The 136,118-nt window shown below is 53.3% G+C and overlaps 13 protein-coding genes across 15 annotated transcripts in view; 9 read left to right on the top strand and 4 right to left on the bottom strand.

The window, feature by feature from the left end:
- LOC103303396 (immunoglobulin superfamily member 1-like) overlaps positions 1 to 10,337 on the top strand; it is a 22,541-nt gene extending 12,204 nt beyond the window's left edge. The window contains exons 5-18 of the mRNA XM_054710069.1: positions 1,930 to 2,208; positions 2,353 to 2,655; positions 2,867 to 3,163; positions 3,414 to 3,716; positions 4,853 to 4,877; positions 5,021 to 5,322; positions 5,469 to 5,771; positions 5,983 to 6,279; positions 6,545 to 6,847; positions 8,169 to 8,453; positions 8,600 to 8,905; positions 9,101 to 9,397; positions 9,662 to 9,964; positions 10,249 to 10,337. Of these exons, the coding sequence (XP_054566044.1) occupies positions 1,930 to 2,208; positions 2,353 to 2,655; positions 2,867 to 3,163; positions 3,414 to 3,716; positions 4,853 to 4,877; positions 5,021 to 5,322; positions 5,469 to 5,771; positions 5,983 to 6,279; positions 6,545 to 6,847; positions 8,169 to 8,453; positions 8,600 to 8,905; positions 9,101 to 9,397; positions 9,662 to 9,964; positions 10,249 to 10,337 (3,692 nt within the window). The remainder of the gene's footprint in view (positions 1 to 1,929; positions 2,209 to 2,352; positions 2,656 to 2,866; positions 3,164 to 3,413; positions 3,717 to 4,852; positions 4,878 to 5,020; positions 5,323 to 5,468; positions 5,772 to 5,982; positions 6,280 to 6,544; positions 6,848 to 8,168; positions 8,454 to 8,599; positions 8,906 to 9,100; positions 9,398 to 9,661; positions 9,965 to 10,248) is intronic.
- A 193-nt stretch (positions 10,338 to 10,530) lies between these two features.
- Positions 10,531 to 13,491, top strand: LOC129147543 (leukocyte immunoglobulin-like receptor subfamily A member 6). Its single transcript, XM_054710068.1, has 7 exons — positions 10,531 to 10,563; positions 11,163 to 11,188; positions 11,271 to 11,572; positions 11,719 to 12,021; positions 12,237 to 12,533; positions 12,799 to 13,107; positions 13,391 to 13,491. The coding sequence occupies exons 1-7, from the start codon at positions 10,531 to 10,533 to the stop codon at positions 13,489 to 13,491; spliced, it is 1,371 nt and encodes a 456-aa protein (XP_054566043.1).
- Positions 13,492 to 20,119: 6,628 nt separating this feature from the next.
- Positions 20,120 to 23,120, top strand: LOC129147542 (leukocyte immunoglobulin-like receptor subfamily A member 6). The gene is made up of 6 exons (XM_054710067.1): positions 20,120 to 20,129; positions 20,918 to 21,202; positions 21,349 to 21,651; positions 21,868 to 22,164; positions 22,428 to 22,736; positions 23,020 to 23,120. Exons 1-6 carry the CDS (start codon positions 20,120 to 20,122, stop codon positions 23,118 to 23,120), a joined length of 1,305 nt encoding a protein of 434 aa, XP_054566042.1.
- Positions 23,121 to 23,295: 175 nt separating this feature from the next.
- On the top strand, positions 23,296 to 25,855 carry LOC129147541 (leukocyte immunoglobulin-like receptor subfamily A member 6). The gene is made up of 6 exons (XM_054710066.1): positions 23,296 to 23,328; positions 23,926 to 23,951; positions 24,033 to 24,334; positions 24,481 to 24,786; positions 24,982 to 25,278; positions 25,539 to 25,855. Exons 1-6 carry the CDS (start codon positions 23,296 to 23,298, stop codon positions 25,853 to 25,855), a joined length of 1,281 nt encoding a protein of 426 aa, XP_054566041.1.
- A 1,087-nt stretch (positions 25,856 to 26,942) lies between these two features.
- LOC129147540 (leukocyte immunoglobulin-like receptor subfamily A member 6) lies at positions 26,943 to 29,378 on the top strand. Its single transcript, XM_054710065.1, has 6 exons — positions 26,943 to 27,054; positions 27,215 to 27,499; positions 27,645 to 27,950; positions 28,146 to 28,442; positions 28,703 to 29,005; positions 29,290 to 29,378. Exons 1-6 carry the CDS (start codon positions 26,943 to 26,945, stop codon positions 29,376 to 29,378), a joined length of 1,392 nt encoding a protein of 463 aa, XP_054566040.1.
- A 962-nt stretch (positions 29,379 to 30,340) lies between these two features.
- LOC129147539 (immunoglobulin superfamily member 1-like) lies at positions 30,341 to 38,480 on the top strand. Its single transcript, XM_054710064.1, has 13 exons — positions 30,341 to 30,671; positions 30,817 to 31,122; positions 31,318 to 31,614; positions 31,874 to 32,182; positions 32,466 to 32,522; positions 33,526 to 33,810; positions 33,956 to 34,261; positions 34,457 to 34,753; positions 35,015 to 35,317; positions 36,674 to 36,958; positions 37,104 to 37,409; positions 37,605 to 37,901; positions 38,164 to 38,480. The coding sequence occupies exons 1-13, from the start codon at positions 30,341 to 30,343 to the stop codon at positions 38,478 to 38,480; spliced, it is 3,696 nt and encodes a 1,231-aa protein (XP_054566039.1).
- Positions 38,481 to 39,545: 1,065 nt separating this feature from the next.
- On the top strand, positions 39,546 to 56,646 carry LOC103303399 (immunoglobulin superfamily member 1). The gene is given in 20 exon segments (XM_054710063.1): positions 39,546 to 39,657; positions 39,817 to 40,101; positions 40,247 to 40,552; positions 40,748 to 41,044; positions 41,310 to 41,612; positions 42,964 to 43,248; positions 43,394 to 43,696; positions 43,893 to 44,189; positions 44,445 to 44,578; positions 49,040 to 49,071; positions 51,714 to 51,854; positions 51,995 to 52,296; positions 52,442 to 52,744; positions 53,953 to 54,237; positions 54,383 to 54,685; positions 54,885 to 55,181; positions 55,436 to 55,738; positions 56,007 to 56,057; positions 56,315 to 56,365; positions 56,633 to 56,646. Coding segments are annotated over 20 exon segments (4,404 nt in total).
- A 6,863-nt stretch (positions 56,647 to 63,509) lies between these two features.
- LOC129147693 (leukocyte immunoglobulin-like receptor subfamily A member 6) lies at positions 63,510 to 67,337 on the top strand. The gene is made up of 8 exons (XM_054710791.1): positions 63,510 to 63,543; positions 63,703 to 63,738; positions 63,903 to 64,187; positions 64,333 to 64,635; positions 64,852 to 65,148; positions 65,399 to 65,701; positions 65,978 to 66,028; positions 67,046 to 67,337. Exons 1-8 carry the CDS (start codon positions 63,510 to 63,512, stop codon positions 67,180 to 67,182), a joined length of 1,446 nt encoding a protein of 481 aa, XP_054566766.1. The 3' UTR covers positions 67,183 to 67,337.
- A 4,945-nt stretch (positions 67,338 to 72,282) lies between these two features.
- LOC103303371 (leukocyte immunoglobulin-like receptor subfamily A member 6) lies at positions 72,283 to 79,241 on the bottom strand. 2 transcript variants are annotated; one of them, XM_054710786.1, is made up of 14 exons: positions 79,208 to 79,241; positions 79,015 to 79,050; positions 78,567 to 78,851; positions 78,122 to 78,424; positions 77,636 to 77,932; positions 77,075 to 77,377; positions 76,755 to 76,805; positions 76,454 to 76,504; positions 75,350 to 75,466; positions 74,979 to 75,021; positions 74,861 to 74,898; positions 74,588 to 74,643; positions 73,636 to 73,800; positions 73,203 to 73,556 (listed from the first exon to the last, which is right to left on the bottom strand). In XM_054710786.1, exons 1-14 carry the CDS (start codon positions 79,239 to 79,241, stop codon positions 73,413 to 73,415), a joined length of 1,923 nt encoding a protein of 640 aa, XP_054566761.1. In that variant the 3' UTR covers positions 73,203 to 73,412. The 2 variants fall into 2 exon arrangements, with proteins under 2 accessions (XP_054566762.1, XP_054566761.1); XM_054710787.1 differs by lacking the exons at positions 73,203 to 73,556; positions 73,636 to 73,800; positions 74,588 to 74,643; ... (2 more) ...; positions 75,350 to 75,466; positions 76,454 to 76,504 and adding an exon at positions 72,283 to 72,380.
- A 2,001-nt stretch (positions 79,242 to 81,242) lies between these two features.
- On the top strand, positions 81,243 to 85,638 carry LOC103303401 (leukocyte immunoglobulin-like receptor subfamily A member 6). Of its 2 annotated transcripts, XM_054710350.1 has the most exons (8): positions 81,243 to 81,276; positions 81,435 to 81,470; positions 81,853 to 82,137; positions 82,282 to 82,584; positions 82,774 to 83,070; positions 83,364 to 83,666; positions 84,194 to 84,272; positions 85,360 to 85,638. In XM_054710350.1, the coding sequence occupies exons 1-8, from the start codon at positions 81,243 to 81,245 to the stop codon at positions 85,493 to 85,495; spliced, it is 1,473 nt and encodes a 490-aa protein (XP_054566325.1). In that variant the 3' UTR covers positions 85,496 to 85,638. The 2 variants fall into 2 exon arrangements, with proteins under 2 accessions (XP_054566325.1, XP_054566326.1); XM_054710351.1 differs by lacking the exon at positions 84,194 to 84,272 and having other exon boundaries at positions 83,364 to 83,663; positions 85,356 to 85,638.
- A 14,785-nt stretch (positions 85,639 to 100,423) lies between these two features.
- On the bottom strand, positions 100,424 to 134,104 carry LOC129147079 (leukocyte immunoglobulin-like receptor subfamily A member 6). The gene is made up of 9 exons (XM_054710348.1): positions 134,071 to 134,104; positions 133,877 to 133,912; positions 133,431 to 133,715; positions 132,985 to 133,284; positions 129,879 to 130,166; positions 129,431 to 129,733; positions 128,918 to 129,214; positions 128,355 to 128,657; positions 100,424 to 100,558 (listed from the first exon to the last, which is right to left on the bottom strand). The coding sequence occupies exons 1-9, from the start codon at positions 134,102 to 134,104 to the stop codon at positions 100,437 to 100,439; spliced, it is 1,968 nt and encodes a 655-aa protein (XP_054566323.1). The 3' UTR covers positions 100,424 to 100,436.
- Positions 101,880 to 108,436, bottom strand: LOC129147075 (leukocyte immunoglobulin-like receptor subfamily A member 6). Its single transcript, XM_054711054.1, is given in 7 exon segments — positions 101,880 to 101,941; positions 102,230 to 102,532; positions 102,785 to 103,081; positions 103,298 to 103,600; positions 103,746 to 104,006; positions 104,009 to 104,029; positions 108,406 to 108,436. Coding segments are annotated over 7 exon segments (1,278 nt in total).
- LOC129147753 (leukocyte immunoglobulin-like receptor subfamily A member 6) lies at positions 110,910 to 120,636 on the bottom strand. Its single transcript, XM_054711053.1, is given in 12 exon segments — positions 110,910 to 111,326; positions 111,403 to 111,461; positions 116,556 to 116,663; positions 117,842 to 117,892; positions 118,155 to 118,205; positions 118,484 to 118,786; positions 119,033 to 119,329; positions 119,542 to 119,844; positions 119,992 to 120,219; positions 120,222 to 120,274; positions 120,406 to 120,445; positions 120,603 to 120,636. Coding segments are annotated over 12 exon segments (1,674 nt in total). The 3' UTR covers positions 110,910 to 111,179.
- Positions 134,105 to 136,118: the final 2,014 nt, after the last annotated feature.

Here is a 136,118-nt window from a genome sequence, read left to right as displayed (position 1 = left end):
ATTGTTCGTGTCTATTTCTTGTATATGCTCACATCTGATTCTCCACAGAGAGATTCTCCCAGGGCTCACATGATGTTGGAATCTGAAGGGGATGGAGAATCTGAAGGGGATGCAGCATCCACTCTCCCAAACTCAGCTTTTGACTGTGATGTGCCCAGCAGGGATGGCTCCAATGTGAGCCTCACACTCACACCTGGACAGACGCTCCTGTTGGACTAGGCTGGATTGAATCTGTTACACACACACACACACACACACACACACACACACACACGGCTCAGTGTTGACTCTGGGCTGGGTCAGTTCATAGAGACGCCTCAATGTTCATCCTCAAGCATGAGAAATGGGGCCACCCAACTATCACCTTATTCCAGATCCCCTCCCTGCCTGTGACGACCCTGGGGTCCCTCTCCTGTCCACACGGAGGTGGAGAACTCCCCACAGATGACCACTTGTGGTCACCAGTGGCCACTCACTTTGATCCTTTTCATTTTGTGAGGTTCCCTCTTTGTTTGGGGAACTTTCACTTCCTCTGCGTTGATGATGGCTGCATCTATTTCTCAGCATTAGGAACAGATGAGGGCTCTTGAGTGGACACACCCATCCCTCATTTTGACTGTGAAATGATACACATTGATCCTCTTATGTCTCATCCCACACATCTTAATGAGGTCTGGGAATTATCAAGGGTTCATCCGTCCACATCCAAGATACCATCGATCCCGCAACACTCTGAGAATTTGGCTTCATGCCTATGTGCTTCACACCAGGAACCAGAAATGCAGAGATCGGCTGGTACTGCTCAAGGTCACAGAGACCATGATGATGGTGAAATATTTAAATATGAGCTCTGTCCCCAACATCAGAGCACTAGACCCATCATTGACCCCAAAAGCTGAAGAGTGGAGGACAGGATGAGGGGCCAGCTCTGCTTAAGGAACAAGGATCACTGTGGAGGCAGGAATGAGTTATATCTTATTTCTAGGAAACTGGGGTGGATGTTGTTGCAAGAAAAATGAGAAGTCCATGGAGGGGGTGTGACTGAGAGAAAGCTACATTCTGGGGCCATAGAAGGGACCTGTTTCCTTCCTTTATTTGTTCTGTGTTTCCCTTTTGTGCTCATTGTCACAGTGACATCGCCCTGAGCTGCACAGGGAGAGGGTGAGCGTGTCCCTGCTGATCTGAGCTCTGCAGGCCACAGGGACCCACGTCTTCCTGAAGCATTTCCAGGGCCCGGGTGGCACTGTCCATGGTGAGGACCCCAGGGAGGGGCTGATGGACGGGCTGAGGAGGAAGGAGACGCCGTGGGGGAGGCCCCGACAGGGAAGCATGTGCCCCGAGTCATCTCACCTGCAAGGGGCGTCTCAGGAGGCTCCGGGTCTATTTCCTGCTTCACCATGAAAATGAGAGCCAGGCTCCTAAAGAGGCTGTGCCCTTGTCTGTGGGCTGCTGATGTGACCACCCCTTGATGGGTAAGGCTGGTCTCCAAGTGACCACCTCCTGTGCGTCTCTGTGCTTATCCCACTAGCACTGTGGCTTCCTCCATCTGCTCAGCTGAAGCCCCAGGGAGAAGACGCCATGACCCCCACCCTCAGGGCCCTGCTCTGCCTCGGTGAGATGGGAGGAGGAGGGGAGCCCTGGTCTGTCAGGACCCCAGGACTCAGGAGGCTCATGGGGAGGAGGGTGCTGCTCAGGGTTCAGGGCAAATCTCTCACAGAGACTCTCTTCCAGGGCTGAGTGTGGGCCTCAGGATCCCAGTGCAAGCCGGTGAGTTTCCCCTGGTGTCCTAGGTCCCTCTAGCTTGGCACAAGGGGGAACAGGTTATGCATCTGACGATGGATAATAGTGGTTCTGGGTTAATGGCTGTGGCCCATCTTAGCAATGTGGGGGTGGGTAATGCCTTCTAACCCAGCCTCTGATTCCTTCCAGGGACCCTTCCAAAGCCCACCATCTGGGCTGATCCAGGCCCTGTGATCCACTGGGGTAACCCCGTGACCATGTGGTGTCAGTGGACCCTGAAGGCCAAAGAGTACCGACTGGATAAAGAGGGAGTGCCCTGGAGCAGAGGGAATTCCTTGGAGCCTGGAGACAAGGCAAAGTTCTCCATCGCACAAATGACAAAGCCTGATGCAGGGAACTATCGCTGTGTCTATATCAGCCCTGAGGGCTGGTCAGAGAGCAGTGACCCCCTGGAGCTGGTGGTGACAGGTGAGAGGACACTCAAAGGTCCCAGACTCAGGCTCTGCCCTCAAGAAAGGGGTCTGCTTTCATGGAGTCCCCTCTCACAGCCCAGCCCTGGGAGATGTGAGGGAGGTGTGCGCCCATTTAACACGATGCCTTCACCTCTCCTAGGAGCCTACAGCAAACCCAGCCTCTCCGCCCTGCCCAGCCCTGTCGTGACCTCAGGAGGGAACGTGACCCTCCAGTGTGGTTCAGTGCAGGGGTTTAGCAGGTTCCTTCTGATTAAGGAAGGAGATCACAGGCACTCCTGGACCCTGGACTCACAGCCACAGCCCAGTGGGCAGTTCCAGGCCCTGTTCCCTGTGGGCCTCGTGACCCCCATTCACAGGTGGAGGTTCAGATGCTATGGCTGCTACAGGGACAGTCCCCAGGTGTGGTCTCATCCCAGTGATGCCCTGGAGCTCCTGGTATCAGGTACGACCCACTATTGCCCCACCCATGGATTGAGGCATCAGAAACACGACTGGCATTTTTGCTGGGAGGAGATTCCCCAAGTGAGAGGGTGATGGGGGTAGAGGGGCCGCTGGCACAAAGATACAGAGAGACAGGGAGACCTCGCTGCCAGAACAGAAGAAGAGGGTTAATGGGAGGAGGAGCCTCTGTAATTCACGTCTGGTCTCCCCAGGTGAGTCTGGGAAGCCCTCCCTCCTGAGCCAGCAGGGCCCCATCGTGGCCTCTGGACAGAGCCTGACCCTCCAGTGTCGCTCTGATGTCGGCTATGACAGATTCGCTCTGCACAAGGAGGGGGAACGGGACCTCCCCCAGAGCCTTGTCCTGCAGCCCCAGGCTGGGCTCTCTCAGGCCCACTTCCCCCTGGGCACTGTGAGCAGCTCCCACGGGGGCCGGTACCGATGCTACGGTGGATACAACCTCTCCTCTGAGTGGTCGGCCCCCAGTGACCCCCTGGACATCCTGGTGGCAGGTGAGGAGCCAGTGGGTTCAGTCAGGGACCCAGACTCTGCTGGGGTCTCAGGTGGTGAAGCCACAAAAAGAAAGTGCAGGCCCCAGGGAGGGAGGGAGACAGAGAGTAAGGGGGAAGGGGTAGAAAGGGGGAAGAGGAAGAAACACAGAAACAGAGACAGAGAGGAAGGTCCTCAGAGAGAGGCCTGGTGACTCTCAGGTCATAACAAGGTGGGCAGGCAGCCCTCACTCTCCTCCCTCTCTCTCTCTAGGACAGCTGTCTGACACACCCTCCCTCTCGGTGCAGCCAGGCCCCAGGGTGGCCTCAGGAGAGAACGTGACCCTGCTGTGTCAGTCACAGAGCCAGAGGGACACGTTCCTTCTGGCCAAGGAGGGGGCAGCCGATCCCCCCCTGCATCTGAGATCAGAGCACCGAGCTCAGCAGTTCCAGGCAGAGTTCTCCATGAGTCCTGTGACGTCAGCCCAATGGGGCACCTACAGGTGCTACAGCTCAAGCAGCACCTCACCCTACCTGCTGTCACACCCCAGTAAGCCCCTGGAGCTTCTGGTCTCAGGTGAGGTCCTGTGACCCTGTCTGATGACATGTGAACTCAGGGTCCCGTCCTGAGAATTCGGGGCTGAAAGGGAAGGAGGGGTCTCTAGGGATGGTCACCCAGACAACATCTGCACCTCACACACCTTCCTAACCCTGCTCAGCCCTCCCCTCACCTGGACCCAGAAGGCACCAGTTGGACAGTGGGAGTGTCTTGGGGGCCACAGGGCAGATACAGGAGGATCTGAGTGAGGTGGGGACTCCATGGTGAGCCAGACTCTCAAACCTTTCTGGCCTCCTTCCCAGGACTCCCTGGGTCTCAAGCCCCCCACCCTCAGGGCCCATGTCTGCAGCTCAGGAACCATTGGGTCCTTCTTGCTCAGAAGGAGCACTGACTCACCCAGGTGGTTGAGAGTCTCTCCCAGGATCTAATGGCCCCTGACACTGAAGAGAGGCTTGTGTGGGGGCTGGGGTCTGGGGAGATCTCAGGGAAACCACAGGCCCCCAGGGCTCAGAGTTTTCACGTCCACACCCCTGGGGAATCTGGCTTGGAGACCGGAAGTAGGGCAGGTGAAGGGCGGAGTGGTCATGGCAGAGGGGGATGTTGAGGCCCAGCTTCAGGTCGGGGCACCTAGTTCAAGTGGGGAAAAGGCAGTCTCCATGTCTCACCCACATCCTGACCCCAGGATGCTCTGAGGATAGGCTGCTCCCCACCACGTGGTCAGGCCCCCAGAGGGGTAAGTGAGGGTGTGTGTGAGGCAGTGGTTGGTGCCTCCATGGGGGAAAGGGACTGTCCCTCTCCTTTTCTGTCTGAAACATTTATACTCATTTAAGGACAAGGTGGGCAGGCAGTTGTTACCCTCCCTCCCGTTCTCCACTATGGCTACCAGACAGACCCTCCCTCTAGCTGCAGCCAGGCCCCAGCGAAGCCTCAGGGTGGAACGTTACCCTGCCGTGTTAGTCACTGAGCCCGAGGGACACTTTCCGTCTGTCAAAGGAAGGGCAGCTGATCCCACCCGCCCCCAGCTTTTGAGATCAAAACACATGGTGGGCTGTTCCTGGCAGAGTTCTCCATGAGTCCCCTGACCTCAGCTCACGGGGCACCTACAGATGCTACAGCTCATACAGCTCCTTCCGCTTCCTGCTGTCACTCCCTAGTGACCTGTGGTGCTCCTGGTCTCTGGTGAGGGCCCCTGACCCTGTCCTTTCTGAGCTCAGTCATTCAGGGCCCTGTGCCAGGAGAGGTGAGGCTAGGATGGAAGAAATACACTATCGGTGTCTTGGGCTGAGCTGTGGGATGCGGGTGGGGAGGCCTTTGTAATGAAGCCTCTTGTTTTCTCTAGGGCCCCTCCCCAAACCCACCCTCTGGGCCGAGCCAGCCCAGGCGATCCCTGAGGGAAGTTCCCTGACCATCACCTGTCAGGGAACCCCAGGGGCTGAGGAGTACCGTCTGGATAAAGAGGGAAGCCCAGCACCATGGAAAAGAGAGAAGCCAACGAAGCCCGGAGACAAGGTGATGTTCTCCATCTCACACATGACACAGCGTGATGTTGGGATATTTCACTGCTACTATGTCAGCCCGGTTGGCTGGTCAGAGCCCAGTGACCCCCTGGAGCTGGTGACAACAGGTGAGAGGACACTCAGGGGCCCCAGCCTCAGGCTCTGTCCTCAGAAATGGCGTCTGTTCTCAGGGTGTCTCCCTCTCACAGCCCTGTTCTGGGGGATGTGAAGGATGTGTGAGTCCCATTAAACACGCTGCCTCCTCCTCTGCTAGGATCCTACAGCAAACCCAGCCTCTCTGCCCTGCTCAGCCGTGTTGTGACCTCAGGAGGGAACGTGACCCTCCAGTGTGGCTCAGGGTATGGATATCACAGGTTCATTCTGACTAAGGAAGGAGATCACAGGTTCTTCAGGGCCCTGGACTCACAGCCACAGCCCAGTGGGCAGTACCAGGCCCTGTTCCCTGTGGGCCCCGTTCTCCCCAGCCACAGGTGGACGTTCAGATGCTATGGCTGCTACAAGGACAGGCCTCAGCTGTGCTCACACCCCAGTGACGATCTAGGGCTCCTGGTCTCAGGTGAGTCCCATCATTACATATTCCAGGGATTGAGGCACCAGATACAGTACTGGCATCTTTGCTGGGAGGGGATCCCCAAGGGAGAGGGTGATGGGGTACAGAGGCCGCTGGGATGAAAAAAAAAGAGAGAGATCGTGAGACCTGGAGGCCAGGACAGGAGAAGGGGTTTATGGGAGGAGCAGCCCCTGTAACTCACGTCTGGTCTCCCCAGGTGAGTCTGAGAAGCCCTCCCTCCTGAGCCAGAAGGGCCCCATCGTGGCCTCTGGACAGAGCCTGACCCTCCAGTGTCGCTCTGATGTCGGCTATGACAGATTCGCTCTGCACAAGGAGGGGGGACGGGACCTCCCCCAGAGCCTTGTCCTGCAGCCCCAGGCTGGGCTCTCTCAGGCCCTCTTCCCCCTGGGCACTGTGAGCAGCTCCCACGGGGGCCGGTACCGATGCTACGGTGGATACAACCTGTCCTCTGAGTGGTCGGCCCCCAGTGACCCCCTGGACATCCTGGTGGCAGGTGAGGAGCCAGTGGGTTCAGTCAGGGACCCAGACTCTGCACAGGCTCTGTTGGGGGTCTCAGGTGCTGAGGCCAGAATGAGAGTGCAGGCCCCAGGGAGGGAGGGAGACAGAGAGAGATAGGGAAGGGGCTGGGAGGGGGAAGGAGAAGACACAGAGAAACAGAGACAGACAGAGAGGAGGGTCCGCAGAGAGAGGCCTGGTGACTCTCAGGGCAGAACAAGCTGGGCAGGCAGCCCTCACCCTCCCTCCCTCTCTCTCTCTAGGACAGCTGTCTGACACACCCTCCCTCTCAGTGCAGCCAGGCCCCAGGGTGGCCTCAGGAGAGAACGTGACCCTGCTGTGCCAGTCACAGAGCCAGAGGGACACGTTCCTTCTGGCCAAGGAGGGAGCAGCCGATCCCCCCCTTCGTCTGAGATCAGAGCACCGAGCTCAGCAGTTCCAGGCAGAGTTCTCCATGAGTCCTGTGAAGTCAGCCCAATGGGGCACCTACAGGTGCTATAGCTCAAGCAGCACCTCGCCCTACCTGCTGTCATACCCCAGTAAGCCCCTGGAGCTTCTGGTCTCAGGTGAGGTCCCCTTACCCTGTCTGGTGAAATGTGAACTCAGGGTCCCCTCCTGAGAATTCGGGGCTGAAAGGGAAGGAAGGGTCTCTAGGGATGGTCACCCAGACAACATCTGCACCTCACACACCCTCCTAACCCTGCTCAGCCCTCCCCTCACCTGGACCCAGAAGGCACCAGTTGGACAGTGGGAGTGTCTTGAGGGCCACAGAGCAGATACAGGAGGATCTGAGTGAGGTGGGGACTCCATGGAGAGCCAGACTCTCAAACCTTTCTGGCCTCCTTCCCAGGACTCCCTGGGTCTCAAGCCCCCCACCCTCAGGGCCCATGTCTGCAGCTCAGGAACCATTGGGTCCTTCTTGCTCAGAAGGAGCACTGACTCACCCAGGTGTTTGAGAGTCTCTCCCAGGATCTAATGGCCCCTGACACTGAAGAGAGGCTTGTGTGGGGGCTGGGGTCAGGGGAGATCTCAGGGAAACCACAGACCCCCAAGGCTCAGAGTTTTCACATCCACACCCCTGGGGAATCTGGCTTGGAGACCAGGAGTAGGGCAGGTGAAGGGTGGAGGGGTCATGGCAGAGGGGGATGTTGAGGCCCAGCTTCAGGTCGGGGCACCTAGTTCAAGTGGGGAAAAGGCAGTCTCCATGTCTCACCCACATCCTGACCCCAGGATGCTCTGAGGATAGGCTGCTCCCCACCACGTGGTCAGGCCCCCAGAGGGGTAAGTGAGGGTGTGTGTGAGGCAGTGGTTGGTGCCTCCATGGGGGAAAGGGACTGTCCCTCTCCTTTTCTGTCTGAAACATTTATACACATTTAAGTACAAGGTGGGCAGGCAGTTGTTCCCCTCCCTCCCATTCTCCACTATGGCTACCAGACAGACCCTCCCTCTAGCTGCAGCCAGGCCCCAGCGAAGCCTCAGGGTGGAACGTTACCCTGCCGTGTTAGTCACTGAGCCCGAGGGACACTTTCCGTCTGTCAAAGGAAGGGGCAGCTGATTCCCCGCCCCCAGCTTTTGAGATCAAAACACCAAGGTGGGCTGTTCCTGGCAGAGTTCTCCATGAGTCCCGTGACCTCAGCTCAGGGGACACCTACAGATGCTACAGCTCAAACAGCTCCTTCCGCTTCCTGCTGTCACTCCCCAGTGAGCCTGTGGTGCTCCTGGTCTCTGGTGAGGGCCCCTGACCCTGCCCTTTCTGAGCTCAGTCATTCAGGGCCCTGTGCCAGGAGAGGTGAGGCTAGGATGGAAGAAATACACTATCGGTGTCTTGGGCTGAGCTGTGGGATGCAGTGGGGAGGCCTTTGTAATGGAGCCTCTTGTTTTCTCTAGGGCCCCTCCCCAAACCCACCCTCTGGGCCGAGCCAGGCCCTGTCATCCCCCAGGGGAGCCCTGTGACCATCTCCTGTCAGGGGTCCCCAGGGGCTGAGGAGTACCGTCTGGATAAAGAGGGAAGCCCAGCACCATGGAAAAGAGAGAAGCCACTGAAGCTCGGAGACAAGGTGATGTTCTCCATCACACACATGACAGAGCATGATGTTGGGATATTTCACTGCTACTATCTCAGCGCTGATGGCTGGTCAGAGTACAGTGACCCCCTGGAGTTGGTGGTGACAGGTGAGAGGACACTCAGGGGTCCCAGCCTCAGGCTCTGCCCTCAGGACGGGGGTCTGCTCTCAGGGTGTCTCCCTCTCACAGCCCAGCCCTGGGGGACATGAGGGAGGTGTGATCCCCATTTAACATTCTGCCTCCTCATCTCCTAGGATTGTATATCAAACCCAGCCTCTCAGCCCTGCCTAGCCCTGTCGTGACCTCAGGAGGGAACGTGACCCTCCAATGTGGCTCAGTGTATAGATATCGCAGGTTCCTTCTGACTAAAGAAGGAGATCAGAGACTCTCCTGGTTCCTGGACTCACAGACACAGCCCAGTGGGCAGTACCAGGCCCTCTTCCCGGTGGGGCCCTTGACCGCAAGCCACAGGTGGATTTTCAGATGCTATGGCTGCTACTACAACGACAAGCCCCTAGTGTGTTCACACCCCAGTGATGCCTTAGGGCTCCTGGTCTCAGGTGAGTCCCATTATTGCGGCATCCATGGATTGAGGCACCAGATAAATTCCTGGCATCTGTGCTGGGCGGGGAGCCCCATGTGAGATGGTGAGGGGAGCTCCGGGGCTTCTGGTGTCCCTTCTCTTCTCCTGGGGGTAAAGAAAGAAGGGGGTTATGGGAGGAGGAGCCCCTGAAATTCTCCTCTGGTCTCCCCAGGTGAGTCTGGGAAGCCCTCCCTCCTGAGCCAGCAGGGCCCCATCGTGGCCTCCGGACAGAGCCTGACCCTCCAGTGTCGCTCTGATGTCGGCTATGACAGATTCGCTCTGCACAAGGAGGGGGGACGGGACCTCCCCCAGAGCCTTGTCCTGCAGCCCCAGGCTGGGCTCTCTCAGGCCCTCTTCCCCCTGGGCACTGTGAGCAGCTCCCACGGGGGCCGGTACAGATGCTACGGTGGATACAACCTGTCCTCTGAGTGGTCGGCCCCCAGTGACACCTTGGACATCCTGGTGGCAGGTGAGGAGCCAGTGGGTTCAGTCAGGGACCCAGACTCTGCACAAGCTCTGCTGAGGGTCTCAGGTGGTGAGGCCAGAATGAGAGTGCAGGCCCAGGGAGGGAGGGTGACAGACAGAGATGGGGAAGGGGTTGGGAGGAGGAAGGAGAAGACATAGAGAAACAGAGACAGACAGAGAGGAGGGTCCGCAGATAGAGCCCTGCTGACTCTCAGGGCAGAATAAGGTGAGCAGGCAGCCCTCACCCTCCCTCCCTCTCTCTCTCTAGGACAGCTGTCTGACACACCCTCCCTCTCAGTGCAGCCAAGCCCCAGGGTGGCCTCAGGAGAGAATGTGACCCTGCTGTGTCAGTCACAGAGCCAGAGGGACACGTTCCTTCTGGCCAAGGAGGGGGCAGCCGATCCCCCCTCTCGTCTTCGATCAGAGCTTCGAGCTCAGCAGTTCCAGGCAGAGTTCTCCATGAGTCCTGTGACGTCAGCCCAATGGGGCACCTACAGGTGTTACAGCTCAAGCAGCACCTCACCCTACCTGCTGTCACACCCCAGTAAGCCCCTGGAGCTTCTGGTCTCAGGTGAGGTCCCCTTACCCAGTCTGGTGACATGTGAACTCAGGGTCCCGTCCTGAGAATTCGGGCCTGAAAGGGAAGGAGGGGTCTCTAGGGATGGTCACCCAGACAACATCTGCACCTCACACACCCTCCTAACCCTGCTCAGCCCTCCCCTCACCTGGACCCAGAAGGCACCAGTTGGACAATGGGAGTGTCTTGGGGGCCACAGGGCAGATACAGGAGGATCTGAGTGAGGTGGGGACTCCATGGAGAGCCAGACTCTCAAACCTTTCTGGCCTCCTTCCCAGGACTCCCTGGGTCTCAAGCCCCCCACCCTCAGGGCCCATGTCTGCAGCTCAGGAACCATTGGGTCCTTCTTGCTCAGAAGGAGCACTGACTCACCCAGGTGTTTGAGAGTCTCTCCCAGGATCTAATGGCCCCTGACACTGAAGAGAGGCTTGTGTGGGGGCTGGGGTCTGGGGAGATCTCAGGGAAACCACAGGCCCCCATGGCTCAGAGTTTTCACGTCCACACCCCTGGGGAATCTGGCTTGGAGACCGGAAGTAGGTCAGGTAAAGGGTGGAGGGGTCATGGCAGAGGGGGATGTTGAGGCCCAGCTTCAGGTCGGGGCACCTAGTTCAAGTGGGGAAAAGGCAGTCTCCATGTCTCACCCACATCCTGACCCCAGGATGCTCTGAGGATAGGCTGCTCCCCACCACGTGGTCAGGCCCCCAGAGGGGTAAGTGAGGGTGTGTGTGAGGCAGTGGTTGGTGCCTCCATGGGGGAAAGGGACTGTCCCTCTCCTTTTCTGTCTGAAACATTTATACTCATTTAAGGACAAGGTGGGCAGGCAGTTGTTCCCCTCCCTCCCGTTCTCCACTATGGCTACCAGACAGACCCTCCCTCTAGCTGCAGCCAGGCCCCAGCGAAGCCTCAGGGTGGAACGTTACCCTGCCGTGTTAGTCACTGAGCCCGAGGGACACTTTCCGTCTGTCAAAGGAAGGGCAGCTGATCCCACCCGCCCCCAGCTTTTGAGATCAAAACACCAAGGTGGGCTGTTCCAGGCAGAGTTCTCCATGAGTCCCCTGACCTCAGCTCACGGGGCATCTACAGATGCTACAGTTCATACAGCTCCTTCCGCTTCCTGCTGTCACTCCCTTGTGAGCCCGTGGTGCTCCTGGTCTCTGGTGAGGGCCGCTGACCCTGTCCTTTCTGAGCTCAGTCACTCAGGGCCCTGTGCCAGGAGAGGTGAGGCTAGGATGGAAGAAATACACTATCGGTGTCTTGGGCTGAGCTGTGGGGTGTGGGTGGGGAGGCCTTTGTAATGTAGCCTCTTGTTTTTTCTAGGGCCCCTCCCCAAACCCATCCTCTGGGCCGAGCCAGCCCTGGCGATCCCTCAGGGAAGTTCCCTGACCATCACCTGTCAGGGAACCCCAGGGGCTGAGGAATACCGTCTGGATAAAGAGGGAAGCCCAGCACCATGGAAAAGAGAGAAGCCAACGAAGCCCGGAGACAAGGTGATGTTCTCCATCTCACACATGACACAGAGTGATGTTGGGATATTTCACTGCTACTATGTCAGCCCGCTTGGCTGGTCAGAGCCCAGTGAACCCCTGGAGCTGGTGACAACAGGTGAGAGGACACTCAGGGGCCCCAGCCTCAGGCTCTGTCCTCAGAAAGGGCGTCTGTTCTCAGGGTGTCTCCCTCTCACAGCCCTGTTCTGGGGGATGTGAAGGATGTGTGAGTCCCATTAAACACGCTGCCTCCTCCTCTGCTAGGATCCTACAGCAAACCCAGCCTCTCTGCCCTGCTCAGCCGTGTTGTGACCTCAGGAGGGAACGTGACCCTCCAGTGTGGCTCAGGGTATGGATATCACAGGTTCATTCTGACTAAGGAAGGAGATCACAGGTTCTTCAGGGCCCTGGACTCACAGCCACAGCCCAGTGGGCAGTCCCAGGCCCTGTTCCCTGTGGGCCCCGTTCTCCCCAGCCACAGGTGGACGTTCAGATGCTATGGCTGCTACAAGGACAGGCCTCAGCTGTGCTCACACCCCAGTGACGATCTAGGGCTCCTGGTCTCAGGTGAGTCCTATCATAACATATTCCAGGGATTGAGGCACCAGATACAGTACTGGCATCTTTGCTGGGAGGGGAGCCCCAAGGGAGCGGGTGATGGGGTACAGAGGCCGCTGGGATGAAAAAAAAAAAAAGAGAGAGATTGTGAGACCTGGAGGCCAGGCCAGGAGAAGGGGTTTATGGGAGGAGCAGCCCCTGTAATTCACGTCTGGTCTCCCCAGGTGAGTCTGAGAAGCCCTCCCTCCTGAGCCAGAAGGGCCCCATCGTGGCCTCTGGACAGAGCCTGACCCTCCAGTGTCGCTCTGATGTCGGCTATGACAGATTCGCTCTGCACAAGGAGGGGGGACGGGACCTCCCCCAGAGCCTTGTCCTGCAGCCCCAGGCTGGGCTCTCTCAGGCCCTCTTCCCCCTGGGCACTGTGAGCAGCTCCCACGGGGGCCGGTACCGATGCTACGGTGGATACAACCTGTCCTCTGAGTGGTCGGCCCCCAGTGACCCCCTGGACATCCTGGTGGCAGGTGAGGAGCCAGTGGGTTCAGTCAGGGACCCAGACTCTGCACAGGCTCTGCTGGGGGTCTCAGGTGCTGAGGCCAGAATGAGAGTGCAGGCCCCAGGGAGGGAGGGTGACAGACAGAGATGGGGAAGGGGTTGGGAGGAGGAAGGAGAAGACATAGAGAAACAGAGACAGACAGAGAGGAGGGTCCGCAGAGAGAGGCCTGGTGACTCTCAGGGCAGAACAAGCTGGGCAGGCAGTCCTCACCCTCCCTCCCTCTCTCTCTCTAGGACAGCTGTCTGACACACCCTCCCTCTCAGTGCTGCCAGGCCCCAAGGTGGCCTCAGGAGAGAACGTGACCCTGCTGTGTCAGTCACAGAGCCAGAGGGACACGTTCCTTCTGGCCAAGGAGGGGGCAGCCGATCCCCCCTCTCATCTGAGATCAGAGCACCGAGCTCAGCAGTTCCAGGCAGAGTTCTCCATGAGTCCTGTGACGTCAGCCCAATGGGGCACCTACAGGTGTTACAGCTCAAGCAGCACCTCCCCCTTCCTGCTGTCACTCCCCAGTAAGCCCCTGGAGCTTCTGGTCTCAGGTGAGGTCCCCTGACCCTGTCTGGTGAAATGTGAACTCAGGGACCCGTCCTGAGAATTTGGGCCTGAAAGGGAAGGAGGGGTCTCTAGGGATGGTCACCCAGACAACATCTGCACCTCACACACCCTCCTAACCCTGCTCAGCCCTCCCCTCACCTGGACCCAGAAGGCACCATTTGGACAATGGGAGTGTCTTGGGGGCCACAGGGCAGATACAGGAGGATCTGAGTGAGGTGGGGACTCCATGGTGAGCCAGACTCTCAAACCTTTCTGGCCTCCTTCCCAGGACTCCCTGGGTCTCAAGCCCCCCACCCTCAGGGCCCATGTCTGCAGCTCAGGAACCATTGGGTCCTTCTTGCTCAGAAGGAGCACTGACTCACCCAGGTGTTTGAGAGTCTCTCCCAGGATCTAATGGCCCCTGACACTGAAGAGAGGCTTGTGTGGGGGCTGGGGTCAGGGGAGATCTCAGGGAAACCACAGGCCCCCAGGGCTCGGAGTTTTCACGTCCACACCCCTGGCGAATCTGGCTTGGAGACCGGAAGTAGGGCAGGTGAAGGGTGGAGGGGCCATGGCAGAGGGGGATGTTGAGGCCCAGCTTCAGGTCGGGGCACCTAGTTCAAGTGGGGAAAAGGCAGTCTCCATGTCTCACCCACATCCTGACCCCAGGATGCTCTGAGGATAGGCTGCTCCCCACCACGTGGTCAGTCCCCCAGAGGGGTAAGTGAGGGTGTGTGTGAGGCAGTGGTTGGTGCCTCCATGGGGGAAAGGGACTGTCCCTCTCCTTTTCTGTCTGAAACATTTATACTCATTTAAGTACAAGGTGGGCAGGCAGTTGTTCCCCTCCCTCCCGTTCTCCACTATGGCTACCAGACAGACCCTCCCTCTAGCTGCAGCCAGGCCCCATCGAAGCCTCAGGGTGGAACGTTACCCTGCCGTGTTAGTCACTGAGCCCGAGGGACACTTTCCGTCTGCAAAGGAAAGAACAGCTGATTCCCCGCCCCCAGCTTTTGAGATCAAAACACCCAGGTGGGCTGTTCCTGGCAGAGTTCTCCATGAGTCCCCTGACCTCTGCTCACGGGGCACCTACAGATGCTACAGTTCATACAGCTCCTTCCGCTTCCTGCTGTCACTCCCCAGTGAGCCTGTGGTGCCCCTGGTCTCTGGTGAGGGCCCCTGACCCTGCCCTTTCTGAGCTCAGTCATTCAGGGCCCTGTGCCAGGAGAGGTGAGGCTAGTGTTAACGAAAAAACCATTGAAACCTGTAAAGAATTTTAGTGAGTTTATTTGAGCCAAAATGTCGACATATGCCGGGAAGCAGAACCTCAATGAATTGAGATAATGCTCCGGAGAATGCAGGGTTACATCTATATTTATACCTTGAAATCAAAGAAAAGGGACGTAGGTGAGTTACATGAAATCCATTGGTGACAGATTAGGGAGGTGGGACAAAGCAAAGCGGGGAAACCTCTGGGATTGGGTGAAAAGTGAAATGATGGACATGTGCTTCTCTTACAGAGATAGATACAGGATACTTTAACGTAATTAACAGTTGACAATTAACTTGATAACAATAACAATGAAGGAATGTCCCGGTGCCATTTGTTGTGCCCTGAGGGGTCCGGGGTAAAAAGGAAGTTACAAGTTACCCAGACATCTCACAGACATCTCACAGATATGTTATCTTAGAGGCAAAAAGGCAAATGGGCTCAGTAAAGATCTAAGTTGACCTTTGTCAGGGAAGATATCGGCCTAGGACATGACTGCCCACTATAACCTGTTTGTAGTTAAATATTTAATTTTCAAACCATCCTTTGTGGTTATTTCAGGTCTCTGAGTTTGCAAGACTGCCACATAGGCCTCCCCTGAGCTTGTCAGGTTAGCATGTGGCTCCTTCCGTTCACACATTCCCCTTTTGGTCATAAATCAATCCAAAGGATGCATTGATGACCAACCTTTTGGTTGGATAATGGAGTCTCACGGTGCTAGGAAGGCTCATTCCTAGGATGTCTCAGTGTCAGCATGTCTCGCTGAGCAGGTGGACCACTGGGGATGGGGCAAGACCATAACCTTAGATGGCATTTAAGGTCGAATTACATATATATTTTAAAAAGGCAGGTAAATGGGAGGCAGTCAGATCCTATATGTCCTTGTTAAAAAGTATTCTGGATCATTTCTAATTTTGAGCCACCATGATCCGAGTCTTTTTGCTGTTTGTCTTACATTCTGCTTTTCTGCATCTAATATAACATTTACATATCATGAACAAAAGTAACAATAGTAAACCAATAACACTGATTAGGAACAGAAAATGTCTAATACTAGACAAGGAAAAGTCTAAGGGGAACAAGCATCACAGCCAACTGAAAAACCCTTTACATGTATTATCATAATTTTTATTAAGCTAATTATATGTTTTCCTCCTTCATCCACTGTCATTCGTACCTTATGATATGTTTGGCCAAATGAATTAAGACTCCACTATTTCATTATCTAGAAGCTCTAATTTTCTTCTGGCCAATTAGTTCCCATAAAAATGGCCTCATGGGGAGGAGTTCAATTTCCCAATACATTGGTTTTTCAGTATCAATATTATCATAGGTTTTATGAACCTCAGGCAAAGTTATTTTGCCTATAATTTCAGTATTACACCATATTCCAGTATTATTTAAAGTAAACGTGGTGTTATTACAGTAAAAATCAGTTATTATAACAGAAGAGTTTTTTAACCCTTCCCAGCAAAACGCCCCTTTCCCATATACCATATGTTGTTATTCATGGGGGTAGATACAATAGGCCAGGACTGGGTGAATTCAGTATTCCCTATGGATTGAGGGCATAACCATTCACCTTTCCAATTTTCACTGACAGTGAGATGGGTTCACATTGTTTATTATTTTTAAATATGGCCCATCAACTTCCCATTGGAAGTATTCTAGTATTATAGAGGATAATCCTTACGCCAGCCAGTTGAACTACTGGGAATTTTAAGCTTAGGATTTAACTCACACCCGGGCTTTTAAAAACACAATATCGTAGATCACATTTCCCATTTAAATTTTTTCCAAATTCCTGGGGAACCATATGAGTCCCATTAAGTGTCTGGCCTGGGCTTCTGCAGCCATTATAGTTGGCCATTGTTGCATAGCCACTTCAGATTCTTTGCATTAACATAGACAATAGGCCCTGTTGAGTTAGGGCACAGGCACGTTCCCATTGTTGGGTTTGTGCATAAGTTTTTAGAGTCTGTTCTATCCATGAAACTAAGGCTTTATTGTCTTTCCATGCTGCTTCCCCCTGTTTTTCCTTCTTCCGGAAACAGCATTCCCTCTAGATGACCTATTTGAGATAAGAATCCTTTTCTAATGAATGATGTTCTTCATTAGCTGCAAGTTCAGCTTGTCCCAGGATACCAAGGCCAGCCCCTACTCCTCCAAGTATTCCCCTTTTGCTTCTTTTAGGGAGACCAATGTTGTTGGAGCCACCAGAAATATTGTTGCCATTGGGTAGCTATGACTTGGGAGCAGTTAGGGTATACTGAGTGGAGCCAAAAATGTTGAGTTTCCCATGCCATAGTTAAATGAGTGAAGGAGACTCCCAAATGGGCTAGAGTTTGAGTATTTATAGGGCTCCTCAAACATCCAGGACACAAGGACGGTGGGGTAATTATAAACATATCTACCCACCAAATGATGTCAATAATTTCTGAAATGGGGACCCATTGATTTCTTTCTTATTTCACAGACATCCAGCCATAAGAGCATGGCTGGTGAGTCTGAGGACATGATATGCTATGACAGATAGCACAGGCTGCTGCAAGCCTTTGGCCATCATATCCAGGTGTTTTTCTTAGTTATTCATCACCCATCTCTATAGCCATACAATATTCATCCAGATTACATCCATATACAATTCTACCAGTGGAATTATCAGGGAGATATTCTTGGAGGTATTTGCCTAAGGTGGGTCCTTTATAATAGATAGAGCCAGAAAACAACAACAACCACCAAAGCTTATATTGATGGTAGGAGAAGACCAATGTATGGCTAACAAGGCATTAATTTCACGATCATACCTGATAATCAGAACATCATTGTATACTAGGTGGGAAAGATTAGCAGGTATTTAGGTTAAATTTTCATATCTAATAAAGGAAGAGGTCTGGGGAGGCAGATATTGTTTCCACTAGGGAACCATAAGGATAATAATAATATGAAAATCATTTTATATACATTCAATCAATAACAATCAGTTGATATAAAACAAGGTTCAAGCAGTATCAGTTTGTGATCATACAGGCCTTGTTGATGTCATCTTGGGATAGCTGTCTGCCTCCGTGGTCGGCGACTTCTCATCCTCGAAAGGTCCCAGCTGTTCCTTGTCCTTGAAAAGTCTTTGATCTCCGCTGCAGACGGAGATGGGGTCAGAGATGGGAGTAGACGTCCATTCATAGTCAAATGCCTTTTTTAAATGAGAAATGTGAATCCATGAGCTACCTCCTTTAAGTTTAGTTGCACATGGGTTAGTTAGTAATACCTGGTAAGGTCCCCTTCAATGAGGTTGGAGAGTCTTTTATTTGGTGTCTTTTCCAAGACAGCAAATCTGGTTGTAAGCCATGATCTTTGAACCCTTCGTCTCCCGGGAGTGCACTGTGAAATGAATCTGTTACCAATTTGTTAGTTCCTACAATGCAGAATGTCTGCTCTTTACTTTTCCCTATATTCAGGAAACAAAAGATTTAAGTGTCAACAATATTTTAAATAGAATCATAAGAATAATTATCCTCAATTCATTTAGTCCCATAGTTGTTTTTGTTTATTTATTCCTTGAAGTTCTATAAATCTTCATCCAGTTCAAAATATGACCTGCTTAGAAACTTGCAAGTTAGAGTAAATCCGAGTCCTTTTCATGGATTTTTCTAGACATATATATACCTACAAATGAATCAGAATAAAGCGGTCCACAAATGACAAAAATTTAAAAGTAGCATGATTATAGATTTGATAAAAACCTTGCTTTTCTATAAAATATAACATTCCAAGACAACAACTTCTTGGTAAGTAATAATCCCTGTAAAATGACATAGAGAATAATATAAAATTTGTATACCTTTAGATTCAATTATAACTTTAACATATAAAGAATAATATGCAAGATTTTAAAATGAGGCACAAGGCTTATTGCAAGCAGTGTATTGAGCATTGAAAATAACACATAAACTCCCAATATGTGAAACGCAAATTCCCAGAGTATCACTGGCAGACGCCCCCACAGGGAATCATTACTCTTGGCTTGCCGGTGTCCCTGACTGGACACATGCTACCCTCCTAAAGTTTCCTGTTTGAACTTGGCTCTGAGAATCTTTGCAAGTTTCTTTCTGAAGCAGAGTGCCTTAGCAACGCACGTGACCTGTCCTTGCTCTTGATTGGAGCTCAGGCACACAGTCTTTCCTGATTGGCTAATTCAAAGGGAGGGGTTGGCCCTTGCTCTTTCAAGGGGAGCATCAAGCCATGCGGCCCACATGGCGGCTGCCAAGTCACAGTCCAAAATGGAGGCTGTCTAAACTATTCTTAGACAGAAAAGATGATTTGTTTATTCTCACAACAAAGGAAAGAGCAAACCGAAATCCCTAAGAGATAGACAGCCACAATTATATTTCAGACAAACAGACAGAAATCTCACTAGCTGTTTTTGGAAGCTGAACCCTGAGAGGGAGAGCAAGAAGAGCCCCCAAGATTAAGAATTCTTGGCAGCTGCTGGGACGTTCTTGCAATCTCTCTCACGCTTTCAACCCCACCACACACAACTAGGCTTCCCCGAAGTGGGACTTGCCTTTTCTTTCAACAAATTAAACAACAACAGAGACACAAAAACATCAACACTGTTATACAGACGCGCAGAAAACACACTAAGAGTTTACACCAGAGAACGTCTAGCATTAAAATTACCAAAGCAGTGTCTTTGTCCCCGGTTTGGGAACTGCCCCTCTCTAGAATTTCAGTCCACTCCCAAAGGACTATTCAAAAATGGCTGTAGACATTTGTTAACTTCAGAACAGTTCTAAGACAGTCTCTGAAAATCTTTTTATTAATTTCCATCTATAGGAAGAAAAAAAAAAATTTTTTTTCTTAGAAGCTTCTAGTTTCCAAATCAAGATACTCATTCACTTTAATTTCAGAGCCGGCATTTTTTTTTTCTTGCATGCAAAATATTAACATAGGTACCCCAAACAAACTGCATTTTTTCTTTATGGCCATTCCTCAGTTAATATGTTCTAGTTAAATTTTCTCATTTCTGGTAAGTACTTGCAAGTAAAGGCTTCTTATCAGGAGTATTAAATGAGGGCTGGGGTCTTGGGAGCTTCTAGCCTTGGAGGCATAATTTCCCATGTTAAATTTTTTTATTTTTGGATATCTGTAGTCTGAGCAAACTTTAGATATGTTATGTAGTAGGTCAAATGTGGCCTCAGTTTCTCTCCCGGCTGTCTAAAACCACAAAAAAGAGTTTTTTTGGGGCCCGGGCAGACCAAGCCTTTAAGGTGGCCCCCTAGAAAAGCCATTTAGTTAATTACAGTCGGAACTTCCAGACGGGGCTCCTGCATTTCTGACACTTCCACAAAATTCTTAGTCACCTAAGGACACCTCAGAATCGGACTATTCTTTAAAAATAAAAAAGTATTGCCCCTTTATCTTCGGAGCTGAATGAGTGCAGCTCATTTATACGGCGAAGGTTATTTTTGCTCAGACTCTCAGCAATTCCAATTGAAAAGCCAAAATCAAAACCAGCCACCCATTTTTCCTCCAGTCCTGCCTAAGCCTGGGTTCTGCCAACCCTTAACCTGGGGTTTTGTCAACCCTGGTTCCACCTCGAGGATTTTAAAACAGCTCAAATAAAGTCAGACCTCTACCAAACAGAGAGGTCCTGGATCCGAGAGATCACTCACCCACGTTCACCCAATGGGCGGAGAACCGGTGGGCTCAACGGGCCCTTTGCTGGATCCTAGCTCCAAGTCCAAGTCCAAAGGATGATCCCGGGTGAGTTTTCTTCGGAATCCTGCCATGACTACGCCAAAAATGTTAACGAAAAAACCATTGAAACCTGTAAAGAATTTTAGTGAGTTTATTTGAGCCAAAATGTCGACATATGCCGGGAAGCAGAACCTCAATGAATTGAGATAATGCTCCGGAGAATGCAGGGTTACATCTATATTTATACCTTGAAATCAAAGAAAAGGGACGTAGGTGAGTTACATGAAATCCATTGGTGACAGATTAGGGAGGTGGGACAAAGCAAAGCGGGGAAACCTCTGGGATTGGGTGAAAAGTGAAATGATGGACATGTGCTTCTCTTACAGAGATAGATACAGGATACTTTAACGTAATTAACAGTTGACAATTAACTTGATAACAATAACAATGAAGGAATGTCCCGGTGCCATTTGTTGTGCCCTGAGGGGTCCGGGGTAAAAAGGAAGTTACAAGTTACCCAGACATCTCACAGATATGTTATCTTAGAGGCAAAAAGGCAAATGGGCTCAGTAAAGATCTAAGTTGACCTTTGTCAGGGAAGATATCGGCCTAGGACATGACTGCCCACTATAACCTGTTTGTAGTTAAATATTTAATTTTCAAACCATCCTTTGTGGTTATTTCAGGTCTCTGAGTTTGCAAGACGGCCACGCAGGCCTCCCCTGAGCTTGTCAGGTTAGCATGTGGCTCCTTCCATTCACACTAGGATGGAAGAAATACACGAACGGTGTCTTGGGCTGAGCTGTGGGATGCAGTGGGGAGGCCTTTGTAATGGAGCCTCTTGTTTTCTCTAGGGCCCCTCCCCAAACCCACCCTCTGGGCCGAGCCAGGCCCTGTCATCCCCCAGGGGAGCCCCGTGACCATCTCCTGTCAGGGGTCCCCAGGGGCTGAGGAGTACCGTCTGGATAAAGAGGGAAGCCCAGCACCATGGAAAAGAGAGAAGCCACTGAAGCTCGGAGACAAGGTGATGTTCTCCATCTCACACATGACACAGCGTGATGTTGGGATATTTCACTGCTACTATGTCAGCCCGGTTGGCTGGTCAGAGCCCAGTGACCCTCTGGAGCTGGTGACAACAGGTGAGAGGACACTCAGGGGCCCCAGCCTCAGGCTCTGTCCTCAGAAATGGCGTCTGTTCTCAGGGTGTCTCCCTCTCACAGCCCTGTTCTGGGGGATGTGAAGGATGTGTGAGTCCCATTAAACACGCTGCCTCCTCCTCTGCTAGGATCCTACAGCAAACCCAGCCTCTCTGCCCTGCTCAGCCGTGTTGTGACCTCAGGAGGGAACGTGACCCTCCAGTGTGGCCAAGTGTATGGATATCACAGGTTCATTCTGACTAAGGAAGGAGATCACAGGTTCTTCAGGGCCCTGGACTCACAGACACAGCCCAGTGGGCAGTCCCAGGCCCTGTTCCCTGTGGGCCCCGTTATCCCCAGCCACAGGTGGACGTTCAGATGCTATGGCTGCTACAAGGACAGGCCTCAGCTGTGCTCACACCCCAGTGACGCTCTAGGGCTCCTGGTCTCAGGTGAGTCCTATCATAACATATTCCAGGGATTGAGGCACCAGATACAGTACTGGCATCTTTGCTGGGAGGGGAGCCCCAAGGGAGAGGGTGATGGGGTACAGAGGCCGCTGGGATGAAAAAAAAAAAAAAGAGAGAGATCGTGAGACCTGGAGGCCAGGACAGGAGAAGCGGTTTCTGGGAGAAGTAGCCCCTGTAATTCACGTCTGGTCTCCCCAGGTGAGTCTGAGAAGCCCTCCCTCCTGAGCCAGCAGGGCCCCATCATGGCCTCTGGACAGAGCCTGACCCTCCAGTGTCGCTCTGATGTCGGCTATGACAGATTCGCTCTGCACAAGGAGGGGGGACGGGACCTCCCCCAGAGCCTTGTCCTGCAGCCCCAGGCTGGGCTCTCTCAGGCCCACTTCCCCCTGGGCACTGTGAGCAGCTCCCACGGGGGCCGGTACCGATGCTATGGTGGATACAACCTCTCCTCTGAGTGGTCGGCCCCCAGCGACCCCCTGGACATCCTGGTGGCAGGTGAGGAGCCAGTGGGTTCAGTCAGGGACCCAGACTCTAAACAGGCCCTGCTGGCGTCTCAGGTGGTAAAGCCAGAAAGAAAGTGCAGGCCCCAGGGAGGGAGGGAGACAGAGAGAGATAGGGAAGGGGTTGGGAGGGGGAAGGAGAAGACACAGAGAAACAGAGACAGACAGAGAGGAGGGTCCTCAGAGAGAGGCCTGTGACACTCAGGGCAGAACAAGCTGGGCAGGCAGCCCTCACCCTCCCTCCCTCTCTCTCTCTAGGACAGCTGTCTGACACACCCTCCCTCTCGGTGCAGCCAGGCCCCAGGGTGGCCTCAGGAGAGAACGTGACCCTGCTGTGTCAGTCACAGAGCCAGAGGGACACATTCCTTCTGGCCAAGGAGGGGGCAACCGATCCCCCCTCTCATCTGAGATCAGAGCACCGAGCTCAGCAGTTCCAGGCAGAGTTCTCCATGAGTCCTGTGACCTCAGCCCAATGGGGCACCTACAGGTGTTACAGCTCAAGCAGCACCTCACCCTACCTGCTGTCACACCCCAGTAATCCCTTGGAGCTTCTGGTCTTAGGTGAGGTCCCCTGACCCTGTCTGGTGACATGTGAACTCAGGGTCCCGTCCTGAGAATTCGGGGCTGAAAGGGAAGGAGGGGTCTCTAGGGATGGTCACCCAGACAACATCTGCACCTCACACACCCTCCTAACCCTGCTCAGCCCTCCCCTCACCTGGACCCAGAAGGCACCGGTTGGACAGTGGGAGTGTCTTGGGGGCCACAGGGCAGATACAGGAGGATCTGAGTGAGGTGGGGACTCCATGGTGAGCCAGACTCTCATACCTTTCTGGCCTCCTTCCCAGGACTCCCTGGGACTCAAGCCCCCCACCCTCAGGGCCCATGTCTGCAGCTCAGGAACCATTGGGTCCTTCTTGCTCAGAAGGAGCACTGACTCAACCAAGTGCTTGAGAGTCTCTCCCAGGATCTAATGGCCCCTGACACTGAAGAGAGGCTTGTGTGGGGGCTGGGGTAGGGGAGATCTCAGGGAAACCACAGGCCCCCCGGGCTCGGAGTTTTCACGTCCACACCCCTGGGGAATCTGGCTTGGAGACCGGAAGTAGGGCAGGTGAAGGGTGGAGGGGCCATGGCAGAGGGGGATGTTGAGGCCCAGCTTCAGGTCGGGGCACCTAGTTCAAGTGGGGAAAAGGCAGTCTCCATGTCTCACCCACATCCTGACCCCAGGATGCTCTGAGGATAGGCTGCTCCCCACCACGTGGTCAGGCCCCCAGAGGGGTAAGTGAGGGCGTGTGTGAGGCAGTGGTTGGTGCCTCCATGGGGGAAAGGGACTGTCCCTCTCCTTTTCTGTCTGAAACATTTATACTCATTTAAGTACAAGGTGGGCAGGCAGTTGTTACCCTCCCTCCCATTCTCCAATATGGCTACCAGACAGACCCTCCCTCTAGCTGCAGCCAGGCCCCATCGAAGCCTCAGGGTGGAACGTTACCCTGCCGTGTTAGTCACTGAGCCCGAGGGACACTTTCCGTCTGCAAAGGAAAGAACAGCTGATTCCCCGCCCCCAGCTTTTGAGATCAAAACACCCAGGTGGACTGTTCCTGGCAGAGTTCTCCATGAGTTCCGTGACTTCAGCTCACGGGGCACCTACAGATGCTACAGCTCAAACAGCTCCTTCCGCTTCCTGCTGTCACTCCCCAGTGAGCCTGTGGTGCCCCTGGTCTCTGGTGAGGGCCCCTGACCCTGTCCTTTCTGAGCTCAGTCACTCAGGGCCCTGTGCCAGGAGAGGTGAGGCTAGGATGGAAGAAATACACTATCGGTGTCTTGGGCTGAGCTGTGGGATGCAGTGGGGAGGCCTTTGTAATGGAGCCTCTTGTTTTCTCTAGGGCCCCTCCCCAAACCCACCCTCTGGGCCGAGCCAGGCCCTGTCATCCCCCAGGGGAGCCCTGTGACCATCTCCTGTCAGGGGTCCCCAGGGGCTGAGGAGTACCGTCTGGATAAAGAGGGAAGCCCAGCACCATGGAAAAGAGAGAAGCCACTGAATACTGGAGACAAGGTGATGTTCTCCATCACACACATGACAGAGCATGATGTTGGGATATTTCACTGCTACTATCTCAGCGCTGATGGCTGGTCAGAGTACAGTGACCCCCTGGAGTTGGTGGTGACAGGTGAGAGGACACTCAGGGGTCCCAGCCTCAGGCTCTGCCCTCAGGACGGGGGTCTGCTCTCAGGGTGTCTCCCTCTCACAGCCCAGCCCTGGGGGACATGAGGGAGGTGTGATCCCCATTTAACATTCTGCCTCCTCATCTCCTAGGATTGTATATCAAACCCAGCCTCTCAGCCCTGCCTAGCCCTGTCGTGACCTCAGGAGGGAACGTGACCCTCCAATGTGGCTCAGTGTATAGATATCGCAGGTTCCTTCTGACTAAAGAAGGAGATCAGAGACTCTCCTGGTTCCTGGACTCACAGACACAGCCCAGTGGGCAGTACCAGGCCCTCTTCCCGGTGGGGCCCTTGACCGCAAGCCACAGGTGGATTTTCAGATGCTATGGCTGCTACTACAACGACAAGCCCCTAGTGTGTTCACACCCCAGTGATGCCTTAGGGCTCCTGGTCTCAGGTGAGTCCCATTATTGCGGCATCCATGGATTGAGGCACCAGATAAATTCCTGGCATCTGTGCTGGGCGGGGAGCCCCATGTGAGATGGTGAGGGGAGCTCCGGGGCTTCTGGTGTCCCTTCTCTTCTCCTGGGGGTAAAGAAAGAAGGGGGTTATGGGAGGAGGAGCCCCTGAAATTCTCCTCTGGTCTCCCCAGGTGAGTCTGGGAAGCCCTCCCTCCTGAGCCAGAAGGGCCCCATCGTGGCCTCTGGACAGAGCCTGACCCTCCAGTGTCGCTCTGATGTCGGCTATGACAGATTCGCTCTGCACAAGGAGGGGGGACGGGACCTCCCCCAGAGCCTTGTCCTGCAGCCCCAGGCTGGGCTCTCTCAGGCCCACTTCCCCCTGGGCACTGTGAGCAGCTCCCACGGGGGCCGGTACAGATGCTACGGTGGATACAACCTGTCCTCTGAGTGGTCGGCCCCCAGTGACCCCCTGGACATCCTGGTGGCAGGTGAGGAGCCAGTGGGTTCAGTCAGGGACCCAGACTCTGCACAAGCTCTGCTGAGGGTCTCAGGTGGTGAGGCCAGAATGAGAGTGCAGGCCCAGGGAGGGAGGGTGACAGACAGAGATGGGGAAGGGGTTGGGAGGAGGAAGGAGAAGACATAGAGAAACAGAGACAGACAGAGAGGAGGGTCCGCAGATAGAGCCCTGCTGACTCTCAGGGCAGAATAAGGTGAGCAGGCAGCCCTCACCCTCCCTCTCTCTCTCTAGGACAGCTGTCTGACACACCCTCCCTCTCAGTGCAGCCAAGCCCCAGGGTGGCCTCAGGAGAGAATGTGACCCTGCTGTGTCAGTCACAGAGCCAGAGGGACACGTTCCTTCTGGCCAAGGAGGGGGCAACCGATCCCCCCTCTCGTCTTCGATCAGAGCTTCGAGCTCAGCAGTTCCAGGCAGAGTTCTCCATGAGCCCTGTGACCTCAGCCCAATGGGGCACCTACAGGTGCTACAGCTCAAGCAGCACCTCACCCTTCCTGCTGTCACTCCCCAGTGAGCCCCTGGAGCTTCTGGTCTCAGGTGAGGTCCCCTGACCCTGTCTGGTGACATGTGAACTCAGGGTCCCGTCCTGAGAATTCGGGCCTGAAAGGGAAGGAGGGGTCTCTAGGGATGGTCACCCAGACAACATCTGCACCTCACACACCCTCCTAACCCTGCTCAGCCCTCCCCTAACCTGGACCCAGAAGGCACCAGTTGGACAGTGGGAGTGTCTTGGGGGCCACAGAGCAGATACAGGAGGATCTGAGTGAGGTGGGGACTCCATGGTGAGCCAGACTCTCAAACCTTTCTGGCCTCCTTCCCAGGACTCCCTGGGACTCAAGCCCCCCACCCTCAGGGCCCATGTCTGCAGCTCAGGAACCATTGGGTCCTTCTTGCTCAGAAGGAGCACTGACTCAACCAGGTGTTTGAGATTCTCTCCCAGGATATAATGACCCCTGACACTGAAGAGAGGCTTTCGTGGGGCCTGGGGTCAGGGGAGATCTCAGGGAAACCACAGGCCCCCCGGGCTCATAGTTTTCACGTCCACACCCATGGGGAATCTGGCTTGGAGACCAGAAGTAGGGCAGGTGAATGGTGGAGTGGTCATGGCAGAGGGGGATGTTGAGGGCCTGCTTTAGGAAGGGTCACTGAGTTCAAGTGGCGAGAAAGAAGTCCCCACATCTCACCCACATCCTGACCCCAGGATGCTCTGAGGATAGGCTGCTCCCCACCACGTGGTCAGGCCCCCAGAGGGGTAAGTGAGGGTCTACGTGAGGCAGTGGATGGTGCCTCCATGCGGGAAAGGGACTGTCCCTCTCCTTTTCTCTCTGAAACACACACACACACACACACACACACACACACAAAACACACCCACACACACACACACACACACACAGCATTTCAGTACAAGGTGGGCAGGCAGCTGTTACCCTCCCTCCTATTCTCTAGGACGGCTGCCAGACCTACCCTCCCTCCTGTGCAGCGAGGCCCCAGCGAGGCCTCAGGGGAGAACGTGACCCTGTTGTGTCAGTCACAGAGCCCAAGGGACACTTCCCTTCTGTCCAAGGATGGGGAATCCAATCCCCCCTGCTTCTGAGATCAAAATACCAAGCCCGGCAGTACCAGGCAGAGTTCTCCATGAGCCCCGTGATCTCAGCTCACAGGGACACCTACAGGTGCTACAGCTCACACACCTCCTCCCCGTTCCATCTCTCACTCCTCAGTGAGCCCGTGGTGCTCCTGGTCTCTGGTGAGGGCCCCTGACCCTGTCCTTTCTGAGCTCAGTCATTCAGGGCCCTGTGCCAGGAGAGGTGAGGCTAGGATGGAAGAAATACAATTACAGTGTCTTGAGCTCAGCTGTGGGATGCCAGTGGGGAGACCTTTGCAATGTAGCCTCTTGTTTTCTCTAGGGACCTTCCCCAAACCCACCCTCTCTGCGGAGCCAGGGCCTGTCATCCCCCAGGGAAGGTCCCTGACCATCTCCTGTCAGGGGTCCCCAGGGGCTGAGGAGTACCGTCTGTATAAAGAGGGAAGCCCAGGACCATGGAAAAGAGAGAAGCCACTAAAGCCAGGAGACAGGGTGATGTTCTCCATCACACACATGAGAGATCATGATGCTGGGATATTTCACTGCTACTATCTCAACCCTGATGGCTGGTCAGAGCCCAGTGACCCCCTGGAGCTGGTGACAACAGGTGAGAGGACATCAGGGGTCCCAGGCTCAGGCTCTGCCCTCAGAATGGGGGTCTGCTCTCAGGGTTTCTCCCTCTCACAGCCCAGCCCTGGGGGACATGAGGGAGGTGTGATCCCCATTTAACATGCTGCCTCCTCCTCTCCTAGCATCCTACAACAAACCCAGCCTCTCCGCACTGCCCGGCCCTGTCGTGACCTCAGGAGGGAACGTGACCCTCCAGTGTGGCTCAGGGCAGGGATATCACAGGTTCCTTCTGACTAAGGAAGGAGATCAGAGACTCTCCTGGTCCCTGGACTCACAGACACAGCCCAGTGGGCAGTCCCAGGCCCTCTTCCCGGTGGGGCCCTTGACCGCAAGCCACAGGTGGATTTTCAGATGCTATGGCTGCTACTACAGGGACAGGCCCCTGGTGTGCTCACACCCCAGTGAAGCCCTAGGGCTCCTGGTCTCAGGTGAGTCGCATTATTACGGCATCCGTGGATTGAGGCACCAGATAAATTCCTAGCATATGTGCTGGGAGGGGAGCCCCATGTGAGATGGTGAGGGGAGCTCCGGGGCTCCTGGGGTCCTTTCTCTTCTCCTGGGGGAAAAGAAAGAAGGAGGTTATAGGAGGAGGAGCCCCTGTAATTCACATCTGGTCTCCCCAGGTGCATCGGGAAAGCCCTCCCTCCTGAGCCAGCAGGGCCCCATCGTGGCCTCTGGACAGAGCCTGACCCTCCAGTGTCGCTCTGATGTCGGCTATGACAGATTCGCTCTGCACAAGGAGGGGGAACGGGACCTCCCCCAGAGCCTTGTCCTGCAGCCCCAGGCTGGGCTCTCTCAGGCCCTCTTCCTCCTGGGCACTGTGAGCAGCTCCCACGGGGGCCGGTACAGATGCTACGGTGGATACAACCTGTCCTCTGAGTGGTCGGCCCCCAGTGACCCCCTGGACATCCTGGTGGCAGGTGAGGAGCCAGTGGGTTCAGTCAGGGACCCAGACTCTGCACAGGCTCTGCTGGGGGTCTCAGGTGCTGAGGCCAGAATGAGAGTGCAGGCCCCAGGGAGGGAGGGAGACAGAGAGAGATGGGGACGACGTTGGGAGGAGGAAGAAGACACAGAGAAACAGAGACAGACAGAGAAGAGGGCCCGCAGAGAGAGCCCTGCTGACTATCAGGGCAGAATAAGGTGAGCAGGCAGCCCTCACCCTCCCTCTCTCTCTCTCTAGGACAGCTGTCTGACACACCCTCCATCTCAGTGCAGCCAGGCCCCAGGGTGGCCTCAGGAGAGAACGTGACCCTGCTGTGTCAGTCACAGAGCCAGAGGGACACGTTCCTTCTGGCCAAGGAGGGGGCAGCCGATCCCCACTCTCATCTGAGATCAGAGCACCGAGCTCAGCAGTTCCAGGCAGAGTTCTCCATGAGTCCTGTGACGTCAGCCCAATGGGGCACCTACAGGTGCTATAGCTCAAGCAGCACCTCGCCCTACCTGCTGTCATACCCCAGTAAGCCCCTGGAGCTTCTGGTCTCAGGTGAGGTCCCCTTACCCTGTCTGGTGACATGTGAACTCAGGGTCCCCTCCTGAGAATTCAGGGCTGAAAGGGAAGGAGGGATCTCTAGGGATGGTCACCCAGACAACATCTGCACCTCACACACCCTCCTAACCCTGCTCAGCCCTCCCCTCACCTGGACCCAGAAGGCACCAGTTGGACAGTGGGAGTGTCTTGGGGGCCACAGAGCAGATACAGGAGGATCTGAGTGAGGTGGGGACTCCATGGTGAGCCAGACTCTCAAACCTTTCTGGCCTCCTTCCCAGGACTCCCTGGGACTCAAGGCCCCCACCCTCAGGGCCAATTTCTGCAGGTCAGGAAACATTGGGTCCTTCTTGCTCAGAAGGAGCACTGACTCAACCAGGTGTTTGAGAGTCTCTCCCAGGATCTAATGGCCCCTGACACTGAAGAGAGGCTTGTGTGGGGCCTGGGGTCAGGGGATATCTCAGGGAAACCACAGGCCCCCCGGGCTCAGAGTTTTCACGTCCACACCCCAGGGGATTCTGGCTTGGAGACAAGAAGTAGGGCAGGTGAATGGTGGAGTGGTCATGGCAGAGGGGGATGTTGAGGGCCTGCTTCAGGACGGGTCACTGAGTTCAAGTGGGGAGAAAGAAGTCCCCACATCTCACCCACATCCTGACCCCAGGATGCTCTGAGGATAGGCTGCTCCCCACCACGTGGTCAGGCCCCCAGAGGGGTAAGTGAGGGCGTGTGTGAGGCAGTGGATGGTGCCTCCATGCGGGAAAGGGACTGTCCCTCTCCTTTTCTCTCTGAAACACACACACACACACACACACACACACACACACACACACACAAGCACACCCACACACACACACACACACACACAGCATTTTAGTACAAGGTGGGCAGGCAGCTGTTCCCCTCCCTCCTATTCTCTAGGACGGATGCCAGACCTACCCTCCCTCCTGTGCAGCGAGTCCCCAGCGAGGCCTCAGGGGAGAACGTGACCCTGTTGTGTCAGTCACAGAGCCCAAGGGACACTTCCCTTCTGTCCAAGGATGGGGAATCCAATCCCCCCTGCTTCTGAGATCAAAATACCAAGCCAGGCAGTACCAGGCAGAGTTCTCCATGAGCCCGGTGATCTCAGCTCACGGGGACACCTACAGGTGCTACAGCTCACACACCTCCTCCCCGTTCCATCTCTCACTCCTCAGTGAGCCCGTGGTGCTCCTGGTCTCTGGTGCGGCCGCTGACCCTGTCCTTTCTGAGCTCAGTCATTCAGGGCCCTGTGCCAGGAGAGGTGAGGCTAGGATGGAAGAAATACAATTACAGTGTCTTGAGCTCAGCTGTGGGATGCCCGTGGGGAGACCTTTGCAATGTAGCCTCTTGTTTTCTCTAGGGACCTTCCCCAAACCCACCCTCTCTGCGGAGCCAGGGCCTGTCATCCCCCAGGGAAGTTCCCTGACCATCTCCTGTCAGGGGTCCCCAGGGGCTGAGGAGTACCGACTGTATAAAGAGGGAAGCCCAGGACCATGGAAAAGAGAGAAGCCACTAAAGCCAGGAGACAGGGTGATGTTCTCCATCACACACATGAGAGATATAGATGCTGGGATATTTCACTGCTACTATCTCAACCCTGATGGCTGGTCAGAGCCCAGTGACCCCCTGGAGCTGGTGACAACAGGTGAGAGGACATCAGGGGTCCCAGGCTCAGGCTCTGCCCTCAGAATGGGGGTCTGCTCTCAGGGTTTCTCCCTCTCACAGCCCAGCCCTGGGGGACATGAGGGAGGTGTGATCCCCATTTAACATGCTGCCTCCTCCTCTCCTAGCATCCTACAGCAAACCCAGCCTCTCAGCCCTGCCCGGCCCTGTCGTGACCTCAGGAGGGAACGTGACCCTCCAGTGTGGCTCAGGGCAGGGATATCACAGGTTCCTTCTGACTAAGGAAGGAGATCAGAGACTCTCCTGGTCCCTGGACTCACAGACACAGCCCAGTGGGCAGTCCCAGGCCCTCTTCCCTGTGGGGCCCTTGACCGCAAGCCACAGGTGGATTTTCAGATGCTATGGCTGCTACTACAGGGACAGGCCCCTGGTGTGCTCACACCCCAGTGACGCCCTAGGGCTCCTGGTCTCAGGTGAGTCGCATTATTACGGCATCCATGGATTGAGGCACCAGATAAATTCCGGGCATATGTGCTGGGAGGGGAGCCCCATGTGAGATGGTGAGGGGAGCTCCGGGGCTCCTGGGGTCCCTTCTCTTCTCCTGGGGGTAAAGAAAGAAGGGGGTTATAGGAGGAGGAGCCCCTGTAATTCACATCTGGTCTCCCCAGGTGCATCGGGAAAGCCCTCCCTCCTGAGCCAGAAGGGCCCCATCGTGGCCTCTGGACAGAGCCTGACCCTCCAGTGTCGCTCTGATGTCGGCTATGACAGATTCGCTCTGCACAAGGAGGGGGAACGGGACCTCCCCCAGAGCCCTGTTTTGCAGCCCCAGGCTGGGCTCTCTCAGGCCCACTTCCCCCTGGGCACTGTGAGCAGCTCCCACGGGGGCCGGTACAGATGCTACGGTGGATACAACCTGTCCTCTGAGTGGTCGGCCCCCAGTGACCCCCTGGACATCCTGGTGGCAGGTGAGGAGCCAGTGGGTTCACTAAGGGACCCAGACTCTGAACAGGCCCTGCTGGATCTCAGGTGGTAAAGCCAGAAAGTGCAGGCCCCAGGGAGGGAGGGAGACAGAGTGAGATAGGGAAGGGGCTGGGAGGGGGAAGGAGAAGACACAAAGAAACCGAGTCAGACAGAGAGGAGGGTCCTCAGAGAGAGGCCTGGTGACTCTCAGGGCAGAACAAGCTGGGCAGGGAGCCCTCACCCTTCCTCCCTCTCTCTCTCTAGGACAGCTGTCTGACACACCCTCCCTCTCGGTGCAGCCAGGCCCCAGGGTGGCCTCAGGAGAGAACGTGACCCTGCTGTGTCAGTCACAGAGCCAAAGGGACACGTTTCTTCTGTCCAAGGAGGGGGCACCCGATCCCCCCTCTCATCTGAGATCAGAGCACCAAGCTCAGCAGTTCCAGGCACAGTTCTCCATGAGCCCTGTGACCTCAGCCCAATGGGGCACCTACAGGTGCTACAGCTCAAGCAGCACCTCACCCTACCTGCTGTCACACCCCAGTAAGCCCCTGGAGCTTCTGGTCTCAGGTGAGGTCCCCTTACCCTGTCTGGTGACATGTGAACTCAGGGTCCCGTCCTGAGAATTCGGGGCTGAAAGGGAAGGAGGGATCTCTAGGGATGGTCACCCAGACAACATCTGCACCTCACACACCCTCCTAACCCTGCTCAGCCCTCCCCTCACCTGGACCCAGAAGGCACCAGTTGGACAGTGGGAGTGTCTTGGGGGCCACAGAGCAGATACAGGAGGATCTGAGTGAGGTGGGGACTCCATGGTGAGCCAGACTCTCAAACCTTTCTGGCCTCCTTCCCAGGACTCCCTGGGACTCAAGCCCCCCACCCTCAGGGCCCATGTCTGCAGCTCAGGAACCATTGGGTCCTTCTTGCTCAGAAGGAGCACTGACTCAACCAGGTGTTTGAGAGTCTCTCCCAGGATATAATGGCCCCTGACACTGAAGAGAGGCTTGTGTGGGGGCTGGGGTCAGGGGAGATCTCAGGGAAACCACAGGCCCCCAGGGCTCAGAGTTTTCACGTCCACACCCCTGGGGAATCTGGCTTGGAGACCAGAAGTAGGGCAGGTGAATGGTGGAGTGGTCATGGCAGAGGGGGATGTTGAGGGCCTGCTTCAGGACGGGTCACTGAGTTCAAGTGGGGAGAAAGCAGTCCCCACATCTCACCCACATCCTGTCCCCTTGATGCTCTGAGGATAGGCTGCTCCTCACCGAGTGTGAGGCCCCCAGAGGGATAAGTGAGAGTCTACGTGAGGCAGTGATTGGTGCCTCCATGTTGGAAAGGGACTGTCCCTCTCCTTTTCTCTCTGAAACACACACACACACACACACACACACACACACACACACACACACATATTTCAGTACAAGGTGGGCAGGCAGCTGTTACCCTCCCTCCTATTCTCTAGGACGGCTCCTAGACAGACCCTCTTTCCTGTGCAGTGAGGCCCCAGCGAGGCCTCAGCAGAGAACGTGACCCTGTTGTGTCAGTCACAGAGCCCAAGGGACACTTTCCTTCTGTCCAAGGATGGGGAATCCAATCCCCCCTGCTTCTGAGATCAAAATACCAAGGCCGGCAGTACCAGGCAGAGTTCTCCATGAGCCCCGTGATCTCAGCTCACGGGGACACCTACAGGTGCTACAGCTCACACACCTCCTCCCCGTTCCATCTCTCACTCCTCAGTGAGCCCGTGGTGCTCCTGGTCTCTGGTGCGGCCGCTGACCCTGTCCTTTCTGAGCTCAGTCATTCAGGGCCCTGTGCCAGGAGAGGTGAGGCTAGGATGGAAGAAATACAATTACAGTGTCTTGAGCTCAGCTGTGGGATGCCGGTGGGGAGACCTTTGCAATGTAGCCTCTTGTTTTCTCTAGGGACCTTCCCCAAACCCACCCTCTCTGCGGAGCCAGGGCCTGTCATCCCCCGGGGAAGTTCCCTGACCATCTCCTGTCAGGGGTCCCCAGGGGCTGAGGAGTACCGACTGTATAAAGAGGGAAGCCCAGGACCATGGAAAAGAGAGAAGCCACTAAAGCCAGGAGACAGGGTGATGTTCTCCATCACACACATGAGAGATCATGATGCTGGGATATTTCATTGTTACTATCTCAACCCTGATGGCTGGTCAGAGCGCAGTGACCCCCTGGAGCTGGTGACAACAGGTGAGAGGACATCAGGGGTCCCAGGCTCAGGCTCTGCCCTCAGAATGGGGGTCTGCTCTCAGGGTTTCTCCCTATCCCAACCCAGCCCTGGAGGACATGAGGGAGGTGTGATCCCCATTTAACATGCTGCCTCCTCCTCTCCTAGCATCCTACAACAAACCCAGCCTCTCCGCCCTGCCCGGCCCTGTCGTGACCTCAGGAGGGAACGTGACCCTTCAGTGTGGCTCAGGGCAGGGATATCACAGGTTCCTTCTGACTAAGGAAGGAGATCAGAGACTCTCCTGGTCCCTGGACTCACAGACACAGCCCAGTGGGCAGTCCCAGGCCCTCTTCCCGGTGGGGCCCTTGACCGCAAGCCACAGGTGGACTTTCAGATGCTATGGCTGCTACTTCAGGGACCGGCCCCTGGTGTGCTCACATCCCAGTGACGCCCTAGGGCTCCTGGTCTCAGGTGAGTTCCATTATTACGGCATCCATGGATTGAGGCACCAGATAAATTCCTGGCATCTGTCCTGGGCGGGGAGCCCCATGTGAGATGGTGATGGGAGCTCCGGGGCTTCTGGGGTCCCTTCTCTTCTCCTTGGGGTAAAGAAAGAAGGGGGTTATGGGAGGAGGAGTCCCTGAAATTTTCCTCTGGTTTCCCCAGGTGAGTCTGGAAAGCCCTCCCTCCTGAGCCAGCAGGGCCCCATCGTGGCCTCTGGACAGAGCCTGACCCTCCAGTGTCGCTCTGATGTCGGCTATGACAGATTCGCTCTGCACAAGGAGGGGGGACGGGACCTCCCCCAGAGCCTTGTCCTGCAGCCCCAGGCTGGGCTCTCTCAGGCCCACTTCCCCCTGGGCACTGTGAGCAGCTCCCACGGGGGCCGGTACAGATGCTACGGTGGATACAACTTGTCCTCTGAGTGGTCGGCCCCCAGTGACCCCCTGGACATCCTGGTGGCAGGTGAGGAGCCAGTGGGTTCAGAGAGGGACCCAGACTCTGTACAAGCTCTGCTGGGGGTCTCAGGTGGTAAAGCCAGAAAGGCAGTGCAGGCCCCAGGGAGGGAGGGAGACAGAGAGTAGTGGGGAAGGGGCTGGGAGGGGGAAGGAGAAGACATGGAGATACAGAGACAGACAGAGATGAGGGCCTTCAGAGAGAGCCCTGCTGACTCTCAGGGCAGAACAAGGTGGGCAGGCAGCCCTCACCCTCCCTCTCTCTCTCTAGGACACCTGTCTGACACACCCTCCCTCATGGTGCAGCCAGGCCCCAGGGTGGCCTCAGGAGAGAACGTGACCCTGCTGTGTCAGTCACAGAGCCAGAGGGACACGTTCCTTCTGTCCAAGGAGGGGGCACCCGATCCCCCCTCTCATCTGAGATCAGAGCACCAAGCTCAGCAGTTCCAGGCACAGTTCTCCATGAGCTCTGTGACTTCAGCCCAATGGGGCACCTACAGGTGCTATAGCTCAAGCAGCACCTCGCCCTACCTGCTGTCACACCCCAGTAAGCCCCTGGAGCTTCTGGTCTCAGGTGAGGTCCCCTTACCCTGTCTGGTGACATGTGAACTCAGGGTCCCGTCCTGAGAATTCGGGGCTGAAAGGGAAGGAGGGGTCTCTAGGGATGGTCACCCAGACAACATCTGCACCTCACACACCCTCCTAACCCTGCTCAGCCCTCCCCTCACCTGGACCCAGAAGGCACCAGTTGGACAGTGGGAGTGTCTTGGGGGCCACAGAGCAGATACAGGAGGATCTGAGTGAGGTGGGGACTCCATGGTGAGCCAGACTCTCAAACCTTTCTGGCCTCCTTCCCAGGACTCCCTGGGACTCAAGCCCCCCACCCTCAGGGCCCATGTCTGCAGCTCAGGAACCATTGGGTCCTTCTTGCTCAGAAGGAGCACTGACTCAACCAGGTGTTTGAGAGTCTCTCCCAGGATCTAATGGCCCCTGACATTGAAGAGAGGCTTGTGTGGGGGCTGGGGTCAGGGGAGATCTCAGGGAAACCACAGGCCCCCCCGGGCTCAGGGTTTTCATGTCCACACCCCTGGGGAATCTGGCTTGGAGACCAGAAGTAGGGCAGGTGAATGGTGGAGTGGTCATGGCAGAGGGGGATGTTGAGGGCCTGCTTCAGGACGGGTCACTGAGTTCAAGTGGGGAGAAAGAAGTCCCCACATGTCACCTAAAACCATGACCCTAGGATGCTCTGAGGATAGGCTGCTCCCCACCACGTGGTCAGGCCCCCAGAGGGGTAAGTGAGAGTCTACGTGAGGCAGTGGTTGGTGCCTCCATGTGGGAAAGGGACTGTCCCTCTCCTTTTCTCTCTGAAACACACACACACACACACACACACACACACACACACACACACACAGACATATTTCAGTACAAGGTGGGCAGGCAGCTGTTACCCTCCCTCCTATTCTCTAGGACGGCTGCTAGACAGACCCTCCCCCCTGTGCAGTGAGGCCCCAGCGAGGCCTCAGCGGAGAACGTGACCCTGTTGTGTCAGTCACAGAGCCCAAGGGACACTTTCCTTCTGTCCAAGGATGGGGAATCCAATCCCCCCTGCTTCTGAGATCAAAATACCAAGCCAGGCAGTACCAGGCAGAGTTCTCCATGAGCCCCGTGATCTCAGCTCACAGGGACACCTACAGGTGCTACAGCTCACACACCTCCTCCCCGTTCCATCTCTCACTCCTCAGTGAGCCCGTGGTGCTCCTGGTCTCTGGTGCGGCCGCTGACCCTGTCCTTTCTGAGCTCAGTCATTCAGGGCCCTGTGCCAGGAGAGGTGAGGCTAGGATGGAAGAAATACAATTACAGTGTCTTGAGCTCAGCTGTGCGATGCCGGTGGGGAGACCTTTGCAATGTAGCCTCTTGTTTTCTCTAGGGCCCCACCCAAAACCCGCCCTCTCTGCGGAGCCAGGGCCTGTCACCCCCCGGGGAAGTTCCCTGACCATCTCCTGTCAGGGGTCCCCCGGGGCTGAGGAGTACCGTCTGTATAAAGAGGGAAACCCAGGACCATGGAAAAGAGAGAAGCCACTAAAGCAAGGAGACGGGGTGATGTTCTCCATCACACACATGAGAGATCATGATGCTGGGATATTTCACTGCTACTATCTCAACCCTGATGGCTGGTCAGAGCGCAGTGACCCCCTGGAGCTGGTGACAACAGGTGAGAGGACATCAGGGGTCCCCGGCTCAGGCTCTGCCCTCAGAATGGGGGTCTGCTCTCAGGGTTTCTCCCTCTCACAGCCCAGCCCTGGGGGACATGTGGGAGGTGTGATCCCCATTTAACATGCTGCCTCCTCCTCTCCTAGCATCCTACAACAAACCCAGCCTCTCCGCACTGCCCGGCCCTGTCGTGACCTCAGGAGGGAACGTGACCCTCCAATGTGGCTCAGGGCAGGGATATCACAGGTTCCTTCTGACTAAGGAAGGAGATCAGAGACTCTCCTGGTCCCTGGACTCACAGACACAGCCCAGTGGGCAGTCCCAGGCCCTCTTCCCTGTGGGGCCCTTGACCGCAAGCCACAGGTGGATTTTCAGATGCTATGGCTGCTACTACAGGGACAGGCCCCTGGTGTGCTCACACCCCAGTGACGCCCTAGGGCTCCTGGTGTCAGGTGAGTCCCATTATTACGGCATCCGTGGATTGAGGCACCAGATAAATTCCTGGCATATGTGCTGGGAGGGGAGCCCCATGTGAGATGGTGAGGGGAGCTCCGGGGCTTCTGGGGTCCCTTCTCTTCTCCTGGGGGTAAAGAAAGAAGGGGGTTATGGGAGGAGGAGTCCCTGAAATTTTCCTCTGGTTTCCCCAGGTGAGTCTGGAAAGCCCTCCCTCCTGAGCCAGCAGGGCCCCATCGTGGCCTCTGGACAGAGCCTGACCCTCCAGTGTCGCTCTGATGTCGGCTATGACAGATTCGCTCTGCACAAGGAGGGGGAACGGGACCTCCCCCAGAGCCTTGTCCTGCAGCCCCAGGCTGGGCTCTCTCAGGCCCACTTCCCCCTGGGCACTGTGAGCAGCTCCCACGGGGGCCGGTACAGATGCTACGGTGGATACAACCTGTCCTCTGAGTGGTCGGCCCCCAGTGACCCCCTGGACATCCTGGTGGCAGGTGAGGAGCCAGTGGGTTCACTAAGGGACCCAGACTCTGAACAGGCCCTGTTGGCATCTCAGGTGGTAAAGCCAGAAAGAAAGTGCAGGCCCCAGGGTGGGAGGGAGACAGAGTGAGAGATAGGGAAGGGACTGGGAGGGGGAAGTAGAAGACACAGAGAAACAGAGACAGACAGAGATGAGGGCCTTCAGAGAGAGCCCTGCTGACTCTCAGGGCAGAACAAGGTGGGCAGGCAGCCCTCACCCTCCCTCTCTCTCTCTAGGACAGCTGTCTGACACACCCTCCCTCTTGGTGCAGCCAGGCCCCAGGGTGGCCTCAGGAGAGAACGTGACCCTGCTGTGTCAGTCACAGAGCCAGAGGGACACATTCCTTCTGGCCAAGGAGGGGGCAACCGATCCCCCCTCTCGTGTGAGATCAGAGCACCGAGCTCAGCAGTTCCAGGCAGAGTTCTCCATGAGTCCTGTGACCTCAGGCCACTGGGGCACCTACAGGTGCTACAGCTCAAGCAGCACGTCGCCCTTCCTACTGTCACTCCCCAGTCAGCCCCTGGAGCTTCTGGTCTCAGGTGAGGTCCCGTGACCCTGTCTGATGTCATGTGAACTCAGGGTCCCGTGCTGAAAATTCAGGGCTGAAAGGGAAGGAGGGATCTCTAGGGATGGTCACCCAGACAACATCTGCACCTCACACACCCTCCTAACCCTGCTCAGCTCTCCCCCTCACCTGGACCCAGAAGGCACCAGTTGGACAATGGGAGTGTCTTGGGGGCCACAGGGCAGATACAGGAGGATCTGAGTGAGGTGGGGACTCCATGGTGAGCCAGACTCTCAAACCTTTCTGGCCTCCTTCCCAGGACTCCCTGGGACTCAAGCCCCCCACCCTCAGGGCCCATGTCTGCAGCTCAGGAACCATTGGGTCCTTCTTGCTCAGAAGGAGCACTGGCCAACCTGTTGGTTCAGAGTCTCTCTCAGGATCTAATGGCCTCTGACACCTAAGAGAGGCTTGTGTGCGGGCTGGGGTCTGGGGAGATCTCAGGGAAACCACAGGCCCCCAGGGCTCAGAGTTTTCACATCCACACCCCTGGGGAATCTGGCTTGGAGACCGGAAGTAGGGCAGGTGAAGGGTGGAGTGGTCATGGCAGAGGGGGATGTTCAGGGCCTGCTTCAGGACGGGTCACTGAGTTCAAGTGGGGAGAAAGCAGTCCCCACATCTCATCCACATACTGTCCCCTTGATGCTCTGAGGATAGGCTGCTCCTCACCACGTGGTCAGGCCCCCAGAGGGGTAAGTGAGGGTCTACGTGAGGCAGTGGTTGGTGCCTCCATGTGGGAAAGGGACTGTCCCTCTCCTTTTCTCTCTGAAACACACACACACACACACACACACACACACACACACACACAGACATATTTCAGTACAAGGTGGGCAGGCAGCTGTTACCCTCCCTCCTATTCTCTAGGACGGCTGCTAGACAGACCCTCCCTCCTGTGCAGGGAGGTCCCAGCGAGGCCTAAGGGGAGAATGTGACCCTGTTGTGTCAGTCACAGAGCCCAAGGGCCACTTCCCTTCTGTCCAAGGATGGGGAATCCAATCCCCCCTGCTTCTGAGATCAAAATACCAAGCCAGGCAGTACCAGGCAGAGTTCTCCATGAGCCCCGTGATCTCAGCTCACAGGGACACCTACAGGTGCTACAGCTCACATACCTCCTCCCCGTTCCATCTCTCATTCCTCAGTGAGCCCGTGGTGCTCCTGGTCTCTGGTGCGGCCGCTGACCCTGTCCTTTCTGAGCTCAGTCATTCAGGGCCCTGTGCCAGGAGAGGTGAGGCTAGGATGGAAGAAATACAATTACAGTGTCTTGAGCTCAGCTGTGGGATGCCGGTGGGGAGACCTTTGCAATGTAGCCTCTTGTTTTCTCTAGGGACCTTCCCCAAACCCGCCCTCTCTGCGGAGCCAGGGCCTGTCATCCCCCGGGGAAGGTCCCTGACCATCTCCTGTCAGGGAACCCCAGGGGCTGAGGAGTACCGTCTGTATAAAGAGGGAAGCCCAGGACCATGGAAAAGAGAGAAGCCACTAAAGCCAGGAGACAGGGTGATGTTCTCCATCACACACATGAGAGATCATGATGCTGGGATATTTCACTGCTACTATCTCAACCCTGATGGCTGGTCAGAGCGCAGTGACCCCCTGGAGCTGGTGACAACAGGTGAGAGGACATCAGGGGTCCCAGGCTCAGGCTCTGCCCTCAGAATGGGGGTCTGCTCTCAGGGTTTCTCCCTCTCACAGCCCAGCCCTGGGGGACATGAGGGAGGTGTGATCCCCATTTAACATGCTGCCTCCTCCTCTCCTAGCATCCTACAGCAAACCCAGCCTCTCCGCCCTGCCCGGCCCTGTCGTGACGTCAGGAGGGAATGTGACCCTCCAATGTGGCTCAGGGCAGGGATATCACAGGTTCCTTCTGACTAAGGAAGGAGATCAGAGACTCTCCTGGTCCCTGGACTCACAGACACAGCCCAGTGGGCAGTCCCAGGCCCTCTTCCCTGTGGGGCCCTTGACCGCAAGCCACAGGTGGATTTTCAGATGCTATGGCTGCTACTACAGGGACAGGCCCCTGGTGTGCTCACACCCCAGTGACGCCCTAGGGCTCCTGGTCTCAGGTGAGTCGCATTATTACGGCATCCGTGGATTGAGGCACCAGATAAATTCCTGGCATATGTGCTGGGAGGGGAGCCCCATGTGAGATGGTGAGGGGAGCTCCGGGGCTCCTGGGGTCCCTTCTCTTCTCCTGGGGGTAAAGAAAGAAGGGGGTTATAGGAGGAGGAGCCCCTGTAATTCACATCTGGTCTCCCCAGGTGCGTCGGGAAAGCCCTCCCTCCTGAGCCAGCAGGGCCCCATCGTGGCCTCTGGACAGAGCCTGACCCTCCAGTGTCGCTCTGATGTCGGCTATGACAGATTCGCTCTGCACAAGGAGGGGGAACGGGACCTCCCCCAGAGCCCTGTCCTGCAGCCCCAGGCTGGGCTCTCTCAGGCCCACTTCCCCCTGGGCACTGTGAGCAGCTCCCACGGGGGCCGGTACAGATGCTCCGGTGGATACAACCTCTCCTCTGAGTGGTCGGCCCCCAGTGACCCCCTGGACATCCTGGTGGCAGGTGAGGAGCCAGTGGGTTCAGTCAGGGACCCAGACTCTGCACAGGCTCTGCTGGGGGTCTCAGGTGCTGAGGCCAGAATGAGAGTGCAGGCCCCAGGGAGGGAGGGAGACAGAGAGAGATAGGGAAGGGGCTGGGAGGGGGAAGGAGAAGACACAGAGAAACAGAGACAGACAGAGAGGAGGGTCCTCAGAGAGAGGCCTGGTGACTCTCAGGGCAGAGCAAGCTGGGCAGGCAGCCCTCACTCTCCCTCCTTCTCTCTCTCTAGGACAGCTGTCTGACACACCCTCCCTCTTGGTGCAGCCAGGCCCCAGGGTGGCCTCAGGAGAGAACGTGACCCTGCTGTGTCAGTCACAGAGCCAGAGGGACACGTTCCTTCTGGCCAAGGAGGGGGCAACCGATCCCCCCTCTCATCTGCGATCAGAGCACCGAGCTCAGCAGTTCCAGGCAGAGTTCTCCATGAGTCCTGTGACGTCAGCCCAATGGGGCACCTACAGGTGCTATAGCTCAAGCAGCACCTCGCCCTACCTGCTGTCATACCCCAGTAAGCCCCTGGAGCTTCTGGTCTCAGGTGAGGTCCCCTTACCCTGTCTGGTGACATGTGAACTCAGGGTCCCCTCCTGAGAATTCGGGGCTGAAAGGGAAGGAGGGGTCTCTAGGGATGGTCACCCAGACAACATCTGCACCTCACACACCCTCCTAACCCTGCTCAGCCCTCCCCTCACCTGGACCCAGAAGGCACCAGTTGGACAGGGGGAGTGTCTTGGGGGCCACAGAGCAGATACAGGAGGATCTGAGTGAGGTGGGGACTCCATGGTGAGCCAGACTCTCAAACCTTTCTGGCCTCCTTCCCAGGACTCCCTGGGTCTCAAGCCCCCCACCCTCAGGGCCCATGTCTGCAGCTCAGGAACCATTGGGTCCTTCTTGCTCAGAAGGAGCACTGACTCAACCAGGTGTTTGAGAGTCTCTCCCAGGATCTAATGGCCCCTGACACTGAAGAGAGGCTTGTGTGGGGGCTGGGGTCTGGGGAGATCTCAGGGAAACCACAGGCCCCCAGGGCTCGGAGTTTTCACGTCCACACCCCTGGGGAATCTGGCTTGGAGACCAGAAGTAGGGCAGGTGAATGGTGGAGTGGTCATGGCAGAGGGGGATGTTGAGGGCCTGCTTCAGGACGGGTCACTGAGTTCAAGTGGGGAGAAAGAAGTCCCCACATCTCACCCACATCCTGACCCCAGGATGCTCTGAGGATAGGCTGCTCCGCACCACGTGGTCAGGCCCCCAGAGGGGTAAGTGAGGGTCTACGTGAGGCAGTGGTTGGTGCCTCCATGCGGGAAAGGGACTGTCCCTCTCCTTTTCTCTCTGAAACACACACACACACACACACACACACACACACACTCACACACACAGCATTTCAGTACAAGGTGGGCAGGCAGCTGTTACCCTCCCTCCTATTCTCTAGGACGGCTGCCAGACAGACCCTCCCTCCTGTGCAGCGAGGCCCCAGCGAGGCCTCAGCGGAGAACGTGACCCTGTTGTGTCAGTCACAGAGCCCAAGGGACACTTTCCTTCTGTCCAAGGATGGGGAATCCAATCCCCCCTGCTTCTGAGATCAAAATACCAAGCCCGGCAGTACCAGGCTGAGTTCTCCATGAGCCCCGTGATCTCAGCTCACGGGGACACCTACAGGTGCTACAGCTCACACACCTCCTCCCCGTTCCATCTCTCATTCCTCAGTGAGCCCGTGGTGCTCCTGGTCTCTGGTGCGGCCGCTGACCCTGTCCTTTCTGAGCTCAGTCATTCAGGGCCCTGTGCCAGGAGAGGTGAGGCTAGGATGGAAGAAATACAATTACAGTGTCTTGAGCTCAGCTGTGGGATGCCGGTGGGGAGACCTTTGCAATGTAGCCTCTTGTTTTCTCTAGGGACCTTCCCCAAACCCACCCTCTCTGCGGAGCCAGGGCCTGTCATTCCCCGGGGAAGGTCCCTGACCATCTCCTGTCAGGGGTCCCCAGGGGCTGAGGAGTACCGACTGTATAAAGAGGGAAGCCCAGGACCATGGAAAAGAGAGAAGCCACTAAAGCCAGGAGACAGGGTGATGTTCTCCATCACACACATGAGAGATCATGATGCTGGGATATTTCACTGCTACTATCTCAACCCTGATGGCTGGTCAGAGCGTAGTGACCCCCTGGAGCTGGTGACAATAGGTGAGAGGACATCAGGGTTCCGAGCCTCAGGCTCTGCCCTCAGAATGGGGGTCTGCTCTCAGGGTTTCTCCCTCTCACAGCCCAGCCCTGGGGGACATGATGGAGGTGTGATCCCCATTTAACATGCTGCTTTCTCCTCTCCTAGCATCCTACAGCAAACCCAGCCTCTCCGCCCTGCCCGGCCCTGTCGTGACCTCAGGAGGGAACGTGACCCTCCAGTGTGGCTCAGGGCAGGGATATCACAGGTTCATTCTGACTAAGGAAGGAGATCACAGGCTCTCCTGGACCCAGGACTCACAGCCACAGCCCAGTGGGCAGTCTCAGGCCCTGTTCACTGTGGGCCCCGTGACCCCCGGCCACAGGTGGACGTTCAGATGCTATGGCTGCTACAGGGACAACCCACAGGTGTGCTCACACCCCAGTGATGCCCTAGGGCTCCTGGTCTCAGGTAAGTCCCATTATTCCGTCTTCCATGGATTAGGCATCAGATAAATTCCTGGCATCTTTGCTGAATGGGGAGCCCCATGTGAGATGGTTAAGGGAGTACAGGGACTTCTGAGGTACCTTCTCTGTCCTGTGGGTAAAGAAAGAAGAAGGGGTTTATGGGAGCAGCAGCCCCTGTAATTCTCATCTGGTCTCCCCAGGTGAGTCTGGGAAGTCCTCCCTCCTGAGCCAGCAGGGCCCCATCGTGGCCTCTGGACAGAGCCTGACCTTCCAGTGCCACTCTGATGTCGGCTATGACAGATACGCTCTGCACAAGGAGGGGGGACGGGACCTTCCCCAGAGCCTTGTCCTGCAGCCCCAGGCTGGGCTCTCTCAGGCCCACTTCCCCCTGGGCACTGTGAGCAGCTCCCACGGGAGTCGGTACCGTTGCTACAGTGGATACTACCTCTCCTCTGAGTGGTCTGCCCCTAGGGATCCTCTGAACATCCTGGTGGCAGGTGAGGATCCTTGGGCTCAGTCAGAGACCCAGACTCTGCACATGCGCTGCTGGGGGTGTCAGGTGGTGAAGCCAGAATTAAAGTTCAGGCCCCAGGGAGGGAGGGAGACAGAGAGAGATGGGGGTTGGGAGTAGAGAGAGGGAGACTCAGAGAAACAAAGACACAGAGAGAGGAGTGTCCTCAGAGTGAGACATGGTGACTCTCAGGTCAAAACAAGCTGTGCTGGCATCCATCACCTTCCCTCCCTCTCTCTAGGACACCTGTCTGACAGACCATCCCTCTAGGTGCACCCAGGCCCCAGGGTGGCCTCAGGAGAGAACGTGACCCTGCTGTGTCAGTCACAGAGCCAGAGGGACACATTCCTTCTGTCCAAGGTGGGGGCAGCCGATCCCCCCCTTGTGTCTGAGTTCAGAGCACCGAGCTCAGCAGAACTAGGCACAGTTCTCCATAACTCCTGTGACCTCAGCCCACAGGGGCACCTACAGATGGTATAGCTCACCCATCACCCCTCTCTCCTACCTTCTGTCATACCCCAGTGAGCCCCTGGAGCTCCTGGTCTCAGGTGAGGGCCCCTGACCCTGTCTGATGAGATGTGAACTCAGGTTCCCGTCCTGACAATTTGGGGCTGAAAGGGAAGAAGGGGTCTCTAGGGGTGGTCACCGAGACAACATCCTCACCTCAGACACCCTCCTAACCCTAGAAGGCACCAGTTGGACAGTGGGAGTGGCTCAGGGGCCACAGGCAAGATATAGGAGGATCTGAGTGAGGTGGGGACTCCATGGTTAGCCCACACTCTCAAACTTTTCGGGCCTCCTTCCCAGGACTCACTGGAACCCCAGCCCTCCCCCCTACTCCCCCCCCCCACACAGGGCCCATGTCTGTAGCTGAGGTTTCACTAGGCCCTTCTTGCTCAGAATCAGCAGTGACCCCCACCCCGCAGGTGGTTCAGAGTCTCTCACAGGATCTAATGGCCCCTGACACCAGAGACAGACTTGTGTGGGGACTGGGGTCAGGGGAGACCACAGGCCCCCAGGGCTCAGAGTTTTTGTGTCCACACCCCTGGGGAATCTGGCTTGGAGACAGAAGTAGGGCATTTGTAGGGTGGGGTGGTCATGGCAGAGGGGGATGTTGAGGCCTAGCATCAGGAGAGGGCACCGAGTTCAAGTGGGGAGAGGGCAGTTCCCACGTCTCACCCACATGCTGACCCCAGGAGGCTCCGAGGATAGGCTGCTCCCCACCACGTGGTCAGGTCCCCTGAGGTGTAAGTGAGGGTCTATATGAGGCAGTGGTGGGTGCCTCCATGTGGGAAAGGTACTGTCCCTCTCCTTTTATCTTTGAAATATATATATATATATATATATATATATATATATATATATATAATCCTTTTTTATTATTTTTAAATTTTATTTTATTGTTTACAGTATTACAAATAGTAGTACATTTATCTCCTTTTTTCCCCCATTGACCATTCCCCTGCCTTCCCTACCCCTTGGCACATGCCCTCATCTCACCCCCCTAGTGTCTTTTGTCCATTGTTTGTGCTTATATGCATGCATACAAGTCCTTTGGTTGATGTCTACCCCTCCCTCCAACACTCCCCAGCCTTCCCCTTGTAATTTGACAGTCTATTCAATGATTCACTGCTTTTTATCTATCTTTTTATTCATCACGTTATAATGTTCTTTATTTTCCATAAATGAGTGAGATCATGTGGTATTTTTCTTTCATTGCCTGGCTTATTTCTCTTAGCATGATGCTCTTCAGTTCCATCCATGCTGCTGCAAATGGTAAGAATTCCTTCTTTTTTATAGCAGCATAGTATTCCATTGTAAAATGTACCATAGTTTTCTAATCCACTCATCTGCTGATGGGCATTTAGGCTGTTTCCAAATCTTAGCTATGGTAAATTGTGCTGCTATGAACACAGGGGTGCATACATCCTTTCTGATTGGTGTTTCTAGTTTCTTAGGATATATTCCTCAAAGTGGGATCACTGGGTCAAATGGGAGTTCCGTTTTTAGTTTTTTGAGGAAACTCCATTCTGTTCTCCACAGTGGCTGCACCAGTCTGCATTCCCACCAGCAGTGCACGAGGGTTCCTTTTTCTCTGCATCCTCGCCAGCACTTGTCGTTTGTTGATTTGTTGATGATAGCCATTCTGACAGGTGTGAGATGGTACCGCGTTGTCGTTTTGATTTGCATCTCTCGGATAATTAGTGACTGAGCATGTTTTCATATGTCTCTTGGCCTTCCTTCTGTCTTCTTTTGAAAAGTATCTATTTAGGTCCATTGCCCATTTTTTTTATTGGATCCTTTATCTTCCTTTTGTTATGTTGTATGAGTTCCCTGTAGATGCTGGAGATTAAATCTTTATTGGTGATAACATTGGCAAATATGTTCTCCCATACAGTGGGTTTTTTTGTTGTTTTGTTGATGGTTTCTTTTGCTGTGAAAAAGCTTTTTGTTTTGATGTAGTCCCATTTGTTTATTTTCTCTTTCGTTTTCGTTGCCCTAGGAGCTCTTTCGGTGAAGAAATTGCTTTGGCATATGTCTGAGATTTCGCTGCCTGTGGATTCCTCTAGTATTTTTATGTTTTCCTGTCTTTTGTTTAAGTCTTTTATCCATTTAGAGTTTATTTTTGTGTGTGGTGTAAGTTGGTGATCTAGTTTCATTTTTTTCCCATGTATCTGTCCAATTTTCCCAACACCATTTATTAAAGAGAGTGTCTTCACTCCATTGCATGTTCATGCCTCCTTTTTCAAATATTGAGCATAGTGGTTTGGGTCAATTTCTGGGTTTTCTATTCTGTTCCATTGATCTATATGTCTGTTCTTGTGCTAGTACCAGGCTGTTTTGAGAACAGTGGCTTTGTAATACAGCTTGAAATCTTGTATTGAGATCCCACCTATTTTGTTTTTCTTTCTCAGGATTGCTGTAGCTATTAGGGGTCTTTTTAAAATTCCAGATAAATTTTTGGAGAGTTCTTTCTAGGTCTGTGAAATATGCCATTGGTATTTTAATGTGGAGTGTATTGAATTTATAGATTGCTTTGGGTAGTATGTACATTTTAATGATGTTGATTCTACCAATCCATGAACATGGTATGTTCTTCCATCTCTTTATGTCTTCCTCTATCTCTTTTTTCAGTATCCTGTAGTTTTCTGCGTATAGGTCTTTTACCTCCTTAGTTAAGTATAGTCTCTCTTTATGTAAGTTTACTCTTGGTGTATAGAAATACCATAGATTTCTTGGCATTAATTTTGTATCCTGCTACATTGCCGAATTCATTTATTAAGTTTAATTTTTTTTTTGATGGAGTCTTTAGGGTTTTTTAGTACAATATAATTTCATCTGAATAAGGACAGTTTTAGTTCTTCTTTTCCAATGTGGATGCCATTTACTTCTTCTTGTCTAATCACAATGGCTAATACTTCCCGTACTATGTGGAACAGGAGTGGTGAGAGTGAGCATCCCAGTCTTGTTCCTGTTCTTAGGGGAAATGGTTTTAGTTTTTGCCCATTGAGTATGATGTTGGCTGTGGGTTTGTCATATATGGCTTTTATTATGTTGAGGTATGATCCTTCTATTCCCACCTTGCTGAGTGTTTTTATCAAGAAAAGGTGTTGTATTTTGTCAAATGCTTTTTCTGCATCAATTGATATGACTGTGTAATTTTTTTATCTCTCAATTTGTTTATGTGATGTATCACGTTTATTGATTTGCGGATGTTGTACCATCCTTGCATCCCTGGGAAAAATCCTGCTTGGTCATGGTGTATGATCTTTCTGATGTACTGCTCAATCCGATTTGCTAGGATTTTGTTGAGGATTTTGACATCTATGTTCATGAGGGATATTGGCCTGTAATTCTCTTTCATTGTGTTGTCTTTATCTGTTTTTGGTATTAGGGTGATGCTGGCTTCATAGAATGAGTTTAGGAGTGTTCCTTCCTCTTGAATTTTTTGGAATAGTCTGAGGAGGATAGGTTTAGTTCTTCCTTGAATGTTTGGTAAAACTCCCCTGTCAAGCTGTCTGGCCCCGGGCTTTTGTTTGCTGGAAGCTTTTTGATGACAACTTCAATTTCTTCCATAGTTATTGGCTTATTGAGATGTTTAGATTCTTCCTGATTGAGTTTTGGAAGGTTATATTTTTCTAGGAATATGTCCATTTCCTCCAGGTTGTCCAGTTTCTTGGAATAGAGTTGTTCAAAGTATTTTTTAACAATCCTGTGTATTTCTGTGGGGTCTGTTGTTATTTCTCCTCTTTCATTTCTGATTTTGTTTATTTGGGTCCTCTCTCTTTGCTTCTTGGTGAGCCTGGCTAGAGGTTCAACAATCTTGTTTATCCTTTCAAAGAACCAGCTCTTGGTTCTTTTGATCTTTTGTATTTTATTTATTTATTTTTTTGGTCTCTATGTTGTTTATCTCCACTCTGATCTTTATTATTTCCTTCCTTATGCTTACACTGGGATTTTCTTGTTGCCCTCTTTCTAACTCTTTGAGTTGTAGGGTTAGGTAATTTATTACTATTGTTTCTTGTTTTTTGCAGTAGGCTTGTAGAGCTATGAACTTTCCTCTCAAGACTGCTTTCGCTGTGTCCTATAGATTTTGGATTGTTGTGTTTTCATTGTCGTTTGTTGCCATGATGTTTTTTATTTCTTCTTTGATCTCTCTGGTAACTCAGTCATTGTTTAATAGCATGCTATTTAGTCTCCATGTGTTTGATTTTTTTATTGTTGTTGATTTCCAGTTTTATGCCACTGTGATCTGAGAAGATGCTTGATATGATTTCTTCTTGAATTTGAAGAGACTTTGCCTGTGACCCAATATATGGTCTATCTTTGAAAATGACCCATGTGCACTTGAGAAGAATGTATATTCTGTGGTTTTGGGGTGAAATGTTCTGAAGGTATCAATTAATTCCATCTGATCTAGTGAATCATTTAGGATTGATGTTTCTTTGCTAATTTTTTGTTTAGAGGATTTGTCCAATGGTGATAGTGGGGTATTAATGTCCCCTACTATGATTGTATTGCTGTCAATCTCTCCCTTGATATCCTCCAGAAGTTCTTTTATGTATTTGGGTGCTCCTGTATTCGGTGCATATATGTTTACCAGAGTTATTTCTTCTTGTTGGATTGGTCCCTTTAGTATTATGAAGTAGCCTTCCTTATCTCTTTTTATGTCCTTCAGTTTGAGATCTAATTTGTCAGATATAAGTATTGCTACCCCAGCTTTTTTTTTCTTTTTCATTCACCTGTAAAACCTTTCTCAATCCCTTCACTATCAGTCTGTGTGCATTTTTTTTTTTTTCTGAGGCGGGTTTCGTGTAGACAGCAGATATATGGGTCATGATTTTTTATCCACTCAGTTACCCTATGTCTTTTGATTGGGGCATTTAATCCATTTACATTTAAAGTTATTGTTGATAGGTACTTGTTTGTCACCATTTTTATTCTTTACCCCTGTGTTCCTTCTTCACTTCCTATTTCTTCTTTTTACAGCAGACCCTTTAGCATTTCTTTCATTGCTGGTTTGGTGGTAATAAACTCCCTTAGTCCTTTTTTGTCTGTGAAGCTCCTGATTTCACCCTCAATTTTGATTGATAGCCTAGCTGGGTACAGTATTCTTGGATTCAGGCCCTTCCTTTGCATGACTTTGTATATTTCATTCCATTCCCTTCTGGCCTGATGTGTTTCTATTGAGAAATCAGTCGCTAGTCTGATGGGAGATCCTTTGTAGGTAACTTTCTGTCTCTGGCCACTTTTAAGATTCTTACTTTGTCGTTGGTGTTTGCCAATTTAATTATAATGTACCTTGGCGTCGGTCTTTTGGGGTTCATTTTGCTTGGGACTCTGTGAGCTTCTTGGATTTGTGTGGGGTTTTTCTGCCCTATATCAGGGAAGTTTTCTGTCATTATTTCTTCAAACAGGTTTTCTATTCCTAGCTCAGTTTCATCTCCTTCTGGCACCTCTATTATGTGGATGTTGTTTTGTTTCATGTTGTCCCAAAGTTCCTTTAGGCTTTCCTTCTGTTTTTTAACTTTTTTTCTAGATGCTTCTCTGCTTGGGTATTTTTTTCTACCTTGTCTTCTAGCTCACTGATGTGGACCTCTGCTTCTTCTAGTCTACTATTGATGATTTCTATTGAGTTCTTTATAGAAGAGATGTATTGGTTCTTCTTCATTTCCTCTTGGTTCTTACACATATTGTTGAATTTGTCTTCCATTCTTTTCAGCAACCTTATGACCATTTCTCTGAATCATTTCTCTGATAGGTTGCTTGCCTCCATTTCCTTTACTTCCTTTTCTGGTGATGCCTCCTTTTCTTTCATATGTGGGATGTTTCTTTGTCTCCCCATGATCTCTCTTCTCCAGGTGTTTGGTTATGTAGTTCTCTCTCTCCTTTTCCTAGGCAAAACCTAACCTTTCCGTGAGAAGGTGCAGAGCTGCTCCATGTCCACATATTCACGTTGCTTGGGGTCTAGAGGCTCCAGAGGCTCACCGGGGAGTGATAGCAGGTAGGGGGAGGTGCTGTGTGAGCTGTAGCACCTGTAGGTGCCCCCATGAGCTGAGGTCACAGGGCTCCTGGAGAACTCTGTCTGGAATTCCCAGCTCAGTGCTTTGATCTCAGACGCAGGGGGAGATCAGCTACCCCCTCCTTGGATAGAAGGATAGTGTCCTTTGTGTTGTGTGACTGACACAGCAGGGTCACATTCTCCCCTGAGGCCATGCTGGGTCCTGGCTGCACCAAGAAGGAGGGTGTGTCAGGCAACCCTCCTAGAGAGAAGGAGGGAGGGTGACAGCTGCCTGCCCACTTTGTACTTAAAAATATATATATATGGTAGGGAAGATGGCTACCAACAGGCAGGCAGACTGCAAGATAGTGTGTGAGTGAGAGAATGAATGGAGTGTGTGTGATCGCATTGGGAGTGTTTATTTGTGAGTTGAGGGACAGCTATGCTCCAAGGGACTGTGTTCCTGGGTTCACAACTCTTCCCGGGGAGTTGTTGTTGTAGATTCCCAGGATTTTTAGACTTCTGATAACAGCCATTCTTCCCTTCAAGATGGCGCAGTCTCCACGTCATAGCCGGTTGCTCTGGGAGGGATTTCAGCAGCAGTGGAGGCTGACCAGTCAGGGGAATCCCGTCTGGCAATCCCCAACAGTCCCTTGGAGCATAGCTGTCCCTCAACTCACAAATAAACACTCCCAATGCGATCACACACACTCCATTCATTCTCTCACTCACACACTATCTTGCAGTCTGCCTGCCTGTTGGTAGCCATCTTCCCTACCATATATATATATTTTTTAAGTACAAAGTGGGCAGGCAGCTGTCACCCTCCCTCCTTCTCTCTAGGAGGGTTGCCTGACACACCCTCCTTCTTGGTGCAGCCAGGACCCAGCATGGCCTCAGGGGAGAATGTGATCCTGCTGTGCCAGTCACACAACACAAAGGACACTATCCTTCTATCCAAGGAGGGGGTAGCTGATCTCCTCCTGCGTCTGAGATCAAAGCACTGAGCTGGGAATTCCAGACAGAGTTCTCCAGGAGCCCTGTGACCTCAGCTCATGGGGGCACCTACAGGTGCTACAGCTCACACAGCACCTCCCCCTACCTGCTATCACTCCCCAGTGAGCCTCTGGAGCTCCTGGTCTCAGATAAGTGTCCCCTGACCCAGACCTTTCTGAGCTCTTCATTCAGGGCCCTGTGCCTGGGAGAGGTGAGGCTAGGATGGAAGAAATACAATAACAATGTCTTGGGCTGAGCTGTGGGATGCGGGTGGGGAGGCCTTTGTAATGTAGCCTCTTGCTTTCTCTAGGGCCCCTCCCCAAACCCACCCTCTGGGCTGAGCCAGGCCCTGTCATCCCCCAGGGGAGCCCCGTGAGCATCTGGTGTCAGGGGACCCCAGGGGCCGCAAAGTACCGTCTGGATAAAGAGGGAAGCCCAGCACCATGGAAAAGAGAGACGCCACTAGAGCCTGGTGACAAGGTGATGTTCTCCATCACACACATGACAGAGCGTGATGCTGGGAGATATCACTGTTACTTTCTCAGCTTTGATGGCTGGTCAGAGCGCAGTGACCCCCTGGAGCTAGTGGTGACAGGTGAGAGGACACTCACGAGTCCCAGTCTCAGGCCCTTCCCTCAGGAAGAGGGTTTTATCTCAGGGTGTCCCCCTCTCACAGCCCAGCCCTGCGGGACATGAGGGAGGTGTGAGCCCATTTAACACTCTGCCTCTTCCTCTCCTAGGATCCTACAGCAAACCCAGCCTCTCAGCTTTGCCCAGCCCTGTCGTGACCTCAGGAGGGAATGTGACCCTCCAGTGTGGCTCATGGGAGGAATTTGACAGGTTCATTTTGACTAAGGAAGGAGATCACAGGCTCTCCTGGTCCCTGGACTCACAGCCACAGCCCAGTGGTCAGTTCCAGGCCCTGTTCTCTGTGGGCCCCGTGACCCCCAACCACAGGTGGATGTTCAGATGTTATGGTTGCTGCAGGGACAACCCCCAGGTGTGCTCACACCCCAGTGATGCCCTAGGACTCCTGGTCTCAGGTGAGTCCCATTGCTACTTCATCCCTGGATTGAGGGACCAGACATAATATGGGCATCTTTGCTGGGAGGGGAGCCCCATGTGAGAGGGCGAGAGGAAGGGCTCCTGAGCCAGACACACAGAGAGAGACAGTGATAACAGGGTGCCAGGCCAGGAGAAGGGGTTTATGGGAGGAGCAGCCCCTGTAATTCATGTCTGGTCTCCCCAGGTGAGTCTGGGAAGCCCTCCCTCCTGAGCCAGCAGGGCCCCATCGTGGCCTCCGGACAGAGCCTGACCCTCCAGTGTCTCTCTGATGTCGGCTATGACAGATTCGCTCTGTCCAAGGAGGGAGGACAGGAAATTCCACAAAGCCTTGTCCTGCAGCCCCAGGCTGGGCTCTCTCAGGCCCACTTCCCCCTGGGCACTGTGAGCAGCTCCCACGGGGGCCGGTACAGATGCTACGGTGGATACAACCTCTCCTCTGAGTGGTCGGCCCCCAGTGACTCCCTGGACATCCTGGTGGCAGGTGAGGATCCAGTGGGTTCAGTCAGGGACCACCCTCTGCACAGGCCCTTCTGGGGTCTCAGATGGTGAGGCCAGAATTAAAGTGCAGATCCCAGGGCGGGAGAGAGACTGAGAGAGATGGGGGATGGGAGTGCAGAAGGGGAGATTCAGAGAAACAAAGACAGAGAGGAGGGTCTTCCGAGAGAGTCCTGTGACTCTGAGGGCAGAACAAAGTGGGCAGGCAGCTCTCAACCTCCTCCCTCTCTTGGACCACAGCCTCACAGACCCTCCCACTGTGCAGCCAGGGCCTCGGGGGAGAACGTGACCCTGCTGTGTCGGTCACACGGCCTGAGGAACACGTTGCTTCTGTTCAAGGAAGGGGCAGCCGATCCACGTCTGCTTCTGAGATCAGAGCAACGAGCTCTGAGCTGGGCAGTTCTAGGTAGAGTTCTCTATGAGCCATGTGACCTCAGCCCACGAGGGCACCTACAGGTGTTACAGCTCACACAGCACCTCCCCCCACCTGCTGTCACACCCCAGTGAGCCCCTGGAGCTTCTAGTCTCAGGTGAGGGCCCCTGACCCTGTCCTTTCTGAGCTCAGTTATTCAGGGCCCTGTGCCCAGGAGAGGTGAGGCTAGGATGGAAGAAATACACGAACGGTGTCTTGTGCTGAGCTGTGGGATGCGAGTGGGGAGGCCTTTGAAATGTAGTCTCTTGTTTTCACTAGGAAACTTCCCCAAACCCACCCTCTGGGCCGAACCAGCCCCTGTGATCCCCCTGGGGAGGCCCCTGACTATCTCCTGTCAGGGAACCCCAGGGGCTGAGGAGTACCGTCTGTATAAAGAGGGAAGCCCAGCACCATGGAAAAGAGAGAAGCCACTGAAGCCCGGAGACAAGGTGATGTTCTCCATCACACACATGACAGAGCGTGATGTTGGGATATTTCACTGCTACTATCTCAACCCTGATGGCTGGTCAGAGCCCAGTGACCCCCTGGAGCTGGTGGTAACAGGTGAGAGGACACTCAGGGGTCCCAACCTCAGGCTCTGCCCTCATGAAGGGTGTCTGCTCTCGGGGTGTCTCCCTCTCACAGCCCAGCCCTGGGGGACATGACGGTGGTGTGAGCCCATTTAACACGCTGCCTCTTCCTCTGCTAGGATCCTACAGCAAACCCAGCCTCTCAGCCCTGCCCAGTCCTGTGCTAACCTCAGAAGGGAATGTGACCCTCCAGTGTGGCTCAGGGCAGGGATTTCACAGGTTCATTCTGACTAAGGAAGGAGATCCCAGGCTCTCCTGGGCCCTGGACTCACAGCCACAGCCCAGTGGGCAGTCCCAGGCCCTGTTCCCTGTGGGGCCCTTCACCGCCAGCCACAGGTGGACAGTCAGATGCTATGGCTGCTACAGGGACAGGCCTCAGGTGTGCTCATACCCCAGTGACACCCTAGAGCTGCTGGTCTCAGGTGAGTTCCATTATTAAATCATCCATGGACTGATATAACAGGTACATTACTGGCATCTTTGCTGGGTGGGGATCCCCATGTGAGATGGTGAGAGGAGCAAAGTGGCTTCTGGGGTGTCTTCTCTTCTCCTGGGGGTATGGTAATGAGAAGGAGTTTATGGGAGGAGCAGCCCCAGTAATTCACCTCTGGTCTCTCCAAGGTAATTCTGGGAAACCCTCCCTCCTGAGCCAGCAGGGCCCCATCGTGGCCTCTGGACAGAGCCTGACCCTCCAGTGTCGCTCTGATGTCGGCTATGACAGATTCGCTCTGCACAAGGAGGGGGGACAGGACCTCCCCCAGAGCCTTGTTCTGCAGCCCCAGGCTGGGCTCTCTCAGGCCCTCTTCCCCCTGGGCACTGTGAGCAGCTCCCACGGGGGCCGGTACAGATGCTATGGTGGATACAACCTGTCCTCTGAGTGGTCGGCCCCCAGTGACCCCCTGGACATCCTGGTGGCAGGTGAGGAGCCAGTGGGTTCGATCAGGGACCCAGACTCCGCATAGGCCCTGCTCGGGGTCTCAGGTGGTGAGGCCAGAATGAAAGTGCAGGCTTCAGGGAGGGAGGGAGAAAGAGAGAGGCAGGGGTTGGAAGTGGAGGGGGTTAGACTCAGAAACAGAGACAGACAGAGAAGAGGGTCCTCAAAGAGAGGCCTGGTGACACTCAGGGCAGAACTAGGTGGGAAGGCAGCCCTCACCCTCCCTCTCTCTCTCTAGGACACCTGCCTGACAGACCCTCCCTCTCGGGGCAGCCAGGCCCCAGGGTGGCCTCAGGAGAGAATGTGACTCTGCGGTGTCAGTCACAGAGCGCGAGGGACATGTTCCTTCTGTCCAAGGAGGGGGCAGCCGATCCCCCCTCTCGTCTGAGATCAGAGCACCGAGCTCAACAGTTCCAGGCAGAGTTCTCCATGAGCCCTGTGACCTCAGCCCATCGGGGCACCTATAGGTGTTTCAGCTCACATAGCTCCTCCCCCTTCCTGCTGTCACTCCCCAGTGAGCCTCTGGAGCTCCTGGTCTCAGGTGAGAGGCCTCTGAACCTGTCAGCTTTGGGTCCTTTCCCCAGATGGATTATGGGCTGAAACTGGGGTGAGGGGCTCCGGGATGATTGCCACAAGGAGATCCTTTTCTTAGAGGCCCTCCCATCCCATCCACCTCCTTCCCCTTCACCTGGATACTGAAACAGTGGGAGGGTCTCAGGGGTCACAGCACATATGTATGAGGGAGTCTGTGTGAAATGGGGTCCAGGGTCAGCCCAAGTCTCTCACCCTCTTCATGTCCTCACTTCCAGGACCCTCTGGAGACCCCAGCCCTTCACCCACAGGGCCCACCTCCACAGCTGGTGAGTCCCGGGGAGCTCTGCACAGAGGGAGCACAAATCACCCAGGAAGTTCTTTGAGTCTGTCAGGTGATCCAGTGACCCAGATCTTCAAGGACTGGAGTGTGTCCCGGGGGGGCTGAGAGTCCCAGGGTCTGAGGCTGGTGATGGGTGGGGTGGTCATGGCAGAGGGAGATGTGGGGGTGCAGGCTGGGGTAGGGGGAGCTGGGCTCTTGTGGGGAGTGACAGTCCCTACCCGTCCTGCCCCATCTTGAACCCAGGAGGCTCTGAGGACTGGTCTTTCCAACCCCCGGGTTCAGACCCACAGACGGGTAAGTGGGGGTCTCTGTGTGTGTGTGTGGGGTGATGGGTACCTCTATGTGGGGACAGGAGCTGAGCTATAAGGGGTTTAGACACCTCTGAAGTCTCTCACTTGGACAAGCCCTTCCCCCGCCTGGGCATCAGTGTCTCCAAGTGTAAAAGGAGAGAATACTTGTGCAGAGCTGGTGTCCACCTGGGAGGTGGGGGGGAGGGACAGTGTGAGGATAGCACAGGGAACCCACCATCCTGGATTCCAGTCCCAGACCTGCTCCGTCCAGGCTGGGTGACCTGAAGCTCGTGATTAACATCTCTGAGCCTCAGTGAATTGGGTGGTGGGGTCAGCCATGCCTGGTGCATGACTGCTGTGAGGTGAGAGGAGATAAATGACAGGTTCCAGCACATGCCTCGCACACAGTAGGTGATCATTTAAAGGCATCACTGCCTTATTCATGAAGTCACTAATGTCCTAGGTCCCAAATGGCACTGGAAAGGGCTCTTGGTGGCCTTGGTCCTGCTGGTCTCCCTCCTCCTCTTCTTCCTCTTCCTCCTCCTCCGACACCAACGTCAGAGCAAAGGCAGGAGCTCAGGTGAGTAGGGAAGGGTGTGACCTGGGTCACACAATGGGGAGCTCAGAGCACCTGCCACAGGAAAGCCAAATAGATGAAGAATGTCAGCTGAGAAAAAGATATATCCAGAATCCCAAATCAGAAAACCTAGGAAGAATACACTCATTGTCAGCACAGATGTACAGAGGTAAGTTCATCTTTCATCCTTTTCAGTCTCATGAATATGAAACATTCTCACAAGTGCTTTTTCCGAATCTATTGATAAGATCATTTGATTTTTATCCTTCATTGTGTTGATGTGGTGCATCACGTTTATTGGTTCGTGAATACTGAACCATCCTTGCATCTCCAGAAAAAGTCCTCTTGGTCATGGTGTATGATCTTTTTAATTTATTGCTGGATCTGGCAACATGAGGATAAGTGACAGGAGGATTTCAACAGTGGAATCAAGGAGATGCTGTTCCATCTCACTGTCTCTCTTCAGCAGAACAGGATGGTTGAAGGCCCCCATGGAATCTGTATGCACAGGTGAACTGCTCAACATCAAGACTCAGGTAGGCAATGACAACCTCTCCTTCTTCTCTATCAGGGGCATTTTTGGACACAAAGGACAGACAAGCAGAAGAGGATAGACAGATGGTCAGGTGGGTCCCATTCTCCCCAGGCCTGGAGGCTTTTCAAACCCCAACCATGTTTCATCCCTCTCTCTCCCCCTGCTCCAGGCTGCTGCATCTGATGCCCCCCCCTCCCCAGGATGTGACCTACACCCAGCTGAACCTCTTGGCCCTTCAACTACAGACAAGTGCACCCCCATCCTCCCCGTCAGAGGAGCCCCCAGAAGAGCCCAGTGTGTACTAGCTCAGGAGGGACTCAGACCACCACACTCCAGGGAGGGGGCCTACAGGGACTCCAGGAGGAAAGCTGCCTCCTGGACATTCAGCTAGTGCCCCACCACCGCGGAGACCTGAGGTACCGCTGGGACTCTCGGGGAGTCACCTCATTCTATAGCAAAAGATAAGCCAATATCTCTACATTTGGAAATCAAAGCAACAGACTTCTCAATAACGAACGTGTGAACAAAACAAGTGAATGTTTTAACTGAAATTGTAATGTAAATGTGATGCATCAAACTTATGAAATGATAAAATTAATAACCTCAATAAATCAATGGCCTAATCTATCGTGTCAAGAGTTTAGGGGGAAAAAAACAACCATTGCATTGAATCTTTAGATCCATAGACAACTAGATGACAAGAATGTGGCATGTATGCACAATGGAATATAAAACAGCCATAAAGAGAATGAAATCCTGCCATTTGAGACAACATGGATGGACCTAGAGGGTATTATGCTGAGTGAAATGATTCAGACAAGGAAAGATGTCACTTGTTAGAAACTGACCATTGTTCCCACTAGCAGAAAGGTGTGGACAAGGAACCCGGAAGGCTGGTTAACCTTGGAAACTCTGAAAGGTCAGAGCCAACCACTCACTGTCTAGTTCAAACAATGGTAGCTAAAGCGACTTACACCTGTCAATCTTATGTAAATCCTTTCTGATTGGCTATTACTGGAATTGCCTGCCTCTATGGCTGGATCCCAAACCTTAATAACAGGGGTAGCAAGGCCAGAGTGGGATGTAGTCCTCTCACTAGAGTTGGGTTCCCATCTGGCCCCTAATATTGCCAAATTAATATTTTTCTAGTCTCTTTCATTTGTGTGTGGCCTCCTCCAGAACCCAAACCCTGAACCTGAATCCTGAACCATTCAGAACGTGAAAGGGGTTCCCTTAGTCACTTATCTCTGGGATTTTTCACATCCTCAAAGCAAAGGGAACAAAAGCAGACACATAGAAATAAATAACAAACTGAAGGTTTCCAAACGGGTGGGAAAGATGGGTGAGAAGGGGAAGGGCAGATAGTCAATAATAAATATCCTATCCGTGCCGTACACCGGAAACTAATATGACATGGTATGCCTACCATGCTTTAATAAAAACATCAATTAAAAATGATCAATAGAAAATTTTTCTAAATGAAGGGGTAAGGAGGAAATTGTAGAGAGTGGCTGTAGGGTTAAGCCTCAGATTAACCTGTGGCAGACCACAAACAAGTCCCAGTTTAGAGGGCAGAGCCCTCTTAGCATAATTAAGCTTGACCTTATGGCCACCCCCTAGATCCTTCCTGGGTAGCTAATGGGCTGTGGGAGGTGCAGCAAGTGCTGCCAAAAAAAGTGAAACTCACAAGAACATTGTAACTATGTTGACCACGATCTTGTTTTTCTCTGACGATAGAATGAAGCCTCAGCTTGCTGGCTGGATCCTACTCTGTGGCCTCATCCAGGCATAGGAGGTCCACCGAGCCCCAGCTATATTCTCTTTCTCTGTTTTTTTTCTTTAATCTTTCACTGACCCTCCTCAGGCTCACCGAACCTTTGGCTGTGCTGGCACGGCACAAGAAATAATACGTTTTTGCACAGCAAAGGAAACCATCAACCCACTGAATGGAGAACTATTTTCCAATATATATGATAAGGGCTTATTGTCCAACATTTATAAGAAACTTATAAAGCTCAACACCAGAAACCCCCAAACAATTCAATAAAAAATGGGCAGAGAACCTAAATAGACACCTCTCCAAGGAGGACACACCGATGGCCCGTAGACATATGAACAGATGCTCAACATCACTAATCATCAGAGAGAGGCAAATGGAAACCACACACCTTTTAGGATGGCTTATCATCAATAAATCCACAAATATCTATGCCCCTCTATGATCAGAGCAGTAGCATTTACAAAATCCAAGATCTGGAAACAGCCCAAGTGCCCATCAGCGGAGGAAAGCTGTGGTACATTTACACAGTGGAATAATATGCAGCTGTAAAATAAAGAAGGAACTCTTACCTTTTGTGACAGCATGGATGGTCCTGGAGAGCATTATGTCAAGTGAGATAAGCCAGTCAGAGGAAGACAAATTCCCTATGATTTCAATCATATTTGGAATCTAATAAATAAAATAAACTAAAAAAAAATAACAAACATAGTGGAGAGAGACTCACATATACAGAAAACAGACTGTCAGATGTCAGAGGAGAGGGGGTTGGGGAGAAGGGCAAATGGATTAAGCAAAGAAATAAAAGAAAGACTCATGGACACAGACAATACTATGGTGACTGCCAGAGGGAAAGGTGGGGTGGGGGGAGGTAAAGATGGGGTAAGTGGTGTGGAAATAGACTAGACTTAGGGGGATAAGCACACAATACCATGTACAGATGATGTGGTGTAGAATCGTATACCTGAAACCTGTATAATTTTATGAACCAATGTCACCCCAGCAAATAAAAAACTTCAATAAAAAACAAAGACATGTAGGCTGTTCGGGGATGTGGTTCCAGTCAGACCCTCAGCGCCTGCTATTTTTAGGGTGAAAAGCAGGTGTCGCCTTCCTGTGAGGCTAGCACCTTCTGAAGAGTGTGTGTATGGTGTGAGGACCCGGCCCCCCACATCCTGTGACCTTCTCCGCTGGGCTCAGCCCCTGCCTCCCCTTCCTCAGAAGCACCCTGGTCCCCAAGTCCTCAGCCTCAGGAAGGGCAGGTAAGCAGGGACCCCTCATTGGAGCTGAATATGGACTTTGTGTTTGTGAATTTCTGCTCCTCGCCTGCCTCTGAGGTGAAAACACAAGAAGTGTCTCTCCTGGGACTTTTATGCCTTTGTGACCGACATTGAAGTCTTTTATCCATTCTGAGTGCATTCTCGTGTAGGGTGTAAGTGGGTGGTACATTTTCTCCCCTCCCTCTCTCCCTCCCTCCCTCCCTCCCTCCCTCCCTCCCTTCCTTCCTTCTTTCCTTCCTTCCTTTTTCTATGTGCCTGTCCAATTTTTCCAGCACCATTTTTGCAGAGCCTGCCCTCACTCCGCTGTATATTCACAAAGTCACCAATCATCAGGGAAATAACCCTCATGAACCTCTGCTGGGAATGCAGCTGGGTGCAGCCACTGTGGAAAGCCGTATGGAGGTTCCTCAAAAAATAAAAATGTGGCCGAGGCCGGTTTGGCTCAGTGGATAGAGCGTCGGCCTGCGGACTGGGAGGTCCCGGGTTCGATTCCGGTCCAGGGCATGTACCTTGGTTGCGGGCGCGTCCCCAGTGGGGAGTGTGCAGGAGGCGGCTGATGGATGTTTCTCTCTCATCGATGTTTCTAGCTCTCTATCCCTCTCTCTTCCTCTCTGTAAAAACTCAATAAAATATATTTAAAAAAAAATAAAAAAATAAAAATAAAAATGTGGAACTGCCATTTGACCCAGTGACTCCACTTCTGGGGATAGAATTGAAGAAACCCGAAATGCTCATTCGAAAGAATATACCTGGTACGCATCCCCTACGTTCACTGCAGCATCATTTACAACAGCCAAGATGTGCAAGCAGCCCTCGTGCCCGTCGGGAGATGAGCGGATAAAAAAGCTGTGGTGCGTTTACACAATGGAGTACAACTCGGCTGTGAAAAAGAAGGAAGTCCTACCTTTTTCCGCAGCATGGATGGACCTGGGGGTTTGGATGCGAAGTGAAATAAGCCAGTCGGAGTAGGACAGGTTCCATATAAAATCACTTAAATGTGGAATCTAAACAACAAAACCATTAAGTGTATTTAATTTTTATTGTTGACGCTGTTACAGATGTCCCCGATTTCTTCCATTTGCCCACCTCCACCCACCCCATCTCCCCTCCCTTGGCCCTCACCACACTGTTGTCTGTGTCCATGCGCTGTGCATATATGCTCTTTAGTGAATCGCTTCCCATTCTTCATCAAGTCCTCCCCCCGCCCCACCTCCCCTCTGACATCTGTCACTCTATCAATCCATTTCTCCTCCCTTCTTGGCATGTCTCCCATAATGTTGCCATTAGCATTCTTATTTTCTTTTTATAATAGAGGCCCGTGCACTGATTCATGCACTGGTTGGGGACCCTCAGCCTGGCCTGCACCCTCTCGCAGGCCAGGCTGAGGGATTGGACCAAAACCGGCAGTCTGACATCCCCCAGGGGATGTAGTCATGCACAAAGCAGCGGGCGGCGGAGGAGCAGCCCAAGCCCAGGCCAGGCCCGTGCCTCTCCCGCTCATCCCGACCGCCCACTGCACCTGCCACTGCTCGGTAGTGCTCCCACGGAGGCGGGTGAGGCTCGCACCTCCGCAGCTGTGCTTGCCAGCCGTGAGCCCGGTGTCTGGCTCATGTATGTCAGCTGAACGGTGCTCCCGCTGTGGGAGCTCACTGACAACCAGGGGGCAGCTCCTGCATTTAGCGTCTGCCCCCTGGTGGTCAGTCTGCGTCATAGTGACCCGTCGACTGGTCGTTTGGTCACTTAGGCTTTTATATATGTAGACTGGAGGCCCGATGCATGAAATTTGTGCAAGAGTAGGCCTTCCTTCCCCCGTCTACCAGCACCGGCTTCCCTCCGGCATCGGAGACCCAGGCTTCCCTTGCAGCCCTGGCTTCATCGGAAGGTCATCTAGAAGGATGTCTGGTCTAATTAGCACATTACCCTTTTATTATTATAGATAGCCCTCTCCTTCAAGATAATACCGAATCTTTTGTATTATTATTTACATTATTTCAGATGACCTTCATCTCTGCCTATATGCACCCCTCTCCCCCCAGCACACACCACCTGCAGGCCTTCTGCACACTAATATCTATGGCTCTGAGCTATGCATATATACCAATAAGTTCTTTAGTTAATCTTTTTCTGCCCCCCGCTCCCCTTCCATGAGATCTGTCTACTTGTTCCATGCAGCATGCCTCTGGACCTATTTTTTAAATCAAGTTATGTTGTTCATTAGATTCCACATGTAAGTGAGATCATGGGATATTTGTCTTTCTCTGACTGGCTTATTTCACTTAGCATAACAGTCTCCAGGTCCCTCTATGCTGTCCAAAGGGTAAAAATTCCTTCTTTTTTACACAGTTGCGTAGTATTCCATGGCGTAAATGTACCACAGCTTTTGTACCCACTCATCCACCGATGGGCACTTGGGCTGTTTCCAGGTGTTAGCTGTTGTAAATACCGCTGCTATGGACACAGGGGAGCATACGTTCTTTCTGATTGGGGTTTCGGGTTCTGAGGATAGGTTCCCACAAGTGGGATCTGCTGGGTCCATGGGCAGTTCCATTCTGAGTTTCACGTTAACAACTGAGGGATGAACGACTAACACCTCTGCTATAAAAACGTCCAGTGCGAGTAGAGACTGTTTCCTGATGGACCAACAGCACCAACCAGACCCTGCAAAGTCCACTCAAAGTTGCCGTCACAGAACCCAAAGGCCAGACCAAATGTGTAGAGTCGCCGGGAACAAAGGGAAAGATCCCTGCGGGGCCAGGAGGGATCGGGCTCCTGTCCCCCGAGAGCCTTCTCTCCTCCTGAGCCCTTCGTTTGGGGAACCTCAGAGCCAGGCCCAGGGCGGGAGAGTCCGCAGGCAGCGGGTGCACAGCTCATGGACGCGGAAGGGCTGCAGCAGCTTCTGACCCACCACATCCTGTGCGTCAGCTTTTCCAGCCCTGAGTCTCCTCCATTTGTAGAGGAGGAGACACCAGAGCAGATGCCATGATGTCCCTCCTCTCCGCTCTTCTCTGCCTCGGTCAGTGGGAGACACGGGGAGGGGCAGCAGGAGGGGGGATGGCACCCCCTTGTTCATGGGGAACCTCAGGCTCAGGCAGCTCGAGTGGATGGTGCCCTGATGGGAAGGGAATCAGCTCAGAGGTCCGGGTGCAAATATCGAACAGGAACTCTCTTCCAGGGCTGAGTCTGGACCAGAGGACCCGAGTGCAGGCAGGTGAGTCCTCCCCAGGCTCCATGTTGCTCCTCTTCCTTCATCCCTGGGGCCCAAGAGGGAGTACAGAGGTGCTGGGATGAGGTGATAAAACGAGAGGGTCTTGGGTTGAGCTGGGGGATGAGGGTGGGAAGGTTTTTGTAAAACAGCCTCTGGTTTCCTTTTAGGGACCCTCCCCAAACCCACCCTCTTGGCTGAGCCAAGCCCTGTGATCCCCTGGGGAAGCCCCGTGACCATCTGGTGTCAGGGGACCCCAGAGGCTGAGGAGTACCGTCTGTTTAAAGTGGGAAGCCCAGCGTCCTTGTACCAACAGAAGCCACTGAATCCCGGGGACAAGGCCAAGTTCTCCATCACACACATGACAGAGCATGTTGCAGGAATATATCACTGTTATTATCGCAGCCCTGTTGGCTGGTCAGAGCGCAGTGACCCCCTGGAACTGGTGGTGACAGGTGAGAGGACACTCAGGGGTCCCAGCCTCAGGCTCTGCCCTCAGAAAGGGGGTCTGCTCTCAGGGTGTCTCCCTCTCACAGCCCAGCCCTGGGGGACATGAGGGAGCTGTGAGCTGATTTAATACCCTGCCTTCTCCTCTCCTAGGATCCTATAGCAGACCTAGCCTCTCCGCCCTGCCCGGCCCTGTTGTGACCTCAGGAGGGAACGTGACCCTCCAGTGTGGCTCAGGGCAGGGATTTCACAGGTTCATTCTGACTAAGGAAGGAGATCACAGGCTCTCCTGGGCCCTAGACTCACAGCCACAGCCCAGTGGGCAGTCCCAGGCCCTGTTCCCTGTGGGCCCCGTGACCCCGATTCACAGGTGGACGTTCAGATGCTATGGCTGTTCCAGGGTCAGGCCCCACATGTGGTCACACCCCAGTGAGCCCCTGGAGCTCCTGGTCCCAGGTGAGTCCCATTGTTGTCTTATCCATGGATTGAGGCACCAGACACATTATTGGCATCTTGGGCTGTGAGGGGAGCCCCATGTGAGAGGGTGGGGTGAGGGGAGCACAGGGGCTCCTGGGGTACAGACACAGAGAGAGACAGAGAGACCTGGAGGCCAGGCCAGGAGAAGGGATTATGGGAGGAGCAGCCCCTGTAATTCACGCCTGGTCTCCCCAGGTGAGTCTGGGAAGCCCTCCCTCCTGAGCCAGCAGGGCCCCATCGTGGCCTCCGGACAGAGCCTGACCCTCCAGTGTCGCTCTGATGTCGGCTATGACAGATTCGCTCTGCACAAGGAGGGGGGACGGGACCTCCCCCAGAGCCCTGTCCTGCAGCCCCAGGCTGGGCTCTCTCAGGCCCTCTTCCCCCTGGGCACTGTGAGCAGCTCCCACGGGGGCCGGTACAGATGCTACGGTGGATACAACCTCTCCTCTGAGTGGTCGGCCCCCAGTGACCCTCTGGACATCCTGGTGGCAGGTGAGGAGCCAGTGGGCTCAGTTAGGGACCCAGACTCTGCACAGGCCCTGCTGGGGTCTCAGGTGTGAGGCCAGAATGAAGGTGCAGGTCCCAGGGAGGGAGAGAGACAGAGTCGGAGGGTGGGAGGAGGAAGGAGAAGACACAGAGAAACAGAGACAGACAGAGAGGAGAGTCCTCAGAGAGAGCCCTGCTGACTCTCAGGGCAGAACAAGGTGGACAGGCAGCCCTCACCCTCCCTCTCTCTCTCTAGGACAGCTGTCTGACAGACCCTCCCTCTCGGTGCAGCCAGGCCCCAGGGTGGCCTCAGGAGAGAACGTGACCCTGAGGTGTCAGTCACAGAGCCTGAGGGACACGTTCCTTCTGTCCAAGGAGGGGGCAGCCGATCCCCCCTCTCGTCTGAGATCAGAGCACCGAGCTCAGCAGTTCCAGGCAGAGTTCTCCATGAGTCCTGTGGCCTCAGCCCATGAGGGCACCTACAGGTGCTACAGCTCACACAGCTCCTCCCCCTTCCTGCTGTCACTCCCTAGTGAGTCTCTGGAGCTCCTGGTCTCAGGTGAGGGCCCCTGACCCTGTCTGCTGAGCTGTCAGCTCAGGGTCCCATCCCAAGAACAATCATGGCTGAAAGGGATGGAGAGGCTCTAGGGATGATCACTCAGAGGAGATCTTTTCCTTGGAGGCCCTCCCTCCCCATCCACTCCCTCCCCCTCACCTGGATACTGAAGCAGTGGGAGGTCTTAGGGGCCACAGCACAGATGTAAGAGGGAGTCTGTGTGAAATGGGGTCCAAGGCCAGCCCAAGCCTCTCACCCTCTTCCTGTCCTCACTTCCAGAACCCTCTCGAGGACCCAGCCCCCCACCCACAGGGCCCATGTCCACAGCTGGTGAGTCCCGGGGAGCTCTGCCCAGAGGGAGCACAGCCCACCCAGGAAGTCCTGAGAGTCTGTCAGGGGATCCAGTGACCCAGATCCTTAAGGACGGGCTTGTGTCCCGGGTGGGCTAGGAGTCCCAGGGTCTGAGGCTGGTGATGAGTGGGGTGGTCATGGCAGAGGGAGATGTGGGGGCGCAGGCTGGGGAGGAGCTGGGTTCATTGGGGAGAAGGCAGCCCCGACTCTTCCTGCCCCATCCTGAACCCAGGAGGCACTGAGGATTGGTCTCTTCTACCCACTCTGTGTGAGGGCCTCTGTGGGGAGCTGATGGGTGCTTCCATGGGGGACAGGGGCTGAGCCATATGGGGGTTCATACCCCTCTGAATTCACTGACATAGACACCCCCTTACCCTGTCTGGGCCTCAGTGTCTGCAGGTGTGGAAAGAGAGAATCCTTGTCCAGAGCTTAGACTTCCTGTCGGTTCTGGCCCTGACCTCCTGGGAGAGGGCCTCACAGGGAAGCCCCCAGGACGTGATGTTATGGGGCCTGTCCCCTCTGTGTCAGTGACAGTGACACTGTACTGGGAGGGACAGTCAGGACAAGGGTCCGGGCACCCAGTCCTCCCTCTCAGCTCAGGCTCAGCTCAGAGGAGGGAACAGGGTGGATCAGCCCTGGTTCGATCAGCCCTGTTTCAGCTCCCAGCTCTGCTGCTCCTGCTGTGGGGCTGGGTGGTGAGGGATGGTATAAAAGTTATGATCTGAGAAGTGGAGCATTTGAGAGCACAGGGCCCAGGAGGAAGGCTCCTGTTTCCCCAGGTCCTCACTCACACCCTCGTGTCATGATTCTTAGGAGCAGCTGACACCCTCATCACCAGCCCATCACCAAACGACTCAGACCCCACGATCAGTGAGTGGGAGAAACTCTCAGTTATGAGGCTGGGCTCAGAGGGTCATGTCCTGTGAAGGGGAAGTGGGTGCTCTGGGTGGATATCCAGTGTCCTGGCCTCTGTGACCTACTTTTCCAAATTCCCAGCCTCCCACCCCGAAGACTACACCGTGGGGAATCTCATCCGGATGGGCGTGGCTGGATTGGTCATGGTGGTGCTCGGGGTGCTGGTATTTCAGGCTGGAAACAGCCAGAGACAGACCCAGGATGCAGCCAGGAGGTGAATGCAGAGGGAACAATGCACAGTTCAGAGGGGGAGCCTTGGATCCCATATGAGGACCCCAGGAGGCACTGAAGGAAAGTGGGGACTATGCGTTGGGAGACCTGCCAGCTGATTTTTCTAACGGAATGAACATGGTTTGGAGCAGGAGATGTCCGAGTGCTCCCTGGACCAGCTTCTCCCTCTATTAAATGTGAGTTTCCTCTCCACGTCTTGGTTGGTTTTCTGTAATGACCCCCCACACACACACACTTCTTTCCTCATCCCTGTGATTTGAAGGACCATCCCACGTGGCAGGTGTAGGTCCCCGCATCTAACACCTCATGCTCTCCTCCACTTTTTTAAAATTACATTTATTGGGGTGACATTGTTTCATCAGTTGTACAAGTTTCAAGTGTACGATTCTATTGTACAATATCTGTCTATGTTTACGTGATGCCATATTATTTACTTTTTATCTCCACGTGACCAGACGAACCTTATTGAGTCTTTTCTTCCGTTCAGAGGAATTTGCCTGGATTCAGTAACTAAACAAATGGGCAAAATTAGATACAAACCTGGAAAAGAGAAATCCAAAATGATGCCTATTCCCCTATCTGTACTCCACATCCCTTCCCATCCTCATCAGATGTCAACTGTGCCATTTCCCCAGCAATGGTATCACTTGGATTGGACACATTAGTGTTTGATGGGACAGCCTGGCGCTGTGCTGCCTCTGAAAATCATCACTTTTTAGGATGCTCTGATCTGTGGCATTTTGCCATTTTCTGAATACGTACATACAAGAATACTATTCAGCCATGAAGAAGATGTAAACCCTGCCAGCTCTGACATGGGTGACACTTTGGGGCATTGTGCTAAGTGAGATAAATGGGACAGAGGAAGACAGATACTGTTCTCACCTATGTGTGGAATCTACCAATGCCAAACTCATAGAAACATAGAGTGGAATGATCCTCAACACAGGCAGGATAGGGGAATGGAAAGATGTTGGACAGAGTGCTAACTTCCAGCCCTGGCCAGGGTTTCTCAGTGGTTAGAGAGTCAGCCCATGCATCAAAGGGTCACGGGTTCCATTCCTGGCCCTAGTCTGGATGTGTTTGGGAGGCAACCAATTGATGTGTTTCTCTCACTTCACTCTCTCTCCATCTATAGGGTAATATGCTAATTAGACCGATCATCTTCTGGACATCCTTCCGGACAAAGCCACGGTGCCAGGGGCCAAGGCAGAGGCAGTTAGGGGCCATCAGGCCAGCAGGGGAGGGCAGTTAGGGGGTGATCAGGCCGGCAGGCAGGCGAGCAGTTAGGAGCCAGCAGTTGCGGATTGTGAGAGGGATGTTCGACTGAAGGTTTCCCTAAACCAGCAGTCAGACATCCCCCAAGAGGTCCTGGATTGGAGAGAATGCAGGCTGGGCTGTGGGACCCCCCGCCCCATGCATGAATTTTGTGCACCGGGGCCTCTAGTATAAATATAAGACACTGATTTTGACTCACACACAAGGAATGATTTCAACTAAAATAACAAAAAGCAAACCTTGTAGGTTGTCTTCTCTTCTAGAAATGCAGAATCCAACTGTCCACTCTGCTTTTTGTTTGGCCAGAGAGTAAAGACTATGTGACTGGCACAAGGCCTTAATAGATACTAGCCGCTAGAGAGATGTCATATTTCTCCTGAAGATTGCTTCAGACCATTCACTATTTTTCTACATTAGCTTGGCCAGGGGCTGTTGAAAGCTATAAATTGAATAAATTGGTATGACTTTCCAATGGCAGAAAAATTATGTGAAAGTCCTTATGTGACTGCAGAGCGTAGGAAAAGTAAATGTGGTACTTTGGACGTGAGGTGTGGTCAGGACGTGGTTCACATCAGACCTTCAGCACCTGCTATTTTTAGGGTGAAAGGTCTGGTCCTCTTCCTGTGAGATGGGCACCTTGTGAACAGACCCATGAGGTGTGGAGACACTGCCAACCACATCCTGGACTGTCTCTGCCTTGCTCAGCCCTGCCTCCTGTTCGTCAGGAGGGCCGTGTTCCCCAAGTCCTCAGCCACAGGAAGTGCAGGTCAACAGGGGCATCTCACGGGAGCTAAACCTGCTCTCAGTGTTTCTAAATATTCACTCCTCACCTGCTCCTCAGACAACGACAAGAAGTCTCACTCTCCAGGATGCAGGAAGTGCACACCTGGCTGTGTGAGGCGGTGAAGGTGGAGGGGGGAGGGTGAAGGTTGCTGACATCCATAAACCATGGACACACATATCTTTATGAATAAATGCTTTTACCTTTTTCGCATCAATACCCAGAGGTGGGGTTGCCATTGGCATTCTTATTGTCTTTAACTTACCCTCTCCCTTAAAGATAACACTGCATCTTGGGCTTCACTTTAGCAGCTGAAGAATAAATCGTCAAGAACTTTGCTATGGCCCTAGCTGGTTTGGATCAGTGGATAGAGCATTGGCCTGCAGACTGAAGGGTGCCGGGTTTGATTCTGGTCAAGGGCACATGCCCAGGTTGCAGGCTTGTTCTCCGGTTGGGCGTGCAGGAGGCAGCTGACCAATGATTCTCTCTCATCCTTGATGTTTCTCTCTCTCTCTCTCTCTTTCTCTCCCTTCCTCTCTGAAATCAATAAAAATATTTTTAAATAAAAATATATATATTTTAAAAAAAAAACACCACTCTGCTATAGCACCTTTCAAGGGGTGTTTAGCACTTTTCCTGATGGATGAGCAGCACCAACCCAACACTGCAAAGTAAATTCAAAAAAGTTGTCATCAGAGAGTCCGCAAGTCCGGACAGTTCTGGTTTCAGGGAGTTGTGTTGATTCATGATGGCTCTAATCTTGACCAACAACATGCATGTGTATCTGTCAGTTTTTCTTTATGACCATGGACCATCACCCTCTCCCCTAATTACCTCTCACTTTGTATGTTAATCCTGAGAGGGTGGAAACAAATTCAGCACTGATATGTGACAGCTCCACCCCCCTCCTGGTGGGCATCCAAGTATGTAGCTTAGCCTATGTTCCTTGAATCCTACATAATAAAAGGCTAAAATGGAAAACGACTGAGCAGCAGAACGACCAGTCACTATGAAGTGCAATGACCACCAGGGAGCAGACACTCAACTCAGGAGCTACCCTCTGGTGGTCATTGTGCTCCCACAGGGGGAGCGCAACTCAGCCAGAAGCCAGGCTCACAGCTGGCGAGTGCAGCGGTGGTGGCGGGAGCCTCTCCCGCTTCCGCAGCAGCGCTAAGGATGTCCAACTGCCAGCTAAGGGGAGCAGGGAGCGGGCCTAAGCCATCAGTTGGACATCCCCCAAGGGCTCCTGGACTGAGAGAGGGCACAGGCCGGGCTGAGGGACTCCTGCCCGAGTGCACGAATTTCATGCACCGGGCCTCTAGTTTTATATAAAAGGGAAATATAAACATGAGTCTATGCTTTACATATGATTTATGACAGGGTTAGGGTAAGGCTTAGGGATTGTTCTTCTTCAAGGACGTAACACCCACAATTAAATGTAAGTTGTTGCAGAACCACATCCTGCATGGTTGAATGGTCAGACCTCTACAAAAGGCCTGGGGTGGGGCAGGAACCAGGTAGAGGGGGGCAATTGGGAGTAAAGGGGGGGGACATCTGTAATGCTCTCAACAATAAAGATAATAAATAAATAAATATTTTTAAAAGGAATTTAATTTCTGCCTTTAGCAAGGCCATATGCAAAGATTTACTCATCACCTTCTACCAGTATTTATACCAGTCACCAGAAAGACCTAATTGACAAAGACTCATTTCCTGCACTTGGAAACTTCAGATTAGCAGCCTTTGAGCATTCAAAGATTTATGTTGCAATTAATTTATGTACAAAGGAGAGGAGAGAGAAAATATTAGAACAACTGGGCCCAGGACTAGACTGCGGTTGAAGGAATGGTGGCTGTTTGAGGAGGTGAAGTCCTAAGGGGGTGGGAGGAAATTCTACAGAGAAAAAAACATCCAGACACCATTACAGACATAGGGACTCTCTGAAGGGGGAAGGTAAGAGAAAGTGAGATGGAAACAGGTCACGTTGGCGCTGTCCACCATGCAAGGGCATTGGGTAGTGTCTCCAAGACAAGAGGGAAATATAGAAATGGACTGCGCTGGTGAGGTTGTTTATGAAGATCATACGCACCATGTATTACAAGTGAATGACAAATATTCAATATTTGACCAAAAAAGATGTAAACAATGATTAAACCCCAATATCCTGTGTCATCTGAGGAAGACAGGAAGTGTTGTGGGGTCCAGAATGGGTGTGAGACATCATTTTAAATTTTCTTTACTAGTTTTATATCTCATTCTGCCCAGATAGTTAATTTTTTAAAATATATTTTTATTGATTTCAAAGAGGAAGGAAGAGGGAGAGAGACAGAAACATCAATGATAAGAGAGAACCATGGATCAGCTGCCTCGTGCACACCTATGGGGGATCGAGCCCACAACCCAGGCGTGTGCCCTGACCAGAATTGAACCATCACCTCCTGGTTCATAGGACAACACTCAACCACTGAGCCACACTGCCTGAGTTATTTAGTTATTGAATTCAGATGAAGTCCTGTGAACTGAAGAGAAGACTCAACAATACCCATCTGGTCATGTGGTGATAAAAAGTAAATAACATGGTATCCCATAAAATATACATATATGTGGTACCACAGAATTGCACATTCAAAACTGGTACAATTTATTAAACAGGGTTCACCACAATAAATGTAATTATCTAAACAGACATAACAGTGGAGGAGAGCATGGGGTGCTGGATGTGGGAACGCACACCTGCCATGTGGGATGGACTCTCAAGTCACAGAAAGTCAACCAAGACAGGGAGAGAAAATACACATTTAATGGAGGAAGAAGCTTGTACAGGGAGACCACAGACATTTTTGTGCACCCAAACCATGTTGATTCTACTAGAAAAATCAGCAGGTAGTTCTACCAACTCAGGGTCCCCACTTTCTCCCACTACATCCTGAGACCCTCAGATGGGATCCAAGGCACCCCCTCTCTGAACCGTGCATTTTTCCTTCTCTAGTCACACTCTGGTGGCATTATGGGTCCTTCTCTGGCTGTTTCAAGCCTGAAATAGCAGCACCCCAAACACCACCAGGACCAAGCCAGCCTCGCCCATCCAAATGGGGTTTCCCATGGTGTAGACTTGGGGGTGGGAAACTAAGAATTGTGGGTAAAAAGGTCACAGAGGGAAGGGCAGACCAAAATCACCTGAGGACCCTGGTTATCCACCCAGGTCACCCACCTCCCCTTGACATGACATGACCCTCTGGGCCCAGTCCCATTATGGAGGATCTTGCATATCCAGTCATCTAGGATTCAGTGCAATCTTTTTTTCTAAGTTTTTTTTTTTAGTTTATTTTTTATTGTTGACAGTGTTACAGATGTCCTTTATGTCCCTCCACTTCCCCCTCAACCCAGCCCCAACTGCAGGCCTTTAATTCTTGATATAATAACTTAGGTCATTGAATATTTAAGGCTTTTCCTTTTTCCAATATATTCATTCATGGTTTTCAATTATCTTATTTCATAGGTCCTATATCTATATCTATATCTATATCTATATCTATCTCTATCTATCTATCTATCTATCTATCTATCTATCTATCTATCTAAGCCTAAGTGACTGCTATGACCAAACGACCGGAATGACCTGACGACCAGCCAGTAGCTATGATGTGCACTGACCCAGACCTTGCTGCTGGGGCCCTGACATCCCTGAATCTGGTTCACCTCCACCCTGGACCCAGACACTAGGGAGGAGGGAGCACAATTCCTCGTGGAATTGGCCGTTGGTTAGCTTGCTGCTGGGGCCAACCCCCCGCAGTTCCTCCCCGCTGCCAGCAGGACCCAACCCGATGGCCCCGATTGGCGGCCAGGCTGAGGGACCCCACCCCATGCACGAATTCGTGCACTGGGCCTCTAGTTTACATTATAATTTAAAACATTCACTTCTGTTTTTGGTTCACACATTGATTACTGAGAAGTCTGTTGCTTTATTTGTAAAAGGTAGAGATACAGGTTATCTTCGACTATAAACTTGGAGACTCCCAGAGGCCTCAGGAGCTGTGGGTGGTCCCTGTCAGGTCTCCAGGCTGGGGCACTAGCCACGTGCCCATGGGGCAGCATTCCGGCTTTTGGGGGTATGTGCAGGCCCCCTTCCTGAAATGTGGGGTTTGGGTCTTTCCTGGGCTAGGGGACAGACAGAGCAATATACAAAATGTGCTCATCTGGGGGCTCATCGGATGGGGAGAAATGGGGTGCAGTTGTCCTCTGATTGAGGGCCAAGAGATTCAGCTGGGCGTAGGTCACATCCTGTTGGGCGTCAGGTGCAGCCTGGAGCAGGGGGAGAAAGAGGTATGAAACGTGGTTAGGGTTGGGGAAAACCTGGATGTCTGGAGAAGACGGGACCCACTTGACTGTCCATCTGTCTGTCCTCTTCTGCTTGTCTGCCCTTTGTGTCCAGCAATCCCCTCAACAGAGGCAAAGGAGAGGTGGGCATTCCAGGTCCGGATCTTGGTCTTGAGCAGTTCACCTGGGCGTACGTCACTCCCTGGGGGCCTTCATCCTGCCCGTTCTGCTGGAGACAGTGAGGCAGAACAGCGTCTCCTCGATTCCACAGTAGAAATCCTTCTGTCAATCATCCTCAGGTTGCCAGAGAGATGGCTTACACTTTACATAGACCAGGTCCCTCTCCTGATGGAATCTGCAGGGACTTCCCGAGCCTCGGGGCCTCTGGATGCTTCTGTGGTTCTTACTCCCATCCTAACGCGCTCTCTCGCTCACTGGACTCCAGCCTCATGGCCCCTCCTCCTGAAGAAGCAGGCCCTGCCCCAGGACCTCTGCACCCGCTCTTTCCCTGTCCCCCACCATGCACTCCATCCCCTCCTCTTGCTTCATGTTCCTTCACAGCACTTTGCTCTCTGGGACACTGGCTGCTTGTTTGCACGTTGTCTCCCTCGCCCACAGGGGAGCTCGAGGCGTGTGGAGACAGTGTGGCTCAGGGCGGCACCGTGGCCCCTAAATGGAGCCGGTAAGCAGTGAGCCCCTCACATCTGCTGGGTGAATGAATGAAAGGGTCTTGGGGACCTTGGGTGAGTCACTCATTCCTGCCTCCTCCTGAGACCTGGGGCTGCACAAGGTCAGACCGAGCACGAGGGGCCAGCAAAGGGGACCATGTAGGAGGGGCCTTGAGGTCACAAGGAAACCAGGAGGAGTGAGTCACAGCAGGACGACCTGGGGGCCCAGAGGGGAGGTCAGTGTGGACGCTGCTGACAAGCAGGTGAGGTGGGACAGGGAAGGGTCCATTGGATTAAACTGGGCAACAGAAGGCCCTTGGTGGCCTGGACAGGAGCAGAGGGTCTCACCTGAGGGTCCAGCTCCACGCTCTCCCCAGGCTGTGGGTCCTTCACAGAAGCATCTGCTGGGGTAGAACAGGTGTGTCTCTTGGAAGGTCCCTGAGATCGCAGGGCTGCAGACCCCGCCTGCTCCCAGATGGGCTACTAACCCAGGGTGAGGTAAGGTGCCAGGTCACACAGTGTGGGTCTCAGTCCTTCTCACCCCTGACGCCCAGCCTCCCAGCCTAACCCTCCTGAAATCCCAGAACCTCCTTCCCCAGGGCAGCTGTCTCTTTCTCTCACAAAGAGCCTCTTCCTGGGCATCTGCAGCTGGGCTGGAACTGGGGGAGGAGACAGGAGAGTTAGGGGCAGAGCTGAGCCATGGGTCATGGAGGTTTCAGGTCTTTGTGGCAGGAATTACCTGATCTGCGGGCCTCTGTCCATGGCCTCTGGGTGTGTGGTCCCTGCAGGAGGTTGGACATGAGCCCCTCTCTGGGCTGGTCAAGAGGGACCATCTCAGCCTTGGGAGATAGGACCCCTCCCCCTGTGATTCCACAGGAAAGAAGAATAAACGTACCACACACATGTACATGTTTCATATGTCATGAGATTCAAAATGATTAAAGATTACCTTGTATGTGTGCTGACATTGTTTTCTTTCTAGGTTTCCTGATTTGAGCTTCTGGAGAAATCCTTTTCCCAGCTCACCTTCTCCATCCATTTGGTTTCCTGTGGCAGGTGCTCTGAGCCCCTCTCCCTCCTGTGACCCAGGTCACCCCATTCCCTACTCACCTGACATCCTGCCTTTGCTCTGACGTCGGTGTCGGAGGAGGAGGAAGAGGAGGAGGGAGAGCAGCAGGACGAGGGCCACCGAGAACCCAATCAGGATGACCATGTACCATTTGGGACCTTGGACAAGGGTGACGTCATGAATGAGCCAGTGATGCAATTAAATGAGCACCTACTGTGTGGGAGGCACGTGCTGGGGTCTGTCACTCATCTCCTCTCACCTCACAGCAGTCATTCACCAGGGATTGTTGACCCCACCACCCACTTCACTGAGGCTCAGAGAGGTTAACCATGTGCCCCAGGTCACCCAGCCTGGACCAGGCAGGGCTGGGACTATAAATCAGGACTGTGGGTTCCCTGTGCTGGCCTCACACTGCCCACCAGGGGGACACCAGCTTTGTGCTCTGGCTCCTCCTCTGAAGGGGTCTGTCCACGTCTCCTCTGGATCTGAGGTTCCTTCCTCATTACCCACCCCAGCACAGCAGGGTCAGGAGGGACAGGATGTGGGCTAGACTCTGGATCTCCCCTGGATCGGTCCCCACTCTGCAGGCCCTGATGCCCCCTGGGGAAATTCGGGCTGGGCTGGGGGCTCTGCCTTCCTGAGCTCTGTGAGGCACTTATGTCACCTCATCTCCCAGCAGCCTGTGAGCAAGGATGAGCAGACAGGAACTTGACACTCAGAGGAGAGAGGGGACCACCCAGCCCCACAGCAGGAGCAGCAGAGCCTGGAGCTGAACCAGGGCTGATCCAGCCTGTTCCCTCCTCTGAGCTGAGCCTGAGCTGAGGGGGAGGACTGGGGGCCCGGACCCTTGTCCTGCCTGTCCCTCCCTGTACAGTGTCACCGTCACTGAGACAGAGGGGACAGGCCCCATAATATCACGTCCTGGGGGCTTCCTGTGAGGTCCTCTCCCAGGAGGTCAGGGTCTGAACCCACAGGAAGTCTAAGCTCTGGACAAGGATTCTCTCCTTTCACAGCTGCAGATACTGAGGCCCAGACGGGGGAAGGGCGGGTCCAAGTGAGAGACTTCAGAGGGGCCTGAACGCCTTATAGCTCAGCCCCTGTCCCCATCAGGCACCCACCACCTCCCCACAGAACCCCTCACTTACCCGTCTGCATGCCTGACCCTGTGGGTGGGAGAGATGGATCCTTAGAGCCTCCTAGGTTCAGGATGGGGCTGTCATCTCCCCATATGAACCCAGCTCGCCCCCCCCCCAGCCTGCGCCCCCAAATATCCCTCTGCCATGACCACCCCACCCATCACCAGCCTCAGACCCTGGGACTCCCAGCCCCCCAGGGACACAAGCCCGTCCTTGAGGACCTGGGTCACTCGATCCCCTGACAGACTCTCAGGACTTGCTGGGTGGGTTGTGCCTGTGCCCCCTCTGCACAGAGCTCCCCGGGACTCACCAGCTGTGGAGGCGGGCCCTGTGGGTCGGGGGCTGGTGCCTCCAGAGGGTTCTGGAAGTGAGGACAGGAAGAGGGTCTGACCCTGGAGTTGGAACCTCCCTCAGAACCTCCTACATCTGTGCTGTGGCCCGTGAGACCCTCCCACTGCCCAGCTGACACCTTCTGGACCCACATGAGGAGAAGGGAATAGACAGGGAGGGCCTCTGAGGTATAGATAAATTCTGGGTGACCATCCTTAGAGCCCCCACTCCCTTTCAGCCCATAATTCCGGGGACAGGACCCTGAGCTGAGAGCTCAGCAGACAGGGTCGGGGGCTTCACCTGAGACCAGAAGCTCCAGGGGCTCACTGGGGAGTGACAGCAGGAAGGGGGAAGAGCTGTGTGAGCTGTAGCACCTGTAGGTCCCCCTGTGGGCTGAGGTCACAGGACTCATGGAGAACTCTGCCTGGAACTGCTGAGCTCGGTGCTCTGATCTCAGACGAGAGGGGGGATCGGCTGCCTCCTCCTTGGACAGAAGGAACGTGTCCCTCTGGCTCTGTGACTGACACCGCAGGGTCACATTCTCTCCTGAGGCCACCCTGGGGCCTGGCTGCACCGAGAGGGAGGGTGTGTCAGACAGCTGTCCTAGAGAGAGGGAGGGAGGGTGAGGGCTGCCTGCCCACCTTGTTCTGACCTGAGAGTCACAGGCCTCTCTCTGAGGACCCTCCTCTCTGTCTGTCTCTGTTTCTCTGAGTCCCCCCCCCCCTCTTCCTCTCACCCCCTGTCGCTCTATGTCTCTCTCCCTCTCTGGGGTCTGCACTTTCATTCTGGTCTCACCACCTGAGAACCCCAGCACAGTCTGTGCAGAGTCTGGGTCCCTGACTGAACCCACTGGCTCCTCACCTGCCACCAGGATGTCCAGGGGGTCGCTGGGGGCCGACCACTCAGAGGAGAGGTTGTATCCACCGTAGCATCTGTACCGGCCCCCGTGGGAGCTGCTCACAGTGCCCAGGGGGAAGTGGGCCTGAGAGAGCCCAGCCTGGGGCTGCAGGACAAGACTCTGGGGGAGGTCCTGTCCCCCGTCCTTGTGCAGAGCGAATCTGTCATAGCCGACATCAGAGCGACACTGGAGGGTCAGGCTCTGTCCAGAGGCCACGATGGGGCCCTGCTGGCTCAGGAGGGAGGGCTTCCCAAACTCACCTGTGGAGACCAGATGTGAATTACAGGGGTGGATCCTCCCATAACCCCCTTCTCCTGGCCTGGCCCCCAGGTCTCACCTTCTTTGTCACTGTGTCTCTGGCCCAGTAGCCCCTTTGCTCCCCTCACAACAAAGATGCCAATTAACTGGTTGATACCACAGTCTGTGAATGACACAAAAATGGGACTCACCTGGGAGCAGGAGCTCCAGGGTATCACTGGAGCGTGTGCACATATGAGGCCAGTTCCTGTAACAGCCATAGCATCTGAATGTCCCCCTGTGGTTGGGGGTCACAGGGCCCACATGGAACAGGGCCTGGGACTGCCCACTGGGCTGTGGCTGTGAGTCCTGGGTCCAGAGGAACCTGTGATCTCCTTCCTTAGTCAGAATGAACCTGTCAAATCCCTGCCCTGAGCCACACTGGAGGGTCACGTTCCCTCCTGAGGTCACGACAGGGCTGGGCAGGGCTGAGAGGCTGGGTTTGCCATAGGATCCTAGGGGAAAAAGTAGGAATGTAGTACAGGTCACACCTCCCTCACGTCCCCCAGGGCTGGGCTGTGAGAGGAACACACCCTGAGAGCAGATCCCCTTCCTGAGGGCAGAGCCTGAGGCTGGGACCCCTGAGTGTCCTCTCACCTGTCACCACCAGCTCCAGGGGGTCACTGCGCTCTGACCAGCCAGCAGTGCTGCGATAGTAACAGTGATATATCCCTGCAATATGGTCTGTCATGTATGTGATGGAGAACTTGGCCTTGTCCCCGGGCTCTAGTAGATCCAGTCTTTTCCATGGTGCTGGGCTTCCCTCTTTATACAGACAGTACTCCTCAGCCCCTGGGGAACCCTTACACCAGATGGTCACGGGGATCCCCCAGGGCATCACAGGTCCTGGCTCAGCCCAGAGGGTTGGTTTGGGAAGGGTCCCTGGAAGGAAACCAGAGGTCGTTTTACAAGGGCCTTTCCCACCCTCAACCCCCAGCTCAACCCAACACCCTCATTTTATCACCTCATCCCAGCACCTCTGTGCTCCCTCCTGAGCTCCAGGGATGAAAGAAGAGGAGGGACATGGAGCCTGGGAAGGACTCACCTGCCTGCACACGGGTCCTCTGGTCCAGACTCAGCCCTGGAAGAGAGTTCCTGTGAGAGATTTGCACCCAGACATCTGAGCTGATTCCCCTTCAATCAGGGCCTGTCAACTGGAGCTGCCTGAACCTGAGGTTCCCATGAACAAAGGGGTGCAGCCGCCCCTTCTTCTCCTCCTCTCTGGGTGCACAACTGACCGAGGCAGAGAAGAGCAGAGAGGATGGACGTCATGGCATCTGTTCTGAGGGCTCCTGCTCTGCAGATGGTGGAGGCTTTGGCCTGAATGACAGAGACACACAGGATGTGGTTCAGGAGCTGCTACTTCCCTTCCGGCTTCCCTTAGATGTGGACCCACAGCAAGTGGATGGCCCCGCCCTGGATGGCTCTGGGTTTCCCCAGGATAAGCCCTCAGGGGGGAGTCCAGGCCTCTGGGGACACAGCTCAGCTCTGAGGTCTCATCTGACTCCCAGGACTCTGGTCTGAACTTCTGCTCTGAGAGGCCAGGTCCCTGTTCTGGGTCAGAGGCAACCCCTGGCCGGCTGGCTCTAAAGAGGGCAATCACGTACCTTCTCAGCCACCACAAGTGGAATTTACATTCTGTCTTGGACTCTTCCATAAACAAATATTTATCTCCTTCTACCTGCCAGGTATTTATCCAGGTACCAGAAATACATCCATGATCCAGGAGACACGTTGCTTGTATTTTGAGAACTCGGACAAGTAGACTAGGACATTCTAAGGCTAATGTATCAATTAGTTATTTACAAAAAGGAAATTTAAAAAGAACTGTATGAGAACAGCTGGGACCATGTCTAGACTGTGTTTGAAGGATCAGCTGTGTGAGTAGGTGGAGACCTAAGAGGTGGATGAGAACATGGTAGAGAGGAAAGAACATTTTAAATGCCTCTGGACACATACAGACAGACTGTCTGAAAGGGAGGAAGGGAGAGAGAAGTGGTGGCTTGTCATGGGTGTGGTGATCGCCACACAAGGGCGTTGATGAGGTGTTTATCACAAAAGGAACATATGAGAAACAAACTATTTGTTTAGATCATCTTATAAAATCATGTGTCATGTATTACAAATGAACTGGAGGAGTGCAATCCTACCTAATAAAATAGTAATATGCAAATGGACCACACCTTTGCTATGCCAAGCCACGCCCACCAGCCACACCCACCAGCCAATCAGGGGGAGTATGCAAATTACCCAACAAAGATGGTGGTTAATTTGCATACACTAAGGAAGGGAGAGTGAAGACTGAAGACAACTTAGAAGGAAGAGGGAGGAAAAGCGGAAAGCAAGGTGGCTGCCAGAGGGAAAGCCCCGGGGGCAGGGCAGGGCAGGGTGGGGCGGGGTGGGCGACAGCAATGCATGGGTGCAGGCGCAGCGGCTGCAACTGCGGCGGCGCATGCGGCCGCAGCGGCCGCTTGCAGGATTCTTTCTGCAAATGGGCTACTAGTATCCTATATAATAAAGGGGCAATATGCAAATTGACCATCACTCCAACACACAAGATTGCCACCCCCATGTAGACACAAGATAGCTGCCACAAGATGGCCAGCAGGGGAGAGCAGTTGTGGGTGATCAGGCCAGCAAGAGAGGGCAGTTGGGAGGGACCAGGCCTGCAGGGGAGGGCAGTTAGGGGTGAACAGGCCTGTAGGGGAGGACAGTTGGGAGAGACCCAAGCAGGCAGTGGAGGGAAGTTTGGGGGGACCTGGCCTGCAAGGGAGAGCAGTTCGGGTGACCGGGCCAGCAGAGGAGTGAAGTTGGGGATGACCAGACCTCGGATGACCAGAGGACAGTTGGGGGGGACCCAAACCTGCACCATGATGTCCATCCTCTCTGTTCTTCTCTGTCTCGGTAAGGGACACACACACAACCCTCATGCATGAATTTCATGCACCGGGCCTCTAGTTTGTAAATAAAACACCAACAAGGTGAGGGGGTGAGTCTGGGGATCTTTGCAACATGCATTTGCACATGAGACCCTGAGGATCAGGTGAGACCTCAGACACTCCTGAGCTGCCTCCTGAAACCTGGACTCCCCATGAGCCCTCCTCCTGGGAGATGCAGAGCCAGGCCTAGGGTGGTGTCCTCCCCAGGCTGTGGGTCCCCAGCTGTGAAAACCCTGAAGGGCAGCAGCTCCTGACTCACCACATCCTGTGCATCTCTGCCCTTTAGGCCCAGGCTTCCTCAATCTGCAGAGCGGGAGCCCTCAGAGCAGACACCATGATGTCCATCCTCTCTGTTCTTCTCTGTCTCGGTCAGTTGTGGACATGGGGAGGGGGAGCAGGAGGGGCGGCTGCACCACCTTGTTCATGGGGAACCTCAGGCTCAGGCAGCTCCAGTGGACGGGGCCTGATGGGAAGGGAATCAGCTCAGACATCCGGGTTCAAATCTCTGATGGGAAGTCTCTTCCAGGGCTGAGTCTGGACCAGAGGACCGGGGTGCAGGCAGGTGAGTCTTTCCCAGGCTCCTTGTCCCTCCTCTTCCTTCACCCCTGGGGCCCAGTGGGGAGCATAGAGGTGCTGGGATGAGGTGATAAAATGAGAAGATTTGGGGTTGAGCTGGGGAAGTGGTCGGCAAACTCAGTCAACAGAGCCAAACATCAACAGTACAATGATTGAAATTTCTTTTGAGAGCCAAATTTTTTAAACTTAAACTTCTTCTAATGCCACTTCTTCAAAATGGACTTGCCCAGGCCGTGATATTTTGTGGAAGAGCCACACTCAAGGGGCCAAAGAACCGCATGTAGCTCGCGAGCCGCAGTTTGCCGACCACGGAGCTGGGGGATGAGGGTGAGAAGGGCTTTGTAATACAGCCTCTGGTTTCCTTCCAGGCACCCTCCCCAAACACATCATCTGGGCTGAGCCAGGCCCTGTGATCCCTTATGGGAACCTCGTGACCATCTGGTGTCAGGGGACTCGAGGGTTTAAAGTGTACAGTCTGTATAAAGATAAAAGCCCAGCACCCTGGTACAAACCTAAGCCACTGGAGCCCGGGGAAAAGGCCAAGTTCTCCATCACACACATGACAGAGCATGATGCAGGGATATATCACTGTTACTATCACAGCACCGCTGGCGTGTCAGAGCGCAGTGACCCCCTGGAGCTGGTGGTGACAGGTGAGAGGACACTCAGGGGTCCCAGCCTCAGGCCCTGCCCTCAGGAAGGGGGTCTGCTCTCAGGGTGTCTCTATCACAGGCCAGCCATGGGGGACATGAGGGAGTTGTGAGCCCCATTTAACACACTTCCTCCTCCTCTCCTAGGAGCCTACAGCAAACCGAGCCTCTCAGCCCTGCCCAGCCCTGTCGTGACCTCAGAAGGGAACGTGACCCTCCAGTGTGGCTCATGGGAGGGGTTTGGCAGGTTCATTCTGACTAAAGAAGGAGATCACAGGCTCTTCTGGTTCCTGGACTCACAGCCACAGGCCAGTGGGCAGTCCCAGGCCCTGTTCCATGTGGGCCCTGTGACCCCCATTCACAGGTGGACATTCAGTTGCTATGGCTGCTACAGGGACAGGCCTCAGGTGTGCTCACACCCCACTGACATCCTGGAGCTCCTGGTCCCGGGTGAGTCCCATTACTGTCCCATCCATGGACTGAGGCACCAACCTGGTTATTGGAGTCTTTGCTGGGATGGGAGCCCCATATGAGATGGTGGGGTGACGGGAGCACAGAGACAGTGAGACCTGGGGGTCAGGCCAGGAGAAGGGGTTTATGGGAGGAGACACCCCTGTAATTCACGTCTGCTCTCCCCAGGTGAGTCTGGAAAGCCCTCCCTCCTGAGCCAGCAGGGCCCCATCGTGGCCTCTGGACAGAACCTGACCCTCCAGTGTCGCTCTGATGTCGGCTATGACAGATTCGCTCTGCACAAGGAGGTGGGACAGGACCTCCCACAGAGCCTTGTCCTGCAGCCCCAGGCTGGGCTCTCTCAGGCCCACTTCCCCCTGGGCACTGTGAGCAGCTCCCATGGGGGCCGGTACCGATGCTATGGTGGATACAACCTCTCCTCTGTGTGGTCAGCCGCCAGCACCCCCCTGGACATCATGGTGGCAGGTGAGGAGCCAGTGGGTTCAGTCAGGGTATTAAAATCTATACTGACCCTGATGGAGAGCCCCAGTTGGTGATGGCTTGGGCCAGGGCTCTGGGGTTCTCAGAGTGGGATAAAGAGAGAGAGAGAGAGAGAGAGAGAGAGAGAGAGAGAGAGAGAGAGGAGTGGGAGGCAGAGGGGGAGACTCAGAGAAACAGAGACAGACAGGAGGGTCCTTAGAAAGAAGCCTGGTGACTCTCAGGTCAGAACAAGCTGAGCCGGCAGCCTTCACCCTCTCTCCTTCCCTTCCTCTCTCTAGGACACCTGCCTAACAGACCCTCCCTCTCAGTGAAGCCAGGCCCCAGGGTGGCCTCAGGGGAGAACGTGACCCTGCTGTGTCAGTCACAGAGCCCGAGGGACACATTTCTTCTGTCCAAGGAGGGGGCAGCTGATCCCCCCCTGCGTCTGAGATCAGAGCACCGAGCTCAGCAGTACCAGGCAGAGTTCTCCATGAGCCCTGTGACCTCAGCCCACTGGGGCACCTACAGGTGCTACAGCTCACACAGCTCCTCCCCCTTCCTGCTGTCACTCCCCAGTGAGTCCCTGGAGCTCCTGGTTGCAGGTGAGGGGTCCCTGACCTACTGCTTTATATGCTCAGGTAGGTTAGGGCCTCATACCCAGGAACGTCTGAGACAGTAATAAATGAGGGAACCCTGGGGGCTCCAACAACCAATAATTTCCAGAGCCACTGACTCTAGCTCCTCATTCATGGATTCCTGCTCCCCAGGTTTTGAATAAGTTGCATCTCTCAGCTGTAGCAAAGTAAGATGATGAAGTCTTGTATTTAAAACAACAACAACAAGAACAGTCAACAATTTCTTTATGGAGATCACCTTTCTCATTAATGTAGGGGCCCACGCCAAGTCTGGTCTTATGAAACTCAGAGCAGGTTCTGAATTCACAGCTCACAGGCAGGCTAGTAACAATCCAAGGAGGATCCCAGGGAACCTGGCAGAGAAAAGACAGGCTCATGGAGGGGCGGTGTAAAAGTCATCATCTGAGAAGTGGGGCATCTGAGAGCACAGGGCCCAGGAGGAAGGCTCCTGCCTCCCCAGGTCCTCACTCACACCCTCGTGTCCTGATTCCCAGGAGCAGGTGACACTCTCAGCCCATCACCAAGTAGATCAGACCCCAAGATCAGTGAGTGGGAGACATCCTCAGATATGGGGTTGGGGTAGAGAAAGCATGTCAAACTCAAAGTCTAACAAGGTTTAAGTGTATGTGGCCACAAAAAAACCCAAAAGCTTCCATTTTCATAGAAACGTAGGTTTATGTTGATAGACATGCTCAATACAAAGGGCTGAAATAAATGAGTCATCGTTAACATAAAATAATGGAACATTTTAATAAAAATTAATATTTTTTTCTTGAACATGAACTTACCAGACACCAGATAACTGCACAAATTAATCAGTGTAAGGCAAATGAACCTATTTTTCTTTATCTACCAAAGCAAAATATTTCCTGTTGATTACACCCAACAAGTCAGTCCAAGCCTAATGACGTGGCCATCGGCTGCTAAAATATTCACTGCTGGTATTAGTGGAGAGAAATGGTGCACCTGCGTGTAAGGCACCTAAGGGAAATGAATGCAACGCAATTATAGTAACCATTCATTAGCAAACGTTGTAGTTCGTCCTTAACAATCTATACAAATAAAAAGGTAATATGCAAATGGACGGGACGCCCTCATGCATAATGACCAATCAACTGGAGGCTGGGTGGGCGGGGACTTGCAGCATCGGGGACAGAGGCGGGGTATGGCGGAGGCCTCTCGGCGAGCCTGGGCCGGGGTCCACAGGCCTTTGCGGTGGCCCAGACCATGGATCCGCAGGCCTCCTCTGGCTGTCGTCTACCTCTTTGGGGCAATTCTTCGAGGAGCCCCAGATGGGTGGACAGGGCCTACTTCTTTGGGGCGATGGATTGCAGGGCTCTCACACTGACAGGGCACAGGCCAGGCTGGGGGGACCCCTCCCCCACACACACACCAAGTGCACAAATTTCATGCACCAGGCCACTAGATATGTATAACAGAATATTGTAAAAATTAAGTTATGGAATTTTTGTTAAAACATTTCTTACATACCATTATATTGGCTGGGCTGCAAGAATATTCGTGTGGGCTGCATGTGGCCAGCAGGCTGTGAGTTTGACATGCTTGGGGTAGAGGATCATGTTCATCAAGGGGAAGTGGGTGTGCTGGGTGGACATCCAGGATCCTGATCTCTCTGACCTCTTTGTCCACAACTCCCTGCTTCCCACCCCCAAGACTACACCGTGGGGAATCTCATCCGGATGGGCGTGGCTGGCTTGGTCCTGGTGGTCCTCGGGGTGCTGCTATTTGAGGCTCGACACAACCAGAGAAGAACCCATGATGAAGACAGAGGGTGAGCACAGAGGGGACGGTGCACCGTCCAGAGATGGGCAGCCTTGGAGCCCATCTGATGACCCCAGGAGGTGCTGACAGATGGGGCCATTGTTGGGGAAACTCCTGAGAATGTCCAGGGGAATAAACATGATTTGCATGCAGGAAATGTCTGTGTGTTCCCTGTACAGGACTCTTCCTCCCTTAAGTGTCTATTTTCTCTGTCTGTCTTGACCCCTCTTCCTTTCTCACCCCTATGACTTGAGGTTACACCCTCATGCATAACGACCTGTTGGCTGGTGTGGGTCCCCACATCAAACACCTCATGCGCTCCCATTGTTATGCAATAACTTGTTCTGTATTTCTAATCGCCACATTCCCAGGTGAATGTTATGGATTCATCATTGCTTCAGCACACAGAAGTTAACCTGGGTTCTATAACTGAATAAATGGGCTAACTGGAATACGAGCCTGGGAATTAAAAATCCAACAAGATGCCGAAACCCTCTCTGGACCCACAGTCCTTCCTCTCCTCACCAGACACCACCCATATCATTGCCCCAGAGCTGTCCCCACGTGGCATCAGCACATCAGTGCTTGTTCTGCCCTTGAAAGCCCATGTGTAGAATGTTCTGACTGGTGGGAGATGCCCATTTCTAAATTGACATAAAATTAAATATTATTCAGCCACAAGAGAGAAGGAAATCCTGCCATTTGTAATGACCCTGAAGGACCTGGAGGGCGTTATGCTATGTGAGATCAACCAGACAGATGCTGAATAATATCACATTCATGTAGGATCTGAAAAAGCTATAGTAATTCAAACAGAGAAGAATGATGGTTACCACAGGGAGTGTGGGGAAAGGAGAGATGTTGGTGAAAGATAATCGACTTTCAGTGATAAGATTAACAAATTGAGGTCTATTGTACAGTATGGTGATTATAGTAAACAATGGTGTATCATATAATCAAAAGTAGGTAAGAGATTGTATTCTATAGGTTCTCACCACAAAAAAAGGAGCCATTAGGTGATATTTTCATGGAATTGTTAGCTAATACTGAAGTGGTATCATATTGCAATATTTAAATGTATCACATCCACACATGTCATCTAGCACTTACATGATGTTATATGTCAATTCTATCTCAGGGAAGCTGGAAAAAATTAGGGCATGTACCCTTACTGGGAATCAAACCATGAACTCTTGATTCAGAGGTTGATGCGCAACCACTGAGCAACACTGGCCAAGCTAAATAGGGTTTTGACTCATACGCAAGAATGATTTAAATAAAACAAGAAAAACTGATCTTGTTAGTTTTCTTCTCTTATAAAATTCAGGCCCAACTACCCACTTGGCATTTTATTTGGGTGGGGGGCGGGGTGGGAGGAGAGTGAAAAAATATGTGTCTGATAAAGGCCTAATAGATATTGCTTACAAGAGAGGTTTCATATTTTTTCTGAAAATTGTTTTATGTCAACCATTTTATACATTATCTTGGCCCATGAACACTGACTACAATAAACTTAATAATTTTGATGACTTTCAAATGTCAGCAAGCTATGTTAAAACCTATATCTGATGGTAATGTTTAAGAAAACTAAATGTGTCAGTTCAAACAGGAGGCCTCTTGAGGGATGTGTCTCATGTCAGACCCTCAGCACCTGCCATTTTTGGGGTGAGAAGAGCTGGCTTCCTTCCTGGGTGACAGGCACCTTGTACCCTGTGGGGACCCTGCCCACCACATCCTGTGACCTTGTCTCTTGAGCGTCACTTTAACACCTGAAACGTAAGTCATCAAGAACTCAGCGATAAAATTACCACTGGGAGTTCACCCCTCTTCCCGATGGCTGAACAGCACCAACCTAATCCTGCAAAGAAAATTCAAACTTGTCATCACCAATCCACAAGTCAGGACAGCTCCCCTCCTTTGTAGAGGTTGTGCTGACCCAGGCCTGGCCCAGCCTTGACCAGGAATGTACGTGTGTATCTAGGAGGTGTTTCTTAAGACCATGAACCACTACCACCTCCCTTAATTTTATCCCATATGGTATGTTAACCCAGAGAGGTGGTGTGAATTCAGCACTCGGTCATGGACAGCTCCAAACCCCCATCCATTGGGTGCCTACCTGTATCTCTTTTCTAGTCTCTCTTCAATCGACACTAATAAAAGAGTAACATGCTAATTGACCATAACTTTGTGATGCCCACCAGCCAATCAGGAGTGAGTATGCAAATTAACCCGACAAAGATGGCAGGTTAATTTGCATACTCAGGCACTGAGCGGCCGGGGGGCAGGACACTTGTGTCATCCCCATGCAGAGGATGCAGGCATTCCACACCACCCCAGCCTCTCCAAGCCTCTGAGCAGCATGGGAAGGTGGAAATGCGGCTCCCGGCAGGAGCGAAAAGGTGGCTCTGGCCAGAGAAAAGGCGGTGCCAGCAGCCAAGGGAAGGAAGGCTCATTCTTGCACGAATCTTCGTGCATCGGGCCTCTAGTTTTATATAAAAGGGGCATAGAAATATGAGTACATGACCGGCATGATTTTATTGGCCTGAGGAGTATTTATTTATTTATTTATTTATTTATTTTCATTTTCTTTTCAGGGAGACTATTTTATGCATCTATACCTTTTAGATGGTTTACCTTAACCACAAGTATATTTTCGTCCTATGTAGACATTGATCCTCTTGGTGTGTTGAGCATCAAGATTATGTCCAATAGAACAAACTAGAGCTTGTTTTAAAGGAAATAATAGGACCAGAGAGCTCATTTCATGTCCAAGGACAGAAACATCAATGATGAAATAGACTCATTGTAAGTAGGGGAGTAACTGAGATGAATACAAGAGGAAGGTAGATTCACTTTGTCAATGAGTGGATACTTTCCCCAGACACTCACTATTTTATTCACAGAAAAGTATGCATTAGTGGGTAGGGAGGAGTCTTTGTTAAATTCTTTCAAGCACATAAGGAAGATTGGTCATAGCCTAAAAAGGTGAATATTCCTGGGTCACAATGGGTGTCCTGTTAGGAAGAACGTCAACGTGCTGAGTGGGATGGATTATCTGGGTGGATGAGCCTGAGAAACATGAATGATGAAATAATCCTGGTATTTCCAGGACAGAAAAAGCCAGCCACTCAACTCCGACTTTCTATCTTCTCAGGGACAGTTTCAAAAACGTCACTAGGTTGAAGATCTCAAGTTTATGCTTTAAGTACTGACAAGCTGGTTCTAAAATTTACATGAAAAATCCAAAGAACTAAAAGAGGCAAAAACAATTCTGAAGGAAAACATTGTGGGAAGGGAGGACTCACATGATCATATTTCAAATGTTACCGTAAAGTGCCTGTCATAAGGGGGTTTGGGAATTAGTTAAAGGACAGACACAAGTCCTTTAATGAAGAGAATGTGTTCATTTCTGCTCAAGGTCAAGGGAATAAAAGAGACGTAGAAATAGACCCACACCTACACAGTCAACTGGGCTTGGACAATGGTGCCCAGACAAACCAAGGGAGAAAGGATGCTCTTTCCATCAAATGTTGCTGGAAAAGTTAGATAACAAGGCTGTGTCAGGTGCTCATGTTTACAAGATGCCAGGGAGCATTTTCCCAGAGTGGCCACACCATTTCACTCTCATCACCAGTGTCCACACCCAAGACAATGCTCAGAGATTCTGTCTGGATAGTTTAGCCATTCTGGGTATGCGTTGGTCTCAGAGTATGGATTAATGTCCACTTTCTGATGAGTGATGAAGCTGAGGACATTTTAAAAAATAACCACACAATGGATATCAATTTTTTAGGCTGCATGTTAATGTATTTGTTTTTCTATTGTTCCCTGCTGTCATCTTACAGATTTGTGCATGGTACGTAAATGTTCTGAGTACCAGTCCCTTGTCTCATTTTAAAAAATATATATATTTTATTGAGTTTTTACAGAGAGGAAGGGAAAGGGATAGAGAGTTAGAAACATCGATGAGAGAGAAACATCGATCAGCTGCCTCCTGCACACCTCCTACTGGAGATGTGCCCGTAACCAAGGTACATGCCCTTGACCGGAATCGAACCTGGACCTTTCAGTCCCAAGGCTGATGCTCTATCCATTGAGCCAAACCAGATAGGGCTTCCTGGTTTCATTTTGTTATTGCAAATACCTTCACCCACCTATTGTGTGGTTTTGCTTTTCACTCTCTTCTAGGTGTCTGCTTACTTTCAGTGGATTCCAATTTACCAGATTTTCCACAAAGTTCATGGTTTCTTAACCATTTAAAAAAACCTTAGTTTCCACACAGTTTTAAAATATTTTTCTACATTTTTTTGCTAAAGAAAAAGTAATTGATTGATTCTCATATTTTAAAAATTCGTTATTGTTTAAAGTATTACATGAGTCTCCTTCATGGGACCATGGGGCCAGTGGCTTGAGGATTTACTCTTTCCCAGCCATAGGGTCAGGCCTGCAGAGGGGTAAGTGAGGGTGAGGACAGGAGGGGTGGTCATGGCAGAGGGAGACATTGGGGCTCAGGCTGAAGAGGAGACACCTGGCTCAAGTGGGGAGAAGGCAGCACCAAACTCTCACACTTTGTCTGATCCCCAGGAGGCTCTGAGGATCCTTCCTTCCCCACCATGTCACCGGGTCCACAGACGGGTAAGTCAGGGTCTCTGTGGGGAGGTGGTGGTGTCTCCATGGGGAACAGAGGCTGAGTCATGTGGAGGCGCTGGCTTGGACACGCCCTTCCCCTGGCTGGGCATCAGTGGCTCCAAGTGTAAAAAGAGAGAATCGTGGCTCAGAGCTTACATTTCCTGTCAGTTCTGGGTCTGAGCTCCTGGGAGAAGGGGCCTCACAGTGAACCCCCAGGACGTGACGTTATTGGGCCTGTCCCCTCCTTAGCAGTGACGGCATCACTGTGATTATAATACAAAATCAGAGACACAAGGAGCCGGCTGAGGTGGAGGAACTAAAAGGTAGACCTAACCCTTCACTCCTTCACTTTCCTGATCTCAAGACACAATGAAGCCCCACGTGTTCCTCTTTGCATCCTAGTTACTTACAAGACAAGACACCGAAGATGCTCATCTCAAGGGATTGAGAAGGGCATTATTAGTTGGGGGACTCCTTGGAGATCAGAGAAGAGATGGCAAGCATTCCCACACCTCCTCACCACACACTGTGTGTGTTTGGTTCTCAGGAGCAGTTGATCCCCTGGGACTATCACAGAACAAGTCAGACTGCAAGGCAGGTGAGTGTGGGAAATTGTCAGTGATGGGGCTGAGTGCAGAGGGTCACATCCAGTCAGTGGAAGTCAGGTGACCTAGACACATCCAGAGATGCTGGGCTGGTTCAACATTGCCCTGACCTCTGTGACCTCTCTGTCCACAACCTCCAGCCTCAACCCCCCAAGACTATACTGTGGGGATCTCATCTGGATGGGCGTGGCTGGCTTGGTCCTGGTGGTCATTGGGGTGTTGCTGTTTCAGGATTGGCAGCCGGGACGGAAACACAAAAGACAACAAACCCACCGTCCAGCGAGGCAGAACCTTGGAAATGGATCTGATGCTACCAAGGGCTTCTGGAGGATCGCTGGGTCATAAAGGCAGCTCCATTTTAATTTTTTTGAGGAAAAATCCATACTTATTTCTATAATGACTGCACCAGTCTGCATTCCCACCAGCAGCACACTAGGGTTCCCTTTTCTCTACATCCTTGACAGCACTGGCTGTTTGTTCATTTATTGATGGTAGCCATTCTGGCAGGTGTGAGGATGTACTTCATTGTCGTTTTAATTTGCCAATCTCTAATGATGAGTGACGACATTGAGAATTTTTTCATATGTCTCTTGGCCATTTGTATGTCCTCTTTGGACAACTGTCTATGCAGGCCCTCTGTCCATTTTTTTTAATATGGATTATTTCTCTTCCTTTTGTTGAGTTATGTAAGAACTTTATATATTTTGGACATTCACCCCTTATGAAATGTATCATTGGTAATTATCTTCTCCCATACAGTGGGTTCCCTTTTCATTTTCATGCTGGTTTTCTTTGCTGTGTGGAAGCTTCTTAGTTTGATGTAGTCCCATTTGTTTATTTTTTTTTATTTCTATGAATGTATCCTAAGAAACCCGAAACACCAATCAGAAAGAATATATGAACCCTTCTGTTAATAGCAGTGTTATTTACAATAGCCAACAAGTGGGAACTGCCCAAGTTCCCATCAGTAGATGAGTGGATAAAAAAGCTATGGTATATTTCTACAATGCAATACTATGCAGCTGTAAAAAAAAGCGGGGGGGGGGGGGGTCACGCTAGCCTAGCTAGCATGGCTCAGTGGTTGAGTGTTGACCTATGAACCAGGAGGTTTTGGTTCGATTCCCGGTGGAGCATACACCTGGGTTGGGGGCTCAGTCCCAAGTGTGGTGTGTGAAGAAGGTGGCCAATTCATGATTCCATTGATGTTTCTATCTCTCTCTCTCCCTCTCTGAAATCAATAAAAATATATTTTTAAAAGGAAAGGAAATCTTATCCTTTGAGACAACATGGAGAGACCTGGAGATTATGGTGCTAAATGAATTAAGTCAATCAGATAAAGACAAATATCACAGGATCACTCTTATCTGTGGAATCTAATGAACATAAACTGACAGAGGAAATAGGTCCAGAGACATGGATGCATGGGATAGATTGACAGATCTCAGAGGGAAAGGGGAGGGGAGGCGGTAAGAGATTAACCTAAGAATGTATATATGCATGGCCCATAGACACAAACAGTAAGGAGTGGAGGTATGGGGTTAGGCAGGAAACAGATGGAGGGGAGCAATGGGAGGAAAAAAGATGGCGGCTATCTGTAATTCCCTCAACAGTGAAGATTGAAAAAAAAAATAAAACAGAAATCACTAGAGAAAGACCCACGGTGCAGCCAGGAAGTGAACACAGAGGGAACAATGCACGGTTCAGAGAGGGGGAGCCTTGGAGCCCATCTGATGACCCCAGGAGGTGCTGAAGGAAAGTCGGGGCCAGCAGTTGTGGGAACCATCTGCTCCTGAGTGTGTCCAGGGGAGTAAACGTGGTTTGGGTGCAGGAAATGTCTGTCTGGGTGTTCCCTGTACAGGACTCTTTCTTCATTAAATATTTATTTTCTCTACCCGTCTTGGTTGACATTCTGTGAGGACCCCTCTTCTTTTCTCACCCCTGTGACTAGGGAGTCCATTTACAGGGTTGGTGTGGGTCCCCACCTCTAACACCTCATGCTCTCCCCCACGTTCATGTAATAAAATATTCTTTATTTCTAATCCCCACATTACCTGATGGGCATTATCGATTCTTCATCTCTTCAGTTCACAGCGGTTAACCTGGGTTCTATAACTGAATAAATGGGCTAACTTGGATACAAGCCTGGGAATTAAAAATCCAACATGATGCCCAAACCCTCTCTGGACCCACAGTCCTTCCTCTCCTTACCAGACGACACCCGTGTCATTTCTCCAGAGCTGTCCCCACGTGGCATTAACACGTCAGTGTTCATGGGGATGGTCTGGTGGACTGCTGCCCCTGAAAGCACGTGTGTAGAATGCTCTGACTGGTGGGAATTGCCCATTTCTGAATCGACATAAAATTAAATATTATTCAGCCACAAGAGAGGAGGAAATCCTGCCATTTGTAATGACCCTGAGGGACCTGGAGGGCATTATGCTATGTGAAGTAAATCAGACAGATGAAGACAGATGCTGATTAATCTCATGTACGTGTGGGATCTGAAAAGGCCAAACTAGTAGAACGGCGGTTACCACAGGGAGTGTGGGGAAAGGAGAGATGTTGGTGAAAGAGTATTGACTTTCAGTGATGAGGTAAAGAATTTGGGGGGGGGGGCTAATGTACAGTATGGTGACCACAGTAAACAATGTTGTATCATATTACCCCAAAAGTAGCTAAGAGATTGTATCCTAAAGGTTATCACCACAAAAATGGAGCAATTATGACTTATTAATGGAATTGTTAGCTAACACTGAAGTGGTATCATATTGCAAAATTTACATGTATCACATCCACATGTTGTCACCTAACACTTAGCCAATGTTATACGTCATTTACATCTCAATAAAGTTGGGAAAAGTTACCCAGGCCTGATGTAGAAACTTTACCTGGAGTGGAGGACAGAAAATAGAATCTGATGAGAGCATATGTTGGAAAGTTTGCAAATCTATCCACCCACTTATGTATCCCTTTGTGTGTCTATGTATCAGAGTGTCAGTCTATCATCTATCTATCATGTATCTATCTATCTGTTTTCTATCTATCTATCTATCTATCTATCTCTATCATCAATCTATCTATCTATTATCTATACCTATCTCCATCTGCAATCAATTTTTCTTCTCCAAACTCTAATAAAATTAATTTCTGTTGTCTTAAGCCACCTAGTTAGTTGTATTTTGTTGTGGCAAACAAATTCACTGTCTTTCATCATCTCCCTCTCTCTCATCTCTCTGATTTCTGATAGAAGAAACAGGGTTGACTCAAACACAAATAAATGACTTCAGTCAAACAAGAAAAACTAGATATTGTAGGTTTTCTTGTTTTCTAGAGATGCAGAACCCAACTGTCCACTCTGCTTTTTGTTGTCAGGAGAGTTATATGTGCAACTGATAGAAGGCTGAGTAGATATTAGGGGAGAGAGATTTCATGTTTTTGCTAAAAAATTATTTTACATCCTTAACCATTTTATTCATTAGCTTGGCACTGGAATATTAAGTAAACCAAATAATTGTTTTGACTTTCACATGGCAGCGAGCTATGTTAAAATCAGTGTGTGATTGTACAGTTTAGGAAAACTAAACAGGACAGTTCAGAGATGTGGCTCAAGTCAGACCCTCAGCACCTGCTATTTTTGGGGTGAGGAGAGCTGGTCCCCTTCCTGTGTGACTGGCACCTTGTGCCCTGCACACACTGTGGTGTGGGAACCCTGCCCACCACATCCTGTGAACTTGCCTCTCAAGCTTCGCCTTAAGAACTGAAAAATAAGTCATCAAAGCCTCTGCTTTAGAAACTTCCACAGGGAATTCACCCCTTTTCCTGATGCATGAAGAGAGCGAACCTGAAACCACCAAGTGAATTCAAAGTGGTCATCACAGAATCCACAGGTCAGGACAGCTCATCTCTTTCAAAAGGTTGTGCTGACCCAGACCTGGCCCAGCCTTGACCAGGAATGTGGTGTGTATCTAGGAGGTGTTTCTTAAGACCATGGCCCACCACCATCTTCCCTAATTCTGCCCTATTTTTATGTTAATCCTGAGAGGTGGTGTGAATTCAGCACTGGGCCATGGACAGTTCCAGCCCCATCTATAGGGCACCTAATATGTCTCTTTTCTAAAGTCTCTTCAATCCTATCTAATAAAAGAATAATATGTAAATTGACCATCACTCCAACACAGAAGATGGTTGCCCCCATGTTGGTCAAAGATGGCCACCCCATGTGGACACAAGATGGCTGCCACAAGATGGCCATCACAAGATGGCCACCACAAGATGGCCATCACAAAATGGCTGGCAGGGGAGGGCAGTTGTGGGCAATTAGGCCAGTGGGGAAAGACAGTTGGGAGGGACCAGGTCTGCAAGGGAGTGCAGTTGGGGATGATCAGGCCTGCAGGAGAGGACAGTTGGGGGTGACCAGGCCTGCAGGGGAGGACAGTTGGAAAGGACCATGCCTGCAGGGGAGGGCAGTTAGGGGCAACTAGGCTGGCAGGGTAAGGCAGTTGGGGGGGACCAGGCCTGCAGGGGAGGGCAGTTGGGGGCAATTGGGCTGACAGGGGAGCAGTTAGGTGTTGATCAAGCTGGCAGGGGAGTGGTTAGGGGGTGATCAGGCTGGCAGGCAGAAGCAGTTAGGGGCAATCAGGCAGGCAGGCAGGTGAGCGGTTGGGAGCCAGCAGTCCTGGATTGTGAGAGGGATCCCAGATTGAAGAGGGTGCAGGCTGGGCTGAGGGACACACATTACCCCCTGCACGAATTTTGTCACTGGGCCTCTAGTTTCATATAAAAAGGGCATAGAACTATGAGTATATGACTTCCATGTGTCAGAATGTTTTCTAGATCTTTATTTTTTAAACGGTTTACTTTCACTGCAAGTATATTTAAATCTTATATAGGTATTTTATCCTCTTGCTGTGTTTAGCACCAAGAGCATGTTCAGCCCTGGCCAGTTTTTCTCAGTGGTTAGAGCGCCGTACAGCACACTGAAGGGTCATGGATTGGATTCCCAGTTAAAGGCACGTACCTGGGTTACAGGTTGGATACAGCCCCATCCAGGCATGTGTGGGAGGTAATCCTTCAATATGTCTTTGTCACACTCATGTTTCTCTCTCCCCCTTCCTCCCTCCCTTCCACTCTCTCTCAAAAAAAAAAAATTTAAAAAAAAGAATCAATGGAAAAAATATCCTTGGATGAGGATTAACAAAAACTAACTAAGGGCCAACACACAAAACATTTTTCAGCCCCTCACCCACAGGCAGAGGGAGGATGCTGCAGACTGGACTCACCCAAGGAGAGTCTGGGGTGTCCGGCTTTGGGGAGAGGTGTGGAGGCGTGGCCACCAGGACCCGGTGCTAGAGAATCCAATACCACAGCCGCCATTCTTGGGAGGAACAATCAATCCACCCCAAGCAGCATTCGCCTGAGGAAAAGCAATGACCCCCACCCTCCGGCACTCCACCCGCCCAGCCCTGTGGAATCCTCCTGGCCCCACCCAGCACGTGATGTCCTCCTGAGGGCTCAGCAGCATCAGCTGGGGCTCAGAAGGCTGAGCAGTGGCAGGGGTTGTCAGTGACTTGCTTTGGGGTGGGGTCATGTCCCCCACTTTCCAGGTAACTCATGGGAGACCTGAGAGAAACACCAGCTTCTAGCTCCCACAGACCCAGCCTCTTGGCTTCCAAGGCTCCACCCACGTGACTACTAGGGGCTCCGCCTGCTGAGTCAGGGAACCATCCAGGGCAGACTCAGAGGTGGGGCTCCCGGGATGGGGCGCACACCCACCCTCTTCCCTGAAGTGCAAAGGGCACTTTTTATTGTAGCTACTTTCTTTAATTTCATGCTATTGTGGTCTGAGAAGATGCTTGATATGATTTCAATCTTCTTAAATTTATAGAGACTTAGCTTGTGTCCTAACATGTGGTCTGTCTTTGACAATGTCCCATGTGCACTTGAGAAGAATGTATATTCCGTAGCTTTGGGGTGGAATGTTCTGAAGATGTCAATTAGTTCCATCTGCTCTAGAGTGTCATGTAGGGTTGCTGTTTCCTTATTGTTTTGTCTAGAAGATTTATCCAGTTATGTCAGTGGGGTATTAAAGTCTCCTACTATTATTGCTGTCAATCTCTCCCTTGATAGCCTGCAGAAGTTTTTTAAAAATATATTTAGATGTTCCTGTATTGGGTGTGTATATGTTTACTAGAGTTATAGCCTATTGTATCAATCCCTTTAATATTATGAAGTGGCCTTCCTTATCTCTTGTTATGGCTTCACTTTGAGATCTATCTTGCCAGTCATGGGTATTGCTACTCCAGTATTTTTTTTTTCTTTTTAATTTCCATTTGCCTGAATTTTTCTCCATCCCTTTACTTTTAGTCTGTGTGAGTCCTTTGTACTAAGGTGGATGTCTTGTAGATAGCATATAGTTTGGTCATGTTTTTGTATCCAATCATCTACCCTACGTCTTTTGATTGGAGCATTTAATCCATTTACTTTTAAGGTTATTATTTAAGAGAGGCCCTATGCACAAAATCCTTGCAAGAGTAGGCCTTCCTTCCCCCCGGCTGCTGGCACCTGCTTCCCTCTGGCACCCGGGACACAGGCTTACTTCCCTCTGGCTGCTGGCTGACACCTGGGATCCGGGCTTCCTTCACAGCCCCGGCTTTGTCTGGAAGGACATCTGGTCTAATTAGCATTTTCTTTTCTACCATTCATGGTTTTTAATTTTCTCATTTAATAGATTTGATGTGTACTATTTACATTATCATTTAATTAAAAATGTTCACTTCTGTTTTGGTTCACACATTTATTATTGAGAAATCTGTTGCTTTATTTTAAAAAAGTAAGGATATTTGTTATCTTGTTATTAATATAGTAGAGACCTGGTGCACAAAATCCATTCAGGGGTCAGGTCCCCTCAGCCCAGCCTGCACCCTCTCCAATTTGGAACCCCTTGGGGGATGTCCGACCTTCAGTTTAGGCCCCATCCTGGGGATCGGACCTAAACCGGCATTTGGACATCCCTCTCACAATCTGGGACTGCTGGTTCCTAACTGTTCACCTGCCTGCCTGCCTGATCACCCCTAACTGCTCTCCCCCCGCCCCCCGCCAGCCTGGTTACATCCAACTTTCCCCCCTTCTGGTCTGGTCGCTTCCAACTGACCTCTCTGCCAGCCTGGACCCTCCTAACTCCCCCCCCCCCAACTTACCCTGCTGCCGGCCTGGTCACCCCTTGCTGCCTCCCTCTGCCAGCCTGATCACCCCTCACTGCTCCCCCTGCTGACCTGGTCACCCCCAACTGCCCCCCTGCCAACCTGGTCACACCCAACTGCTACCCCCATTGGCCTGGTAACCCCCAACTGTCCCCCCTGCTGGCCTTGTTGCACCATGCAGCCTGCTGTTTGGTCCTTGCTGTGAGGAGTCCCAGATAATTTGCATATTCCTCTATTATTAGTATAGATTTTTATTGATTTCAAAGAGGAGAGGAGAGGAGAGGAGAGGGACAGAGACATAGAAGCATCAATGATGAGAACCATTGATTGGCTGCCTCCTGAAAGCCCCCTATTGGGGAACAAGACAGAAACCTGGCATGTTTCTTGACCAAGAAAGGAACTGCTGCCTCATGGTTCATAGGTCGACTCTCAACCACTGAGCAATGCTGGTCAGGCGATATTGCTTATCTTGACTATAAAATCAGGCGACTCCCAGAGGTTTCCAGGAGCTGTGGAGGTCCACATCAGGCTTCCACCCCTTCTGGGAAATGTGAAACCCCTCCCTGGAGTGTGGGGTCTGGGTCCCTCCTGGACTAGTAGACCGACAGAGCAGCATACACACAGGGCTCATCTGGGGGCTCCTCTGATGGGGAGGACGGGGGTGCACATGTCTTCTGTCTGAGGGTCAAGTGGTTCAGCTGGGCGTAGGTGACCTCCTGGAGCAGGGGGGGAGGGGAGTGAGTAGGATGAAATGTGGTTAGAGTTGGGGTAGTCTTGGGGTATGGAGAGGATGGGACCCGCCTGACTGCCCATCTGTCTGTCGCTTCTGTTTGTCTGCCCTTCTTATCCAGTAATCACCCTGATAGGGATGAAGGAGAGGTGGCTATTACCTGCCCAGGTCTTAGTCTTGAGAGGTTCACCTGGGCATACGTCACTCCCTGGGGGTCTTCATCCTGCCCGTTCTGCTGGAGACAGTGAGACAGAACAGCGTGTCCTCGATTCCACAGTAGAAATCCTCCTGTCAATCATCCTCATGTTGCCAGAGAGATGGCTTACACTTTACATAGACCAGGTCCCTCTCCTGGTGGAATCTGCAGGGCCTTCCCGAGCCTCGGGGCCTCTGGATGCTTCTGTGGTTCTGACTCCCATCCTAACGCGCTCTCTCTCGCTCACTGGGCTCCAGCCTCATGGCCCCTCCTCCTGAAGAAGCAGGCCCTGCCCCAGGACCTCTGCTCCCGCTCTTTCCCTGTCCCCCCACCATGCACTCCATCCCCTCCTCTTGCTTCATGTTCCTTCACAGCACTTTGCTCTCTGGGACACTGGCTGCTTGTTTGCACATTGTCTCCCTCGCCCACAGGTGAGCTCGAGGCGTGTGGAGACAGTGTGGCTCAGGGCGGCACCGTGGAGCAGGGGGGGAGGGGAGTGAGTTGGATGAAATGTGGTTAGAGTTGGGGTAGTCCTAAATGGAGCCGGTAAACAGTGATCCCCTCACATCTGCTGGGTGAATGAATGAAGGGGTCCTGGGGACCTGTGGGTGAGTCACTCATTCCTGCCTCCTCCTGAGACCTGGGGCGGCACAAGGTCAGACAGAGGATGAGAGACCAGCAAAGGGAACCACATAGGAGGGGCCATGAGGTCACAAGGAAACCAGGAGGAGTGAGTCACAGCAGGACGACCTGGGGGCCCAGAGGGGAGGTCAGTGTGGACGCTGCTGAGAAGCAGGTGAGGTGGGACAGGGAAGGGTCCATTGGATTAAACTGGGCAACAGAAGGTCCTTGGTGGCCCGGACAGGAGCAGGGGTCTCACCTGAGGGTCCAGCTCCACGCTCTCCCCAGGCTGTGGGTCCTTCATGGCAGCATCTGCTGGGGCAGAATGGGGGTGTGTCTCCTGGCAGGCCCCCAAGTTCTCAGGGCTGCAGGCCCCGCCTGCTCCCAGATGGGCCACTAACCCAGGGTGAGGTGAGACATCAGGTCAGGCAGTGTGGGTCTATCCTTCCAGTCTATCTCCTCCCCAAATCTATCCTCAATTCTTGTCTCCCCTTCCCCAGGGCAGCTGTCTCTTCCTCTCTCAGAGGGGCTCCTCCTGGACGTCCAAATCTGGGCTGCAGCTGGGGGAGGAGACAGATGTGTTAGGGGCAGAGATGGGCCATGGGTGGTGGAGTTCTTGGGTCTTTGGGGCAGTAATTACATGATCTAAAGGTCTCTGTCCTTGGCCTCTGGGTGTGTGGTCCCTGCAGGAGGTTGGACATGAGCCCCTCTCTGGGCTGGTCCAGAGGGTCCTTCTCAGCCCTGGGATGTTAGGAGTCCTTCCCCCTGTGATTCCACAGGAAAGAAGGAAACCTTAACACTCACTTGTGTGCATATTTCATGAGACTGAACATCTGTGCTGAAACTGTTTTCTTTCTAGATTTCCTGATTTCAGATTCTGGAGAAGTCTTTTCTCAGCTCACCTTCTCCATCCATTTGGTTTCCTGTGGCAGGTGCTCTGAGCACCCTGTTGTGTGACCCAGGTCAGCCCATTCCCTACTCACCTGATGTCCTGCCTTTGCTCTGACGCTGGTGTCGGAGGTAGAAAAGAAGGAGGGAGAGCAGCAGGACCAGGGCCACCGAGACCCCGATCAGGATGTTCATGTTCCATTTGGGACCTTGGACATGAGTGATGACATGAATGAGCCAGTGATGTCATTGAATGAGCACCTACTGTGTGTGAGGCGCGTGCTGGGATCTGTCACTCATCTCCTCACCTCACAGCAGTCATGCATCAGGGATTGCTCACCCTATCTCCCACTTCACTGAGGTTCAGAGAGGTTAATCAATGCCCCATATCACCCAGCCTGGACGGGGCAGGGCTGGGACTGGAACCTGGGACTGTGTGTTCCCTGTGCTGTCCTCACGCTGCCCCCCAGGGGGACACCAGCTTTGTGCTCTGGGCTCCTCTTCTGCAGGGACATGTCCATGTCTCATCTGGAGTTGAGGGTCCTTCCTCATTACCCTCCCCCTGCACAGCAGGAACAGGGAGGGTCTGGGTGATGGGGTGCACTCTGAGTTTCTCCTGGATCCATCCCACCCTAAAGGCCCTGACGCCCCCTTGGGAAGGTTGGGCTGGGCTGGGGCTCTGCTTTCCTGACCTCTGTGAGGCCCTTATGTCACCTCATCTCCCAGCAGCCTGTGAGCAGGATGGGACCAGGGATGAGCAGACAGGAACCCAACACTCAGAGGAGAGAAGGGACCACCCAGCCCCACAGCAGGAGCAGCAGAGCCGGGAGCTGACCCAGGGCTGATCCTCCCTGTTCCCTCCTCTGAGCTGAGCCTGAGCTGAGGGGGAGGACTGGGTGCCCGGACCCTTGTCCTACCTGTCCCTCCCTGTACAGTGTCACCGTCACTGAGACAGAGGGGACAGGCTCCGTAACATCACGTCCTGGGGGCTTCCCTGTGAGGCCCTCTCCCAGGAGGTCAGAGCCAGAACCAACAGGAAATCTAAGCTCTGGACAAGGATTCTCTCCTTTTACACCTGGAGACACTGAGGCCCAGGCAGGGGAAGGGCGGGTCCAAGTCAGGAACTCCACAGGGGCCTGAACCCCTGTGTGGCTGAGCCCCTGTCCCAATGGAAGCATTCCACCACCTCTTTCACTTACCCCTCTTGGTGCCTGACTCCATGGTGGGAAGCAACCTATCCTTAGAGCCTCCAGTGGATAAGGATGTGGGGTGAGAGGAGGAGCTGGATTCTCCCCAATTGACCACAGTTGCCCCTTCCAGGGAAGGGCCGCAACATCTCCCTCTGCCCTGACCACCCCCCTGTCACCTGGCAGCCTCGCAGACTCAGGAGCCTGGTGGTTCCTGATATCTGCCTGAATCTTAGCCCCCCACCCCGCACACAAGCTGTCCTTGAGTATCTAGGAGAGATTTGATGCCCTCACAGACTCTCAGGACTTCCTGGGTGGTCCGTGCTCCCTCAGAGCCCAGCTCTCAGTGACGCATGAGCTGTGGACATGGGCCCTGTGGGTGGGGGGCTGGGGTCCCACAGGGTCCTGGGAAGAACAGGAACAGGGTGAGGAGCTGGTGCTGACCCTGGAGTGGGAACTTCACTCAGACTCCTCCTACATCTGTGCTGTGGCCCCTGAGTCCCTCCCACTGCCCAGCTGACCCCTTCTGGATCCAGGTGAGGAGAAGGCTGTGGAGAGCGGTAGGGTGCCTCTAAGGGACAGATATCCTCTGAGTGATCATCCCTAGAGCCCCTCTCCCCTTTCAGCCCATAATTATTCTGGGGACGGAACCCTGAGCTGACAGCTCAGCAGACAGGGTCAGAAGCCCCTCACCTGAGACCAGCAGCTCCAGGAGCTCACTGGGGAGTGACAGCAGGAAGGGGGAGGTGCTGCTTGAGCTGTAGCACCTGTAGGTGCCCCCGTGGGCTGAGGTCACAGGGCTCATGGAGAACTCTGCCTGGTACTGCTGAGCTCGGTGGTCTGATCTCAGATGCAAGGGGGAATCGGCTGCCCCCTCCTTGGACAGAAGAAAAGTGGCCATCGGTCTCCGTGACTGACACAGCAGGGTCACGTTCTCTCCTGAGGCCACCCTGGGGCCTGGCTGCACTGAGAGGGAGGGTCTGTCATGCAGCCATCCTAGACAGAGAGAGAGGGAGGGAGGGTAAGGGCTGCCTGCCCACCTTGTTCTGGCCTGAGAGTCACCAGGCCTCTCTCTGGGGACTCTCCTCTCTGTCTGTCTCTGTTCCTTCGAGTATCCCCCTCTAACCTCCCACACTCTGTCTATCCCCCTCCCTGGGCACAGCACCTTCACTCTGGCCTGCCCACCAAAGACCCCCAGCAGGGCCTGTGCAGAGTCTGGGTCCCTGACTGAACCCACTGACTCCTCACCTGCCACCAGGATGTCCAGGGGGTCACTGGGGGCCGACCACTCAGAGGAGAGGTTGTATCCACCGTAGCATCTGTACCGGCCCCCGTGGGAGCTGCTCACAGTGCCCAGGGGGAAGAGGGCCTGAGAGAGCCCAGCCTGGGGCTGCAGGACAAGGCTCTGGGGGAGGTCCCGTCCCCCCTCCTTGTGCAGAGCGAATCTGTCATAGCCGACATCAGAGCGGCACTGGAGGGTCAGGCTCTGTCCAGAGGCCACGATGGGGCCCTGCTGGCTCAGGAGGGAGGGCTTCCCAGACTCACCTGGGGAGACCAGACGTGAATTACAGGGGCTGCTCCTCCCATAAACCCCTTCTCCTGTTCTGGCCCCCAGGTCTCACTGTCTCTCTCTGTGTCTCTGGCCCAGGGAGGGGCTCCCGTGCTCCCCTCACCCTCTCACATGGGGATCCCTTCCCAGAGAAGATTCCAATGTGTCTGGTGCCTCAATCCATAGATGGGAGTAGAATGGGACTTACTCACCTGGGGCCAGGAGCTCCAGGGGGTCACTGGGGTGTGAGCACACCTGGGGTCTCTTCCTGGAACAGCCATAGCATCTGAACCTCCACCTGTGAATGGGGGTCACTGGGCCCACAGAGAACAGGGCCTGGGACCGCCCACTGGGGTGTGGCTCTGAGTCCCTGGTCCAGGAGAGATTGTGATCTCCTTCCTGAGTCAGACGGAACCTGTCAAATCCCTGCCCTGAGCCACAGTGGAGTTTCACTTTCCCTCCTGAGGGCACGACAGGGCTGGGCAGGGCTGAGAGGCTGGGTTTGCTGTAGGCTCCTAGGAGAGGAGGAGGCAGCGTGTTAAATGGGCTCACACCTCCCTCTTGTCTCCCAGGGCTGGGCTGTGAGAGGGAGATACTCTGAGAGCAGACCCCCTTCCTGAGGGCAGAGCCTGAGGCTGGGACCCTTGAATGTCCTTTCACCTGTCACCACCAGCTCCAGGGGGTCACTGCGCTTTGACCAGCCAGCGGGGCTGTTATAATAGCAGGAGTATCTCCCTGCATCATTCCCTGTCATGTGTGTGATAGAGAACTTGCCCTTGGCTGTGGACTTCCTTTGAGTCTGTGTGTTCCAAAGCACACACTTTCCTTCCTAATACAGATCAAACGTCTGGGCCTCCAGGGTCCCCTCACCCCAGGGGGTCACAGGGTTCCCATAAGGGATCACAGAGCCTGGCTCAGCCCAGAGGTGGGTTTGGGGAGGGTCCCTGGAAGGAAACTAGAGGCTGCATTACAAAGACCTTCCCCACCCTCATCCCCAGCTCAGCCCAGGACCTGTGTGCTCCCTCCTGAGCCCCAGCGGTGAAGAAAGAGGAGGGACATGGAGCCTGGGGAGGACTCACCTGTCTGCACGTGGGTCGTATGGCCCAGACTCAGCCCTGAAAGAGAGTTCCTGTGAGAGACTTGCACCCAGACATCTGGGCTGATTCCCCTCCCATCAGGCCCCGTCCACTAGAGCTGCCAGACCTTGAATTTCCCATGAACAAGCGGGTGTCATCCCCCCTCCTGCTGCCCCTCCCTGTGTCCCCCACTGACCGAGGCAGAGAAGAGCGGAGAGGAGGGACATCATGGCGTCTGCTCTGGTGGCTCCTCCTCTGCAAATGGAGGAGACTCAGGGCCGGAAAAACAGAGACGCACCGGATGTGGTGGGTCAGAAGCTGCTGCAGCCCTTCCGCGTCCGTGAGCTGTGCACCCGCTGCCTGCGGACTCTCCCGCCCGGGGCCTGGCTCTGAGGTTCCCCAAACGAAGGGCTCAGGAGGAGAGAAGGCTCTCGGGGGACAGGAGCCCGATCCCTCCTGGCCCCGCAGGGATCTTTCCCTTTGTTCCCGGCGACTCTACACATTTGGTCTGGCCTTTGGGTTCTGTGACGGCAACTTTGAGTGGACTTTGCAGGGTCTGGTTGGTGCTGTTGGTCCATCAGGAAACAGTCTCTACTCGCACTGGACGTTTTTATAGCAGAGGTGTTAGTCGTTCATCCCTCAGTTGTTAACATGAAACTCAGAATGGAACTGCCCATGGACCCAGCAGATCCCACTTGTGGGAACCTATCCTCAGAACCCGAAACCCCAATCAGAAAGAACGTATGCTCCCCTGTGTTCATAGCAGCGGTATGTACAACAGCTAACACCTGGAAACAGCCCAAGTGCCCATCGGTGGATAAGTGGGTACAAAAGCTGTGGTACATTTACACCAGGGAATACTATGCAGCTGTGAAAAAAAGGATCTCTTATCCTTTCAGACAGCATGGAGGGACCTGGAGGGTAATATGTGGAGTGAAATAAGCCAGTCAGAGAAAGACAAATATTGCACAATCCCAGAGAAAGACAAATATTGCACGATCTCACCTATATTTGGAATCTAATGAACAAAATAACTTGATAAAAAAAAAATAGGTCCAGAGGCATGATGCATGGAAGAAAGGGACAGATCTCTGGGAAGGGAGGGGGCAGAAAAAGATTAACTAAAGAACTTATTTGTATATATGCATAGCTCAGAGCCATAGATATTAGTGTGCAGAAGGCCTGCGGTGGGGTGTGTGCTGGTTGAGGGGGTACATATAGGCAGAGATGAAGGTCATCCTACCTAATAAAATATTAATATGCAAATTGACTGCACCTTCGCTATGCCCAAGCCATGCCCACCAGCCAAAGTCACGCCCACCAGCCAATCAGGGTGAGTATGCAAATTACCCAACAAAGATGGCGGTTAATTTGCATATGCTGAAAGAGGGAGGAGTGAAGACTGAAGACACCTTAGAAGGAAGAGGGAGGAAAAGCGGAAAGCAAGGTGGCTGCCAGAGGGAAAGCCCGGGCGGGGCGGAGCAGGGTGGAATGGGGCGGAGCGGGGCGGGTGGCAGTGGCGAGCGGGTGCAGGCACGGCGGCAGCGGCAGCGCATGCGGCCGCAACAGCCGCTTGCAGGATTTTCCTGCAAATGGGCTACTAGTCTGTAATAATGTCAATAATAATACAAAAGATACGGTATTATCTCGAAGGAGAAGGCTATCTATCTATCTATCTATATATATGTATATATATCCTATCTAATAAATCAGTAATATGCAAATTAGCCATCACTCCGCTACACCCACCAGCCACGCCCACCAGCCAATCAAGAGTGATATGCAAATTAACCCAGCCAAGATGGCAGTTAACTTGTATATCCAGACACAGAGCGAAGACTGAAGACAGTGGAGAAGGAAGCCAAGCACTGCAGAAGGGAGCAAAGCTGCAGAGAAGTAAGCAAGCCGGGCGGTGGAGAAAAGATGGAAGCAGGCAGCGCAGGGGAGAAGGGAGGGGCGAGGCAGCGGAGAAGGGAGGGAGCGAGGCAGCGGAGATGGGTGGGAGTGAGGCAGTGGAGACTGGAGGGAGGGAGCGAGGCAGGATAGATGGGAGGGAGCGAGGCAGATTAGACGGGTGGGAGCTTCGCTCAGGCTGCAGGAAGCCCTATTCTTGCAGGAGTATTCCTGCAATGGGCAGCTAGTCCTATATAATAATAGACAAATATGCAAATTGACCATACCTCCGACACACCCACAAGCCACACCCACAAGCCCCGCCCACCATCCAATCAGAGCGGACATGCAAATTAACCCAAACCAAGATGGCTACAGCCACAGAGAGCAAGGTTTCCTAGGTAACAGAGGAAGCCAAGCTTTCTGCCAGCCGTTGCAGGCCTAAGCCTCCACTCAAGCTACAAAGTTTCAATTATAGAAGGTAAACAAATTCAAACAAATGGCGGCAGAATGGAGCTTGAGAGAGCAGGCCAGGGTTGCCGCCGGCACCAGGGGAAGCAAAGCTCTCCACACACCCTGGCCAGGCCCACCAGCTTAAGGCAACAAAGTTTCAATTATAACCCCAACACAAATGAATGGCTGTGGGCCTCGGAGGGAGCCCCAGGCTTGGCTCTGCTCTAGGCTACAAAGTTTCAATTGTAGAAGGAAAATAAATTCCAGATACCAGGGCCTCCGCTTGGGTCGCCAGAGGGCATGGCCTGCCTGCAAACCACCACAGGCCCCTCACTCAGGCCGCCCCACACCCCAAGGGTACCCCACCCTGATCCGGGACACCCTTCAGGGCAAACCAGCTGGGCCCCACCCCTGTACCAGGCCTCTATCCTATCTAATAAAAGAGTACTATGCAGTTGATCATCACTGCAACACACAATATAGCTGCCCCCATGTGGTCAAAGATCCTGCCCCCATGTGGACACAAGATGGCCACCACAAGATGGCCAGCAGGAGAGGTCAGTTGGGAGGCACCCGGCCTGCAAGGGAGGGCAGTTGAGAGGGACCAAGCCTGCAAGGGAGGACAGTTGGAGGTGATCAACTCTGCAGGAGAGGGCAGTTAGGGGTAACCAGGCCAGCAGAGGAGGGAAGTTGGGGGCAAACAGGCTGGGAGCAGAGTGGTTAGGGGGTGATCAGGCTGGCAGGCAGAAGCGGTTAGGGGCAATCAGGAAGGCAGGCAGGCAAGCAGTTGGAAGCCAGCAGTCCTGGATTGTGAGAGGGATGTCAGACTGCCCGTTTAGGCCCGATCTCAGGGATCGGGCCTAAACGGGCAGTCGGACATCCCTTGAGGGGTCCCATATTGGCGAGGGTACAGGCTGGGCTGAGGGACAACCCCCCTCCGTGCACGAATTTCGTGCACCGGGCCTGTAGTATATATATAAAAGCCTAAGTGACCAAGCAACCGGTTGACCAGTCACTATGACGCACACTGACCACCAGGGGCAGATGCTAAATGCAGGAGCTGCCCCCTGGTTGTCAGTGCGCTCCCACAGTGAGAGCACCGTTCAGCTAACCTACGTGAGCCAGACACCGGGCTCACTGCTGGCAAGCACAGCTGCGGAGGTGCGAGTCTCACCCGCCTCCGTGGGAGCACTACCGAGCGGTGGCAGGTGCAGTGGACGGTCGGGATGAGCGGGAGAGGCACGGCGCCTGGCCCAGGCTTGGGCTGCTCCTCGGCCGCCCGCTGCTTTGCGCACAACTACATCCCCTGGGGGATGTCAGACTGCCGGTTTTGGTCCAATCCCTCAGCCTGGCCTGCGAGAGGGTGCAGGCCAGGCTGAGGGTCCCCAACCAGTGCATGAATCAGCGCACGGGCCTCTATTATAAAAAGAAAATAAGAATGCTAATGGCAACATTATGGGAGACATGCCAAGAAGGGAGGAGAAATGGATTGATAGAGTGACAGATGTCAGAGGGGAGGTGGGGGGTGGAGGACTTGATGAAGAATGGGAAGCGATTCACTAAAGAGCATATATGCACAGCGCATGGACACAGACAACAGTGTGGTGAGGGCCAAGGGAGGGGAGATGGGGTGGGTGGACGTGGGGAAACGGAAGAAATGGGGGACATCTGTAACAGCGTCAACAATATATATTAAATACATTTAATGGTTTTGTTGTTTAGATTCCACATTTAAGTGATTTTATATGGAACCTGTCCTACTCTGACTGGCTTATTTCACTTTGCATACAAACCCCCAGGTCCATCCATGCTGCGGCAAAAGGTAGGCCTTCCATCCTTTTTCACAGCCGAGTTGTACTCCATTGTGTAAACGCACCACAGCTTTTTTATCCGCTCACCTCCCGACGGGCACGTGGCCTGCTTGCACATCTTGGCTGTTGTAAATGATGCTACAGTGAACGTAGGGGATGCGTACCAGGTATATTCTTTCGAATGAGCGTTTCGGGTTTCTTCGATTCTATCCCCAGAAGTGGAATCACTGGGTCAAATGGCAGTTCCACATTTTTATTTTTTGAGGAACCTGCCTACGGCTTTCCACAGTGGCTGCACCCGGCTGCATTCCCAGCAGCGGTGCATGAGGGCTCCCTCTTCTCGACATCCAGCACTTGTATTTCCCTGATGATTAGTGACTTTGTGAATATACAGCGGAGTGAGGGCAGGCTCTACAATAATGGTGCTGGGAAAATTGGACAGGCACATGCAAAAAAAAAAAAAGAATAAGAATAAGAATAAGAATAGCCTGGCCGGTGTGGCTCAGTGGATAGAGCGTCGGCCTGCGGAAAGAAGGGTCCCAGGTTCGATTCCGGTCAAGGGCATGTACCTTGGTTGCGGGCACATCCCCAGTAGGGGGTGTGCAGGAGGCAGCTGATCAATGTTTCTCTCTCATCGATGTTTCTGGCTCTCTTTCCCTCTCCCTTCTTCTCTGTAAAAAAATATATAAAATATATATTTTTTAAAAAGAATAATAAGAAAATGTACCACCCACTTACACCATACACGAGAATGCACTCAGAATGGATAAAAGACTTCAATGTCAGTCACAAAGGCATAAAAGTCCCAGGAGAGACACTTCTTGTGTTTTCACCTCAGAGGCAGGTGAGGAGCAGAAATTCACAAACACGAAGTCCATATTCAGCTCCAAAGAGGGGTCCCTGCTTACCTGCCCTTCCTGAGGCTGAGGACTTGGGGACCAGGGTGCTCCTGAGGAAGGGGAGGCAGGGGTTGAGCCCAGCGGAGGAGGTCACAGGATGTGGGGGGCAGGGTCCTCACACCACACACACACTCTTCAGAAGGCGCTAGCCTCACAGGAAGGTGACACCTGCTTTTCACCCTAAAAATAGCAGGCGCTGGGTCTGACAGGAACCACATCCCTGAACAGCCTATCGGTATTTGTTGTTTTTTTAAAAAAATATATTTGTTTTTTATTGAAATTTTTAGTGAATCGTCAGTTCCTGCAGGTTTCAGGTATACGATTCTACACAACGTCATCTGTACATGGTACTGTGTGCTTATCACCCTAAGTCTAGTCTATTTTTACACCCCTTACCCCGTTTTTACCTCCCCCGCCCTACCCTTCCCTCTGGCAGTCACCATAGTATTGTCTGTGTTCATGAGTCTTCCTTTTATTTCTTTGCTTAATCCATTCACCCTTCTCCCCAAATCCTTCTCCTCTGACAGCTGACAGTCTGTTCTCTGTATCTGTGAGTCTTTCTCCACTACGTTTGTTATTTATTTTATTTTATTTTGTTTATTAGATTCCAAATATGAGTGAAAACATAGGAAACTTGTCTTTCTCTGACTGGCTTATTTCACTTGACATAATGCTCTCCAGGACCATCCATGCTGTCGCAAAAGGTAAGAGTTCCTTCTTTATTTTACAGCTGCATATTATTCCACTGTGTAAATGTACCACAGCTTTCCTCCGCTGATGGGCACTTGGGCTGTTTCCAGATCTTGGCTTTTGTAAATGCTGCTGCTATGATCATAGAGGGGCATAGGTATTTGTGGATTTATTGATGATAAGCCATCCTGAAAGGTGTGTGGTTTCCATTTGCCTCTCTCTGATGATTAGTGATGTTGAGCATCTGTTCATATGTCTACGGGCCATCGGTGTGTCCTCCTTGGAAAGGTGTCTATTTAGGTTCTCTGCCCAATTTTTTATTGGATTGTTTGGGGGGAGGGTTGGTGTTGAGCTTTATAAATCCCTTATAAATGTTGGACAATAAGCCCTTATCAGATGTATTGGCAAATAGTTCTCCATTCGGTGGGCTGTCTTTTCATTTTGTTGATGGTTTCCTTTGCTGTGCAAAAACGTGTCATTTCCTCCTTACAACCTCATTTAGAAAAACGGTTCTATCATTTAACTAACCACTTTTTTTTTAATTGACCATTTTTATTAAAGCATACTTGGCATACAATAGCATATTAGTTTCCGGTGTACAGCACAGATATGATATTTATTATTGACTATCTTCCCTTCCCCTTCTCACCCATCCTTCCTCCCCTCCCGTCTGGCAACCACCGGTTTGTTATTTATTTCTATGGGTCTGCTTTTGTTCCCTTTGCTGTGAGGATGTGAAAAATCCCAGAGATAAGAGACATCCTTCCTTGTTTGAATCATTTCATTCAGCATAATACCCTCTAGGTCCTCCATGTTGTCCCAAATGGCAGGATTTCATTCTCTTTATGGCTGGTTTACATTCCATTGTGCATACACACCACATCTTTATCATCTAGCTGTCTATGGATCTAAAGATTCAATGAAATATTTTTCCCCCCTAAATTCTTGACATGATAGATTAGGCCATTGAGGTTCTTAATTTTATTATTACATAGGTTTCATGCATCACATTTACATTACAATTCCAGTTAAAACATTCACTTGATTTTGTTCACACGTTGGTTATTGGGAAGTCTGTTGCTTTGGTTTCCAAATGTGGAGATATTGGCTTATCTTTGACGATAGAATGAGGTGACTCCCCGGGAGTCCCAGGGACACCTCAGTTCTCCACGGTGGGCAGGGCACTACCTGAATGTCCAGGGGGCACTTTCCTGCCTTCTGGGGTCCCTGCAGGCTCCCTCCCTAAAGTGTGGGGTCTGAGTCCCTCCTGAGCTAGTGGATGGCTAGAGCAGCATACACACTGGGCTCTTCTGGGGGCTCCTCTGACGGGGAGGATGGGGGTGCACTTGTCTGATGTCTAAGGGCCAAGAGGTTCAGCTGGGCGTAGGTCACATCTTGGGGGGTGTCAGGTGCAGCAGCCTGGGGCAGGGAGACAGAGGGATGAAACGTGGTTGGGGTTTGAGAAGCCTCAGGGCCTGGGGAGGATGGGACCCACCTGACTGTCCATCTGTCTGTCCTCTTCTGCTTGTCTGTCCTTTGTGTGCAAAAATGCCCCTGATAGAGAAGAAGGAGAGGTGGTCATTCCCTGCCTGAGGCTTGATGTTGAGCAGTTCACCTGGGCGTACAGACTCCCTGGGGGGGCCTTCAACTGTCCTATTCTGCTGGAGATTGACAGTGAGATGGAGCAGCGTCTCCTGAATCATTTCACTCAGCATAATACCCTCTAGGTCCTCCATGTCGTCCCAAATGGCAGCATTTCATTCTCTTTATACCTGATGTATATTCCACAGTGCATACATGCCACATCTTTATCATCTAGTTGTCTATGGATCTAAAGATTCAACGCAATGGTTTCTTTTCCCCTAAATTCCACTGTTGAAGTCCTCCTGTCACTTATCCTCATGGTGCCAGATCCAGCAATAAATTAAAAACATCATACACCATGACCAAAAAGACCTTTTCTGGAGATGCAAGGATGGTTCAATATTCACGCATCAATAAACGTGATGCACCACATAAACACAATGAAGGATAAAAATCACATGATCTGAAAAAAAACTTGTGGAGGAGCGAAAAGATGGCGGCGGAGGTGAAAGGCTGATCTGCTGCCTCGCATGGCAGTTTCGGAAATAAAACTGAAACATGGACTGGTGAGGGTGGTGACTGCTGCTCGAGTCTCCCCAGACCGGGCGGCTGCTCCCCTCAGTCAACACCGAAGCCGGGGCCATGGGCTCCTGGGCGCCCCGGCAGCTGCTGTGGCGGAGGCCGCGGACTCAGCGCAGCGGCTCTCGGTGAAGGAAGAGACCATCTTTATGCAGGAGGGGCGCATCCGCGCCACCGACCTGGCCGAGCTGCGCAGTGAGATCCCCGGAGCCCCGGAGGCCGCCAACACCGACTTGGAGGATTCTTAGGAGCTCTCATCTTACATTCAAGCCCTCTAGCCATTTTGACGGAGGAGAATCAAGAAGGCGGCTAAGAGGCCCCAGGTGCGGAGAGGAAGCGGGCTCGGGGGCTTGGGGAGCAGGCGGGAGGGGTCCCAGATGCTGCCCAGAAATCGCGGCCGCCAAGGAAAGTTCAGATTCCATACTCACTCAGTTTCGCAACTGCGCCGCCCCCGCAGGCCGCCCAGCCCGGGGCGCTGGGGACACGGCGGTGGCAGCGGTGGCGGTGGCGGCGGCGGTGGCGCCCGGAGCCCTGCGGCCGCCCAGCGCCCATCCCGACCGCGCAGCCCCCGCATTCCGCGGGCCACGCGCCCCGCACACCGGACGGAGGCCCGGGCGCCCTCTCCGTGCACCTCCTGGCGGCGCTAGACTTCAGTAGAGTTGACTGAATTGAAGGGATTAAGAAGTACAAATTGGGAAGTTCGAAAAAGATGGCGGCGGAGGTGAAAGGCTGACCTGTTGCCTCACATCCAGCGAAATCGGAGGGGATGAGGTGTGGAGGCGCGTGGGTCTGGCTGGTGGCAGGGGAAAGGGGCTTTTGTTCCAAACCTAGGGGAGATTAGCTCTCCATCACCCTGAAATCCAGCTTCTGGGAACCCGCGGGAGACCCAGATGCCTGCGGGGAGAGGTGGGACTCTTGCGGAGGTGCGCCCAGCAATCAGTGTATGCTGCGCTGGAGTGCGGAACAAGGGGACTTAGAAACGTGGAAGGCAGAAGGACCAGACTCGCAGCCATCGAGGCTCGCCGCACCATGGCCTGTTGGCGCCCTGAGACCCCGCCCCGCCCTGGGACCCGACCCGCCCTGGGACCCACCCCGCACGTTTTGAAGACCCGCCCCGCAAGTCTTGCAGGCGCACCTGCGCTCCAAGCAACGGCTTATGCATGTGGGTGGCCTGCCCTCTGGCAGCGGACCAGATGAACTGCTGTTCTAGTCGGACTGCTCCAGGGCCACTCAGACAGGAGGAGGAAACTACAGTTTTTGCTGTAATCCTTGCTGAGTGCCTAAGGCAGTAGCTGATCTACACCCCATTGGAGACCCAGAAACGAGGGCATCTAGTGGTCTGTGGGAGATGACACCAGATTTCAACCACATAAGTGACACATTCAGTGAGCGCATAAGTGACACATTCAGTGAGCGCCAAAGCCTTGCTGCACCAAGACCCGGCCCATAAACGTGTCTCCTGCACAGCAACTCTTCCTTTATAGACAAAGAGAGCCCTCCCAGTAACACCAACAACAATCAAGACTTAACTATACAAAGGAGGACCAAGATGGAGGCATAGGGCGGAAGCCTGATTGCTGCCTACCACAACAACTTTGAGACTACGACAGGAGAGCAGAGCAGACACCATCCAAGACCACCATAGGGCTGGCTGAGTGGATGCTCTACAACTAGAATAAAAGAGGGGTATACGGGATGATGCTGATGCCGGTGACCCAAAGACCACACTTTAAGAACTACGGCTCAGGCGACACAACGGCGGCCTGGAACGTGCTCGGCGCAGTTCCCCCAGCGGTCTCTGGCTGAGGGGACGGCTCCACTGGCTGCCGAGCACGGACAGACGAGCCCCTATGAGACATGGGGTGGGAGACTCCGCGCTTGCTGACCTCCAAGTCCGTCAAGAATCTCAACGCCCCGGAAGCGGCCAGGTGCGCATGCTCGGCGACCGGCCACCGCTGCAGACCCAAGGGCCGACGCAGCGAAGCCGGACCGGCCTGCCGCCATGCACCGGGCGCACCGGAGCTTCACCGAGCCGCCGCCCGACGAGTTCTGCAGCAGCCGTCCTGGAGCTCTGGCAGGATGGCTGGGGGAATTGCTGAGGGGGGGTTGACCGGCAGGAATTGGGATCGGGAAAACGGGGCCCCGCTGAGACCCGGGTGCGGGCAGGGTTGCGCGCCTCTGGGTTCGGGTGTGGTCACACGCCTCTGGGTATAGGTGAGGCCTCACGTCCCTGGGTCTGGGTGAGGCCACGTGCCCTTGGGCCCAGGTGAGGCCAGATTCCGGGTCCGGGTGAGGCCATGTGCCCCTGGACCCGGATGACGCTGGGTCCCGTGCCCGGGTGAGGCTAAGCGCCCCTGGGTCTGGGGGAGGCCGCACTCCCCTGGGTCCGAATGAGGCCAGATGTCCCTAGATCCAGTTGAGGCCTCGCACACCTAGGCCCGGGTGAGGCCACGTGCCCCTGGGTCTGGGAGAGGTCACGTGCCCCTGAGTCTGGGAGAGGCCACACACCCCTGGGTCCAGGTGAGACCATGTGTCCCTGGATCCGGGTGAGGCCTCGTGCACCTAGGCCCGGGTGAGGTCACGTGCCCCTGGGTCTGGGAGAGGCCAAGCGTCCCTGGGTCCGGGTGAGACCATGTGTCCCTGGACCCAGGTGAGGCCTCGTGCACCTAGGCCCGGGTGAGACCACGTGCCCCTGGGTCTGGGAGAGGCCAAGCGTCCCTGGATCCGGGTGAGACCATGTGTCCCTGGATCCGGGTGAGGCCTCGCGCACCTAGGCCCGGGTGAGGCCACGTGCCCCTGGGTCTGGGAGAGGCCAAGCGTCCCTGGGTCCGGGTGAGACCATGTGTCCCTGGATCCGGGTGAGGCCTCGCGCACCTAGGACTGGGTGAGGCCACGTGCCCCTGGGTCTGGGAGAGGCCAAGCGTCCCTGGGTCCGGGTGAAACCATGTGTCCCTGGATCCGGGTGAGGCCTCGTGAACCTAGGCCCGGGTGAGGCCACATGCCCCTGGGTCTGGGAGAGGCCAAGCGTCCCTGGGTCCGGGTGAGACCATGTGTCCCTGGATCCGGGTGAGGCCTCGTGTACCTAGGCCCGGGTGAGGCCACGTGCCCCTGGGTCTGGGAGAGGCCAAGCGTCCCGGGGTCCGGGTGAGACCATGTGTCCCTGGATCCGGGTGAGGCCTCCTGCACCTAGGCCCGGGTGAGGCCACGTGCCCCTGGGTCTGGGAGAGGCCAAGCGTCCCTGGGTCCGGGTGAGACCATGTGTCCCTGGATCTGGGTGAGGCCTCGTGTACCTAGGCCCGGGTGAGGCCACGTGCCCCTGGGTCTGGGAGAGGCCAAGCGTCCCTGGGTCCGGGTGAGACCATGTGTCCCTGGATCCGGGTGAGACCTCGTGCACCTAGGCCTGGGTGAGGCCACATTCCCCTGGGTCTGGGAGAGGCCAAGCGTCCCCGGGTCCGGGAGAGACCATGTGTCCCTGGATCCGGGTGAGGCCTTGTGCACCTAAGCCCAGGTGTGGCCACATGCCCCTGGGTCTGGGAGAGGCCAAACGTCCCTGGGTACGGGTGAAGCCGGATCCTGGGTCCGGGTGAGGCCGTGTGCCCCTGGATTCATCCGGGTGAGGCTGGGTCTCAGGCCCAGGTGAGGCCACACGCCCCTTGGGTATGGGTGTGGCCACGTGCCCTTTAATCCGGGTGACGCCGTGCCCCTGGGTCCAGCCGAGACCAAACCAGAGGGAGTCGGACCTCCGTTACCACCATTTGTCCACCATCCAGAGCTGAGGGGTCAGCTCTAGATGTACACAGAAGGAACAGCTGGACATTGAAATTGGGTCTAAAAAGAACTGTTGTTCCAGGGGGAAGTTCGCTACAGACTGATTCATTTGCCTGTCAGCATAACTATTATTGCTCGTCTCACATTCAGTTCTTATAAGTATATATCTAGTGACATATGATCTCGCTCATCTAGGGGAAATGATGAACAACATAGACTGAGGAACAAGAACAGAACCAGAAGCAAGGAGGCATAGATCGGACTATCTGGCCTCAGAGGGAGGAAAGGGGAGGGTGGGGGGAGGGGAAGAGTTCAACCAAAGGACTTGTGTGCATGCATATGAGCCTATCCAACTGTTAAGTTCAACAGGGGCTTGGGGCATGCGTGGGGAGAGGGGTGGGATGGGAATGGGGGGATGAGGACAAATATGTGACACCTTAATCAATAAAGAAATTTTAAAAAAAATCACATGATCTTATAATAGATTCGGAGAAAGCACTTGTGAGAATGTTTCCTATTCATGAGACTGAAAAGGATGAAAGATGACTTTACCTCTGTACATCTGTGCTGACAATGAGTGTATTTTTCCTAGGTTTTCTGATTTGAAACTCTGGAGATATCTTTTTCCCAGCTGACCTTCTTCATCTATTTAGTTTTCCTGTGCAGGTGCTCTGAGCTTCCTATTGTGTGACCCAGGTCACCCTCTTTTCTACTCACCTGAGCTCCTGCCTTTGCTCTGACGTCGATGTCGGAGGACGAGGAAGAGGAGGAGGGAGAGCAGCAGAACCAAGGCCACCAAGAGCACTATCCAGTACCATTTGGAACCTAGGACATTAGAGACTTCATGAATGAGTCAATGATGCCCTTTAATGATCACCTACTGTGTGCGAGGCACATGCTGGGACCTGTCATTTATCTCCTCTCACCTCACAGAGGAGGAGGGAGAGCAGCAGGATGAGGGACACTGAGACCCCGAACAGGATGATCATGTACCATTTGGGACTTTGGACATGAGTGACGTCATGAATGAGCCAGTGATGCAATTTAATGAGCACCTACTGTGTGTGAGGCTCATGCTGGGGTCTGTCACTCATCTCCTCTCACCTCACACAGTCATGCACCCTGGCATTGCTGACCCCACCACCCACTTCACTGAGGCTCAGAGAGGTTAACCACGTGCCCCAGGTCACCCAGTCTGGACGGGGCAGGGCTGGTACAGGAACCCAGGACTGTGGATTCCCTGTGCTGTCCTCATGCTGCCCCCCAGGGGAACACCAGCTTCTTGATCTAGGCTCCCCTCTGCAGGGGCCTGTCCACATCTCATCTGGAGTTGTAGGTCCTTCCTCATTACCGCCCCCAGCACAGCAGGGACAGGGAGGGGCAGGGTGTGGTGTGGACTCTATTAGTCTCTCCTGGCTCCGTCCCCACCCTGTAGACCCTGATGCCCCCTTGGGAAGGTCAGGCTAGGCTGGGGGCTCTGCCTTCCTGAGCTCTGTGAGGCCCTTATGTCACCTCATCTTCCAGCAGCCTGTGAGTAGGATGGGACCAGGGATGAGGAGACAGGAACCCCACACTCAGAGGAGAGAGGGGACCGCTCAGCCCCACAGCAGGAGCAGCAGAGCCTGGAGCTGACCCGGGGCTGATCCACCCTGTTCCCTCCTCTGAGCTGAGCCTGAGTTGAGGGGGAGGACTGGGGGCCTGGACCCTTGTCCTGCCTGTCCCTCCCTGTACAGTGTCACCGTCACTGAGACAGAGGGGGCAGGCCCCATAACATCACGTCCTGGGGGCTTCCCTGTGAGGCCCTCTTCCAGGAGGTCAGGGCCAGAACCGACAGGAAGTCTAAGCTCTGGACAAGGATTCTCTCCTTTCACACCTGCAGACACTAAGGCCCAGACAGGGGAAGTGGTGTCCAAGTCAGCAAATCCAGAGGGGCCTGACTCCCATATGGCTCAGCCCCGTCCCCATCAGGCACCCGCCACCTCCCCACAGAGACCCCCATTTACCTGTCTGTGGGCCTGATCCTGAGGGTAGGTGAGACTGATCCTCAGAGCATCCTGGATTCAGGATGGGGCAGGACGGGGGGCTGTCATCTCCCCACATGAGCCCAGCTCCTCCCCAGACTGCACCTCCACATCTCCCTCTGCCATGACCACCCCACCCATCACCAGCCTCAGACTCTGGGATTCCCAGGCCCCCCACCTCCCAGCCCGGGACACAAGCCATCCTTGAGGATCTGGGTCACTTGATCCCCTGACAGACTCTCAGGACTTTCTGGGTGGGCTGTGCTCCCCCTGAGCAGAGCTCCCCGGGACTCACCTGCTGTGGAGGTAGGCCCTGTGGGTGGGGGGCTGGGGGCTCCAGAGGGTCCTGCATGTGATGACACAAAGAGGTTGAGAGACCTGGGCTGGCCCTGGACCCCATTTCACACAGACACCCTCTATCATCTGTGCTGTGGCCCCTGAGACCTCCCACTGCTTCAGTATCCAGGTGAGGGAAAGGGGGTGGACGGAGTGGGAGGGCCTCCAAGGAAAGGATCTCCTCAGGATGACCATCCTGGAAGCCCCTCACCCTAGTTTCAGCCCATAATTCTTCTGGGAATTGGACCCTGAGTTCACATCAAAGCGGACAGGGTCAGGGGCCCTCACCTGAGACCAGAAGCTCCAAGGGCTTACTGGGGTGTGACAGCAGGAAGGGGGAGGAGCTGTTTGAACTGTAGCACCTGTAGGTGCCCCAGTGGGCTGAGGTCACAGGAGTCATGGAGAACTCTGCCTGGAACTTCCGAGCTCGGTGCTTTGATCTCAGACGAGAGGGGGGATCAGCTGCCCCCTCCTTGGCCAGAAGGAACGTGTCCCTCTGGCTCTGTGACTGACACCGCAGGGTCACATTCTCTCCTGAGGCCACCCTGGGGCCTGGCTGCACCGAGAGGGAGGGTGTGTCAGACAGGTGTCCTAGAGAGAGAGAGGGAGGGTGAGGGCTGCCTGCCCACCTTGTTCTGGCCTGAGAGTCACCAGGCCTCTCTCTGAGGACCTTCCTCTCTGTCTGTCTCTGTTCCTCCGAGTCTCCCCCTCTAACCTCCCACACTCTGTCTCTACCCTCCCTGGGGTGCAGCACCTTTACTCGGACCTGCCCACCAGAGACCCCCAGCAGGACCTGTGCAGAATCTGGGTCCCTAACTGAACCCACTGGCTCCTCACCTGCCACCAGGATGTCCAGGGGGTCACTGGGGGCCGACCACTCAGAGGACAGGTTGAATCCACCGTAGCATCGGTACCGGCCCCCGTGGGAGCTGCTCACAGTGCCCAGGAGGAAGTGGGCCTGAGAGAGCCCAGCCTGGGGCTGCAGGACAAGGCTCTGGGGGAGGTCCCGTTCCCCCTCCTTGTGCAGAGCGAATCTGTCATAGCCGACATCAGAGTGACACTGGAGGGTCAGGCTCTGTCCAGAGGCCACAATGGGGCCCTGCTGGCTCAGGAGGGAGGGCTTCCCAGACTCACCTGGGGAGACCAGACGTGAATTACAGGGGCTGCTCCTCCCATAAACCCCTTCTCCTGTCTTGGCCCCCAGGTCTCACTGTCTCTCTCTGTGTCTCTGGCCCAGGGGCTCCTGTGCTCCCCTCACTCTCTCACATGGGGATCCCTTCCCAGAGAAGATTCCAATGTGTCTGGTGCCTCAATCAATGGATGGGAGTATAATGGGACTTACTCACCTGGGACCAGGAGCTCCAGGATGTCACTGGGGTGTGACAACTCCTGGGGTCTCTTCCAGTAATAGCCATAGCATCTGAACCTCCACCTGTGAATGGGGGTCACGGGGCCAACAGGGAACAGGGCCTGGGACTGCCCACTGGGGTGTGGCTCTGAGTCCGTGGTCCTGTAGAGCCTGTGATCTCCTTCCTTAGTCAGACGGAACCTGTCAAATCCCTGCCCTGAGCCACACTGGAGGGTCACTTTCCCTCCTGAGGTCACGACAGGGCTGGGCAGGGCTGAGAGGCTGGGTTTGCTGTAGGATCCTAGGAGAGGAGGAGGCAGCGTGTTAAATGGGGCTCACACCTCCCTCATGTCCCCCCAGGGCTGGGCTGTGAGAGGGAGACACCCTGAGAGCAGACCCCCTTCCTGAGGGCAGAGCCTGAGGCTGGGACCCCTGAGTGTCCTCTCACCTGTCACCACCAGCTCCAGGGGGTCACTGCGCTCTGACCAGCCAGCGGGGCTGTTATAATAGCAGGAGTATCTCCCTGCATCATTCCCTGTCATGTGTGTGATGGAGAACTTGCCCTTGGCTGTGGACTTCCTTTGAGTCCGTGTGTTCCAAAGCACACACTTTCCTTCCTAATACAGATCAAACTTCTGGGCCTCCATGGTCCCCTCATCCCAGGGGGTCACAGGCTCCCATAAGGGATCACAGAGCCTGGCTCAGCCCAGAGGGTGGGTTTGGGAGGATCCCTGGAAGGAAACTAGAGGCTGCATTACCAAGACCTTCCCCACCCTCATCCCCAGCTCAGGCCAGGACCTCTGCGCTCCCTCCTGAGCCCCAGCGGTGAAGGAAGAGGAGGGACATGGAGCCTGGGGAAGACTCACCTGTCTGCATGTGGGTCGTATGGCCCAGACTCAGCCCTGAAAGAGAGTTCCTGTGAGAGACTTGCACCCAGACATCTGGGCTGATTCCCCTCCCATCAGGCCCCGTCCACTAGAGCTGCCAGACCTTGAATTTCCCATGAACAAGGGGGTGCCATCCCCCCTCCTGCTGCCCCTCCCCGTGTCCCCCACTGACCGAGGCAGAGAAGAGCGGAGAGGAGGAACATCATGGCGTCTGCTCTGGTGGCTCCTGCTCTGCAAATGGAGGAGACTCAGGGCCGGAAAAACAGAGACGCACAGGATGTGGTGGGTCAGAAGCTGCTGCAGCCCTTCCGCGTCCATGAGCTGTGCACCCGCTGCCTGCGGACTCTCCCGCCCGGGGCCTGGCTCTGAGGTTCCCCAAACGAAGGGCTCAGGAGGAGAGAAGGCTCTCGGGGGACAGGAGCCCGATCCCTCCTGGCCCCGCAGCGATCTTTTCCTTTGTTCCCGGCGACTCTACACATTTGGTCTGGCCTTTGGGTTCTGTGACGGCAACTTTGAGTGGACTTTGCAGGGTCTGGTTGGTGCTGTTGGTCCATCAGGAAACAGTCTCTACTCCCACTGGACGTTTTTATAGCAGAGGTGTCAGTCGTTCATCCCTCAGTTGTTAACGTGAAACTCAAAATGGAACTGCCGATGGACCCAGCAGATCCCACTTGTGGGAACCTATCCTCAGAACCCGAAACCCCAATCAGAAAGAACGTATGCTCCCCTGTGTTCATAGCAGCGGTATTTACAACAGCTAACACCTGGAAACAGCCCAAGTGCCCATCGGTGGATGAGTGGGTACAAAAGCTGTGGTACATTTACACCAGGGAATACTACGCAGCTGTGAAAAAAAGGATCTTTTATCCTTAGAGACAGCATGGAGGGACCTGGAGGGTAACATGTGGAGTGAAATAAGCCAGTCAGAGAAAGACAAATATTGCACGATCTCACTTATATTTGGAATCTAATGAACAAAATAACTTGATAAAAAAAAAATAGGTCCAGAGGCATGATGCATGGAAGAAAGGGACAGATCTCTGGGAAGGGAGGGGGCAGAAAAAGATTAACTAAAGAACTTATTTGTATATATGCATAGCTCAAACCATAGATATTAGTGTGCAGAAGGCCTGCGGTGGGGTGTGTGCTGGTTGAGGGGGTGCATAGAGGCAGAGATGAAGGTCATCTGTAATAATGTCAATAATAATACAAAAGATACAGTATTATCTTGAAGGGGAAGGCTATCTATCTATCTATCTATCTATATATAAAAGCCTAAGTGACCAAGAAACCGGTTGACCGTTCACTATGACAAACACTGACCACCAGGGGGCAGATGCTAAATGCAGGAGCTGCCCCCTGGTTGTCAGTGAGCTCCCACAGCGGGAGCACCGTTCAGCTGACATACATGAGCCAGACACCGGGCTCACGGCTGGCAAGCACAGCTGCGGAGGTGCGAGTCTCACCCGCCTCCGTGGGAGCACTACCGAGCGGTGGCAGGTGCAGTGGGCGGTCGGGATGAGCGGGAGAGGCACGGGCCTGGCCTGGGCTTGGGCTTCTCCTCCGCCGCCCGCTGCTTTGTGCACGACTACATCCCCTGGGGGATGTCAGACTGCCGGTTTTGGTCCAGTCCCTCAGCCTGGCCTGCGAGAGGGTGCAGGCCAGGCTGAGGGTCCCCAACCAGTGCATGAATTCAGGCCTCTATTATAAAAAGAAAATAAGAATGCTAATGGCAACATTATGGGAGACATGCCAAGACGGGAGGAGAAATGGATTGATAGAGTGACAGATGTCAGAGGGGAGGGGGGGGGGGACTTGATGAAGAATGGGAAGCGATTCACTAAAGAGCATATATGCACAGCGCATGGACACAGACAACAGTGTGGTGAGGGCCAAGGGAGGGGAAATGGGGTGGGTGGTGGTGGGCAAACGGAAGAAATGGGGGACATCTCTAACAGCGTCAACAATAAATATTAAATACATTTAATGGTTTTGTTGTTTAGATTCCACATTTAAGTGATTTTATATGGAACCTGTCCTACTCCGACTGGCTTATTTCACTTTGCATCCAAACCCCCAGGTCCATCCATGCTGCGGCAAAAGGTAGGACTTCCTTCTTTTTCACAGCCGAGTTGTACTCCATTGTGTAAACGCACCACAGCTTTTTTATCCACTCATCTCCCGACGGGCACGAGGGCTGCTTGCACATCTTGGCTGTTGTAAATGATGCTGCAGTGAACATAGGGGATGCGTACCAGGTATATTCTTTCGAATAAGCATTTCAGGTTTCTTTGATTCTACCCCCAGAAGTGGAATCACTGGGTCAAATGGCAGTTCCACGTTTTTATTTTTTGAGGAACCTCCATATGGCTTTCCACAGTGGCTGCACCCGGCTGCATTCCCAGCAGCGGTGCATGAGGGTTATTTCCCTGATGATTGGTGACTTTGTGAATATACAGCGGAGTGAGGGCAGGCTCTGCAAAAATGGTGCTGGAAAAATTGGACAGGCACACAGAAAAAGGAAGGAAGGAAGGAAGGAAGGAAGGAAGGAAGGAAGGAAGGGAGGAAGGAAGGAAGGAAGGAAGGGAGGGAGGGAGGGAGGGAAGAAAATGTACCACCCACTTACACCATACAGGAGAATGCACTCAGAATGGATAAAAGACTTCAATGTTGGTCACAAAGGCATAAAAGTCCCAGGAGAGACACTTCTTGTGTTTTCACCTCAGAGGCAGGCGAGGAGCAGAAATTCACAAACACGAAGTCCATATTCAGCTCCAAAGAGGGGTCCCTGCTTACCTGCCCTTCCTGAGGCTGAGGACTTGGGGACCAGGGTGCTTCTGAGGAAGGGGAGGCAGGGGCTGAGCCCAGCGGAGAAGGTCACAGGATGTGGGGGGCCGGGTCCTCACACCACACACACACTCTTCACAAGGAAGGCAACACCCTAAAAATAGCAGGCGCTGAGGGTCTGACTGGAACCACATCGCTGAACAGCCTACATGTCTTTGTTTTTTATTGGAGTTTTTATTTGCTGGGGTGACATCGCTTCACAAAATTATACAGGTTTCAGGTATACGATTCTACACCACGTCATCTGTACATGGTACTGTGTGCTTATCCCCCTAAGTCTAGTCTATTTCCACACCACTTACCCCATTTTTACCTCTCCCCCACCCCACCCTTCCCTCTGGCAGTCACCATAGTATTGTCTGTGTCCATGAGTCTTTCTTTTATTTCTTTGCGTAACCCATTCGCCCTTCTCCCCAACCCCCTCTCCTCTGACAGCTGACAGTCTGTTTTCTGTATATGTGAGTCTCTCTCCACTATGTTTGTTATTTTTTTTATTTATTTTATTTATTAGATTCCAAATATGAGTGAAATCATAGGGAACTTGTCTTTCTCTGACTGGCTTATTTCACTTGACATAATGCTCTCCAGGACCATCCATGCTGTCGCAAAAGGTAAGAGTTCCTTCTTTATTTTACAGCTGCATATTATTCCACTGTGTAAATGTACCAGAGCTTTCCTCCGCTGATGGGCCCTTGGGCTGTTTCCAGATCTTGGCTTTTGTAAATGCTGCTGCTCTGATCATAGAGGGGCATAGGTATTTGTGGATTTATTGATGATAAGCCATCCTAAAAGGTGTGTGGTTTCAATTTGCCTCTCCCTGATGATTAGTGATGTTGAGCATCTGATCATATGTCTACGGGCCATCAGTGTGTCCTCCTTGGAGAGGTGTCTATTTAGGTTCTTTGCCCATTTTTTATTGGATTGTTTGGGGGGAGGGTTGGTGTTGAGCTTTATAAATCCCTTATAAATGTTGGACAATAAGCCCTCTATCAGATGTATTGGCAAATAGTTCTCCATTCGGTGGGCCCTTATCAGATGTATTGGCAAATAGTTCTCCATTCTTTTCATTTTGTTGATGGTTTCCTTTGCTGTGCAAAAACGTGTCATTTCCTCCTTACACCTTCATTTAGAAAAATGTTTCTATCATTTAACTAACCAGTTTTTTTTAAATATATTTTATTGATTTTCCACAGAGAGGAAGAGAGAGGGATAGAGAGTTAGAAACATCGATGAGAGAGAAACATCGATCAGCTGCCTCCTGCACACCCCTCACTGGGGATGCGCCCGCAACCAAGGCACATGCCCTTGACCGGAATCGAACCCGGGACCCTTGAGTCCACAGGCCGACGCTCTATCCACTGAGCCAAACCGGCTTTGGCACTAACCAGTTTTTAATTGACCATTTTTATTAAAGCATACTTGGCATACAATATCATATTAGTTTCCGGTGTACAGCACAGATATGATATTTATTATTGACTATCTTCCCTTCCCCTTATCACCCATCCTTCCTCTCCTGTCTGGCAACCACCAGTTTGTTATTTATTTCTATGGGTCTGCTTTTGTTCCCTTTGCTGTGAGGATGTGAAAAATCCCAGAGATAAGAGACATCCTTCCTTGTCTGAATCATTTCATTCAGCATAATACCCTCTAGGTCCATCCATATTGTCCCAAATGGCAGGATTTCATTCTCTTTATGGCTGGTTTACATTCCATTGTGCATACACACCACATCTTTATCATCTAGTTGTCTATGGATCTAAAGATTCAATGAAATATTTTTCCCCCCTAAATTCTTGACATGATAGATTAGGCCATTGATTTATTAAGGTTCTTAATTTTATTATTACATAGGTTTGATGCATCACATTTACATTACAATTCCAGTTAAAACATTCACTTGTTTTTGTTCACATGTTGGTTATTGGGAAGTCTGTTGCTTTGATTTCCAAATGTAGAGATATTGGCTTATCTTTGACGATAGAATGAGGTGACTCCCCGAGAGTCCTGGGGGCACTTCAGGTCTCGATGGTGGGTGGGCACTACCTGAATGTCCAGGGGGCACTTTCCTGCCTTCTGGGGTCCCTGCAGGCCGCCTCCCTAAAGTGTGGGGTCTGAGTCCCTCCTGAGCTAGTGGGTGGCTAGAGCAGCATACACACTGGGCTCTTCTGGGGGCTCCTCTGACGGGGAGGATGGGGGTGCACTTGTCTGATGTCTAAGGGCCAAGAGGTTCAGCTGGGCGTAGGTCACATCTTGGGGGGTGTCAGGTGCAGCAGCCTGGGGCAGGGAGAGAGAGGGATGAAACGTGGTTGGGGTTTGAGAAGCCTCAGGGCCTGGGGAGGATGGGACCCACCTGACTGTCCATCTGTCTGTCCTCTTCTGCTTGTCTGTCCTTTGTGTCCAAAAATGCCCCTGACACGGAGGAAGGAGAGGTGGTCATTATGCCTGAGTCTTGATGTTGAGCTGTTCACCTGGGCGTACAGACTCCCTGGGGGCGGGGGGGAGCTTCAACTGTCCTATTCTGCTGGAGATTGACAGTGAGATGGAGCAGCGTCTCCTGAATCATTTCACTCAGCATAATACCCTCTAGGTCCTCCATGTCATCCCAAATGGCAGCATTTCATTCTCTTTATGCCTGATGTATATTCCATAGTGCATACATGCCACATCTTTATCATCTAGTTGTCTATGGATCTAAAGATTCAACACAATGGTTTCTTTTCCCCTAAATTCCACTGTTGAAGTCCTCCTGTCACTTATCCTCATGGTGCCAGATCCAGCAATAAATTCAAAAGATAATCCACCATGACCAAGAGGACTTGTTCTGGAGATGCAAGGATGGTTCAATATTCGCGAATCAATAAATGTGATACACCACATCAACACAATGAAGGATAAAAATCACGTGATCTTATCAATAGATTCAGAAAAAGCACTTGTGAGAATGTTTCCTTATCATGAGACTGAAAAAGATGAAAGATGACTTTACCTCTGTACATCTGTGCTGACAATGAGTGTATTTTTCCTAGGTTTTCTGATTTGAGATTCTGGAGATATCTTTTTCCCAGCTGACATTCTTCATCTATTTAGTTTTCCTGTGCAGGTGCTCTGAGCTCCCCATTGTGTGACCCAGGTCACCCTCTTTTCTACTCACCTGAGGTCCTGCCTTTGCTCTGACGCCGATGTCGGAGGACGAGGAAGAGGAGGAGGGAGAGCAGCAGAACCAAGGCCACCAAGAGCGCTATCCAGTACCATTTGGAACCTAGGACATTAGAGACTTCATGAATGAGTCAATGATGCCCTTTAATGATCACCTACTGTGTGCGAGGCACATGCTGGGACCTGTCATTTATCTCCTCTCACCTCACAGAGGAGGAGGGAGAGCAGCAGGACGAGGGACACTGAGACCCCGAACAGGATGATCATGTACCATTTGGGACTTTGGACATGAGTGACGTCATGAATGAGCCAGTGATGCAATTTAATGAGCACCTACTGTGTGCGAGGCTCATGCTGGGGTCTGTCACTCATCTCCTCTCACCTGACACAGTCATGCACCAGGCATTGCTGACCTCACCACCCACTTCACTGAGGCTCAGAGAGGTTAACCACGTGCCCCAGGTCACCCAGCCAGGACGGGGCAGGGCTGGTACTGGAACCTAGGACTGTGGGTTCCCAGTGCTGTCCTCACACTGCCCCCCAGGGGAACACCAGCTTCTTGATCTAGGCTCCCCTCTGCAGGGGCCTGTCCACATCTCATCTGGAACTGTAGGTCCTTCCTCATTACCGCCCCCAGCACAGTAGGGACAGGAGGGGCAGGGTGTGGTGTGGACTCTGAGTCTCTCCTGTATCCGTCCCCACCCTGTAGGCCCTGAGGCCCCCTTGGGAAGGTCAGGCTAGGCTGGGGGCTCTGCCTTCCTGAGCTCTGTGAGGCCCTTATGTCACCTCATCTTCCAGCAGCTGTGAGCAGGATGGGACCAAAGATGAGCAGACAGGAACCCGACACTCAGAGGAGAGAAGGGACCGCCCAGCCCCACAGCAGGAGCAGCAGAGCCTGGAGCTGAACCAGGGCTGGTCCACCCTGTTCCCTCCTCTGAGCTGAGCCTGAGCTGAGGGGGAGGACTGGGGGACCGGACCCTTGTCCTGCCTGTCCCTCCCTGTACAGTGTCACCGTCACTGAGACAGAGGGGACAGGCCCCATAACATCACGTCCTGGGGGCTTCCCTGTGAGGCCCTCTCCCAGGAGGTCAGGGCCAGAACTGACAGGAAGTCTAAGCTCTGGACAAGGATTCTCTCCTTTCACACCTGCAGACACTGAGGCCCAGACAGGGGAAGGGGTGTCCAAGTCAGCGAATCCAGAGGGGCCTGACTCCCATATGGCTCAGCCCCGTCCCCATCAGGCACTCGCCCCCTCCCCACAGAGACCCCCATTTACCTGTCTGTGGGCCTGATCCTGAGGGTAGGTGAGACTGATCCTCAGAGCATCCTGGATTCAGGATGGGGCAGGACGGGGGGCTGTCATCTCCCCACATGAGCCCAGCTCCTCCCCAGACTGCACCTCCACATCTCCCTCTGCCATGACCACCCCACCCATCACCAGCCTCAGACTCTGGGATTCCCAGGCCCCCCACCTCCCAGCCCGGGACACAAGCCATCCTTGAGGATCTGGGTCACTTGATCCCCTGACAGACTCTCAGGACTTTCTGGGTGGGCTGTGCTCCCCCTGAGCAGAGCTCCCCGGGACTCACCAGCTGTGGAGGTGGGCCCTGTGGGTGGGGGGCTGGGGGCTCCAGAGGGTCCTGCATGTGATGACACAAAGAGGTTGAGAGACCTGGGCTGGCCCTGGACCCCAATATACACAGACATCCCTCTTACATCTGTGCTGTGGCCCCTGAGACCTCCCACTGCTTCAGTATCCAGGTGAGGGGAAGGGGGTGGACGGAGTGGGAGGGCCTCCAAGGAAAGGATCTCCTCAGGATGACCATCCTGGAAGCCCCTCACCCTGTTTCAGGCCATAGTTCTTCTAGGGACAGGACCCTGAGCTGACAGCTTAGCAGATAGGGTCAGGGGCCCTCACCTGAGACCAGGAGCTCCAGGGGCTCACTGGGGAGTGACAGCAGGAAGGGGGAGGAGCTGTTTGAGCTGTAGCACCTGTAGGTGCCCCCATGGGCTGAGGTCACAGGACTCATGGAGAACTCTGCCTGGAACTGCTGAGCTCGGTGCTCTGATCTCAGACGAGAGGGGGGATCAGCTGCCCCCTCCTTGGCCAGAAGGAACGTGTCCCTCTGGCTCTGTGACTGACACAGCAGGGTCACATTCTCTCCTGAGGCCACCCTGGGGCCTGGCTGCACCGAGAGGGAGGGTCTGTCATGCAGCCATCCTAGACAGAGAGAGGGAGGGTGAGGGCTGCCTGCCCACCTTGTTCTGCCCTGAGAGTCACCAGGCTTCTCTCTGAAGACCCTCCTCTCTATCTTTCTCTGTTTCTCTGTGTCTTCTCCTTCTCCCTCCCAGCCCCTTCCCCATCACTCTCTGTCTCCCTCCCTCCATGGGACTTGCACTTTCATTCTGGCCTCACCACCTGAGACCCCAGCAGGGCATGTGCAGAGTCTGGGTCCCTGACTGAACCCACTGGCTCCTCACCTGCCACCAGGATGTCCAGGGGGTCACTGGGGGCCGACCACTCAGAGGAGAGGTCGTATCCACCGTAGCATCTGTACCGGCCCCCGTGGGAGCTGCTCACAGTGCCCAGGGGGAAGTGGGCCTGAGAGAGCCCAGCCTGGGGCTGCAGGACCAGGCTCTGGGGGAGGTCCCGTCCCCCCTCCTTGTGTAGAGCGAATCTGTCATAGCCGACAGCAGAGCGGCACTGGAGGGTCAGGCTCTGTCCATAGGCCACGATGGGGCCCTGCTGGCTCAGGAGGGAGGGCTTCCCAGACTCACCTGGGGAGACCAGACATGAATTACAGGGGCTGCTCCTCCCATAAACCCCCTCTCCTGGCCTGGCCGCCAAGTCTCACTGTCTCTGTCTGTGTCTCTGGCCCAGGAACCCCTGTAATTCTTTTACCCCATCTTCTCACATGCGGCTCCCAAAACAGCAAAGATGCCAACAACCTGGCTGGTAGCTCAGTCCATGGATTGAGCAATAATGGGACTCACCTGGGACCAGGAGCTCCAGGGGGTCACTGGGGTGTGAGCACACATGGGGCCTGTCCCTGTAGCAGCCATAGCATCTGAACGTCCACCTGTTGCTGTGGGTCACGGGGCCCACAGGGAACAGGACCTGGGGCTGCCCACTGGGCTGTGTCTGTGAGTCCAGGGCCCAGGAGAACCTGTAATCTCCTTCCTTAGTCAGAAGGAACCTGTCATATCCCTGCCCTGAGTCACACTGGAGGGTCACGTTCCCTCCTGAGGTCACGACAGGGCTGGGCAGGGCTGAGAGGCTGGGTCTGCTGTAGGATCCTAGGAGAGGAGGAGGCAGAGTGTTAAATGGGCTCACACCTCCCTCATGTCCCCCAGGGCTGGGCTGTGAAAGGGAGACACCCTGAGAGCAGACCCCCTTCCTGAGGGCAGAGCCTGAGGCTGGGACCCCTGAGTGTCCTCTCACCTGTTGTCACCACCAGCTCCAGGGGGTCACTGCGCTCTGACCAGCCATCAGGGCTGACATAGTAGCAGTGAAATATCCCAACATCATGCTCTGTCATGTATGTGATGGAGAACATCACCTTGTCTCCGGGCTTCAGTGGCTTCTCTCTTTTCCATGGTGCTGGGCTTCCCTCTTTATACAGATGGTACTCCTCAGCCCCTGGGGTTCCCTGACACCAGATGGTCACGGGGCTCCCCCAGGGGATCTCAGGGGCTGGCTCGGCCCAGAGGGTGGGCTTGGGAAGGGGCCCTAGAGAAAACAAGAGGCTTCATTACAAAGGCCTCCCCACCCGCATCCCACAGCTCAGCCCAAGACACTGTTCATGTATTTCTTCCATCCTAGCCTCACCTCTCCTGGCACAGGGCCCTGAATGACTGAGCTCAAAAGGACAGGGTCAGGGGCCCTCACCTGAGACCAGGGGCACCACAGGCTCACTGGGGAGTGACAGCAGGAAGCGGGAGGAGCTGTATGAGCTGTAGCATCTGTAGGTGTCCCCTGTGGGCTGAGGTCACAGGACTCATGGAGAACTCTGCCTGGAACTGCTGAGCTCGGTGCTCTGATCTCAGATGCAGGGGGAGGATCGGCTGCCCCCTCCTTGGACAGAAGGAACTTGTCCCTCGGGCTCTGTGACTGACACAGCAGGGTCATGTTCTCTCCTGAGGCCACCCTGGGGCCTGGCTGCACCGAGAGGGAGGGTGTGTCAGGCAGGCCTCCTAGAGACAGGTAGGAGGGTGAGGGCTGCCTGCCTTCCTTGTACGTTAAAATCTATCTAATAAAGAGGGAATATGCTAATTGCCATCACTCCGTCACAAAGAGGCTGCGCCCACAGCTGAGACCAAGTTCCCTTAAGGAGCCTTAACTAGCAATCAGCAAAGACCTGAGGCTATGCCCTCCCCGCCCCATGGGACTTGACTAGGGACCTCAGGCCACGCCCTTCACCCCAGGGGACCTGGGCCAGGGGACCTGAAGCTGTGCCTCCCTGCCTGGCTGGGCTTGACGGGGGACCTCAAGGTGCATACCCAGTGCTGGGTTGGGGGAACTTAGGCCACACCCCCATCCTGTGGGGCTTGATGGGGGACCTCAGGTCATGCCTCCCTACCCAGCAGGACTTGACAGGGGATCTCAGGCCATGTCCCCCACCTGGCAGGGCTTGACTGAGGACCTCAAGGCACGCCCCTTGCCCTGGTCTGGGCTGGGGGACCTCAGGCCATGCCCCCCATCCCGGTGCTCAGCCAGGGGACCTGAGGCTACACCCCCTGCCCAGCGGGGCTTAAAAAGGGTGGGACTGGCCGGGTCTGGATCTAGCCCAATTGTGGGGGATGGGAGGGAGAGGTGGCGGCCGGGTCTGGGTCTCACATGATTTTGAGGTGAATGTGGGTGGGCGGGGACTTGACTCTGGGTCCCAAGGCACGCCCCAGACTCTGACAGGATGAAGGTTTTCATATACATTTTACTAATTTTCTTTCATCTCTGAAACTTCTATTATAGAGAAAGGGCAAATAGCAATATTAACCTTTTACACTCGGATGTCGAGTGTGACTCGACACGGTTAGCATTAAATCCCGAGTAGAATAAAGGAATGGAGAAAAAAGCAAGTGAGTGCAAAGGGTTAAATTATTTCCTCTAATTAATTCCCTTTTAAGGTGCACGAATTTCGTGCACCGGGTCACTAGTCTATGTAATAATAGGATAATATGCAAATTGGTCAGGACACCATCGCATAATGACCAATCAGCAGGCTGTGTCCCTGCCCCCTGTGCCAGCCGGAGACATGAAGCTCACATCCCCAGACTGGCAATGGGCCCAGAATATGAGTCTTGCATCCCTGCTCCCGGCAACAGGGCTGGGGCTTGAGGCTCGTGTCCCTGACCCCTGCGCTGTCCCCACCCCGCTGAGCCGTCCTACCTCTTTGGGACAATCCTTCAAGGAACCCCGGATGGGTGGGCAGGGCCTGCCTCTTTCCAGTGATGGATCGTGCGGCTCTCGCAATGTGACAGGGCACAGGCCAGGCTTGGGAACACCCCTCCCCCTGCCCTGCCTTGAGTACACATATTTCGTGTACCAGGCCACTAGTGTGTGTGTGTGTGTGTGTGTGTGTGTGTGTGTGTGTGTGTGTGTATATAAATATGTTACAGAGAGGAAAGGAGAGGGACAGAGTGATAGAAACATCAATAATGAGAAAGAAGAAAGAAGATATGATCAGCTACCTCATTCATGCCCCCTACCTGGGCAATGAGCCTGCAACCTGGGCTTGCAACCTCACCTGGAATTGAACCGTGACTTCCTGGTTCATAGGTCGAAGTTCAACCTCTGAGCAATGTTGGGTGGGCTGCCTATCTTGATCTGACTGAAAGTCACCAGACCTCTCTCTGAGGACCCTCCTCTATGTCTGTCTCTGTTTCTCTGAGTCTCCCTCTTTCTCCTTCCACCCCCATCTCTCTCTGTCTCTCTCTCTCCCTGGGGTCCTGCACTTTCATTCTAGCCTCACCACCTGAGACCCCCAGCAGGACCTGTGCAAAGTTTGGGTCACTGACTGGATCCACTGGCTCCTCACCTGCCACCAGGATGTCCAGGGGGTAACTGTATCAAACACTCAAAGAAAAGCTTGTTCCTACTCTATCATATGTACCCAGCCCCCTGTCAGCCTCCCAGAGTGTCAGGGGAAAGTGGGCCTGAGACAGTCCAGCCTGGGGCTGCAGGACAAGACTCTGGGGGAGGTCCCGTTCCCCCTCCTTGTGCAGAGCGAATCTGTCATAGCCGACATCAGAGCGACACTGGAGGGTCAGGCTCTGTCCAGAGGCCACGATGGGGCCCTGCTGGCTCAGGAGAGAGGGCTTCCCAGACTCACCTGGGGAGACCAGATGTGAATTACAGGGGAACCTCCTCCCACAAAACCCTTCTCCTGGCCTGGCCCCCAGGTCTCACTGTCTCTCTCTGTGTCTCTAATCCAGGAGCCCTTGTGATCTGCTGACCTCAGCCTCTCACATGGGGCTCCATTCAAAGTAATGACCCTAATAACACCCCAGTTTGGTGCCTCAATCCATGGATGAGAAAATAATGGACTCACCTGGGACCAGGAGTTCCAGGGCATCACTGGGCTGTGACCACACCTGCGGCCTGTCCCTGTAGCAGCCATAGCATCTGAATGTCCACCTGTGGCTGGGGGTCACAGGGCCCACAGGGAACAGGGCCTGGGACTGCCCACTGGAGTGTTGTGAGTCCAGGGTCCAGGAGAGCCTGTGATCTCCTTCCTTAGTCAGAATGAACCTGTCAAATCCCTGCCATGAGCCACACTGGAGGGTCACGTTCCCTCCTGAGGTCACGACAGGGCTGGGCAGGGCTGAGAGGCTGGGTTTGCTGTAGGCTCCTAGGAGAGGAGGAGGCATCATGTTAAATGGGGCTCACACCTCCCTCATGTCCCCCAGGGCTGGGCTGTGAGAGGGAGACACCCTGAGAGCAGACCCCCTTCCTGAGGGCAGAGCCTGAGGCTGGGACCCCTGAGTGTCCTCTCACCTGTCACCACCAGCTCCAGGGGGTCACTGCGCTCTGACCAGCCAGCGGGGCTGCGATAGTAACACTGATATCTCCCTGCATCACCCTCTGTCAGGCTTGTGATGTTGAACGTGCCCTTGTCCATCGGATCTAGTGGTTTCTCTCCGCATTGGCGGAATGTGCTTTCCTCTTTGTCAAAACAGAACTCCTCGGCCTCCACAGTCCCCTGACACCAGATGGACACGGGCTTCCCCCTGGGCATCACAGGTCCTGGCTCAGCCCAGAGGGTGGGTTTGGGGAGGGTCCCTGAAAGGAAACCAGAGGCTGCATTACCAAGACCTTCCCACCCTCATCCCCAAGCTCAGCCAAACACTCTCATTTTACCACCTCATCCCAGTACTTCTGTGCTCCCCCTAAGCCCCAGGGGTGAAGAAAGAGGAGGGACATGGAGCCTGGAGAGGACTCACCTGCCTGCACATGGGTCCTCTGGTCCAGACTCAGCCCTGGAAGAGAGTTCCTGTGAGAGATTTGCACCCGGACGTCTGAGCTGATTCCCTTCCCATCAGGCCCCATCCACTCGAGCTGCCAGAGCCTGAGGTTCCCCATGAACAAGAGGATGCAGCTGCCCCTCCTGCTCCCCATCCCCGTGTCCACAACTGACCGAGGCAGAGAAGAGCAGAGAGGATGGATGCCATGGCGTCTGCTCTGAGGGCTCCTGCTCTGCAGATGGAAGAAGCCTGAGCCTGCAGAACAGAGTCTCACAGGATGTGATGACTTAAAGGATGTTGCAACCGTTTGGGGTTACCACACCCCACAGCCATTGGAGGGCCCCGCCCTGGGCCTGGCTCTGCATCTCCCCAGAATGAGGGCTCACAGGGAGCCCAGGTTTCAGGAGGCTGGTCAGCAGTGTCTGAGGTCTCACCTGATCCTCAGGTCTCATGTGTCTGCTGGTCTGACTCCTGCTCAGAGAGGGCGGGACCCAGGATCTGGTCCTGACTCAGCCCCTGAGAGTCTGGCTCTGAACAGCCCCATGGGACACCCGACCACGGCTATTGAGGGAGCTCATTTGTGAAAGACTCTGCAGAGCAGTTTCCCAGTGGCCTCAGCATTTCCAGGACTTTCCCTGGAGCGGGGTCCTGGTGGGTTCCCATCCCTGCCGACCCTTCGTGTTTCCTGCTTTTTTTAATGTCCATTATTCAGTGTAGGTATTGGTACCACCCTGTGGTTTGATGCACATTTATTTCTTCAATGACTTATAAAGCTCAGCACCTTTTATTAAAAATTTTTTTGTTACTCCTCACCTGAGAATATTATTTTCAATGATTTGTAGAGAGGATGAAAGGTAGAGAGGGAAGGAGAGAGAGAGAGAGAGAGAGAGAGAGAGAGAGAGAGAGAGAGAGAAACATCGATGTGAAAGAGACATGTCAATAGGTTAAACCTGCAACCAAGGCACATGCCCTTGACCAGGAAGCAAACCTGTGACCCTTCAGTGGTCAGGCTGATGCTCAAACTACTGAGACCATCAGCCAAGGCCAGCTCATCACCTTTACATAAAGTCACTGCACATTGGCATGCCAATATCCGTTGCTTGTCAAGATTTTTTTATTGCTTTTCTATTGCTCTCTGCTGCCACATAACAACTTGTACATGTGTCCTCATGACCTGAATGCCAGTCCGTGGTCTCAATTGGGCATTGCAAATATCGTCTTCCCTGCCTCGCTGTGTCTACAGGAACACAAGTTCTTCATGTTAGTGGATTCCACTGTGTCCATGTCCCCCCTAAGTTTGTGTTGTTGTGTCCACATTGAGAAAAAAAAAGTCACCCATAATCTAGTAAGATAGTTCCCCCTTCCCTTTTTGCAAAAGAAAAGGTAATTGGTTTGTTTTTCACATTTTGATCTGTCGCCCATTTGGCATTGCGGATTGCAAATGCTGTGAGGCAGGTAAAAGCTTCTCTGTGCCCCGCAGACTCGCCAAACGGCCCAGCACAACATGATGGAAAGGCCATGACCTCCCCACTGCACGGCAAGGGTCTGTTATGATCCAGGTGACTCCACACGCGGGGTCTGGCCTGGAGTCTTCCTTCTGCTCCTTTGGATGAGGCGTCTCTGCTTTTCAATCTCTCAAACCGTCACCATCTCCATCTACATTGAATGGCTGGTTTCCTTTCCTTCATATCTCAGTCAAGAAGAATTCTCTCCATCTTTGTGGGGAAGGCGTTGGCATTGCTGAGAAGTCAAGGGAGGAAGTGGCCGGCTCAAGTGTCTTCCAACCACTCAGCTGATAGCGCCATAACTGATATTGAATGTGTCTGTGTGTGTTACTGCCTTGGAATAGGACTCCCATGAATGTTGTTCTTGTCTGAATTCTGAAGAGTCTCCACAGCTTGAAGGGGAAAGTGACACCCAGCCTCAAAGGTGCTCTGAAGGGGCAGAAATGACTCAGGTGATTGGCCCCCAGGACATAGATCCCACTGCTCACAGAGACAGAAAGTCAGGTGGGACCTGTGGGAGACATAGGATCTGCGTCCCAGGGCCAGGAGGAGGTGCTGAGCTTCCTGTGGGAGCAGATGCATCTTGCACAGCCCCAGGTCCTTCCTTCCCACCTCTGGGCTCACTGTCCTGAGGGCCCCTTGGTGTCCCCAGTCACCAAGGCAGGGAGGGAGGACACCTTCATACACCCCAAGGCAGCGGTCACGTCCACCTCCTT

Source organism: Eptesicus fuscus, chromosome 21, assembly GCF_027574615.1.
Source record: "Eptesicus fuscus isolate TK198812 chromosome 21, DD_ASM_mEF_20220401, whole genome shotgun sequence".
NCBI classification, from domain to species: domain Eukaryota; kingdom Metazoa; phylum Chordata; class Mammalia; order Chiroptera; family Vespertilionidae; genus Eptesicus; species Eptesicus fuscus.
Note: the sequence above shows the minus strand (reverse complement) of the source record. Positions and strands in the feature narration are given on the sequence as shown.

Coding starts and splice junctions, on each gene's coding strand:
- LOC129147543 (XM_054710068.1), top strand. CDS start 10,531: ATGGCAGAGGGGGATGTTGAGGCCCAGCTTCAG. Junction 11,573..11,718: donor CCTGGAGCTGGTGACAACAG/GTGAGAGGACAC, acceptor CTCCTCTGCTAG/GATCCTACAGCAAACCCAGC. Junction 12,022..12,236: donor TCTAGGGCTCCTGGTCTCAG/GTGAGTCCTATC, acceptor TGGTCTCCCCAG/GTGAGTCTGAGAAGCCCTCC.
- LOC129147542 (XM_054710067.1), top strand. Junction 21,203..21,348: donor TCTGGAGCTGGTGACAACAG/GTGAGAGGACAC, acceptor CTCCTCTGCTAG/GATCCTACAGCAAACCCAGC. Junction 21,652..21,867: donor TCTAGGGCTCCTGGTCTCAG/GTGAGTCCTATC, acceptor TGGTCTCCCCAG/GTGAGTCTGAGAAGCCCTCC.
- LOC129147541 (XM_054710066.1), top strand. CDS start 23,296: ATGGCAGAGGGGGATGTTGAGGCCCAGCTTCAG. Junction 23,329..23,925: donor ATGTTGAGGCCCAGCTTCAG/GTCGGGGCACCT, acceptor TTCTGAGCTCAG/TCACTCAGGGCCCTGTGCCA. Junction 24,787..24,981: donor CTTAGGGCTCCTGGTCTCAG/GTGAGTCCCATT, acceptor TGGTCTCCCCAG/GTGAGTCTGGGAAGCCCTCC.
- LOC129147540 (XM_054710065.1), top strand. CDS start 26,943: ATGAGCCCCGTGATCTCAGCTCACAGGGACACCTACAGGTGCTACAGC. Junction 27,055..27,214: donor CGTGGTGCTCCTGGTCTCTG/GTGAGGGCCCCT, acceptor TGTTTTCTCTAG/GGACCTTCCCCAAACCCACC. Junction 27,951..28,145: donor CCTAGGGCTCCTGGTCTCAG/GTGAGTCGCATT, acceptor TGGTCTCCCCAG/GTGCATCGGGAAAGCCCTCC.
- LOC129147539 (XM_054710064.1), top strand. CDS start 30,341: ATGCCCGTGGGGAGACCTTTGCAATGTAGCCTCTTGTTTTCTCTAGGG. Junction 32,523..33,525: donor TGCAGCTCAGGAACCATTGG/GTCCTTCTTGCT, acceptor TGTTTTCTCTAG/GGACCTTCCCCAAACCCACC. Junction 37,410..37,604: donor CCTAGGGCTCCTGGTGTCAG/GTGAGTCCCATT, acceptor TGGTTTCCCCAG/GTGAGTCTGGAAAGCCCTCC.
- LOC129147693 (XM_054710791.1), top strand. CDS start 63,510: ATGATGTCCCTCCTCTCCGCTCTTCTCTGCCTCG. Junction 64,188..64,332: donor CCTGGAACTGGTGGTGACAG/GTGAGAGGACAC, acceptor CTCCTCTCCTAG/GATCCTATAGCAGACCTAGC. Junction 66,029..67,045: donor AGGGCCCATGTCCACAGCTG/GTGAGTCCCGGG, acceptor CCAAATTCCCAG/CCTCCCACCCCGAAGACTAC.
- LOC103303371 (XM_054710786.1), bottom strand. CDS start 79,241: ATGACGTCCATCCTCTCTGCTCTTCTCTGCCTCG. Junction 79,051..79,207: donor CTCTGCTCTTCTCTGCCTCG/GTCAGTTGTGCA, acceptor ACTCTCTTCCAG/GGCTGAGTCTGGACCAGAGG. Junction 76,806..77,074: donor CCTGGAGCTTCTGGTCTCAG/GTGAAGCCCCCG, acceptor CCTCACTTCCAG/AACCCTCTGGAGGCACCAGC.
- LOC103303401 (XM_054710350.1), top strand. CDS start 81,243: ATGATGTCCATCCTCTCTGTTCTTCTCTGTCTCG. Junction 83,667..84,193: donor CCTGGAGCTCCTGGTTGCAG/GTGAGGGGTCCC, acceptor CCTGATTCCCAG/GAGCAGGTGACACTCTCAGC. Junction 84,273..85,359: donor GAGACATCCTCAGATATGGG/GTTGGGGTAGAG, acceptor ACAACTCCCTGC/TTCCCACCCCCAAGACTACA.
- LOC129147079 (XM_054710348.1), bottom strand. CDS start 134,104: ATGGCATCCATCCTCTCTGCTCTTCTCTGCCTCG. Junction 129,734..129,878: donor GGAGCTGGTGGTGACAACAG/GTGAGAGGACAC, acceptor CTCCTCTCCTAG/GATCCTACAGCAGACCCAGC. Junction 129,215..129,430: donor CCTGGAGCTCCTGGTCCCAG/GTGAGTCCCATT, acceptor TGGTCTCCCCAG/GTGAGTCTGGGAAGCCCTCC.